Genomic DNA, 137509 nt, shown 5'->3' on the forward strand with positions numbered 1-137509 from the left:
CTGTCTTCATTTGCAGGCATCTCATGTCCTCCAGCTGTGTGTCCTCTGAGTCTGACCCAGCCTCCCCACACAGCTGCGTCCCATCCTGAGCACGAGTGGAAGGGCCAGGCTCCTCACTGGAATGTAAGTCTTGGAGCTCATCAGAGCCTTTCTCCAACTCTGATGGCTCCCCAGGCCCCTCCTCCTACTCCTCAGATTCCCCAGAGCCAGCTGCCAGGATCACAGGCTGGCACAGAATCACAACACCTAGGGAATTCCCTGCCATAACTTTACAGACCAAAAAGGGTCCGAGGAGGACCTGCCGCAACAGGTACACGGCCTCCTTCTATCACCTTGCCTTCAGTTTTCAGACTCAGGAGGAGACTGGGAGGACCTGTGCTTTGTGCACTAGTATGAGCCCCTTCTACAGATGAGCTTTGCTTACAGGGCCTTACCAGCTGGTTGCCCAAATCCAATTCTCTCATTCACTCATTCCATTCCATTTGCACACAGCCTCTCCCTTTTCCCTAACAAAAGGTACTGCACTGTGGCCAAGCCTCCATGCTTTCCAGGATCTGCCACTTGAACAGATCCTTTCTGCAGTTAGGAAAGACCAGAGGGAGCAAAATCCAACTGTGATTCGGAAAAAGGGTCTTCTCACTCACACAGAGAGACATACACATATTTCCTTTGTTCCCCTGGGCTTTAAAGTTAAAATTTAGAGGTACTCACCTTCACCTTCTTTCCAAAGCAGCCCTTGAGCTCAAACTCAAAACTCCCTTTACTACCCTGGCTCCACATGGGCAGGGTCTGGGAAACCCATCCACAGACACAAGGGGTCTGCTGCCAGCAAGATGGGATTTACCAGTCTCAGTCCATTGGAGATGTTATGTTGGAGTCCCATTCTGGGGTGCCAAATTGTTGAGGGAAAAGTCTTTATCATGGTTCAGTCCAAGCCAGGAATAAACAACATGGCGACTGCTTTAGAAAGAAGGTTGTAGTTTATTGAAGAGAAGAGCCAGACAGAAATATGGCTCTGGAAGAAAAAAAGTGAGCATATGTAGGGAGTGGGTTTTATACCCTCTGGAGCCTTTTGTTTGGAGTTGTTCCTGTGGCATGAACTTTGATCTGAGTCTGAGTGTGCCTTTCTGGTATTCTGATGATGGTGGGTTAATCCTATTATGTCCCAAAGGTCATATCCTGCTTCCCTGGGGCTGTGGCTGATGACTGTTGGATTTTTTGGTGTCAGGGATTGTTGATTCTAGGGATCTTTCTTCCTAATCCCAGTTTCCTGACTGCAGTCTTTCTGACAAGATTATCAAATCTGCATTTTGCAGAGTTGGTTTCTGTTTGGGACAGAGAGACTTGGGGCCGGGGTTGGTTTCTACTTTTAAAATCCTTTAGGGAAATATATTCTGCCTTTAAAATATTTCCCAAAATATTTCTTTCTCGGGGTGGGGGGGGCTGACTGACTTCCCACACTGGATTTAACATAGGAAAAGGTAGAGTTTGATTAAAAGAACAAAGAAACCAAAATTTGTTTCAAACAAGATTTCCTGCAATCAATTTACTATTATTCTTCTAAGCCACTTTCTGGGAATGGATTGTTTATATCCAGTTCTGGCACCTTCAACAGGTACATGTTTTTATGGAAAGCCCCCATCTCTTGGGCTGTCATGTTTACATTCCATATAGGAAAATCTGGAACTGCTTTTAGCCAAAAATCTTCCATAGGTTTTTTTCCAGTGAACCACCACTCCTAGGAAATATGAAAAGTTGGACAATTGATCAGAAGGTGAGTAGAGGAAGAAATAATTATATTTGTTGACGTTATTATTAGACAAAATAAGAATGGAAGGTTTTGTGGTATGGTAGTATTTCATTTCCAGAGAGGAATCACTGATTAATTTACCTTCCAATATGCTATGTACTGCACCTTATTCTAGGATATAGTCTTCCTTTTCTCCACACTAAGGGTTTCAGCTCAATTATCACGAGGCCCCTGCCTGCATAGGACAGAGGCGACATCAATTTCAAAATTCAGCTGGCTGCCAGTAGGTGGTTCTAGGATTCACAGGAGCATGAAGAGGTGCCTTACAAAATGTATGAAACTTCACCTTCTCAATTATTGTTCACAATGACTGACAGCTGGTCAACGGATTTTTAACCTATTCTGTGGAACAACCTATTCTCCAAAACACCTGAGGAATTGTCAATCAATTTTTTAATGTTTCATTGATTTTTAAGAATTACAATCTTTAGTGCTTAGTAAACAACATGTTGTCTGGGTTCACATATTTAACATTAACTTCTTCTGTTCAGTACTGCACAATCCAGTGTTTTTCCCCTGATCCTCCTTTCTTCCCCATATTTTTTCCATTTTCCCCTCATTACACAGTTACAATTCTTGCTACTGTTGATGCATACAAAGTTAAATATAAACATCCTCATCATATTTTACTAATATTATACAAATAACAATATCAATTCATACATCAATATCCTGTTTTTCATGCTCTTGTTAAGGTTTGATTTCCCATCAATATTTGAAATATCTTTGTCAGTTATGATTTTCTCAATATTAATTACATTTATACGGCTAAGAGTTTTATTCATACCAGCCATCCTCTTATTTTCATATTTCCCATATCAAAAAAGAATGCTATTTTAATTCTAAATTATATCTTTCATTATAAAAGTCTAATTATATCTAAGGGTCATCCATTCTTGTAATCTTATTCAAACAAATATTTAATCATATAATGTACCTTCTAATAGGTCAAATCTTCTGTTTTTAAGTCTAACTCTCGCTTTCTTTGCCAAGCAGCTTTCCAAGCCAAGGCAATTAAATCACTCAGGAATTTTCTATTTTTGTAAAAGTTGCTTGGCATGAGGAAGACTATTTAGGTAGCGTATTGGGGGGGATTCCACCCATTTATATTCCTTAAGCAACTCCCACTTTCCTTCTCCCTCAATTTCTGTTTTCATTTTTTTTGTCTCCCAAGTTCTGACATTTCCCCTGACAGCTCTATATTCCATTTTTTAAAATCTTCTTTCTTATCATCAGGTATATTTTGCAGACCTAAGGGGTAAAGTGCATTTTCCATTTTCATTGTTATGGCTAAGTCTTGCAGTATTTTATTTGTATATGGTAGTTTATATTTCCCTTCTTTTATCTCTTCCATCTCTGGGTCCATTTCCTCTGCTTCATCTTCTAATTTCTGGTTTATTTGTTCATACTTTGTAGTATGAATTGTAAAAAAATTGTAGAATTTTCTAGTTGCAGATTTAATTTGGAGATTTGCTCATTTATAGTATCTAAATTATTTTTTGTCTCATTATGGTTTCTTTTTGTGTCCTCTTTGTGTATGACAATTGTTTGCTGAATTAGTGGTAGCATAGAGTATATTTCCTTCTGAAAGGTGTTTATTTTTTCTTGAGGCATCATTCCTGGAGATCCTTGATTAGCCTGGGTGGGGGCGTCAAATGGAGGTGCAAGGTATATTTTCTTACCACTTTTAGCTGTGTGTAAAACATCCATTTTCTTTCCCCCCTCCAGATAATCTGTCAAAACTTTTATGTTCTCCAAATGCAAGTCTTGTCTAGTATCACCAATCTTAATAAGAGTAGAACAAAGTTTCATCTAGTTTTCTGGTCTTTATGTGTAGCCTTTATAATCCACTAGGTTCCAGAATATGGGTCCAGTCCTAAAAGCAATATTTTGTAGTGATCCTTTGTCTTAGGTGTCCAAGAATTTTTGGTCAGGCAAGGTTGTAATCCACAATGTTCAAAGTGTTCAAAATGTTTAACCACCCTGAAAACAGTTCAAAAGTCATTTTTTCTTTCTCTCCCAATAGTTCTTGAGATTAAAAGTCCAAGCTCAATAGGTGCTTATAGTCCAAGAAGTTCAGGTTGATAAGTATGCCAAAATATTTTCCTTTATTTCCAGCTGTTCTCCATTAAGCGAGGAGTCACCAAACAGCCAGGAAGCTAGTTGTAGTGCTATACTCAAAACCACCACTAGATGTCACTCAAAATCCATTTTTCACTCTTAAGACAAAGGGTTGATTTCTTATATTTCACCTCAATGTTTTTTTTCCAAAGAGAAAATCTTAACAATTATCTCAGTTTTCAAATTTATCAAAACTGTAGCTTTATATTACTTCCACTTCAGTATTATGTATTTCTGTCCCCCATAAAAGAAATTAAAATGCCACTTCCATTCCTTTGGAAAGGTGGGGCTACAATCCCCTTCCTTCTCACATTTGGAGGTTTTTTAGCTTTTTGGGAGCCTTTCCCAGGAAATTCAGTTGTAAAATAGTAAAGAAAGGATCAATATTCTCACCCAGTTTCTAACACGCTGTTTATGATCAGCAGGTTAGTGCTTTCTTCTTTGGTTGTCATTGGCTAATGGCTGGCCACAGGAATGTAGCCAGTCTTTCCCCTGCTGGTTTGGAGAGCTTTCCTCAGATCAAACAGAAAGACCACCATTTCTCCATGATCAATGAGCCACCCCTCCTTCTTCATCACTTCTTGGGGTGACTTTAGGCCCTTTTAGGGCCCCCAGCAGAGCTCTGCCTTCCTGCGTCTGTCTCGCTGTGATGCAAAACCAGAAGTCTCAAATTTTTAAACAGGGCTAATTTCCTCTCTTTAAAAAATGAATTTATCTATCTGTCTGATCACATATACAAACATATAAAAATAGGACTAGATCCTTAAATTTAATATTGTGAAAGGGTAAATAATGATAGGTTTATATAAAAATGTTCTAGTGACCTCTGATTTTTAATCAGTTTTAAAGCAATACCTTGCTAATCTCTAGCCAGGATTTCTCCAAACGATTTCCATAGATATCACTACTGTAGAATCCCTTCTCAAGATAGCTTTGGCTGAGTTCATCATTTCCAAGCATCAGCTGGACATAGGCCTTCAGGTGGTAAACCCTGGAATAGTAGACTGGGCTTATAGAACACTCGTTCATTACCTGATCCAAATTCTATTAAAAAAAAAGGAATAGTCATGTCAGAGTGTTAGGTTTGTAACCAAAGGCAAAAAGATAATTTCCAAGAAAAATAGGAAGCGTTGCTAATCATATTGTCAAGGAAGTATCCTAGATCATTGCCACAGAAAAACATTGTGTTGGGAAAGGGGCAAAACACTATTTTGAAAAATGGAATATACAGACATAAGGTGCCTCCATTTGGGATTGAGGACCAAATGAACATAATGTAATGAGGATGTTATTTAAAAATGATTTGCAGAGCATCTTTGTGCCAGGGTTAAAGGGAACTCTGGATTATGTGACTTTGGAATGAAAATGCATCATTTATATCTCTACAAATATTTGTGAACTATATTAGCTAGCATTCTTCATCAATGGCCATGGTAACTGAGGCTATTGAATGCTGGAATAAAGAATATGTGTAAGACCATGCATTACACAACACCTTAAACTGTTGTTTGACTGATCATAATTTACTCAATAAATCACAGTAATAATAGAGGCCATGAATTATGAAGTTATACTTCAAATGTAGAAAACTAAGTCAGAAAAAATATATTTGCTTAAAGAACTCTTTGATAAACTGAGAAACTAAAAGGACAAGTATAAAGAAAAGGAAAGATGGACACATGACTAAAACAGAATAGCAGTAAATAGCCTGAATCTGCAAGGATGGAGTCAGGAAACCTAAGGCTCAGAATAAACAAAGACTTGCAACAAATGCCCAAAAAAAATCTAAAAAGATTTTTCCACATTGAAAAATAAGAAAAAAAGCCAAGGAAATTATCATTCCACTAATGGAAAAAGAAGGCATGGAGATGATGGGTAGGAGGAAGAAAGTGGAACTACTTAGTATTCATTCTTTGTGCAAAGAATATTTTACACAAAAGGAAAAAAAACAGACCAGCCAATCAAAAATAGTATCATAGAAGACAGGGTAAGAATATAAATTTAAAAAGGCAAGAAAACAACTATCCACACTAGATGAATTTAAATCACCAGGCCAAGATAGATTGTATACCAAGGTTCTAAAGAAGCTGGCAGATGTGATTTCAGAACGACTGAACTAAATCTATCAAAGTTCCTGGAGTATGGGGGGACCACCAGACGACTGGAAAAGTGTTGATGTGATTCCAATCCTCAAAAAGTGGGGGGGGGGGAATGGATCAGGGAACTACAGATTATCACTATTATGTCATGGGCTCTGATGAGCAGGAACGAGAACACGCAGAGGAGTACAGACGAACACATACTTTATTTAAGCAGAAACTGTACTGAGAGATTGGATTCACCCTGCCTCAATATATATAGCCAGGCCCTATAGTATTAACCAATCGGATTGAAGCTATACTTGCCACCCAAAGTTGACCAATAGCAGGACTGGAGCCGTCCTGTCTGAGATGCTGGAGAACCGTTGGTTCTCCAGCAGAGCACGTGGTGATATTCCAAAAGCCCAGTACATAACAATCACCCTGACACTAGCACTTGGGAAAATGCTAGAAAAGGTAATCAAGCAATGGATCTGCAAACATGTAGAAACAAGCAAAGCTTGTTAACAACAGATCATGATAACTGCATTCTTTGACAAAGTGACTAAATTAGTGGAAAAAGGAAATACTGTGGACATAATTTTCTTAGACTTCAGTAAGGCATTTGACAGAACAAAGCCTAGTTCTTGATAAGATAGAGAAATGTGAGATAGATATTGTTGTGTAGTGAGTTCTTCGCACAGGAAAGGAGACGACGCAAGTGAGTTCAACAAAGCTCATGGTTTATTGCTTGCAGGATCTGAACTGAGAATTGGGCTGCAGCTTGCAGCAATTTATAGCCTGGCCGCTAGGTGGCAGCCAATAGTTTTAAAGCAACCCATTGCCACCTAGGGACAGCCAATAGCAGCACTGGAGACCTGGAGTCTGGGTTGCTGGAGAGCCATTAGCTGCTCCAGCTTACCACGTGGTGTTACAACTGAGCCCAATACATAACAAATATCATCATCAGATAGATTTGCAATTAGGTGACAAACCGCACTCAATATATAGTCCTCTATGGAACTATATCTAAATGGAGGAAAGCATGAAGTGGGGTACCTCAATGTTCTGTCTTAGTCCCAGTACCTTAAATAATGTGTAGATGCATACAATGCATATGGGTCAACATAAAAGGAAAAAAGAACAACATTGCCATAGGCCACCCAACCGAGCAGAAGAAATAAATAAACGTTTTGCTAATCAGTTAACCAATGTATGTAGGAAATACACCACTATAGTAATGGGAGACTTTAACTATACTGACATCAACTGGGAGAAAAAAAACTGCATCAAGTGGGAGATTGAACAGATTCCTTTTCTAGACAAATTCAAACCATCAGGTCCTAATGGACCATATGTCTAGTTCTAGCAGATGTGATTTCAGAACCATTGAAACATATGCTTCAAAGTTCTTGGAGCACCAGGGAACTATCAAAGGACTGGAAAAGAGCTAATGTGGTCCCCATTTTCAAAAAAGATTAAAAAAAACCCAGATCCAGGAAATTACAGACCAATCATCTTGGAAGATCTTGGAAAAGATAATCAAGCAACAAATCTGTAAACACCTAGAAGCAAACAAAGTTATAAGCAGTAGCCAACAAAATGGTTCATCAAAAACAGATCATGCCAAAGAAATCTTGCTGCATTCTTAAACAAAGTGAATTAGAAAGTAAATTAGTGGATCAGCAAAATGCTGTGGATATAGTGTACTTAGATTTTTGTAAAGAATTTGATGAAGTAGATTACAACCCACTTCTTAGTAAGCTAGAAAAATGTGGGTTAGACAGCATCACCACCAGATGGATTCAAAATTGGCTGACAAATCATATTCAACCTGTAGTCCTCAATGGAACTACTGTACATTCACATCGATCAATCAGAATAGAGCTGGAAGGGACCTTGGAGCTCTTCTAGTCCAGCCCCCTGCTCATGGAGGAGTCCCTATATCATTTCAGACAAGTGACTGTCCAGCCTCTTCTTAAAAATCTCCAGTGATGGAGCACCCAAAATGTCTGAAGGCAAGCTGTTCCACTGGTTAATTGCCCTCACTGTTAGGAAGTTTCTCCTTAATTCCAGGTTGCTTCTCTCCTTGATTAGTTTCCACCCATTTTTTCTTGTCTTTCCTTCTGGTGCTTTGGAAGATAAATTGACTCCCTCCTCCTTGTGGCAGCATCTCAAATACTGGAATACTGTTATTATGTCCCCAAGTCCTTCTTTTCTCTAGACTCGCCATTCCCAAATCCTGCAATCATTCTTCATATGTTTTAGTCTCCAGGCCTTTAATCATCTTAGTTAGTCTTCTTTGCACTTTTTCCAAAGTCCCAACATCTTTTTTGTAAAGAGGTGTTGATAAAAAGTGTTTGAGCAGCAGTGGCTTGAATTTCTCCACTCCATCTGAGTAGAAAGAAGCAGAAGTGCAGAGCGGGATTGCTCTCAATAAGGCTGGTGCATGTGAGCGAGCAGCACACCTGTGTCTTCTTGAGAGCAATCCTGCTCTGCGCCTCTGCTTTCTTCCTTTTGGATGGAGTGGAGAAACTGAAGCAGCTGCTGCCACTTGAGTGGGGAGGAGCACAAGGAGAAGAGCAGTTGGGATTTGTGAGACTGGCTGGTCAGGCAAGGAGTAGGTCGCGTAGGGTGGGTAGTTGGCTGAGGAAAGGAGTCGCTCAGGTGACTGTTGCCACCGCCACTGTCGCCAGCAGTTTGGATGCAGGTCCAAAGGGATTCGTCCCGTGATCCCTCCCCGCTCATCTGCATACCCATCCTGACATCCCTTACCTTTGTTATCCTGTTTTGCATCTCACGAACTTTGTCAGGCCTCTCTTCTATATATTTTCTTAACAACAAAGTCTCACACTCCACCAGTTTACAGAATCCATGGTTAGAACAGAGTGATGCGCATGTTCTCCTCACCAACCGCCTTGCTTTTTCAAATGGTATTATGAATTTATCCCATTGCTGAAGTCTGGCATACCTAAAAGATAAACTCACGTGTTAGGTAGAGGGAGAATCAACCCTTCCCTTGTGAGATGTACAGAAACATGAGTTTTCAGATTGAAAGAAAATTGATGCCAAAAATGCATAATCTTTATACTAACGACTCTTTTCATATTTAAGGTTATTTAGAAAACTACTTATTTTCTCAAAAAACCAACTAATGTTGGAAAAAAAGAAATGGAAGATGGAAGTATATAGGAATGTGGTTTATGAGACTGAGAATTAGAATTACAATACACTATACATGGGTAACATTGGTCCTTGGAAATCCACTACAGGTTTTTTTTTGTCACACCATACAAAAAGTTCCAGCTGGCCCAATCATTCATTTAATTAAATTCAGTTAAGCAACTTACTATCAGATGACAAGAATTAATTAATTTGGTCTACAACAGTGGCTTGTAGATTGGAAGCGTGTTTCTGATTCTTTGGCTCTTCATGACTTAAAAATCACAAGAGATAAGAGGTATTTAGGCAGAAAATTAATTTCCTTTCTATATCAGTCCTTTATGACTCTTTCACAGAAAATCCTGTTTCTGTTTAAAATATGTTTCACTAATCATTGCTCAGGTCAGAAGAAGATTCAGATACACACATCCATAGAGAACAATGCCGCCTCCAACAGTAACACTGAGTTCCAGGAAGCCATGGATCAACCTAGAAATTTCTATCTTACAATATTAAAAGGGAAACTATCACATCTTATAATAGCATTATAAAAAATTAAAGTTACCAAATTGCCAGAGAAGAATACAAGCTCAACATGATGTTGTTTTGAGACATAAGGATGCAGTTTGTTTCATTAGCGAGAATAAAATCCTGGCAGTACTTAAATGGCTTAAAACAAAATCCTGGGGGGAAAAAATATCATTAAGCATGCATCACTGCTATGATTCCAGTCATAGTTGAATATCTCCAAATGTTCAATAGCACATAGTAGATAACATATATCAACATTATTAAGATTTGCATCATTTGAAGAAAAACTCAAACAACTACATTGTTGTCCATGGAATCTAGGAATATTGTATGGATAGCAAATATCAGCAGAGCTGCAATGCCTATTTGACAGGATCTTAATATCACTAGGCACATAAAGGAAGAAGTATGTTTAGAATTGGGATCTTAATAATAGCCCAGAAAAAAAAAATTAAATATATAAAGCTGCACTGTTGGAGCCTAAACATGGCTGAAAATTATCTTGCATCATTCCTTATTTTATATAGCCCCTTGTTAACCTGAACATATTCAACCTTGACAAAGTTAAAGTTGCCCCCAATAAAACTATTACTTGCCCTAACCCTAGTACAGGGGTGTCAAACTCACAACGTCATGTGATGTATCGTGATGTATCATGACTTTTTTGCCATTGCTGGCAATGGGGTGGGCGCGGTTTCGCTATGATGCATCCGGCCTTCGGGCCAGCAGTTTGACACCCCTGCCCTAGTACAACAACAAAAGACACAAAAAGTCAAAGATCCAAAAAGAGAAAGGGATGAAAATGCCATGTTCTGCTGAAGAAAATCTTTATTAATGAGCCCTGACAAGTTTTCAATGTTTGCTCTTGAAAAATATCTGTCAGAAATATTTGGATCTGATTAATAAAGTTTTTCTTCTAACAATTGAGTCTTTTTGTCTTTCTTTCTGCTCATGGTTCAAGTCATGCCACAGGATGGAAATACTGTGAGAGATCCTAATTTACCTAATTTTTCCAGATCTCTGAACAAGAGACTTCAGAGATTAGGGCAGATTGATAGAGCACAAAGGTGGCCTCCAAGTTGTAATTGTTGGGGTTTCATGAAGTAGCCCCCTTCATGGAATCTCCTAGGTTCTGATTCCCAGGGCAATCTGCTTTGGGGCACAGCCTCAAATCTACATTTTCTAGTTCAGCAAGTCCATTGAAATCAGTACTATTTAATTCTGAGTAAATATCTGTAGCCTTCATTCTGTGAGATATGACTGGTTTTTCCACAGATTTCTTTTGTATTCTTTTCAAATTTAAAAATGTTCTATTTCTTTTCAAATTTAAAAATGCTCTTCTATTACAGTATAACCATGTTTCCATTCTTCAGTTCATTGTATAACTTGTTATTCCTTTTTATCAGTTTTATCATGTTATTGTCTGTCTTTTAATTATTGTACAGATGCACTGCCATGACAACATTTTGTTGAAAGGTAGATATAATTGTTTTTAATGTCTTTTTCTACTTCAAACCTGCATTTAGATATTGTGTAAAGGACTCTGCACTTACCAGCATAAAGTATAATGTTCAGACAGCCTGAAATGAAGAGGGACTGTCCAATGATATTGTCATCTCGAAAGGTGAGATCTTCTAGGCAACTCAACACTTGCACAGAATCTTGATATCTAAGAAGAAGCAGGAGGAAACATCTCTATGCAGCTGCAAGAAGCTGGTTCCCAAAAGAGTTGTCTTGATTTGTTGTGAAAACTTGGTAACTGTCTATGTGCCTGAGGATGACAGCAGTGTAAGCATTATATATAAACACGAACCCTCTAAGAACGTATTGTTAATTGTTATTGGTAGATTTGTGGTTTGGGCTGAGAATCAAAACAAAACACATGAAATGGATGGCTATATAAATTTGGCAATTGAATATATAAAATATACTGCTCAAAAAAATAAACAAAAAAATAAAATATTTTTGAGCAGTATATATTGGCCAGACTGTTCATTCACTACAGAAGGTTTATATATATAGTATATAGTGTGTGGATCTTTTGTCATTTGGTTTTTTTCCCCGCATAGAATTGAAGGTGTAGGAGCAACGTTTCGACGGAATCCCATCCGTCATCTTCAGGCTGGTGGCTTCAGCTTCCTTCTTCTGGGAGAAGCATATATATATATAGTGTGTGTGTGTGTGTGTGTGTGTGTGTGTATATATATATATATATATATATGTAGATCTAGAGTCTCGGGTTTCTTCCCGCGTTCCTTTCATCTTCAGAAAGTTGTGGCGACGTTTCGACGAAATCCCATCCGTCATCATCAGGCCGGAGTGTTCCTCCTGCTGCTTCCAGGAGCAATGCGTGGTCTGGCTGTTCCTTTCCTTCCAACTGCCGGTGGGGCTGTGTTCTGATTGGGTGGAGGCGTGGCTGCTTTCTGATTGGGTGGGGGTGTCCTCCGACTGGGTGGAGGCGTGGTTGTCTTCTGATTGAGTGGAGGCGTGGCTGTCTTCTGATTGGGTGGATGCGTGGTTGTCTTCTGATTGGTTGGAGGCGTGGCTGTCTTCTGATTGGGAGGGGTGTGTTCTGAATGGGTGGGGTTTTTTGTTGTGTTGTAATATCCTGAGTGTTGTGATTTGGTGTCCTGAGGAGTGGGCTGTGTAGTGGCCTCCAGAGCTTTGGTTTGGCTCCGAGTTCGAGGACCTGCTATGTATCTCTGGTATGGGTCAGTCAGGTTCGTGTGAGCGTTCTTCTGCTTGGGTGATGGCACTTTTGCTTGACTTGTTCTGTCTTCTGTGTGGGAGAGTTTTTGTTCTGGGTGTGGATGAGTCTTGCTGGGGCTGGTGGCATTTGGGGTTGTTTGTTGGTTTTTTAAATCCTTGTTTGCTGAAATTCGTTTGCTGAAATACGAAAAGTCAGAAGTACGAAGAGCAAGAATACTAAGTGACATACCTTTCCTATGCCAATGTCGAGACCAAAATATAAGACCAAATTGTTTCAAATTGAAATTCCACATCAATACCACTTCAACCAAACGCATTCTAAGAAGAACAGAAATGGCATTACTAAGAAATGAACTCCACAATAAAAGATTTCAATTAGACCAAACAAACAAGGACCTACTAACATTACATCTCAAACTCAGCAACATTATTCACCCGATACTATGGGACAAAGTGAAACAACTGGCGGTTTGGAGAGCAGAAACAGAGACCATCTATAAAAACAACAGACATTCAAAGAAACTCAAACAATTAGAGAACTACAACAACCAAACAACCACATCACAACAACATCTACAACAAGTAGTGCATAACATCTCCCACAGAAGACTAACAACAGCAGAAACAAACGTCCTAGCAAAAGGTTTCAACTTCGCTGTTGCACCAAAGAAAATTCCCACAGAAACCATCATATGTGGAGTTGAAACCAGCTTAACTAAACTCAATGCAGATGAAGCAGACCAAGTCAGACATGAAGTCACCCACATCCTATGCACAAGCAAACCACCCAAAAGCAACCTAACAAAAGAAGAACAAGTAGCATTGCAAAACCTAAGAAAAGACAACAGCATAATCATACTACCAGCAGATAAAGGCAATGCTACAGTGGTAATGGACACATCAGACTATGAAGAGAAACTGTCCAACTTACTCAAAGAAACTACATACAAACCTATATATACAGATCCCACAACCTATCTAGAAAAGACCACCAAGAAAAAGATAAAATCAACTTCTATAAGCCAAGAAATCCAACAAACAATCATTCCTAGGGAGAAGTCATCCAGATGCCCAAAACTATATGGCCTCCCCAAAATACACAAAGATGGAATCCCACTAAGACCCATAGTAAGTTCTATAGGCTCACCACTACAAAACCTAGCTAAATACCTAGCAAAACAATTACAACCTCAAGCAGAAATGGCAGCTTCATATGTCCAAAACTCATACCACTTTATAGAATTAGTGAAAAATCTACAGATAGACCAAAAAGACTTGCTAGTCAGCTTCGATGTGGTATCACTATTCACCCAGGTGCCAGTCCAAGAAGCTCTATCAACAATAAGAAGCAAATACCAACCACCAAACCATATTATAGAACTAGCAGAACACTGCTTATCAAACACATACTTCATACACAGAGGCCAGAGATACAAACAAATAGAAGGCGCACCAATGGGATCCCCTCTATCACCAGTTATCGCCAACCTTTTCATGGAAGAATTTGAAACTAACGCTCTGGAAAAGACTACAAACAAACCAAAACTGTGGCTCAGATATGTGGATGACACCTTCGTGATCTGGCCCCACGGAAGAAAGGAGCTAGAAAACTTCCTAACACACCTGAACAGCCTACATCCCAAAATAAAATTCACCATGGAGATTGAAACAAACAACCAGTTACCTTTCCTGGATGTACTTATATACAAAAAACAAAACGGCACCCTAGGACACACAGTCTACCGAAAGAAAACACACACCAACCGTTACCTCAATGCGCAATCACATCATCACCCAGCACAAATAAATTCAGTAGCCAAAACACTAATAACAAGAACCAGACGCCTTGCAGATGAAACACATATACAAACAGAACTACACACCCTGACAGACATATTGACAGCAAACAAGTTCCAAAAAAACAAAATCACCAATATGATTCAGCAGGGGACTCCGAAACAGAAAAACATCCAAGAAGAAGAACAGAACAACGGACGAGCCATCTTGCCCTACATAAAAGGAACAACCGACAAAATCAGTAAAGTACTACGCAAACATAACATCAAAACCGCATTTAACACTGACAGAAAGATATCAACCATCCTGAGAAATCCCAAAGACAAAATAGAACTGGAAAACCAGGGCATATACCAAATCCCATGCGCCTCCTGTCCAGCAACATACATCGGACAGACTAACAGAAGAATAGAGGTACGTGTAGAAGAACATAAGAACTCAGTACAGAAGAAAGATCACACATCTTCACTAGTACAACACATAAACACTACGGGACACAACATCAATTTTGAAGGTACAAAAACAATCGCCAAAATAGAACATCTCAATAGCAGAATAATCAGAGAAGCCATTGAAATAGAAAAACACCCAGACAGTATGAACAAGCGAGACGACACCTCCCGCTTACATGCCATTTGGAAACCAGCATTGATAGAGAAACGAATTTCAGCAAACAAGGATTTAAAAAACCAACAAACAACCCCAAATGCCACCAGCCCCAGCAAGACTCATCCACACCCAGAACAAAAACTCTCCCACACAGAAGACAGAACAAGTCAAGCAAAAGTGCCATCACCCAAGCAGAAGAACGCTCACACGAACCTGACTGACCCATACCAGAGATACATAGCAGGTCCTCGAACTCGGAGCCAAACCAAAGCTCTGGAGGCCACTACACAGCCCACTCCTCAGGACACCAAATCACAACACTCAGGATATTACAACACAACAAAAAACCCCACCCATTCAGAACACACCCCTCCCAATCAGAAGACAGCCACGCCTCCAACCAATCAGAAGACAACCACGCATCCACCCAATCAGAAGACAGCCACGCCTCCACTCAATCAGAAGACAACCACGCCTCCACCCAGTCGGAGGACACCCCCACCCAATCAGAAAGCAGCCACGCCTCCACCCAATCAGAACACAGCCCCACCGGCAGTTGGAAGGAAAGGAACAGCCAGACCACGCATTGCTCCTGGAAGCAGCAGGAGGAACACTCCGGCCTGATGATGACGGATGGGATTTCGTCGAAACGTCGCCACAACTTTCTGAAGATGAAAGGAACGCGGGAAGAAACCCGAGACTCTAGATCTACACATACAGACACCCGCGAGAATCTACGAAAACATATATATATATATATATATATATATATATATATATATATATATATATATATATATATATATATATCTTAAATGTTTGTTAAGCATTCAGAATACACTTGCTTAGTCCCAGACACAGGACAAATCTTATTTCCTGTTTCAGCCTAGCCCAAGGCCATCTACAGGCAGTAGCCACAGCAGTGGCAGCTCATATTTGTGTAATATTTTTTTTTGGCTTGCTAACAAAGAATAAAGGGAGACCGATATGTATGTATGTAATGTAAGTATGTAAAACATTCTCTAATGTGTCCATGACGTACATAGGTAGTTTACATTATATACATATTTGCATGGGTATTGAAATGTTTCATGTACATTATCCACAATTTAAGCAACATAAGAAATATATTTCATCTTGAAGACTTATTTGGCTTGGACAAGTATATTGGTGTTACATACCAAAGTGGGCAAACTGCATCCATGCAACATGTGTGTTGTTTGTACATGCCTGGAATCGCACTAAAAACACACCAAGAGGTCCTTCACTATAATGAAGTTTAAAACAGCTTCCACTGATATCAGTAAAAACTATTTTGAAGTTTCACTGCAGAGTAGAGAAAATGTTTGAAGAAAGGTTGCCAAACCCCTCTCTTCCTCAATAGACGCTCTCTCCCATACACAGACAAATGTTTTCACTGAGAAGTTAAAACACTTTGACACCCGTTAAGACTTAAGACTTAAGCCAAGGGACGTGGTGGCTCAGTGGGTTAAGACGCTGAGCTTGGCCCAATCATTCATTTAATTAAATTCAGTTAAGCAACTTACTATCAGATGACAAGAATTAATTAATTTGGTCTACAACAGTGGCTTGTAGATTGGAAGCGTGTTTCTGATTCTTTGGCTCTTCATGACTTAAAAATCACAAGAGATAAGAGGTATTTAGGCAGAAAATTAATTTCCTTTCTATATCAGTCCTTTATGACTCTTTCACAGAAAATCCTGTTTCTGTTTAAAATATGTTTCACTAATCATTGCTCAGGTCAGAAGAAGATTCAGATACACACATCCATAGAGAAAGAAGATGACTCCACCACCAGATGGATTCGTAATTGGCTGACCAACCACACTCAGCGAGTAGTCTTCAATGGAACTACATCGACATGGAAGGAAATATGCAGTGGGGTACCCCAAGGTTCAGTCGTGGGCCCAGTACTCTTTAACATCTTCATAATGATCTAGATCAGGGGTCTTCAAACCTGGCCCTTTTATGACTTCTGGACTTCAACTCCCAGAATTCCTCAGCCAGGCACGCCAGGCCAAGTTTGAAGACCCTGATCTAAATGATGGGATAGATGATGGGAACTCATCAAATATGTAGATGGCACCAAGCTGGAGGGAATAGCCAACATTTTAGGCTCAAGACCCAGAAGGATCTTGACAGACTTGAACATTAGGCCCTATCCACTAGAGGTGACAAAAGTAAGGTCCTGTGCTTAGACAGGAAAAATAAAATGCACAGTTTAGAACAGGCAGTCCTTTGCTTAACAGTAGTAACTGTGACAGGGATCTAAGTGTTCTAGTGGAACACCACTTAATTATGAGCCAGCAGAATGCTGCAACTGCCAGGATGCATCAACAGAGTGACAGCGGCAAGACAATGAGAAGTGATAGTACCAATTTACACTGCACTGGTGAAACCACACTTGTAATATTACATTAGTTCTGGCCACCATGATAGGGGGGGAAAAAGAAACCCTAGAAAGTATGCAGAGAAGAGCAACAAAGATGATAAGGGGTCTGGAGGCTAAATCATGTGATAGTTGAGGGAGCTATTTGTCTAGTCTATCAAAGAAAAGGATCAGGGCAGAGATAACAGTCTTCCAATACTTGAAATGCTGTCACAGAGAAGAGGGGATTGACTTATTCTCTAGGGCATCAGAAGCCAGTGCAAGAAATAGTGGTGGAAGCTTGTTAAAGAGAGATCCTACCTAGAAGTAAGGACACATTTTCTGACAGAGCAATTAATCAATCATTAATCAGCTTGCCTTCTGGGGTTGCGGGTATTCTATCACTGGAGGTTTACAAAAATAGATGGGACAAGCATTTGACTGGGATGTATAAAGTTCCTTTCCTCTTTAATAGTAATTTAGGGTTGTTCAACAGAATACTGCAACCCGTAGGAATAATGATAGTTCACAAACCCAAATTTACACTCAAAAAAGAGCTATCTAAAGTCAAAGATAAAATACAGAAGGAAAGACAACAGCAACACAGTATACAAAATCAATTGCAACAATTGTAACCAGTTCTACATGGGACAAACAGGAAAGCAATTAAAAACAAGGGTTCATGAACATCAACTAGCAGTTAAATGGCATGACCAAAAATCTCTGATCTCAAACCACATTGATAATAAACAACACCATTTCGATTGGGAAGAAACAAAAACCATTGGGCATGCCAACACCCGCCACATACGTGAATTTATTGAGGCTTGGTATTCAGTGGGTTAGGACGCTGAGCCTGTCGATCAGAAGGTCGGCAGTTTGGCGGGTCGAATCCTGAGTGCCGTGTAACAGAGTGAGCGCCTGTTACTCGTCCCAGCTTCTGCCAACCTAGCAGTTCAAAAGCACGTAAAAATGCAAGTAGAAAAATAGGGACCACTACGGTGGGAAGGTAACAGCATTCTGTGAGCTTTTGGCATCTAGTCATGCTGACCACATGACCACGGAGACGTCCTCAGACAAGCGCTGGCTCTTCGGCTTTGAAACGGAGATGAGCACCAGCCCATAGAGTTGGAAACAACTAGCACGCATGTGCGGAGGAACCTTTACCTTTATTCTACCAAAGGAGAAATTAACAAGCATATTGATCTAGATCCAGCATATGAATATGTAAACAACCAGACCATTCAAACTACCAATCAACAAAAGAACCAATCAGCCTCTCAGAATTTAAATATATCTCCATACGAACAACCGATTGCACGACCAACTGACCACACTGGCACACAAGACATTTATAAGCTAAGGATAATAGGACAAGAAAATCCTGCTGATATTGTATCTAGTCTGGTAATAGAACATTTAGAAACTATATTGAAACAAACCTGGAGAGGAAACCACTGCCAAAATGCTACAAAGCTTTCTAAATGAGAGAGGGTTTTGTGGCACCATAAAGAGATTGCAGCTACATGTTAATTGGAAAGAATCCATTGAAAGTAAATATTTTGAAAGGGAGTGAGATCTTGGAGTCCTAATAGACAATCAATTATTCATGAGTCAGCTGTGTGCGGCAGCAGCCAAAAAAGCCAATGCAATCCTAGGTTGCATTAACAGAGCCATAGAATCAAGATCACGTGAGTTACTGTACTAGTACTGCTCTATAAAGACTTAGTAAAGCCACACCTGGAATACTGCATCCAGTTTTGGTGACCACATTACAAAAACTTTGGAAACTTTGGAAAGAGTGCAGAGCAGAGCAACAAAGATGATTAGGGCTCTAGAAGCTAAAACATACAAAGAACAGATGCAGGACCTAGGTCTGGTTAGTCTATACCGGCGTGACATGATAGCAGAATTCCAATATTTGAGGGACTGTCACAGAGAGGAGAGGGTCAACCTATTTTTTCAAAGCACCTGAAGGATGGACAAGAAACAATGGATGGAAACTGATCAAGGAGAGATTCAACCTAGAAATAAGAAGAAATTTCCTGACAGTGAGAACAGTCAACCAATGGAACAGCTAGCCTTCAGAAGTTGTGGGTGCTCTATCACTGGAGGATTTTGAGAAGAGATTGGACTGCCACCTGTCAGAAATGGTATAGGGTCTCCTGCTTGAGCAGGGAGTTGGACTAGATCAAGGGTCCCCAACCCCCTGGTGGTGGCCCACTACTGGGCTCTGATCTGTTTGGAACCGAGCGGAAGAAACAGCAGGCGAGCACATGTATGTAGCACCCTTCACAGGAACAGTGATCACTTGCGCTTGCATATGAAACTCCCCTTGAGCAAATGGTGGCCACTTGCAGTCGTGCATGAAGCTCCCTTCACGGGAATGGCAGTCACTTGTGCTCATGCGTGAAGTTCCCTTTGCAGGACCAGCAGGCATGTACACCCACTGCTCACATAAATGGAGCAGCGCGCACTTGTGCATGCCCATTCACAAAGAACTATCCCCTCCCCCCCACTGGGCCACCAAGCCAGAAAGGTTGGGGACCACTGGACTAAATGACCTCCAAGGTGCCTTCCAACTCTGTTATTCTGAGAGCCACTCTTTTTGTAAAAAGAAAATACATAGCCAAGTACCTGGTGCTGAGATAAAGAGCTTTGAAAATGTCATGGAGTACATTAGCATCAAGGTTAGGCCGCTTCAGATGCTCATATAACTCGTGTGCTCGATAACCTAAAAAAAGAAAAGTCCAAAAAATATCTGCCTACCTTTTGAGCCCAAGAGTTCCTACATTAGAAGCTGTCAAGATAACTTACCCAGTTGGATGGCTAAAGACATGTTCCCCAAGCAAAGCTTCATGTAAGCCAATGATGATGCTAGTTTAGCAATAGTCAATAACCCTCCTCCAACTACTTGAAGATGAGAACTACGTTTGATGGCCATTAACTCATACTTCATCCATTCATGTTGGCAACCCATCATTTGATAGCAGAGGGAGAAATCCATATAGGAGGAAATTATCTATGATATTGAAAATAAAGGCACAAATGAACTTTGGTACCCATTAAGATCATTTTAATAGAAAGAATCTAGTATTGGTTTAGTCAGAAACTTGCAGGATGTATTTTGATCTTTCCGTGAACTTTTTCAATTTGGCGCTCACTCCAATTTAAAAACCAAAATTGGTAATCATAATTCTGGAAGATGATCTTTGATACTAAAAATGAGAATAGAGTTCACATAGCTTGGCTGAACATCTCAGTGGTTTTTGTTTGCTTGTTTCTGTGAAATCTAGTATTGTGTTAAGATGCTTCAAACAAATGGAACCCAGTTACAGTACAGGTAATCCCTGAGGTATGAGCATTCACTTAATGCTTGTTCGAAGTTACGCTATAAACACCCCCTAGTGCTTACAAGCAAGTTCTTGGGCGATTTAATTGCCTTGGCCTGGAAAGCTATTTGGCAAAGAAAGCAAGCGTTAGACTTAAACAACAGAAGATTTGACCTACCAGAGGGGACATAATATGGTTAAATATCTGTTTGAATATGATTAAAAGAACAGATAACCCTTAGATATAATTAGACTTTTACAATAAAAGATATGACTTAGAATTAGAATAGCACTTTTTTTTCTTTTTTGATGTGGGAAATATGAAAATAAGAGGATGGCTTGTGTGAATAAAATACTTAGCTATATAAATGTAATTAATCTTGATAAAATCATAACGACAAAGACATTCCAAATATTGATGGGTAATCAAACTTAAATAAGAGCATGGAAAATAGGCTATTGATTTAACAAGATTTTAATCACAAAAACAATTGAAATATAAATTGGCTAGAGAACAGGTTATAAATTGATATTATTGTTATTGGTATACTACTAGAAACATATGAGGATGTTTATATTTAACTTTGTATGCACCAGCAGTAACAAGAATTGTAACTGCGAAATGTGGGGAAAATGAAAACAAATTGGGGAAAAAAGGGGGATCAGGGGAAAAAACACCAGATTGTGCAGTATTGAATAGATTTACAGTATATTGAAGAAATTAATGTTAAGTATGTGAACCGAGACAACACGTTGTTTACTAAGCACTAAAGATTGTAATTGTTAAAAACCAATAAAATATTTTTTAAAAAAATAAAATAAAATTGTATTTAGAAAATAAGGTAAGACTGTTTAAACTAAGTAATAAATCTATGGCAGTAAATTAATGTTAGAATGTGAGGTACTGGGAAAATCAGTACCCACATTCTAACATTAATTTACTGCCATAGATTTGTGTATTTATGTATTATGTTTGTGTATTCTGCAGTAACTTCATCCACAGCAAACCAGTGCAAGATACTATATGTATCGGAATTTAAACCTGTATATTTCAATTACTTACAGCAGTTTAGATAGTACCCAAGTCCTATTTCTGTAGTACAGTCATTAATGTGTACAAGAATCCTTGCACTTTACCTCTGCATTAAAAGGTATGATTTTTAATTATCCTCACTGTGAATACATCAAATTGGACAGAATACACAAAGAACAATTGATCAAACCATGAGAGTGCTAATTCAAACAAAATTATCTACAGCATGAATTGTCAGGTATCCTTCGATGCCAATTTTCTCTCTAGTAGAGAGAAGGAACAATCAAGGATGGGGATAGTCTGCAAGGGCAAGAAAGCAAGCTATTTTAGAGTACCTGAGATTCATCTTGAGACTCCTCTGCACAGTTCACCTGCATGAGGGCTGCCAAACGGGTGAACGTTTTCCTACTTCTGTCGACATCCAGACTGAAGAACTGCCACAGCAGGGAAAGGCAATGACCTTGCTGGAACAGAATTGCCAGTCTCTTCTCCCTGCTGTAAAAGGAGGAGCAGCAATTCACATGGCACGAAGAACATCAGGTCTACGCAAGCATCACAACTTATTGGCTGTGAGAAAACTAAAAGACCCCAAGATCCTCCTGCAGCTATACACAGTGAAAGCTGGCTTGGGAAAAATGCCTATCAGTCAAGTCATTTATTCAAGCCATTCCGCTGTTAAGGCCTGTAGTGCAAGAATGTGATTGCACAGCTTTCCTCTTGCTTTTCCTATGGCAACATTTGATACATAAGCAGGGTAATGTACCATGTCAACTTGACAACAAGAATTGGGGAGTTATGATTTCCTGTAATGTTCCGTATAGTATTGTTGGTTGATTTTTTTATACGATGTATAATGAATTGGAAGCTGTACTAATACTATGCAGTCTAAGGCAGAATGATTGTACATCTAACAGAACAACAGAGTGGGAAGAAACCTTGGAGATCTTCTAGTCCAACTTCCTGATTAAGCAGGGACCCTATATTATTCCAGCCTTGGTGGAGCAGTGGGCTAATGCCTCCTTAAGTAACACCAGCTGCCTGCAATTAGTGCAGGTTCGAGTCCCACCAGGCTCAAGGTTGACTCAGCCTTCCATCCTTCCGAGGTAGGTAAAATGAGGACCCAGATTGTTGGGGGCAATTAAGCTGACTTTGTAATAATGCCACTTGGGGGGTGTGTGAAAGCCCTAATAAGCAGGCATATACATAGAATGAAGGCTACTGCTAAGCTTGTAAGCTGCCCTGAGTCTTCGGAGAAGGGCGGAATATAAATGGAATTTAAAAAAAATGGCTGCCCAATCTCATCTTATCTTTCCCATGCTTGCTTGAGTTGTTTTTCCCTTTAATATTTTCATCCATGGAATCTTTCTCAAGTTCTCTCTAAATTTGTTGAAATCGGCTCTCTTACACTCCAAGACACTAGTTTGATTTTACTACTTGTGTCTGCCTTATATTGAATTCAAATATAACATGGTCACTCTCCTACAACCCCCTCTATCATTTCTTCTCTGTTAGTATGAACTAAGTCCAGTATACTGGAGCTGACACTCTAGTTCCCTCTTCTACCTTTTGGGTGGCAAAATTGTCAGCTAGGCTCATCAGGAACCTTTTTGATCTCCCACTCGATACATGCAGTCTAAGGCAGAATTAGTGGTTAAAATCCCCAATTACCACTATAGTATGTCTCTTGCACAGATGGCAAAGGCATTTCTGTGGTTTAAAATGACTGCTTGTAAGAATAACATTTGTTTATTATCAGAAACAGAAATGGTTAAATCTGAATTTTAATCAGTTTTCCATTAGACTTTAATTTATTTATTTTATTTTTATCTTTGCATTAATTTCCATATTTTCCTTTCTGCCTACTTATGCTGCATAAAGATTTTATTTCACATTCTCTGCTGTCACAGAGAGGAGGGGGTCAATCTATTTTTCAAAGCACTCAAAGGTCAGACAAGGAACAATGAATGGAAACTGATCAAGGAGAGATTCAACCTAGAAATAAGGAAAAATGTTCTGACAGTGAGAACAATCAACCAATTGAACAGTTGTCTTCAGAAATTGTAGGTGCTTCATCACTAGAAGCTTTCAAGAAGAGACTGGACAGCCACTTGTCAGAAATAGTGGTGGTGGGGGTCTAGGAGACCTACAAGTTTCTTTCCAACTTTGTTATTCTGGTTGTTATTGCTTCTTGTATACTGCTCAGAGTAACGTTTTGTGGCAGTCGTGTAAGTTTGGTTCTATTTTTATTTCATTAAAAAAAGTTAAAATACAAAACTCCAAAAAATAATTTAAAAAACAAAACAAAGAAAAATCACAAAACAAACAAGTGCATTTTGAAAAGAAAAAAGTGCATTAAAGAAAGGGAAAAACCTAACATGTACACATATTATCACCCCTAATTTAATACTGATTAATACATTATAATATTAGTTCCTATCCCTTGCAAAACAGGCCACCAAAATTTTTAAACTACTAAATCTATTTGCAAACTATTAATCTGTTGTCTATATACTATATTGACAAAATGGTTAACAACAACAACAATAATAATAAAGGCAAGATTAAAGTTTCAAAATCCTCTGTTAACAAACTGATATTGTAATATAATTAGTAGAAAATTTATCTATCCCAAGAGTTAACAGTAATTTGTAATATCCACATTTATTTTTAACACTATCTCTTATTAATTGTTGTCTGGTTAAATATAATAAATTCAGTCTCCAAAGTTGGTCTATCTGCCCCCCAAAAATGTCCAAATGAAATTGTTTTCCAATTAACCATTCCCAAATGTTTTTCAATCCTCCTAGGGAAAACTAATTATCACTTCTCCACTCAGTCAGCTTTCTGCTGTTGTAAAACAATGCAGGCTTGAACTTCAAGGAGGCATATGCCATCATCTCAGTTCTACGTCTGTACAGTCCATATTTCTTCCCAACACATCTGCTGACTCTAATTTATCTAGAGCTACATGCATCTGAATATTTTCCACAGCCATTATCATTTCATCAAACTTTTAAAAAAGCTTTCAACTATGGATTGCATGTTAACAAATGGACTTTTTTCAGATACCAGCCACATTTGCTTGTCTGTAATCTAATACATTGTTGCTCTGTGTAACTAAACAATGTTAGATAAAAGAACCCAAGAAACAGCTGAAGTAAAATGAAGAAATAAAGAAGCAGGGAAGATATTTTCTGGATATTTTGATCCAAAGTTAAAAAAATAAAATAAAAAATAAGGTCCAAATATTTTGCAATAAAATGTGAAAACCTTGTGGTGAAGTCCAACATAGATGTAAATCAAATGAAAACACTTTCACTGTCCAAGAGCATGCTGAGTTTTCTTACAGAAAAGCAAGTTATTCAAACCAACATAAATCAAAGGCAAAAAAAGAACAAATAAAGTCCAGCAGTGGGTTAAAAATAAATCAACATTCAGCCAGTCAACTTTTAAACATAAAAAAAATCAAAGTGAAACAAAAAATTCAAAAAGTGAACTTAAAACCCAGGTATACTTAAGAAAACAAATTGCCAAAAGGAAGATGGATGACCAGTTACTTTCTGACTGCTCCCACAGGGAATTGGACTCTTTAAGACTCCCCTTTCTGGGTGGGTCCATGGCCATCCAAAAGCCATGTTGGGTCACTCCTAAATGCTCCCATGTCACTGCCAGAGAACCAGCTTTGGCAGCAAAATCAGCAGATCATCAGCAGGAAAAAGAAATATTCCTACTGTTCAGCAACCATCTTGGGGAAGAATCATAAATTTGATAAACAATAAACAAGGAAAGATGAAGGGCAAATGAAGACTCATCAAAAATGTCTTGAAGAGGCAATTCCTAAGCTCCCACTGAGCTCAAGTTTCCTTTGGAAGGGAAGAAGTGAAGGTGTTCCTCAAATGAAAGGGCCACTTCAAAATGCTTGTGAAAACCTGAATCAGTGCTTCAGACAGTTATACTCAATTGCTGTCATGACATACAGGAATGGTCAGTTTGGATTAAAGTAGTTACAGTACTTCCCAGTATTGTGAAAGCAGTAGATCACCAAGACTCTGCTGAGTCCACAGTTTTGCCTAAATGTAGCTTAATAGTAAAAACAAGTGGGCATGTGATTTATAGTGAGAGAAAAGGAAATGCATTGCACTCTAGAACTCTCATACAGTAGTGATGTTGATCAGCAAACCAGCATAACTTTAGAGCATCTGAAAGCTCTGCTGCAAATTTACTGTGTAAAAAAAAGATTGCTAGTCCCTTTTAAGAAAGTTTTCTTGCATAGATCAGAGGCTTAAGTTAATGAGAACTGGGTTAGAAAAATAGTGGGATGTCTATGAAATGCATAAAGTAGCCCAGACACTGTCCAATTCTTCATCAGCAGAGTCGCTGCTTTTAGACTGAGCCTCTCATTATGTATAAATGAATGTAGCCAGGTCTCTACCCAGTAGTTACCATTCATGTATGCTCAAGAGATTCTTAAGAGTAAAATTGTGTTAGTACCGCTTTATAGGCTTTATAGACCACACTTGGAATACTGCAACCAGTTTTGGTCATCACACTATAAAAAATATGTTGAGACTCTAGAAAGAGTGCAGAGAAGAGCAAAAAAGATGATTAGGGGGCTGGAGGCTAAACCATATGAAGAATGGTTGCAGGAATTACAACCTGAAGAAAAGAAAAGAAGGACCCTTAGTGAAAAGAAGGACTAGGGGTGACATGATAGCAGTGTTCCAATATTTGAGGGGCTGCCACAGAGAAGAGGAGGTTCCTTCCAAGTCTGTTCTGTTCTGTTCTAAAATGGTCCCTTCCCCCACTGCAGCCCTTCCACATCCACTCTTGATAAATAGTTTGCCAGTATCCTTACCCACTGGATATTTGCCATAAAGTTTGTTTCTTCTGATGAGACAAATGTTTGGAGGTTTCCAACATAAACATGCAAAAGGCTCCTACAACAGTTATTGGGAATTTTTTCTTCAGTAAGCTCAAAGCCTTCTTTATCAGTTTTTTTGCAGAAGTAATTTGACCCATATTGTAACAGACCTACAGAGACACGCAGGTAGATAATCAAATAAATTATTATTATTTTTTGTATATCTCCTTTATGATGCCTAAAAATGTGTGAAGACCTCTCCTCGTAAAATCACGATCTTCCAGCATGGCTAAATATACTTAAAACACCAGAATATATATTTAAATCAGCTATGAAAAAATAATGAGGCTTCTTCTGTACTAAGTACGTCTATGAAATTATTTTTGTATACTTATATAGTATAGCAGCAGAAGACACAGCACTTTGTAGGGTCTTCTACCTGTTCTTATCCATCTCAAATCAACAAACTAATTGTGAAAAGCTTTAAGGCCATTTCTCTAATGAATCTAAATGTAGGGAGAGACTTACTGATCGTTAAAAGTGGCAATGGAAGAATTTCTGTTATAATAGGTCAAGCATGAAGGGAGACCATATCATAAAATGACAACTGAAGTAATACTGTACTTCTGCCAGAGCAGCTCTAGAGAATGAGATATTCTAGTGGGCTTTACTGTATTCAGAAAAGTGGTAAGTATGCAATTGGCTACCGCCAGACACAATTGTCTTACCTCTCCCTTCAGGCTGTACAAAACAGACACCTCAAATTGGTTAATGAGCTTATGCTTGTACTCCGAAGATCTCAAGAGGCTCTCTGCTGTATTCAGATATGTAAATGCCTCAAATAAGAATGACAGAACAGGAAGGATTGATTTCTGCATGATGTTTCTATATAGTGATCCCCAACCACCACCAACTTCCTCACCATAGGTTATTAATTCTCAAGGACAAATATTTATATACCACAGAGGGGGTGAAGCCAGGGTTCAGATGTAGCATCTATTCACCATATTGAACTTTAAAAGAAAAAGATAACCTAGTAAGCCAGTTCAGAGTTTTTATATATATAGGGGAAAGTGATTTGGGTCTTTGTATTTTTGGCAAGGCACAACAGTATTTTGGTTAGCTATACCTACAGAAAAGAGAGAACAAGCTTACTTTAAATATAAAGGTGATGAACTTTAAATATAAAAGGTGATTTGCAAAATGGCATGCTTATCCACCCCCAGCACTAAAATTAAACATTATGACATATAATAAAAGCTTGACGTATCATTCACCAACTATCAGCATACTAGATCAACTCACACTCTTGCAGTCTGCTACAATTTTTTTGAACATTCTCCTTTCCAATCTTTTTTTTACAAAGTTTCTGGCAAGGAGAGTGAATTTGGAGCATTTTGTTTTCTCTTGTAATTTTTCTATTAAACTGATCTTCAGTTTTGAACAGTGATCTATAACCACTTTTCAGCTACATGAAAAAGGTTATTTTAATCTGTAGACAGGTTATTTATAGAGAGCCAGTTGGGTGTAGTGATTTAAGACATCAGGCCTCATCTTAGGCACAAGTTGGGTGATCTTTGCTCAGTCATCTCTCCCGGCCCTAGGAAGGAAGCAATGAAGAATTGCTTCTGAAAATCATTGCCAAGAAAACTGCCAGGAGTGAAGACTGACTGGAAGGCATACACTCAAGCACACAATAAGATATTTATCTTCCTTTTTAATTAAGTGATTTTGCTTATCTGTTGCAAAATTAGTCTCCTGCCAAAAGAGCAAGGGCTAAATCCTCTAGCCAACTGCTCCAGTGTGCTACTGTAGGAAGTAGTGTTACAGAAAATGGCCAGGAGGTATCACCATCAATACTGTTTCACTTTCTGCTCTTTGGCCTTTTTAATCACTGGAAGGACAGCATAAGTTGTGAAAGCCACATTTCCCCAGCACACTGACGTTAGGGAGTGGATCCCAGGTGAGTGTCATCTGGGAGACAGATGTGGACAAAAGGTACAATCAAGCTATTGCCCCAATACAAGAATTGAGACCTGTGGAAGAGGGGATGAAATCACAGAGAGGAAATTTGAGGAAATTTCCACTCTTCTACTGGATAAATGCATCTAGAAATGCTTTCACAAAAATGCAGACATCTTTAAGATGCCTGAATGTAAAATATCCTTTGCTGTAGGAGTAATGAAGGAGCTGGTTGGAAGAGAAAAGAATGGGTGATCCTACTTACCAAGAATGGGTGATCCTACTTACCATGTAGTTGTGGGAGAGGTTGACATAAGCAGATGCGGATTCCAACAGGTAATAAAAAGCACGAGCATAATCCCCTAGAGCCATGAAGTGCTGAGATAAAGGCACAGTGATAGACTCCACAATCTCTTTACATTCACAGTCCTGGGAGGCAGGGGTCTCCATCCTTTTCCTGGTCATGCCAGTAAGCAAGATGATTTCATCCATCCTTTTTAGAAATTCCAGTTCTGAATTTTCAGCCCTACCAAAAAGAAAGAAGAAAGGAATTTCCATAAATTCCCATAGTAACCTTAATCTCTAACACATCTCACCCACACTGAAACAGAAAGATACTGAAGCCTAACAATCTTCCAAGTTTTTAATTACTGTGTGATACCAAGTCAGGTGTAATAATAAAAAAACAATGAACTCAGATCAGGAATTGCCAGCTGAAACCTCTACTTAGCAATGAAGGTTAATGGGTCACCTGGAACCAATACGATTTCAAAACTAAATTTATACGCGAGGCAGCAATCCTGTTAGTTAATTCATATATCTGCCCATTAAAATGTAAATGAAAGGGGCTTTTTCTTTCTTTTAGAACAAAACTTGCGCATAAACTCAGTTTGTTTCCCGGATACCTTGTTCTCCAAAAAAGGAAAGAAAAGAAGGACAGCTGAAAAAAAAAGATTTAAGGCCATCAGCCTTTAAAGTAGCACAATGTGTGCCAGCATAAATTTGGTCTGTCCCCACAGCCTTCCTTATTAACATGGAAAACCAGTAGTTTCCTGAGAACTGAATGTGGGTCATATTGCGTAGTGGGTTCTGGAACGCAGGAAAGATGCCAGGCCAATGAGTACAGCATAGCGGCTCTTTATTGGTGGTAGAAACTGTACTAGGAAAATAGGGGTTACCTGTACCTTTATATACCTGGCCAGGTACGCTCTCAGCCAATCAGTTTAAACCTTAGTTTCCCGCCGAAACTAACCGGCCACAGCAGTTTCGGTACAGCGCCACCTGGTGGTATCCATTATGCCGTGGTTTAATGTATCTCTTAAACCCCCATACATAACAGGTCAGCAGTGATTGGTGGTTGCGGTTTCTCCACTACTACCTGCCTGGCAAGTAAAACAAGCTTCAATTACTCTGATTTCACCTGAAGCTGAGGGAGTTCAAAGTTTGACAGATGAGTAGACCCTGGAGTTTGGCCATCTTTCAGAACCTGATAGGTAGATTAGGAAGGTGGTCTTCTGCCTCTTCTGCTTTACAAGGAAGCTTCCATTCACCTTGCAGACCAGGAATTGCAGCTTCCTAGCACTCAGATGATTTTCTCTCGGTTGTTTCTTTTTGTTTCTTTTTTCTGTCTTCTTTTTTCACTCTCATCTTTCTCCCTTGTGCTCCCCACGCTTTTCCTCTCATACACTTGCTTGATCCTCTGTCCTTCTCTTGCTCCATGACTTTTTTCTGTAGCTCTCTCTCATGTCATTTCAGTCCCTCGCTCACTTTTATTCACTATCTCTCTTGCTTTACTTAAAAAATAGCTCAAGGAGACTGTTGACAAATTAGTATTCCATTTCAGCTATGCCACACAAACTGCCTATCAGGTAGGGCAGTTTTTAGATATGTGTAGCAGAAGATTGGCAGTTTGGCGGGTTGAATCCCAAGTGCCGCGTAACAGAGTGAGCGCCTGTTACTCGTCCCAGCTTCTGCCAACCTAGCAGTTCGAAAGCACGTAAAAATGCAAGTAGAAAAATAGGGACCACTACGGTGAGAAGGTAACAGCGTTCCGTGTGCCTTTGGCATCTAGTCATGCCGGCCACATGACCATGGAGACGTCCTCGGGCAAGCGCTGGCTCTTCGGCTTTGAAACGGAGATGAGCACCGGCCCCTAGAGTTGGAAACGACTAGCGCGCATGTGCAGGGGAACCTTTACCTTTACCTTTAGCAGTTCCTTGTAAGACCACCACACCTATGCAGTGCCCACATAATGCCTGCTTCACAAAGTATGAGTCAGGTATTACATAAGCAGATGATAATTTCTGTGGCCCAAACTATGGGGGGGAAAGCTGGTGACTAGAAGGGAAGGGGTCAAAAGCACCCAGGAAGAGTTAGGACAGATCCCTATTTTGTTGTCATTGCAAAACACCACAAGTCATGCATTTAAAAAAGGCTTATGTCCAAATAAGATGGGAAGACATCACATCCGTGCTGGATCAGAGTAATACAAAGTTATATGACAATAGCTATGTGCTGGGATGAAAAGAAGGCTGTATCATGAAGTCATGCTAAAGAATAGCGAATAAGGCATCTTCTACCTATCCTCAGAATATGTCCAAAGAAAAGAAGGATGTAACAGAAATTGGGCTGCCACAAGTTTTACAGAAGTATATAGAGAAAAGATTGCCTACCAGCAGAGTTCCCCAACCTTTCCAGCTTGGTGGTCCGGAGGGGGGAAAGAGGGAAAGGTTTTGTGGGAGGGGCAGGCACACAAGTACACACAGAAAGCACCCATTGTTCACACAAGTGAGGCCAAAAGCACCCCTGATACTTGTGTAAATGAGGTCCCAAATGCTGTTGTGAGGCCTAAGTGCTCATGCGAGTGGGGCCACGAGCACCCACAACACTCACATGAGTGAGGTGGTGAGTGCCTGCAATGTGCACATGAGTGGGGCTATGCGCACATGCACACGTACCAGCCAGCCACTCACATGACCTGGTTGCAAGTAGGCCACGGACCAATAGTGGTCTATGGCCCACAGGTTGAGGACCCCTGGCCTACAAGCCTTATCAAAAAAGAGAAAAGAGTTAGTGGACATATGCTATTATTGCTCTTAGTATTTGTCCTGCTTAGTTGCAAGATGCACTTGTATTGCACTTGCCTAGTTCATACAGTGAAACTATTAATACATTGATGTGACAAAGGGTTTTATTTATCAAATGGCTTTTTTGCAAAGCCTCACACTATTTTGGACAAAAAGTAAGTGACTGGTCCAAGGTCACTTAGCTGGCTTCCACACCTAATGGAGGATTAAAACCTGGCTTTCCTCTTCTAGTCTTCTATCATATCTTTTACACTATATTGACTGTTAAGAGGGATATATTTGCATAAAATGTACATATGCTGTTTATATATATGGATTAATTCCCTAGAAACTTATTGAAAACATTTAAATCCCATGTTACAAATAAGAAGTTTGTAAGAGAGAAGTTTCTCTTCTCTCTCCTCCATTGCTACTACATGCTGCTCTTAGATCTAAGCCAGGGGTCTTCAAACTCGGCCCTTTTATGACTCATGGACTTCAACTCCCAGAATTCCTCAGCCAGCATGCCTGGCTGAGAAATTCTGGGAGTTGAAGTCCATGAGTCATAAAAGGGCCGAGTTTGAAGACCCATGATCTAAGCCTTATTTTACTTAAAACTATGATGAAGTATTGCCTGTTTTACCCAAAAGATTACCTTTAAAAAGAAGGAATCTATGGTCAAGTATTCAAAATACCCTTAATCCTTTCAGATTTTCTCATCAGTATTCTTGGCAATGTACTACCAATGTACTACTACCTGAGTTAAAATCGCTATGTTGAGAACAAGATACCACCCACTTTCTCCTAGAAGTTCCATGAGCCCTTATACCAGAAGAATACTTAACAAGGATTCATGACACCTCTAGTAGTTTCCCATTGGTCAGGCAGACAGCAATACTATAGGCATGGCATGATCCCTTCCAGCACTCAGTGCTAGAGAGAAATGCTCTGTGCTGCCAGGTCTTTGTGGAGCATATTAATGGGGTATTGAAGCTTGGAGAAGTATACAGGCATTTATATTATCAATACAGTGTGTTTGATTCAGTTAGAATGATTGTGGTCATTTTCACTAGTAACTTATAGTATCTTCTAGAATTATCTAATCGGTTAGATAACTGTTAAAATAACAGTAATGCAGAAAAGCTTTGTGCTATTTCAAACAATTCATTTCAGTGATGGATGGGTAATCTAATGAAGACTCTGTAAATCACTAGTAGCGAAATTACCTATATGCAGTCTAATAAGATGTGGCTGCGTGTGTGAAATATATTGTGAGAAGAGCCACTATAAATTTATCAAATTTTCCTCCTCATGGAATAGAGCAGAGCTGGAAGGGATCTTGGAGGTCTTCTAGTTCAGGCACCTGCTCAAGCAGGACAACCTACATTATTTCAGACAACTGGCTGTCCGGTCTCTTCTTAAAAACTTCCAGGGATGGGTTGTCCACAATTTCTGAAGGCAAGCTATTCCACTGCTTAATTGTCCTCACAGTTAGGAAGTTTCTCCTTAATTCCAAATTGCTTCTCTCTTTGGTTAGTTTCCAACCATTGTTTCTTGTCCTGCCCTCTGGTGCTTTGGAAAATAGTTTGACCCCCTCTTCTTTGTGGCAGCCCCTCAAATACTGGAACACTATCATGTCACCTCTGTTTCTTCTTTTCTTTAGACTAGCCAAACCCAAGTCCTGCAGCCATTCTTCATATGTTTTAGTCTCCAGGCCTTTGATCATTTTAGTTGTTCTTCTCTAAACTTTTTCCAAAGTCTCAACATCTTTTTTGTAGTATGGTGACCAAAACTGGTTGCAGTATTCCAGGTGTGGTCTTACTAGGGTTTTATAAAGTGGCACTAATACTTCGCATGATCTTGATTCTATGTCTATGTTTAGACAACCCATGATTGTAATAGGGTGTTTTTTTTGGCGGCTGCTGCACACTGCTGGCTCATTGTCAAGTGATCATCCATTAGGATTCCAAGGTCCCTTTCACAGTTACTGTTTTTGAGCCAGGTCTCACCTAATCTGTATTTATACCTTTGATTTTTCCTGCCTAAATGTAAAACTTTGTTTTTCTCCACATTAAAATTCATTTTGTTGGAAAGCGCCCATTGTTCAAATTTGTCAAGATCTTTTTGGATCCTGAGCTTGTCTTCTCAGGTGTTGTCTATTCCTGCCAGTTTAGTGTCATCTGCAAATGACACTAAATTCCCGTTCTACTTTGTTAAATGCCTATAGTTACAGATAGGAATGACAGAGTACTCTACTGGGACACCACATGGTGAGTTTCATTAAATTCCATCAGAAAGGAATGATAAGCAACATGGAACTATCATTTTAGGGCACACACCTTTATTTTCAATATATCTAATTCTGCTTTATCTTCTATTTTTGGAGAAAAAATAATGAATTCAAAGTAAAACTAATTTTTTTGGAAAACTATCCTTAAGTAATTGGTTGTGAAATTAGTGAGAGTTTTTGATACTAAATAATTCCATTCTTATAAAACAGTTGGAGGCTTAACAAAGTGCCACATAGTCTCACTGCCAATGATGCCAGACAGTCAGGAACATAAAAGTTACTTGCTTCACACCTAAAGGATTCTTGCAAGATGAAGGTTGACCGCAGGGTATCTCCTACATGAGAACAAAGTTGAAGAAAGGTAAATGCCTCATCCTAGAATACGGTAATATATAGTGTGGTTTCTTCTGAAGTAATAAAGTGCCTAATATTCACAGATTCAAATGAAGGACTTGGAGAATGAGGTTGAATGTTTGAAGGTGTACTTTCAAATGCTTAACAGTCACAGTGCAAATTGATACAGCAGTCAGCACTATTAATATACAGGTAGTCCTTGAGTTACAAACATAATACAGCCTGTCCATTAGGGTTGGAGGTCAGGAGAACATTAAGTAAATCATGAACTTTCCAGTAAAAATCCACCTGGAAGCAAAAAAAAAAGGAACCCCATCTGACCACTGTGGCCCAATTGCATCATCTCTCAAACCTAGGTCTGTGATCAGTTCAATTTTGTCTATAATAATGAAAATATCTTCTATCATCTCTATTGCCATATTACACTAAAACAGTCACATTTTTCTTTCTGAAAAGGTTTCCCTCTTCTAAAAAGAAATATTGTAGGTGAGGAGATTGGGGTTAGAGATATCACCTGGAATATTATATCAGAGAGGACGGATCTTTCCCCTGTTCTGGTTTTTAAATGATGCCTCATGTCCACAATTATCTAATGTACAACCTCCATTATTTTTAACATATTTAAAAGTTTTACCTGTAGTAAGCTGACGCGCTTTAATTCTAGTATCCTTCCATTCTATAAATGTGTCTGAAGAAAAAAAATAACACATGAAAAGGTATCTCAACCCTTTGGTCTAATTTCATCATTCAGAAAGAGAATAACTCTGTTCTTGTACATCAGAAATATAAATGCAAGCACCTTACCAACACTTGATTCCATCAGTTCAGCAACAGTAGAATGTCTAGCACTGAAGAAAAAAGTGTAATCTGATTTTTCTGTAAAGGAAACAAATACAATTCTAGAATAAGTCCATAGGAAACCAATTCTGGATCCATCATTCCTGAAAATCAAGTGTTAAACTATCATCAACCAAGAGCGTATTAAAAAGAACTAGTGAAACAACTGAAGCAAAAAAAGATGGTAAAATCAGGACAATTCACTTAAAGACCACATCACTTAACAATGGAAGTTCCCATCCCGATTGTATTCATAACTCAAGGACTACCTTGACTTACTTTGGAAAAACAAAAATACTAAAATCTGTACCCCGAAACAGTACCTTACTTCCCTCCATGTAGATGTAGTACCATTAAGAACGACTCATTATGGTTTCTCAGCCAGGTACAAATCCATCTGGTGGTGATGGATGGTGGTGATGTCCCATATTTTTCTAGCTTACCAGGAAGTAGCTTATGGTCTACTTTGTTGAATGCTTTGCTGAAGTCTAAATATACTATGTCCACAGCATTTCACTGGTGTACTAATTTAGTCACTTTGTCAAAGAATGAAATAAGATTGGTTTGGCAAGGTCTGTTCTTAACTCTGGAATGTAATCAATCAGATCCCAGTGATTTATATTCCTCAAGATCAGATAAGTGTTCTCTAACCATTTTCTTTCTTATTTTAATTTTTATTTCTAATTAGCCTTTTACAGTTAGTTTTTTTAGGTTTAGGTTTAGGTTTATTAAATTTTTATACCGCCCTTCTCCCGAAGGACTCAGGGCAGTGAACAGGGCATATCATAAAACTACAAAAATACAAAAGTTAAAAAAGAATTAAATTATTGCCCACAGTAAAAGCAATAGAAAATATATATAAATATTAAAACCCTAAATAACTCCCCATCAGGCCAGTTATCAACTTTTTTGATAAGTTGGGCTATAATTTCTTTTTGCATGAAGACTGATTCAAAAACGAGTTAAGCAGCTCTTTTCTCTCTCCACTGTCTGTAATTTTCTTGCCATCTTCTCTCGTAAATAAACCTACTGTTTCCTTGACTTTTTTCTTGTTATTTATATTTTGAAATAAACTTTTTTAAAAATTATCTTTGACTTTTGTTGCAAGTCTTTGTTCATTCTGAGCCTTTGTTTTCCTGACTTCAACTTTGCAGATCTGGGCTATCTGCTGATACTCTGCCTTAATTATGTGTCCCTCTTTCCATTTTTTGCCAGCCACCTGCAAGGCCGCCGGAAACACTGATCAGCTGAAGCTGCATGTGCCAATCCTGGGCCCTCAGCAGAGCCCCAGCAACATTGCGGCTCCAGCTGACTCTCCTCCAGGCCTTGTTGGAGCTGCCACCAGCTCATCCCCCTCCTGCTACATTTATCTAAGTCACATAGCACATGCCAAGTGCCAAAGTACCATCAGTGGTATGTGTACCACTGGTTGAAAAGCCCTGTTTATGGGTCTTGGGTAAGTTTCTTATATCTCCTAGTTTGTATCTGGGTTTTCCATGCTTTCCATCACTTCGCTATGTTTTTTTCTTTTTTTCTTCTCCTTTCTCTTAACTTCTTACTTCCTTATGTGATTGGTTATCTAGTGAGTTTTGCCTGGAATCAGGTTCTAAAGGTCATGAAGATTCCACCCCTCTTCCCTATCAATTATAAACAGAGGCATGGAATCAAGATCACACGAAGTATTAATAAATACCGCTTTATAAAATCCTAGTGGGACCACACCTGGAATACTGCAACCAGTTTTGGTCGCCATACTACAAAAAAGATGTTGAGACCTTGAAAAAAAGTTCAGAGAAGAGCAACTAAGATTATCCAAGGCCTGGAGACTAAAACATATGAAGAACAGCTACAGGACTTCAGTTTGGCTAGTCTAAAGAAAAGAAGAAATAGGGGTGACATGATAGCACTTGACATGATAGTATTTAAGAGGCTGCCACAAAAGAAGAGGGGCTCAAATTATTCTACAAAGCACCAGGGGGCAGGACAAGAAACAATGGTTGGAAACTGACCAAAGAGAGAAGCAACCTAGAATTAAGGAGAAACTTCCTAACAGTGAGGACAGTTAACCAGTGGAATAGCTTGCCTTCAAAAATTGTGGGCACTCCATCACTGGAGGTTTTTAAGAAGAGACCAAAGACAGTCACTTGTCTGAGACGGTACAGGTTCTCCTTCTTGAGCTGGGGGCTGGACTAGAAGACTTCCAAGGTCCCTTCCAGCTTCTATTCTATTCTATTCTATTCTATTCTATTCTATTCTATTCTATTCTATTCTATTCTATTCTATTCTATTCTATTCTATTCTATTCTATTCTATTCTTCTATTCTGTTCTAATTTTAGTTTAAAGTCCTTCTGATAATATGAGCCAGTCATTTTCCAAATATTTTCTTTCCAATTCTTGTGAGGTACAGTCCTTCCCTTGCCAGGAGCCCTTCATGTAAGTAAAGCACACCATGGTCTAGGAAGCTGAAGCTCTGTTGTTGACACCAGTTTTTAAGCCAGTGGTTCATTTCTAAAATCCTTTGCTCCTTTATTGGATCTTGGCCTTTTGTTGGAAGTATAGATAGAAGATGGAAGTACAGATGAAAACACCACTTGTGTGCCTAATTCTTTAACTTTCTTCCCTAGCTGTTTGTAATCTCTTGTTATTGTTTTTAGATTCATTGTTGTGTCATTGGTCTGCATGTGTAGAAGAAAAGGGTAGTAATCTATGGGGCTGATTATTTTAGTAAGTTTCTCAATTACATCTTTGAGTTTTACTCCAGGGAGACAGATTCACTGTTCAGTTTGCAGACTATAGTTTCCGTTCTCCAAAGAACTGAATTTCCTGTCACTAATATTCCCCCTTTTTTCCCTAGGGAAGTCTGGGATATTATTCTTCCTGTCATAGCAATGCTGGGTTGTGTCTCCTTTTTAGAAACTATTGATGACTGCTCTTTTATAGGTATCTGCATATTTTCTTCCAGGTGGAGACTATGAAAGCAATTGTTCAGTTCCAGAGGGGCTTCACTAGAGTAGGCTAGGGTAGATATGGTAAAAGGTAAAGGTAAAGGTAAAGGTTCCCCCGCACATGCGTGCTAGTCGTTTCCGACTCTAGGGGCCGGTGCTCATCTCCGTTTCAAAGCCGAAGAGCCAGCGCTTGTCCGAGGACGTCTCCGTGGTCATGTGGCCGGCATGACTAGACGCCAAAGGCGCACGGAACGCTGTTACCTTCCCACCGTAGTGGTCCCTATTTTTCTACTAGCATTTTTACGTGCTTTCGAACTGCTAGGTGGGCAGAAGCTGGGACGAGTAACAGGCGCTCACTCTGTTACGCGGCACTCGGGATTCGACCCGCCAAACTGCCGACCATCTGATCGACAAGCTCAGCGTCCTAACCCACTGAGCCACCGCGTCCCTGTAGATATGGTAGTAGGGGCTTTACTCTTGGTTGCTGTTTTCATCTAAAAATGACCTGTTTCCATTAGTCTTCCTCTTTAGGTTCATATATAGGATCATTTTTTTTTCAGAAGCTGCATGTTCCCTATTGTGTTCAATTTGAGTGTATCAGTTTTCTTCTTTTTGTTCATATATGAGATCATTTTTAGAAGCTGTTTGCTCTCTATTGTGTTTAATTTTGGTGTAGTCTTCTTGTTTAGGTTGGAGATTTTCATTGAGTTTCAGAGTGGCTAAAGTTGTTTTCTAGACCCTTTACTTTTTATTCTAGTAATTCATATGATTTACATTTGATACATATATAGTTTGGGTCTTCTGTGGGCATAAGCTCAAATATATGACATATTTTGCAAGTCACTATAATGTCAGTCTTTACTGTAGGCCCATGATTTTTTTTTGTTTGCTAGAAAAAAAATATATTCCCTGTTGCAAAGTGTGGGTTTACAGTAGTTTACAAAAGTTCTTGACCCTTTGTTCTCTGTCTTGAAAAATTCATCATTATTTTCCCTGTTTTAAGTATCTGTCTCTTTTTTCCGTGATTTTTTATTTTTTCCTCTTAGATCATTAATAATTTAAAAATCTCTAAATAATTAAAATAAGTAAACTGTTTTTTTTAAACTAAAGACATTAAAATAAGTAAAATAAGTAAAAATATTTAAAAAAACCAGATCAAATGAAGGTTATTTTAACAACAACCCTTGTTGGTCTAACTTTATTTGTTAATTCAGTAACCTTCTTGACAAGTTCTGAAAATGTTTTAGATGCCTTTTTACTTCAGAAGAATGCTCTGTGATAAGCTGGTTAGCAAGCTAGTTAACTGGTGGTGGTATGATAATTATATTAATACTGTACATCAGGGGTGTCAAACTCAATTTCATTGAGGGCCGCATCAGCATTGTGGTTGCCCTCAGGGGGCCGGGTGGGTATGGCCAGGGTGGGCGTGGCCTACTGGGTGGGTGTGGCTAGAGTGCGTATGGCCTACTGGGTGGGCATGGCCAACTCTACATCGTTTGCATCAAGGGTGCCTATGGGGGCCCGGGCAGGAGTGGGACAGATCTGAGGGTCTCTGGCAGAAGGAGGGTCTCTGGGCCAGGGCCAAGGCAGTGGGGGCCGTTCCCTCACTGTTTCCAGGATGGCTTCGCGGGCCGCATGAAACCACTTCGCGGGCCGAATCTGGCCCCCGGGCCTTGTGTTTGACATGTCTGCTGTACATCATTGTCTCAACATCAAATTTAAAAGTATACCTCAGTAGTTCCTGTTTAAACTGGAAAAACATATCAAGTGGGTGCTACAAGAATCAGTCTTATTTCCTTTATTCTTCCATAAAGAAATATGGCAGGAAATTCTTACCTAATGCATGTTAATGACAATCAGACAGTGGAGTCAGTTATTCAAAGAACTGGTGGACTCCATCTGATCTGTTCATACACAGTCTGTCTGGGATGCTTTAATGTGGGTTTCTGAGAAGAGAAATGGACTCAAAGACTTAAGTGGCCCTATCAGCATTATGATTCTATGGTTTATACATTTTCATTGCCTGTCATCCAAATCATAGACAAACCGGGCTTACTAATGATATATTGGAAAAATATTTCAGACACTTTGTGAATTGCCAATAAAATAATTGGCTGAATTATACCAATTCCTGCTATGCTTCAACCCAATTGGACGTATCTTTAAAAACCATAGATTCAATCCTTTTTTTAAGTATCCTCTCTGCATTTCTAGATTGGATACAATATTCCAGGAGCTTCAGACCATGCTTCAAGGAACAATTTATGCAAGCCAGATGTTTAACAATATTTCCTTACCAAGAAACTACCGATAAAGAGATCTGAATGGAAACAGTCTTCCTGTCATTGCTCCGTACTATTGTCATATATGTCATATATTGTCATATATGTCATATATGCCGGGACGCGGTGGCTCAGTGGGTTAGGACGCTGAGCTTGTCGATCAGAAGGTCGGCAGTTTGGCGGGTCGAATCCCGAGCGCCGCGTAACAGAGTGAGCGCCTGTTACTTGTCCCAGCTTCTGCCCACCTAGCAGTTCGAAAGCACGTAAAAATGCAAGTAGAAAAATAGGGACCACTACGGTGTGAAGGTAACAGCGTTCCGTGCGCCTTTGGCGTCTAGTCATGCCGGCCACATGACCACGGAGACGTCCTCGGACAAGCGCTGGCTCTTCAGCTTTGAAATGGAGATGAGCACCGGCCCCTAGAGTCGGAAACGACTAGCACGCATGTGCGGGGGAACCTTTACCTTTACCTTTATTATTGTCATACAAGTAAATCCCATTACTTATAAATGGCAACTCTCTTACTCATTTCAGATCCACTTAACATTCCATTAATCCCTTATGATACCTAGTCTTCTGATTGTATGGCTTCCTCCTATTCACCCTCTTTGCTTGTACACAGAAAATGTCCAAGCAGCAGAAATATTGGCTTCTCATAAATCATGGATTCCCGTATTAAGTGCAGACAGTTGCAGATTTATGATTTAATTAAAAAGGCTATGGGCCTGCAGATTGGCCCTTGGGTGGACACAGGAGCCATTCATGTTCTTGGAAAGATTTCTAATTTCACCAGCACTGTTCAACTAAATCAACTCCCTCATAGCAAAAGAGCTGAAAATCCTGCTCCTAGCTACAGTGGAAATCAGTACTTACTACTTTTGGTACTTCTGATTCAAATTCTGAGCTGGAGCTCATCTATCCAACCCACAGGAATACCACCATCTCTGGATGGAGAGTCAGAAAGCCAAGGAGACAGAGTAGTACTCAGTCACACAGAAGCATGTGGCACAGGCAGAGCCACTTGGTGCTTGAAACCAGGGATACATCAGAATTAGCGCTGCTCAGCTGAGGTTACAAATTCCTCTTTTTAAGGTTCCACAAATCTCTATAACAGCTCAACTTGGTGTGTGGTAGCTTCACTTTTAATCATGCTCTAACTGGTTTTGGCAATATCTACAGAGTGGTGGGATTCAAATATGTGAACAACTGGTTCTGTGTGGATGCCGCTTCCAGAAGTCCATTCTGGGCCTGGGCCACAAAAAAAATAGCTACTGGTTCTGATGAAGTGGTGTGAACCAGCTGAATCTCACCACTGTATCTTCTACTTGGGGGGAAAATAGTGCCTTGGAAAAAAAAAGTGAATTGATTCTATTAGTAACAATGGTGTTCCCTTTGGACTCAGCCTGAATGCATGATTAAGGCCACAGTGTAGTGTTCTTTTAAAGGATAATTTTATTTTTACCTCTCTTTCGGAAAAGTCCTTTCTTATGTGATAATGAAAATGCACATTTCCTCTCTTGATTCTTGGCCCCTGCCAAACAGATAGAGATTAAAGACTACTTGGTTTGAGATCTCACACATAAGCAGCAAGGTTTCAAAGATATTCCTAATTTATCACCTCTTATGGACTTTTTGCTGAGTGTAGACTATGGAAAGAAGGAAATTGTGTTGTAATTTTACAGGACATAAAATATAAATATACTTGTAACGCTAGTTACCTAGCCTAATAACGAAATATTTGGAAATCAACCCACAAGCTCCAAGAACAAACCTTCACCCTAATCCTACATTACATATATTTGCCACTATTGCAAATATACTTGTACCTGCTGTTAATAAGTTTGGAAGCCACTTCTTTATAATCTTTCATTTCCTTTTCATTTTCCTTTCTCTATGTCTTTCTTTGCAATTTTCCACTTATTAATTCCTTTCCGTGCCTTACTTTTTCCTTTTAAAATTTGTATTATCTTTATCCATTTAAAAATTTCTTTAATAAAAATTATCCACAGAGTGATAATTTAGTATCATGTATGCAGTACAGGCTTTAGAGCACAGCTCTGATGACTGAGTTGTATTCCTAATACATGGGCATAGATACACACACAAAAAAAATGAAAAATAGTCCTGCAGTTAAACGCTGTAAAATATTCACATTTTGAAAAGGCAAGGCAGAGTGTAAGATATTTCTTAGACTAGGCTCTGCCTACTGCCTGGACTGGGTTCTCCATTATAAATAAACAATGATGCCTACCCTATTCAAATAGGCGAAAATATTAACTGCTCTATAAAACACACCGAGTAGTGAGGACAGAACCAGACTACTTTGAACTGTCTTTTTCAGCTTTGTAGTTCTGCAAATCTCCTTCTGGATTCATTCGTTATTTACTTCTCTCAATATCTTCCTGTCTATTGTTCTTGTCTTGATATTTGAGCTTTCTACAAAAATGACTATACTTTTGTATGATAACCTACTTTGGTAGTTTTCAAGGAAAATATTTAGACTGAGAGTTGAGGTTGCTGTACTAGGACCATCAAATTAATACCTACCTTCCTGGTGGGATGCTTCCAATTTTTTTAGGGTTTCAGAAACAAGGATCATAGCAGCCTCATTCAACACATCCTCTTTCACATTCTTAATCTTATATTCCTGTGAATAGAATTTTTGAAGCATGCCATCTACTGCATACCGGTGATAAGGAATGAAATCACCTTCCCCACAACACTTGCATCGGTGAGCTAAGCACTTCAGGTAACTGGCACATTTGAAATGCAAGGCTTTTTTCTGATTCTTAAGCCACAATTCATAGGCTGCTTCTTGAAACAGTGGTGTGCAAAACTCCATGATTTTGCAATGCATCACAGCTTCTTCTAGCTTGAGCCTATTGGAAATAACTGATCCAAGATCTGAAAAATAAGGTAGTCTTAGTATCTGCACCATCAAAGAATGAAGTCAACTTGCATAAATCTACTGCTGTGTAGCAATAGTTAATGCTCTATTTCTGATTAAATTTAAGAACATGACTACAGCAGCTAATTTTCTCATGATAGTTATTCTCATTATGCTAGTGAACACAGTCTGATCATGGTGAATGCCTACTATGATTTACTTGTCAAGGATTTATATGAAGACAGACATATCATAAAATATTACTTGATTTTACTTGACTACTGGGTGCTCCCTTTGTTCCTATAAAAAGCGAAGTTAAGAACAAATTTGTTTAAGATTTCAGCATCAATTTAACATGAAACTGATGTATAGAAGAATGCAAGAATGTTGTTCAATCATGTCCATGCCTTACCTGATTCTTGCCTAAGTGATTTCAATTCATTATTGCTGATGCTGGATTCTTTGGATAACATGTGCTGGGTTACATTTAATTCTTTTCTTTCACTACAACACTTAAAGATACGGGATTCCACCAGTGCTGCCAGAGTCTGATACATCTTCCTTTTTGTCCATTCCGGGAGGATATAAAGCAGCATCTCTGTACTGAATGTCACACCAATGACAGCTGCACATTTCACCACCATTTGCTCTGAAGGATTCATATTGTCCAGTGCAGCCAGAGCAATTCCTAACCACAAAGAAAGTCAAATTGTGTGTGGGGGGGAAATGCTACAGTGTCTGAACTGGTCACAGTTTCCAAATTTTATCTCTAAATCTGCAAAAGCAACATTTAGGTATAGATATTCGGAACTGGAAGAGAGAGAATTTTATTAAAAATATATGATGTTACCTTCTGTTACAAGGAAATTCCCAGAACAGGATATCTGGGAGGAGGGGTAATCTAACAGTGTCTGTCTGTCTGTCTGTCTATCTATCTGTCCACCATCCATCCATCCATCCATCCATCCATAGAAGGCATGACTATGTGATGAAAGAACTGCCCCTTTTTACATGTGTTAATTTCATATGACCATAAAAGGATGAATGTCATAATGCCATCTTGACGTTTGCACTTTTAATGGTTTTTGCACCCCTTCCTCCCAAAATAACCATATTCCAAAACACAACCTTTTTCTCTGTGATAACCTCTCAAGTATTAAAATATTTCTGTCATAATGACTCCTAGCCCTTCTCTTTGTTAGACTAGACATACCTAGTTCCTTCAATTATTCATCAGATGGTTTAGCCAGTGATGGGATTCAAATATGTGAACAACCGGTTCTCTGTGTGGATGCCATTTCTGGAAGTCCATTCTGGGCCTGGGCAACAAAAAATTAGCTACCGGTTCTGCCAAACTGGTGCAAACTGGCTGAATGCCACCACTGGGTTTAGCCTTCAGACCCTTATTATTTGTGTTGCTCTTCTCTGTACTCTTTCTAGGGTCTCAACATCTTTTTGTATCATGGTACCAGAAGTAGATATGGTATTTCATCAGTGCAGTATAAAGCGATGCTATCACTTCACATGATCTTGAAACTATCCCTCTGTTGATGCAACCTAGAGCTGCTTTTTTGGCAACTACAGGACTCTGCTGACTGATACTTAAGTGATGGTCTACTGGGACACTTAGATCCCTCTCGTAGTTACTGTTGTTGAGCCAGGTTATCTATTCTATAACTGTTTTACACACACACACACACACACACACACACAAACACACAAACACACACATATATATATATAATAAATCATAAATCCACTTTACAATTCTTTAAATTAGTTTTCCCTACAATGTTTAAAACATTCTTACTGGTTAAGATTTTCTCAAGGTTAATTACATTTATTTAAATCTACTTTCCTCGTACAGGTCATCTCAACACTTTTACATTTCTCATGTCTTAAAAAGTAAAAAAAAGAGAGAGAGAGAAAATAATAAAAAAATAATATACTACTTAAAATACATATCCATCTTAAACTAATATACATTTATTTCCAAACTTTTTCTGTTATTTTTATTCATAATTAAACATATGTTTAATCTGTAGATGTTCCATTTAATAAATCCGATCATCTAATCTTTTAACTCTTTTAACATTTTTTTAATTATCCTTTGGAATTTTCTTAAAGTCAATTACATTTAAATATCTAAAACATTTCCTTTATATTGACCATCCCAAACATTTTTATATTTCTCATATCAAAAAACAAATTAAAAAAAGAGAAAAGAAAGAATACTATATTACTTGGGGGGGTCATCCCTCTTAAGCTAAAATCCTTCTATTTCTTCAACCATATCCAAACAAGTGTTTAATTTTTAAATATTCTCTCTGATACATCCCATCAACTAATTCCTCAATTCTCACTTTAGCCCTCTTCTTTTGCCAAACATCTTTCCCAATCAATATATTCTGTTGAATCAGTCTTTCCATAATCCTGCAAATGTTGTTGTAGATATAAGAGGCAAATCAAGCAACATATCTTTGTAAAAAAAAATTGCCCCTTCATATTCATTGAAGATCCGGTCTTTTCTTTCTCTCTTAGTTTCTTTCATCATCCCTTGTCTCCTCATTTCTTGTGGTACTCTCAACAGCTCTGCAATCCATTTTGTCAAATCCTGATTTATTTTGTGGTCTTAGAGTACAAGTTATCTTTTCCATGTCCAATGTTTCTTGTAAGTCCTTCTCCACTTGATTCAAGTCATACTTCCTTATATTATTAGGTTCCATCTTTAAATGTTTCCTCCAATTTATATTCAGTTATCTGATTTATCTGCTCCCTCTCCATTATTATCCTCTGAGTGGTTTTTTTGCCATGAGGTCAAATTGGAGATGGATTCATTTATACTTTCAAAATTATTTTTAATTTCCTCATGGTTTAAAATCATTATTGTTTGAATTAGTTGCATCATCTCATACATCTCCTCCTGGAAAGTATTTGTTTTTTCTTTATACATTCTTTCTGCAGATCTCTGATTTTCCACAATAGCCAAAAATCTATGTTTTCCTTTCTCTACAAACAACTTTAGACTCACAGATACTTAATATTTGTAACCCAGAAAGGTCACATTTTTTTATTTAAGTTTATAGCTCTCATTTTGTATGTAGCCCAGAGTGTTTTGTTTTTTGTCACAGCTGTTCTCTATTATTAGAACTTTAAAGATCATAAGAACAGATTAGCTTTTCTTGGGCTTTAGTCTTGTATTAGAGCAACTGTTGTTGTTAATTTTCATCCACCACTACATGTCAGCACCAGTTCATTTTTTTCAGTTTTCAAAATAAAGAGTTATCTTCTATTTTTATAGTTTAAAATAAAGATCTTAAGAGATTTTAGACAAATAACAAACTTATCCTATTTAGGTCTTATATTCATTTCATTTCAGTATATTTCTCCCCCATAAAATGTTTTTTTCATTGCCTCTGTCTGCAGAAGGGTAGAGGAAAGGTCCCCCTCCTCACTTTCAGAGGTTTTTTTTTCTTCTTGGGTTTTTTTTCCAGGAAAGTAGTTAATATGTAGAATAGAGAAAATTGATGTTCTTACCCAGATCCAAGAACATTGTTTACAATCAGCTTAAAATAATGCTTTGGGGCTTTGCTTGCTTGTAGCTTGGGCTAGACTCTAAAGTTAGGCTAGCCTTTCTCCTGATGGATTCTGGAAGGCTTTTCCTGGACTGATTGGGTCAACCACCATCTCTCCATGATCCATGGGACTTTCTTCCTACTTTGCCACCTCTTCGGGGTGACTTCTGGACCATTTAGGGTCTCCTAACTAACAGGCAGAAAATCAGCTGTAGGGTGCAGAGCCCCACAATCCCTCGGCTGTTGCGCTACTGCACAAAACTGGAACCCTATTCTGTAACTGTTTTTCTTGCCTAAGTATAGGACTTTACTTTTCTCATCACCAAATTGTACTTTGTTGGCTAGGAGTCTCCCATCCTCTTTAACATCTATATGAAACCCCTGATGAAGAAATCTGTAACTTGGGATTCAGTATCATTATTATGCTGATAATGCCCAATTATATCTATATTTCTTTTATTGCAGTTCAAAAATGCAATAAATAAATATCTTTTGTTCTTAAGTCAGCCAAGTAAGGGTGTCGAGATCCTGTCCCAGTACCAAGAAGCCATGCAGATCTGGATGAGGAGGATAATTGGCTATAGATGAGGAGGATGAGTGGCTGTGGCTACTAAGATCCCTCCAGCCCAGGGATGTTTTACATATAGTCATGGACTATGTAGCACTTCTCCTTCTTGAAGAAGTGACAGCTGTAGCCAAAGGGGGCTGTGTACAGTTCCCTCTGATGTGTCAGTTGTGTCCTTCTTGGATTGGGAAGCCCTTCAGTCATGACTTGATTACTGCAATGCTTTGGGGTGAGATAAAGGTGATATTTATCAAGTAATCATAACTCTATATGCCATAGGGACAGATTTTGAGGGATTTTCTGTTCCCCATGGTTTATGCCTGCTTGGTATATAGTGATAGAGTTGGCACACTCCATGGGCCTTCACACAGTGCCATCTATAAACATTAAGAAAGCAGGCCTTTTCTGTCATGGCATCTGTCATCTGGAATGAGATCTGCCCTGAAATCTTCAATTGGTTGTAAGGCCTTGAACACCTGATTGTTCTGCCAGGCCTTGGGTAAAGATGGATGAAACCCCTTGGATGAAATTTTGTCTCTGTTTTTGTATAGGATCATCAGATTTCATCTTTTTTGTTCTATATTGTGATTTTTTAATTATATTGTGAGTTACACAGTCAGTTTGGAATTAGGCAGCACCTACAATGAAATAAATAAAATAAGATTTCAAAAGTTGGAAACTCACCATGGCCTTTGGTAAAATAATGCTATCTGAAGTTTTGTGTACGGAATGTCTTAGGTTTTGGAACACCTTATATATGCTCTTAAAGCAGCTGCTTTGTCACTCTGCCTGGTGATAACAGACACTTGCCTAATTCCATACCTTTTAATGTTGGAGGGAGACTGATGGTGGTAAGCTTCACATTTTGCCTGACTGTGCAAATATATAATTCAGTTTCTTCATCTAACGTTTTGGATGCATGAGTCTTGAGAACAGTAGTGGCTTGTAGAGGAGAATCATAAATGTTTTAGTGTTAGCATTAATATTATTTTCTTCCAAGAAAACATTCGGATGGCTATTATTTTAAAAGATTGCAATAGTTAAAATCACTATTTTAATATTATCATATTTAAACAGCTGGCAGTTATAGCAGGAGCTAGATTCCCATTTGCCACTGAGAAATATATGCAAGATTATAGCCAGCTTGGAGAACTACATTACTATATGCCCCTTACCAAAATTCAAACCAAAGCAAAGCTGTAAAATATTTGCCAGTTTTGAATATGTTTTCCTAATATTCAAGCTTCACATGGAATTACTGCAAAGTTCAGCATGGCTCAGTTTATATCAATGAAACGAACTGAATGCTTATCATACATGATACAAGCAGGGGGGTACCAAAGGTGCTTTTCAAAAATATAGCTGGACTTTCTTGTTTTTTCCTTGAAGTCTTTTTGCTTCTCATCCAAAAAGCTTCTTCAGAAGAACCGAAGAAGCTTCTTGGATGAGAAGCGAAACATCTTCAAGAAAAAAAACAAGACAGTCCAGTTGCATTTTGAAAAGCATCTTTGGTACCCCACTGCTTGTATAGTGCATGACACAGGTCTGCAACCCGCGGCTCTGGAGCCGCATGTGGCTCTTTCAGCCGTCTCCTGCAGCTCCCAGTCCTCTGCCATGTGCAGTCAAAAAAAAAAAGTGGGACTAAAAAATTTCAACCCATCAATTCAAATATGCAGGGTAGGTGCATATCTCGCCTTGGCTCCACTCTTCAGTCAAACCCTGTTCTGCGCATGTGCACATGTACGCGCATGTGCACACATTTTTTGCGGCTCCCAGTTTTTCCTTTTGTGAGGGAACCGGTTCCGAGTGGCTCTTTCATTGTTTCAGGTTGCTGAGCCCTGGTGTATGATAAACATTCAGTTTGTTCAGTTCAGTTGCATTTTGAAAAACAAGACCCAATGATATGCCATCTGATATCTTGGTGACTATTAGTATTCATCTGTGTAACAGAAGAGTGATAGTTATGATTTACTGCATGACTAGCTCTCTTGCTGAATATTGCAGGTCTGTGACGCTAGTGCCGTCAGACATTCTGATGCGCCCTGAATAGTCTCACATCATTCATAAACTGAGAATTGCCATGAAGCTATACCATATTAATAGCCAATGATCAGTAGCTTACTAAAAAGGCTATCCCATTCATCATCTTTCTCTTCATCCTCCTCCAGCACATGGAACTGTAGCACATTGTTTAAGTGGAGGTTTCGGAGAAGTTCTTCACAGTAAAATGGGTTTCCATGACTCCTTTGTATTAAAAATCTGTAAGTAATGTGGAGAGGGAGGGAGAAAGAAAGAGAAAGGGGGAGGAGGTGTACAGGCAAACAGAGGGAGAAGAGTGATCATAGATAAACGTCAGGTTTAAGGCATAGTGTAATGTATTGTGCTGAATTACAGTGGTGTTTCCAACTTCCATTTCAGCAGCAGGCAAGCTGTAAACATAATAAATTCCAATCGTCCCCAGGCTTCTGAAACTTTAGTAGTTGTGCATGAGGCTACCTAGAACTGGGTATAATATTGCAACTACATGTTCACTGCTAGGGATCCCAGAGATGAAAACAGGCACTGTAGAGATTGCTCTCATTAGTAGGCATAGCATAGGATTTCTTAAAGAAATGGCAATGGCATGGTTTACAAATCTCTCTAAATTGCAAGACGAAAGAAGCCGCATTAGTTTTTGCATTATATAGTTGGGCTTTACTGGCATGGCCTGAGCTACTCTTTCTGAAGTATTTTATATATGGTCTTATTAAATATTTAATATTATAAAATGTTATAAACAAAGTATGATAGGCTGCTTATAGATACTGATTCCTGAAGAAAAGAATCTCATTGTTACCAGAACTGCTGCTATGCCTGTGGCGGCTGGTGCATAATCTGCCAAGTATCCTCTTTTACCGGTCTACTATAGAGAGCGTCCTCTCGTATGGTATTGTGGTTTGGTATGCTGGTGGGACGCGGTGGCTCAGTGGGTTAGGATGCTGAGCTTGTCGATCAGAAGGTCGGCAGTTTGGCGGGTCGAATCCCGAGTGACGCGTAACAGAGTGAGCACCTGTTACTCGTCCCAGCTTCTGCCAACCTAGCAGTTCGAAAGCACGTAAAAATGCAAGTAGAAAAATAGGGACCACTACGGTGTGAAGGTAACAGCGTTCCGTGCGCCTTTGGCGTCTAGTCATGCCGGCCACATGACCACGGAGACGTCCTCGGACAAGCGCTGGCTCTTCGGCTTTGAAACGGAGATGAGCACCGGCCCCTAGAGTCGGAAACGACTAGCACGCATGTGCGGGGGAACCTTTACCTTTACCTTATGCTGGTCTGACAGCCGCGGACAGGAAAGTATTACAGAGGGTAGTGAGCACAGCACAAGACATTGTGGGCTGTTCCCTGACACCACTGGATGACATCGCCAGGGCTTGTTGCCTTGGAAGAGTGAGGAAGATTCTCAGGGATGACTCACACCCTGGACAGTATCTCTTTACTCTCCTACCATCTGGTAGGAGATATAGGAATATAGCCAGCCGTACCAACAGGCTGAAAAATAGCTTTTATCCGTGGGCTGTTAGGCTTTTAAATGGGACATAATCTTATGCAGAATTGACTTGGGAGGCCGGTGTGTGGTGTTGTTGGTTCACATGGTGTGGTAGGAGGGAGGGTTTGTTGTCATTGTGTGTTGGGGGGAGAGAGCACGGGGGGAGGCTCAGCTAATCTCAATGTACACATGTTGTACTTTGACAATAAAGGTTTATTATTCATTATTTATTATCCTCACAATGGAACAATTCCTCAACTGATAACAAATACTCAGTTGAGGAAACTCACATTCTGACTTCTGTACATACAAACACTTACCAAAATTCTCCCTTTCTTAAGAATAAAGGTAAAGGTAAAGGTTCCCCCGCACATGCGTGCTAGTCGTTTCCAACTCTAGGGGCTGGTGCTCATCTCCGTTTTAAAGCCGAAGAGCCAGCGCTTGTCCGAGGACGTCTCCGTGGTCATGTGGCTGGCATGACTAGATGCCAAAGGCGCACGGAACGCTGTTACCTTCCCACCGGAGTGGTCCCTATTTTTCTACTTGCATTTTTACGTGCTTTCGAACTGCTAGGTTGGCAGAAGCTGGGACAAGTAACAGGCGCTCACTCTGCTACGTAGCACTCAGGATTCAACCTGTCAAACTGCCAATCTTCTGATCGACAAGCTCAGTGTCCTAACCCACTGAGCCACCACGTTCCTTTTTTCCTATGAATAAAAGCTACTAAATATAGATCATGTGGCATGCAGGTAACATCCAAGCTGATAGTTATAAATGGTGGTAGAAAATGGTAATATCTCTCTCTCTCTCTCAGGATAAGCTTTCCCCAAGTGAGCATATAACTGATAACCTGCTGTCAGAAAAATTATACAGTATTCTTTGGGCCAAGGAGAGAAGAGCAGAGAAATTTGTCAGTTGAGCAAGAAAGTCTCTTCAACTCAGAAGAAGTGAGGTAATTTTGCTTGAAATAAAAGTTTCAGACTTGTTGCTTTAAATGATAACAATTTGCATTTCCTGCTGATTGTCTTTGCCTCCAACTTAATAGAAACAGAGAATTTCTTACTTACGTTTCAAGCTCCCTAGCAATACTGACCACTCCAAGGTCTTGGCAGGCTTTCTGAATAATTACTGAAGGACTTAATTCCCTCAGCTGAATAAAAGTTGTGCTTGGACTATTCAGGATTTGGGCTGCACTGGAACAAAGCATTCGTCCCTTGTGATTGATAGGAGACAAAGCCATAACAACCAAGATTGGAACACTCTTAAGCAAGTTATCCAGGAAATCCCAAGAGGCTTTATCAATAAACTGAGCTTCATCAATTGCAAAAATGAGGACTTCCTTTTCTGCTGCCTAAAACAACAATAACACATATTGTGCACAGTAAGAGGGTGCTATATCCAGAATCGTTGTCATCACAGCTTCTAGAATTCTTACTTACTGCTATTAAATGCTTCTACTAATGCTAAACTATACTCTAAGAATTTGCCATTCTTTAATCTTAGAAGTCTATGACCAATGTTGTTTCCATGCCTTAACTAAAGCTGGTGATATTGCCAGAGGTTAGTAGAAAGAAGTGGATCAGTGTTTTCCTGGATCTGATCTACAATATGGATTCACTTGCATATTCACTTGTACATAAAATCAGTACAGATTGTTGTGAAAAGGATAAACTCACTATGTTCATCAGAGTCCTAGCTTAACACTCATTCAGCAAATGTTCGAAGTTATGATGGCACTGAAAAAATGGACTTATGTTTGGTCCTCAATTTTAGAACTGTTGCCAACCCCTAAGGTCACATGATTAAAATTTGGGCCTGCCTGCATTTACAACTACCCCACACATACTGCTTCCACCAGCTGACTTTTCTTCCTTCCCTTCTTCTTTACATGACCATTGTGTTTGTTGCAGCACTGTGGCTTCTTGTGGCAATGCTGGGCTAGCTGGAACGTTGTGCTGTAATGGCATGCCATACTGCAGCAGTAGGATGTCATGCCATGCTGCAGCACTTCTCACAGCATTGGGGCTGGGGCTTCATGATGCAATGCTGGGACAGCATGGCACATGGTATCAGTAGCAGTGGCTTCACCTCACAATGCACTAATGGGGCCTCACACCATGGCAATGCAATTTCTCATCATGGCACTGAGCCAAGTGACCATACTACAGCATGGTAGTGGAGCTTTACACCATGTTGAGATGACAAGGTGGCTTGCCTGGCATGGAACTTGAGGTGTCACTCCTTGAGGGCAGTAAGGAGTGGTGATAGGCTGAAAGAGATAAAGGCCCGGAAATTCTACTTCAGCTCAACACAACCACCACTGCCAAAGAAGGCCACTGTGCAGAATGGCCAAAGAGGCAGAGATGGGGGTAGTTAAAGAGGAGACAGTCCCTTCTCTTAGAAAAAACAAGTCTCAAGACTGGGAGTGACCAAGCTAGGAATGGCTTGGATCAGGGCAGATCTTTGCCTAACAGCTACATGGGATTCACTTAACGATGGCAATAAAGACTGCCAGAACTGTCAGTGCTAAGGAGGCAGTCACATGGTGTCTTGCTTAAGGATGCGCCACTTAGCAATGGTGTTGCTGGTCTCAATTGTGATAATTAAGCAAGGACTGCATAGAGAAGATAATCATGCCTTTATCCTTTATAGACCATGTTTTGCACCAGGAAAACCTTTACTTACATTAATCAGAATTTTTAAAAGCATTGTTTCAATCTCCTTACTCTTTCTGTCATTGTCCATTTCAGAAACCACTTCTGATGTAGGAAACTAACCAGAAAAAGAAATAAATCTCATAATTATTTGATTAACAATATTTCTGCCAATAATACTTTCTTATAATAATTAGGTAACCCTGAAATCATTTCAACATATTTATCACATTTATTCATAAAATGAAAGTTTAATTTGTAAATTGTTTTATAATTAGACATTCTGAGGAAATACTAAATATGTGAAGCTTTAGGAAGTGATCTGCACCTTTATATTACCTTTCTCTGGCACTGTGTCTACACCTGCTGTTCAATGCAAAGCATTCATAAGAGAAAAGATCTTCCATCTTTACCTTAACATGAAAAAGGTTGTTGAAAAGGCATAGATATTGTTCTTCTATAACTCCACGCAGCTTGCTCAGAAGGATGTACTGCCTTGCATCATAGGTTTTACAGACATCCACCCCCAGGAACATTGCCATCAGTGTCCGGACAGCAAAAAAGTTTTGCCATGCATTTATCTTTGTCAGCTCCATTGCCACAACCCTGCTCAATTACATGGACAAATGAGAATCTTGACTTGAAAGTAATCAATCAGAAGCAGATAATTGTTTCAATTTGTACAACTAAAACAAAGAAATCATACCAGTATTGAATTTTGGTTCATTAACTGCAGTGATTATATTGAAGTTTTTCCTACATCATTAAGTAAGAAAGGGTCTCCAGACATCTAGGAATATGAGTAAGAGCTTCCAGCTCATGCCTCTCATCTAAATATCAAAGGCTGCCCTTACCTTCATTGTTTGACTGAACATTTGTGGAGCCAATAAAACATTTCCTTAGCTCTCTGCAATAGCTTTGATTCATGCAAGATATTAATAAAGGACCCAGATTAGTATAACAATTCTTTCCAATTAGTTATCTACCTATGTATCCTATTTAAAATTTACCTTAAGGCTTTACTAGGGCGGCACGATGGCTCTGTGGTTAAGACACTGGGCTTGTCAGATGGAAAGCCAACAGCCTGGGTTTGAGACCCGAGTACCTTGTGAGCGCCTGTCTTCACCTAGTTCTTGCCCACCTAAGAGTTTGAAAGCATGCAAAATGCAAGTAGATAAATAGGTACCACTTTGGTGGGCAGGTAACAGTGCTCCCTGACATCATGCTGTGAGCGCTGGCTCACAGCCTCGAAATGGAGAAGAGTGCTGCCCCCTATAGTCATCTTGACAAACAGAGTAAAATCTGCAGGGACTCCGTCCCTTTCCTCCTTTAAGGCCTTACTAACAATAATATATGTGTAGCTAATATATCTGTGTGTATGTGTGATTTTACTGCTACCTTGGGTGGAAAAATGTGGACCTGCTTCACACATGAGCAAAGTTATGATATACTGTATTTAATCTGAGCTAAATGTGCTGGATAAACACAGCTAATTATGAGTTTATTCAAAGAATAATGACTAAGCAGACCATCAGTTAATAAATGTGCCGTTCAGGTCAAAAGCTACATGTTACAGAATACACTAACTCAAATTTAGTGTTGCCAGAATTAAAGTCTTCAGGAATATGAATATATTCTTTTTAATCCCATTTATATCCCGCCCTTCTCCGAAGACTCAGGGCGGCTTACAATCTAAGCACAATCAATGTGCTTAGCAATAGCCTTCATTAATTCATTAATACTTCAAAAGTATTAATACTTTTTAATAATGAAATACAAGACATAGAAACAACAGGAAATTTCAAATGTTCAAGTTAGCTTTGAAAAGATTGAGGAACAGGAGACATTACTGGTGAAATATATTGGATGATAAAGTCAATGAATATTCAGAAGCAGTTAATTTCTGTTTCATTGAAGGGCCTTTGACTGTATTGACTATGTCAAGGTGTGGAAGGTGCTTAGGAAAATGGGAACATTAGAACGGGTCATTGTCCTCATGTGAATCTTAGACAGAATAGTACAGAGAGAAATATGGCAGAACTGACTGGTTCTTGTCAAGCAAAGGAGTGAGATGAGATTAGATAGCATTCTTATTTATTCAGCGTATATCCCCTGACAGTTCCAGTTGCAGTCATTAATCAAACCCCAATCAGTTATTACAGAGGGACAGATCTCCGTCCAAGTCATTCCTGCCTCAGTCTCTCACAGTGTTGAACCTTGATAAGGTAAAAGACTGCCTGCCCTTCAACTTCCTCCCTCCCCACTTCTGCCCACTTGACTACCCTGCACCCAGCCGCCTCTGCTGGCCCTTATGCCCTTCACTTTGTGTGATCAGCAGCACCAGGAGGAAGTAGATAGCAAAGGTCAGCTGTGGGCCAGTGGAGCATAGGGTAGCAGGGCCAGCAGAGTGCAGGGAAGCAAGCCCACAGAGATGATGAAGTACAAGTATGCCGAAAGGGGGAGATAGGTGTGTGTGTGGGGGGGAGAGACTTGAAGCATCCCTGTCATTGTAATTGTGAGTGGACTGCCAAGTGCCCAAATTTTGATCACGTCATCATTGGGGCACTGCAATGGCCAGAATTTTGAGGACCAGACATAACTACCATTTGTTCAAAGCCACCATAACTTTGAATGACTGCCAAATGAATGGTCCTTAAACAAGGACTGCCTGTATATATATATATATATATATATATATATATATATATATATATATATATATATATATATATATATATATATATATATATATATATATATATATATATATATATATATATTATGGAAGCCAAGACTGGAAGAAGGTTATGTGAATTTAAAACTGGGGGAACAAATTATCAATAACCTACATTATGCTGATGACACCACTTACAGCAATATGAAAAATAAATAATTTCCAGTGGTGGGAAACATGGGACTAAAATTAAAGATAAAGAAAACCAAATGAATAACAGGTACAGAAAACCCTCTTTGAATTCCTAATGAAGATGCAGAAATGAAAGATAGTTTTACCTTTTTTGAAGACTATGAATTCTAAAGGAATCAGAAGTCAAATATGCTACAGATACTAACACTGGTAGGGTGGCAATGAAAGATTTAGAAAAGATATTCAGATGTCATGTGTCAATATCTAGAAAGGCTGGCAATGGTTTTTCTTGTTATACTCTATGGAAACAAAAGTTGGACTTTGAAAAAGCACAATTTAAAAAATGATGCTTTCCTAAAGCTGTGAGGAAGAGGAAGAAACCCATAAATAAACAATTTATCACAGAAATACCTTCAACCTCTAATGTCCTCCTTTCAGGCCCATAGAGTCTTAGAACCACTGACACTTGTCACTGCTCAAGGCTACACACACAAAACAATACACTTGTAATGTTCACAACTGAGCCAGGACCACGGAAAAATGAAAAGATTGGAGAGAAGAAAGTGAATTTCTGAAAATATGTAACCAACAGATGTAAAAAGCACCAACTTTTGTCCAGGAGCCTGTCCTAAATAGACAATTTCAGTTATTAGTTGGCTTTTTCCATATCCCATGACACCTTCATATATTATAACATGGCTCAATTTAGATTCTTTAAAATTTTCCAGTAATTTTTCAAAGATGTCAGTCTCCTTCTTACGACCTGCAAGAAAATAATAAAGGAAAACAAAGAACAAAATAATTATGTTGTATATTAAAACAGGCATTCACAAAATGAATTAGCTTTTGAATGAGAAATTATATCAAATAATACACCACTAGCTAAAGGGTTGGAGTCGCCAAGAAAACTTTGGTTTCCTGGACCATCGGCTACATTTCCTACAGTATGTGCAGGACTCTTGGCAAGGGATGGGCTGCACCTCAATAAAACAGGGGAAAATGTACTTGGAAAAAGACTGGCCCAACTCATCAAGAGGGCTTTAAACTAAAACTGAGGGAGTGGGGGAGGGTGACCAATCTTCAGAATCTCTAGAACCCAAACCCAATCCTAGTCAAGGAGAGAAGCAACCTAGAACTAAGGAGAAATTTCCTGACAGTTAGAACAACTAACCAGTGGAACAACCTGCCTCCAGAAGTGTTGAATGCTCCAACACTGGAAGTTTTTAAGAGGAGACTGGACAGCCATTTGCCTGAAATGGTATAGGGTTTCCTGCCTGAGCAGGGGGTTGGACTAGATGGCCTACAAGGTCCCTTCCAACTTATGATGATGATGATGATGATGATGATGATGATGATGATGATGATGATTTATATACCGCCCCTCTCCCGAAGGACTCAGGGCGGTGTACAGGGCAATTAAAACACTATATACAACACATAATATACAAAAATTAAATTATTATTATTATTATTATTATTATTATTATTATTATTATTATTATTATTATTATTATTATTATTATTATATATCCCAAGAAAACAAATCAAACAATGAGGTAGGGAGTGATGAGAAAAAAGAAAAACTCCAAAAACAGGAGATGCAGGAAACATACCTATGGACAGGCATAAAGATCTTAAATGCTTATATACAAATCCTCAAAGCTTGGGGAACAAACAGGGTGAACTAGAAGCAATAGTACATGAGGGCAGATATTACATAGTTGGCATTACAGAAACTAGATGGGACAAAACCCATGACTGGAATGTACTGATGGATGCATACAAATTGTTCAAAAGAAATAGATCTACAAAAATATGAAGGGGAGTTGCACTATATCTAAGAGAACACTACATATCTACAGAAATGCACATGATCCAAGATAAAATCTGTCCAGAATGTATATGGATCAATATAAAAGGGAAAAAAGTGACATTGCCATAGGTATATATTACAGGCCAACCAACCAATCAAAAGAAATAGATGAACTCTTTGCCTACCAGTTAACAAACATATGTAGGAAGCATACCACAGTACTAAGGGGAGACTTCAACTATCCAGATATCAACTGGGAGACAAACTACAGCGAGTGGCAGAACAAACAGATTCTTAAACAACCTAGCCAGCAACTTTATCATCCAAAAGGCGGAGGAAGGTACTAGAACTAAAGCTACACTGGACCTAATTCTTACTAACTGACCATGTCATGCTGAAATTCAATATAATGCAAACACAAACAATAGAAAATATTCCAACCAGAGTCTTAAACTTCCAAAGAGCTGATTTTAACAAACTCAGAGAGAACCTAGGAAAGATTCCATGTACAAAAACCCTAAAGGGGAAAACAACACAAGAAGCATGGGAAACTCTGAAAAATATGATCATAAAAGCCCAGTCCAGCACAATACCACTGAAAATGGTAAGAGAACACCTATCTGACCTTGATGAATATAAATCACCGGGACCTGACAGATCACTTCCCAGAGTTCTGAAGGAGCTGGAAGATGTTATCTCAGAACCATTGCACCACATCCTTCAAAAATCCTGGAGCACCGGGGAAGTACCTGATGATTGGAAAAGGGCTGATGTGGTTCCCATCTTCAAGAAAGCCAGACCCAGGAAACTACAGACCAATCAGTCTAACATCAATACCTGGGAAAATCCCAGAAAAGATAATCAAAAAATAGATCTGCAAACAACTAGAAGCAAACAAAGTCATAGCCAGTAGTCAGCACAGGTTTGTCAAAACAGATCATGCCAAACCAATCTTATTTCATTCTTTGATAAAGTGACTAAACCAGTAAACCAGTGAAACACTGTGGACTTTGTGGACTTAAACTTCAGTAAGGCATTTGACAAAGTAGACCACAACCTGCTGCTTAGTAAGGTAGAAAAAGGTGCGATAGACAACACCATCAGATGGATCTGTAGCTGGCTGACAAACCGTACTCAGTGTGTAGTGTTCAGTGGTACTACATCCACATGGAGAGAAGCAGTGGGGTACCACAAGGTGCCATCTTAGGCCCAGTACTCTTCAATATCTTCATTAGTAACTTAGACGAGTGAATAGAAGGAAAACTCATCAAATTTGAAGATGACACTAAATTGGCAGGAATAGCCAACAATCAAGAAGACAAGCTCAGGATCCAAAAAGATCCTGACAAACTTGAACAGTGGGCTCTATCCAACAAAATGAGCTTTAATGTGGAGAAAAGCAAACTTTTACATTTAAGTAGGAAAAATCAAAGGTTTAAGTACAGATTAGATGAGACCTAGCTCAAAAACTGCAACTGTGAAAGGGACCTAGGAATTCTAGTGGACGATCACTTGATAATGAGCCAGCAGTATGGAGTAGCAGCCAAAAAAGCTAATACAATCTTGGGTTGTATAAACAGAAGCATAGAATAAAGATCATGTGAAGTACTAGTACTGGTTTATAAAACCCTAGTAAGATCACACCTGGAATACTGCAACCAGTTTTGGTCACCATACCACAAAAAAGATGTTGAGACCTTGGAAAAAGTTCAGAAAAGAGCAACTAAAATGATCAAAGGCCTGGAGACTAAAACATATGAAGAATGGCTGCAGGACTTGGGTTGGGCTAGTCTAAAGAAAAGAAGAAACAGGGGCGACATGATAGCAGTGTTCCAGTATTTGAGGAGCTGCTACAAAGAAGAGGGCATCAAACTATTCTCCAAAGCACCAGAGGGAAAGACAAGAAACAATGGTTGGAAACTGACCAAAGAGAGAAGCAATCTGGAATTAAGGAGAAACTTCCTAACAGTGAGGGCAGTTAACCAGTGGAACAGCTTGCCTTCAGAAATTGTGTGTACTCCATCAATGGAGATTTTTAAGAAGAGACTAGACAGTCACATGTGAAATGGTATAGGTTGGGGGTAGGCAACCTTGGTTCTTTTATGACTCATGGACTTCAACTCCCAGAATTCCTGAGCCAGCATAGTCCACAAGTCATAAAACAGCCAAAGTTGCCTACCCCTGTATAGGTTCTCCTGCTCAAGCAGGGGGCTGGACCAGAAGACCTCCAAGGTCCCTTCCAGCTCTATCCTATTTTATTGCATGGTTGTAATATTCATCACAGGTATTAAGCAGAACAAATGTACATCTCTCTGTATTTATCTCTCTGTGTATATATGCATGCAAAACAATCAAAACCCATATTTAGATAATATTGTGACCTCTTCTGAGTTCTTTAGAGAAACCTTTCAGCAATTTCCTTCCAGACATGTTCTTCTTCCATAGACAATAAATCCTGTCTATGTCAAAGAGAAAAATCAGCAGTGGTTGAAGGTTGGGCAGCAGATGGTCCCCTGTTTTGGATGTCTTCAACCCTTTGCCCAGTGCAGGAGATCTTATTCCATCCCAAACAAATGGTTGTCCAATATTTTCTTGAAAACCTCCAGTGATAGTGATCCCACAACTCCAGGAGGCAAGCTGTTCCACTGATTAATTGTTCTCACTGTCAGGAAATTTCTCCTTACTTCTTGGCTGGATCTCTCTTTAGTGAGCTTCCATCCATTACTTCATGTGTTGCCCTCAAGTGCTTTACAGAAAAATCTGACCCCCTCTTCTATGTGACAGCTTCTCAAGTACTGGAAGACATCACTCAAATTCTTCTCTTCATAAAGCTAGACATACCTACTTCCCTGAACAATTCATCATACAGTTTAGCCTCTATACCCCTAATCATCTAAGTTGTTCTTCTCTGCTCTCTTTTTAGGGTCTCAACATCTTTTTGTGTGTGTTGTGGTGACCAGAATTGGATGCAGTATTCCAAGTGTGGCCTCACTAATGCAGTATAAAGAGATAGTATCACTTCTTGTGATCTTGATGTTCTAGTGGTGGTGATGGTCCCAGTGGTTATTGACACACAAATGCCATACCCAAAAGAAAACTTTAACAGCACTTAGGAAATTTGCACATTGACAACATTTCCATCTGTCAATTAAAATAGGGCACGCTGCTTGGATCCACATATATGCTAAAACCATGTATCCCCAAAAATAAGACTCAGTCTTTTTTTGCCCCCAAAAGAGGCACCACATCTTATTTTGGGGGGGTTGTCTATTCTGGATTGACATGCAGGGCATCACCGGCCTACATTTTGCCATCAGAGACCTTTCCAGAAGGCCTCCGATGGCGAAATGCAGGCTAGGAGGCAACACAGAAGAAGTGGGCCAGCGAGGCAAGGCAGGTGTCAATTCATGGGGAGCCTAGCTAAAACAGTAAGTGGGTGAAGGGCACGTGGGGCAGCTCCACCCCCCCTCCCACCTTAGCTTGATTTTTAGGTGTGCGCCTCACCCCAAAACTAGGGCTTATATTAGGCCCACCCCTCAAAATCAAGCTAGGAGTAGGTCTTACTTTCGGGGAAACACAGTATGATATATTTCAACTTCTTAGGTTATTGGGAAGAACTTGATGCATATGAAGGCCAACACCAGCTAAAAGAACTGACATCTGTGATTTCACATTGTTGTATATATAAATGAGCAGAGAAAGACTATAAATAATAATTTATATTAATCAAATAAATAAAATAATAAATAATACCATAAAATAATGAAAAATGAAGTAGCTAAATTGTTCTGGGACTTTAGAATTCAAATAGACAGGGACCTGCTGCACAATACCCCAGATAACTGTCGATAAGAGAGACAACAAAAAAGTCTGGATAGTGGACCTAGCAGTACCTGGAGATAGCAGAATAGAAGAGAAAGAACTGGAGAAGATAACAAAATACAAAGACCTGCAAATAGAAATAGAACGACTGTGGCAAAAAGAGAGCAAAGGGAGTACCAATAGTAATAAGTGCCTTGACTGCAATCAATCAAGCAGAGTAGAACTGGAAGGGACCTTGGAGATCTTCTAGTCCAGACCCCTGCTGAAGCAGGAGACGCTATACCAGGGGTAGGCAACCTTGGCTCTTTATGACTCATGGACTTCAACTCCTAGAATTCCTGAGACATCTCATAAACCACAGGTCTGCAACCCGCGGCTCCGGAGCCGCATGCGGCTCTTTCAGCCATCTCCTGCGGCTCCCAGTCCTCTGCCATGTGCAGTCCCAAAAAAAAAAGTGGGACTAAAAAATTTCAACCAATCAATTCAAATATGCAGGGTAGGTGCATATCTTGCCTTGGCTTCACTCTTCAGTGAAACCCTGTTCTGCGCCTGTGTGCATGTACGCACATGCGCACACATTTTTTGCGGCTCCCAGTTTTTCCTTTTGTGAGGGAACCGGTTCCGAGTGGCTCTTTCACTGTTTCAGGTTGCTGACCCCTGTCATAAACCAATAGCACGTTTATTCCAGCATCCCAATAATTAATTGTTATGGTACTATAAATCAGTTCACGTACCTAGTAAAGGATAAAGTTCGGATCTCTCCTTGGTTAAATATGCTTTGTAAATCATTCTAGTTTTAAAAGTGAGCATGGGGAGAAGGGGAGAGAGAGAAGAAAATGAAATTTATGCTAACATTTCTCAAATTGCCTTGGAAGAATTACTAATAGTATATGACTTCTAAGAAAATAATTTGTCTTTTTAGGGAGAGAGCCTCCTTTGCTTAAATAATTTAATGTTCAAGAATTACTATATTACTATTTGCAACTTCCAAATTGGGCAGCCCCAACAAGGAGTGTTTAACACAGAAATGACTATGAACAAACATTCCAAATCCAGGAAATACTATAATTGCTGCATAAGATGTCCTCGTAATTACAGTCACACCTGCTTTTCAAGCAGGAGCCATGAGTCAAAGGGGCACTCAAATTATCAATCAGCCCTGTATAATCCTGTTCAGAACCAAGGATGAAATATATTTGGAATCAAAGCCATTCCATCTCCCTGGGATTAAATTTAAGACTATTCTTCCCCATCCAGATTCTGACAGCTTCCAGGCACTGAGAGAACGCCAATCACACCCAGGAGCCCAGATTTAAGATATAAAGTGTCATTACTAATGATATCTGATTCTATGCCAGGGGTAGGCAACCTCGGCTCTTTGGAATTCTGGGAGTTGAAGTCCATGAGTAATAAAAGAGCCAAGGTTGCCTACCCCTGTTCTATGCCAATACTTGATCTTCCCCAGCTTCATGTAATAGTTAAATCAGGAATAGAGAAGTGTTAATCCTTGTGGTGCACACAATGGAGATTCCTAGGTCTTGATCTCTTATCCCCTAGTACCATTAACTAGAACCACCCACTTAAGGAAGAAAAACCCCTGCAGAATTCTGCCCTCCACTCTTCAGTCTTTGCAGATGGTCCAGAAGGATACAATGATCAATACCAATAACAATTGAGCAATTAATCACTTATCCTATTCCATTCCTACCATAGGGATGTTCCACACATGTTTTGTTTGTACCTGGGCCAGAACTCAGGCTGAAAAAAGTACAGAAAATCTATTTTGTCCTGTCTCTGAAATGGGAAGACTGGAAACAGCCTAGTAATTATTTAAAACTGCCAGGTTGAGCAATGGCTTCTTGAGGAAGGGACACACCATCATCTTTTTCAAGATGAACCACACTCTTTTCTAAGGAAACATCCTATCACATGGTCCTTGCCATCTCCAATGATCTACTGTACATACTTACAGCTGAAAATATATGTATTATTTGCCTCTTAATGTGTAATATCATTCTAAACTATTTTTTGTTTAACATAGGTAAAGGTAAAGGTTCCCCCGCACATGCGTGCTAGTCGTTTCCAACTCTAGGGGCCGGTGCTCATCTCCGTTTCAAAGCCGAAGAGCCAGCGTTTGTCCAAGGACGTCTCCGTGGTCATGTGGCCGGCATGACTAGACGCCAAAGGCGCACGGAATGCTGTTACCTTCCCACCGCAGCGGTCCCTATTTTTCTACTTGCATTTTTACGTGCTTTCGAACTGCTAGGTTGGCAGAAGCTGGGACGAGTAACAGGCGCTCACTCTGTTATGCAGCACTCGGGATTTGACCCGCCAAACTGCTGATCTTCTGATCAACAAGCTCAGCGTCCTAACCCACTGAGCCACCGCATCCCTTTGTTTAACATACAGTATATCTAATTGTCCAACTGGACATGAGCAAAGTTTTGTTGTGCCTGAGAAAAGAAACAGTGAAAACACAACGCCTTTGATGTACAGTAACTTGTAGACCCAGAACTGCTGAAGTAGAAATAAGAAGGGATAAATATTCTTCCTTTAAACATGACAAGAGGATGTGAGAAATCATCCTCCAGCAGTAGAGGTCTTTGCAAAACAAGCAGCCTGCTTTGCTGAAAAGGGATGTTTCCTGAATCTATTCTGCAGAGCAAACTCCTTTTCTTGTGCAGCTATCCACAAGACAAAATGGTACTTACGCTTTCTCTGTAATACCAAGAAATTGATAGACTGTCCCAGGGTTCACAACACCTTTCATCTCAGCTAATGGGAGCTCTTCAAAGAAGTAGTGGGGAAGTTTAGATTTGGAATAAGTGAGGGCATCACAGCTTACTAATCCTGGATAAAACATCATCATCCTTGCAGCAAGGTTAACTTTCCGTCCAATCACTAACATGGAAAGAAAAAGAGAGAAGCTAGAAATTATATGTACATTTCTCCCCAACCAGTATTGCAAACAAGATGAGGTCAAGGACTGAATCACCTAACTGACTAAAGTAAGTTTATTATAGAACGGTACTTTTGCTAAAGCAGAAGATGGAACAGAATTTCCTTCACCATTTAGAAAAACCAACCGAAATGTCAGATTCACTGTTACAGACTGCTGAAAAGGGAAACTCCAATTCTCTATGTGATATTTCTCCCTCCCCCAAAGTCCCCTAAACTTGGGATTAAAAAAAGAAAACCTGCAGATTGATTTAGCTTTCATAAGGTACCACTAGGGTAATAAATTTCCAGCATGGCATAGCAAGAGAGTCTTCATAGGGAGAAGTCTTTGCAGGACCCAAAGAATAAACAAAAGCAAAAGAATCCAAAAATGCTGTCTGACACCTGATTCTATTTGATATTAATGGCAGAATCTTTCTTCCAAAACCACCATTATCAGTAAGTTGGGAAGGCATCATTCTGAGCCCCAATAGTTCTTCAAATTTTGATAGGCAGAAGACTAACCTTCTGAGGAACAGCATCCTAGTTATAGAATTTTCTATCCACAGAGATCTAAATAACCCTTGCTGCTTTGAGGTGTATTATAATAATAACAATTACTTCTGGAGTTGGTTATAGGATGGGTCACTGTATAAATGTTTAAATAACAGAATAAGAGTTGGAAGGCACCTTGAAGGTCTTCTAGTCCAACTCCCTGCTGAAGCAGGAGACCCTATACCAAGGGTAGGCAACCTTGGCTCTTTTATGACTCATGGACTTCAACTCCCAGAATTCCTGATTTGAAGTCCATGAGTCATAAAAGAGCCGAGCTTGCCTACCCCTGCCCTATACCATTCCAGACAAGTGGCTGTCCAGACTCTTCTTAAAAGCCTCCAGTGATGGAGCAGCCACAACTTCTGGAGGCAAGCCAATCCACTGGTCAATTGTTCTCACTGTTAGGAAGCTTCTCCTTAATTTCAGGTTGCTTCTCTCCAGGGCTTTTTTTGTCATAGAACGCTCAGAACGGAGTTCCGGCACCTTTTTTGGATGGAACTTTGTAGCGTAGGCAAAGCGGGTTGTATGACATGTGTGAGTTCTGGCACCTTTCTCTTTTACAAAAAAAAGCACTGCTTCTCTCCTTGATTAGTTTCCATCCATTGATTCTTATCTTGCTTTCTGGTGCTTTGGAAAATAGGTTGATCTATTTAATAAACATTTTTAATAAAATAAACATTTTATTACTATCTATTTCCAGTACTTTGATTGCTAAGGTTTAGACTCATTAGAACTGCACCTGTATATTCATGCCTCACACGATGACCAACAACTCCACAGAAAACTGGCCCAGCAGTGACCCCAATAGAAACAATCCTACAACACAAAATGGAACAAAAGTAACTGAATTTGAAAAGAGGGCAAAAACATCTCTTGAAAATGATAGGCTGCACTGGATCCCTAAACGTCTTTAGATTTCCTGGGGCAATGACTTATCTGCAATTATCTATCCAACATGGAATCTGCAAAGAATTCTGCTTAAAATCCCAGTGTCTTCATTTTGTATCATCCCCATCACTGTTCCTCACTTTCTTGTTCCATTCCTCTCATCCATGCATACAGTACATCCACTATCCATTGAGCACGCTCACCTGTTCTTGAGCTACTTTACAATTTGTGTGATTTTTAACTAAGATTTTCTGTAATTTTACAAACCTTGGGCTGCCTCAGTAAGGATTTCTATAACCTTCCTTTGTGCCAGGTGATGCAGTTTTAGTTACATAAGCAATGCACTTATGGTCTGCATTCTGGACCCAGAAGAGTAAAAAATAGGAGAGATGTATCTGTTTTCTCATGAAGAAAACCTAATAGATGTTTCTTAAAAAATAAATGGGTAAGATGTAACCTTAACACCTTATTTTTCTGACAGATCTTCTCTGTCAGAGAAACCATCTTTCTCCTTCATACATACTGTACCCTTAATACAGGAAGGAGGTTGTATTCTTGGAAAAATGATAATAACAGTAGATAAATTGTCTATTTTCCTAAAATGGGAGATTTTAGTTTTAAATGAAAAGTTGCCTTGTTTTGGTTCATATAGACCAGGGGTGTCAAACTGCCAGCCCGCGGGCCAAATGCAGCCCAAGGAAACTGCACCCACCCCATGCCGGCAATGGGGGAAAAGTTCAGATACATTGCGCGATGTCACGTGATGTCATGAGTTTGACATGTATGATGTAGACCATAACCACAACATGAAAAAATCTCAACAACTTTTTTCTATCATGTTTTTATGATATTTCTTCATCCTCAACTCATACCATAGCTACAGTAAGTAATCCTAGCATAATTCTTCTAGGGTTAGATGTTTTTCACTCTTTTCAAGAAGCAACTAGCCATAGCAATTTGGATGTGAGTTCAGTCTGACACATTTCACTAACCATTGATTGATACAGCAAGAGGAGCCCTAATGAGTACCTGTGGCAGGAAAAGGGTTCCCAATGGGAGCAGCAAATTCTACAATGATATAATTTGCTGTTGTCTCAAGGAATGGTGGATAGGACTTTATCTGAGACATAAGGAAGACCCGTATATAGGATTAAAACATTGTTAGCAAAATGTAGTGTATCTATAAAGATAGTATCAAAGCCTTTAAAAACTTAGACCTAAGCTCATTTGAAGGATAAAGCAGTACAATTAGAAAATCCTCCTGTCACTTGGGGCATTTTCACACAACTTCTGGCTCAGCCCCTCAAACTGTTTGAAGCAGCCAGTTGCTTCACCACCACCATTCTTCCTCCGTGGTATTTTCAACATGGCACTTTGTTGCAGGAAGGAGGGAGAAAATATCCAGAATGGGAGGAAACATGAGGCAGCTGTCTATCCCACAACTCTAAAGAATACATTCACAGTGCTATTCTGGAGTAGGAATTAAACCTGCACTGTAATTAACTGATTCAATTTCTCAAGTGAGGCCCCAAATAGTGTGGATGTAGGACACAGAACGGATCATAGAATGAAAGAGTGCTTATGTCTAGAAGGAGCTTTAGATTGCTGATTGTCCCAATAATTTCCCCTGAAACTTAAACCCAAGCCTTAGCTGATACATCTCTTCATGATTCTACAAATACAGAATTAGAACTTGGATGCAGACATGGCACTCCTTGATATAGAAAGCTGGGGCTTGAGCACTACATGTGATCAGATGTATATTGATGACATCCCATTCTCATTTACTTACTTTACTTTCATAAGTGCTGTGGAACAGAAAGCATGAATTTTATAGGCACTATCAAGAGCATTTGTGCTTTCATCAGCTTGTTTATCTCCAGGAAGACCAAAGATGCAAAGAAAAGTGCAGCCCTTTTTGAGAAGAAGGAAATAGTGTATCAGAGAAGACTGTTTCAAAGAAAAGGTGAATATAATTCATAAAACATATTTACTTATTTAGTCTTGCATGCTGCTTCTCAAATCAAGGTACACTATCCTATAGTAGTCTAGGTAAAATTACAATATAGCACTGTAAATTGTTAATTAAATTAATTGTCATCAATTAACGACAGCTACTTGAAAATCCCAGGATTTCAGATTCAAGAGCAAATAGAATTGCAGAACCATGCAGCAAAAAGAAGAGTAGAGGTATATGCTTTTATATTAACAACAAATGGTGTAGAAATGTCACTAAAGAAATTTTGTGATGTGGATGTAGAGACTCTATTAATCACTTACATACCCTATTATCCCTCCCCCCAAGAGTTTTCTTCATTCATCCTAGTTGGGGTCTGCATACCACCCCCAGCTTGCATAAACAAGGAATTGCAAACCTTAACTGATCAAATCCTATGGATTGAACAGAGATATCCAGACTACCTCCTCATTGTATTACATGTTAACAATGCTAACCTAAGCCAGGAGCTGCCAAGATACATTCAGCATGTCAACTCTCTCATCAGAGGCAAGAATATTTTAGACCACTGCTGCTCAACATTAAAGGATGCCTATCTACAAACTCCTCACATCCTGGACATGGCCAACTTCTCCCCTCAGGATGCCGCTATAGAGCATTCCATACCAAAACACTCAGACATGTAGTTTTTTCCCCGTGCCATCACTCTGCTGAACACTTAATTCCCACAGCACTGTCTCATTTCTCATATTTTCTCATCTTTCCTACTATTTTCTACTACTATTGATTTATGATATATGACCAATTTCTTGCTGTGAACTTAGGCACTGAAGACAAATTCCTTGTGTATCCAATCACGCTTGGCCAATAAAGAATTCTATTCTATTCTATTCTGTTCTGTTCTGTTCTGTTCTATATACATGTATTGAAAAACATCATAAAAGAAACAGTTGAACAGTAGAAACAATAAAAATTAAGAATAGCAGCTAATGAAATGAAGCATTACTATGTTCACACGCTTTCCATATTATCAGTTAGTTTTATTGAAGTCATTCTTTTGCTCTGTTGGTACAACATGATAGAACCTGTTGAAACAATACCTCTATAGGAGACTCACTTTGTCAAACATGAAGACTTTATTAATGTTACCACTAAGGGGTAATATTGTTCTGGTGATCATAGCAGTGGCATCTTGGATAGCCTTACACACATGGTTCGTATTGGCATTTTCTTCAAACTGCATATTCACAAAAACAGTGGTAACAGGACGTAGCTCTGACAAATACTCTAGTGGCTGGTTATCATCTATCTAGAAAATAGTAAAATAGACACTTGAGGAGAACTATATTCAACTATCCTACCCTGAGCTGAAAGTTATTTTCATAATATAGTTCTTTTAAAAATTGGGTTTCCCCAAAGTGAACATTTTATCACCAGATTCATAATTTTTCTTACAACTCTTTTCTTTACTAGTTAATGAAAAAAATAAAGGGAAAATATTTTTATTATAGAGAGCAAAAAAAATCATATTGGTAACTAAGCATTTGCTGAAGTACCTTCTTCAGGACATTCTTCATCACATATTTTCGCAAGCGTTTTTCAAGTTCTTCATCTTGACCCAATACAGAGGCCAATCTCAAAATCTCTGGCAAGGAAAGTTAAGAAAAAAAACAGAGATTATGAGACCCTTGATGAAATATAATATTGGTATATTTATGTGTTGAATTTGTGCACACTGTATGCTTTTCTGCTAATGTTCAGAGGGGCAGGGACGTGATTCTGGCATCATGTATAAATGTGTGTGTTTGTGAGTGTGTTAATGCAACTGTATGTGTATGTGTTTGGGTGTGAGTAAGTTGTAGTAGTGCCATAATTTTCTGACTATTTCTGAATAGAAAAGAGCTGTGAATTCTCTCATACTTTCAATTTAATACAGAAATCTTGAATATAGCAACCATAGCAATTCTGAAATGTGGGTAGCAAGCATGGTCCACTTTTCACTGCCCCTTCCATGTATTCAAAACACAGGTGAAAGAAGTTCCTGGTTATTTCTATAGTTGGTTAGTTGTAGTTGGGAAATGGAAGTAGGTTGTACTGCCAAATGTAACTCTCATGCTGTTATATTTTATTTATAGGCAAAGCAAGATAAAATCTCTGATAAATTTTAGAATGAAACTTTCCTACATCATTGTAAAACTGGAGACGCTATTTCACTTAGGTTAGAAAATCAAATGCAATGCGATAATAGCAATAAATGAGCTGAGAAATAACTCCAAATCTCCATATTCGTGAGGAACTCACCAAAACTGTCACAAATGTGGTTCTGATTCAGGTATTCTGCACATCTGTTAAAGAATTCATCAGTATTAAAGTCAGGGACATTTCGGATGTATTTAACCTGGAGGTATATAAAATTGTAGTATTCAACAATGTTTTGCCTGCTATCCATAGCCAATGTCAATCATTTTTTAACACGAGATACCAAGAATATGGTGTTATGCAAATTATAGTAGCAATTTTATCATCCTCTTAAACACAGGGATGATTTTTAATACACATTTTTATTTGTTTGGTGAAATGTAGTCAAGATTCCCAGAAGGGAAATCAGAGAAATGTGGAAGAATGTAAACAGCGGATGAAGGATTTTTTTGAAATTAATATGAATAAGGATACTTCTATGGATATGGTTTGGGATGCTAGCAAGGCCTATATGAGAGGGGTGTTGATATATATGAATAACAAACACAGACGTACTTTGGAAGCCAGAAGGAAAGAATTGGAGAACGAAATTAGGGAAAAAGAAAAGGCCTTGATATTGAACCCATTGGATGTGAAGGCTAAGGAGGTTATTAAGCTATTAAGAGGACAATTTGACAAATTAATGGCTGACCAAGTGGCAACCAATTTGCGGTTTGCTAGGCATAATACTTTTTGCAATGCTAATAAGCCAGGTAGATGGCTAGCTTATAGACTTAGGAAAAAGCAAAGGGCTTCTAATATAGACAAAATTGAACATAAGGGAAAGGTGGTGTTTCAACAGGATCTTATTAAGGAAGCCTTTCTGGACTTTTATTCTAAGTTATATGCTAAGGAGAAGATTAATGAAAAGGATATTGATGTATATTTGGAGAATGCTAGCATCCCGGTTCTTACGCAGGCACAAAAAGAGGAGATTAATCAATTAATAACAGAAGAAGAAATTCTTACAGCAATTAAGGAATTGAAGTTGGATAAAGCACCAGGTACGGATGGTTTGACTGCGGTTTATTACAGAAATTTACAAATGGAGTTGATAAAGCCATTAAAGGAACTGTTTCAGATAATTCAGAGAGGGGGAAAGGTGCCTCCGTCTTGGAGAACTGCTTTTATTTCTTTGATACCGAAGGAAGATCAAGATGCTACTCAAGTAAAAAATTATAGACCGATATCACTTTTAAATACAGATTATAAGATATTTGCTAAGGTGTTGGCTAATAGACTGATGAGGGTTCTGCAACAGGTGATTCATGGGGATCAAACTGGGTTTATCAGTGGTAGGCAAATGAAAAATAATGTGAGGCATATAGTTGATGTGTTAGAGTTTTTGGAAAGGAATAACCAGATCCCTGCGGCGCTAATTTTTTATATGCGGAAAAAGCTTTTGATCAATTGAATTGGCAATTTTTGATGAAAGTTTTAGATAAAATGAATTTTGGGGATAAATTTTTGCAACCAATTAGGGCATTATATCAAAAACAAACTGCCCGAATAATAGTTAACAATAGTTTGACTGAAGCTTGTAATATTGAGAAGGGCACAAGGCAAGGGTGTCCGTTATCGCCTTTGTTATTTGTGTTAACATTGGAGATATTATTGGTAAAAATACGGAGTTCGGAAAGAATTAAGGGGATACAAATTAGAGATCAGGATTATAGATTGAGAGCGTTCGCAGATGATCTGGTTGTTACAGTGACCCAGCCAGAGAATTCTGTTGTGGACCTGATGGAGATAATAATGCAATATGGGAAGGTTTCTGGATTTAAAGTTAATGCACAAAAAACTAAAATTCTGGCCAAAAATATGACAGTATCGCAAAAGGCTCTTTTAGAAGGACTAACTGGATTTGAGATTGTTAAAAGGGTCAAATATTTGGGGGTGTTTTTGTCACCCTCTAATACAAAGTTATATAAAAATAACTATGAAAGATTGTGGGGAAAAATCCAAAAAGAAATGGAGAGCTGGGAAAAATTGCAATTGTCTTTGTTGGGGCGAATCGCAGCAGTGAAAATGAATGTCCTGCCTAAATTTTTATTCTTATTTCAAATGATACCGGTTCTTAAGAAAGATTCTAATCTGGAGGAATGGCAGCGAGGTATCAATAAATTTGTCTGGGCAGGGAAAAAGCCACGAGTTAAACTTAAGATTATGCAGGATACTCGTGAAAGAGGTGGTCTTAAAATGCCCAATCTTAAATTATATTATGAAGCTGCTGCGTTAGTAGGAATAAGTGATTGGATTAATTTGACACAAGAGAGATTATTAAATCTTGAGGGCCATGACTTGTTGTTTGGCTGGCATGCATATTTGTTGTATGATAAAAAGGTAGATAATGTGTTTAAAGCGCATATTTTAAGACAAGCATTGTTGAGAGTTTGGAAGAAGTACAGACATAAGTTAGGTTGTAAGATACCATTGTGGGCAATCCCAAAACACGCAATAGAAAATATAAATGTTGGTTTCAAACATGATGTGACTACATATACTGTAAGGAGATTTTAAGTTTGGAAAGAAATGTTTGGTGTCTGAAACCGTACAGTCTCTTGCGAGATGAGAAGATTGTTCAAACTTGGTTCCAATATATTCAGCTACGGGCCAGGTGGAAAGAAGATCAGAAAACTGGTTTTACAATGACTGATGAAAATCTGATAAAGCAAATTAGAAAGCAGGGTCCAGCACATATCAAACGGATATATCTTGCATTGATAGAAATTGACTCAGAAACAGAACTTGTTAAAGATTGTATGATAAAATGGGCCCAAAACATTCAAGAAGTTATTACAATGGACACGTGGGAAAAGATCTGGGTGAGGAACGTAAAATTTACACAAGCTCAAAACTTAAGAGAGAACTTTTATAAAATGTTTTATAGATGGCATCTAGATCCTAAAAAGCTTGCAAGTATGTATCCGAATTATCAGCCCAAGTGCTGGAGGTGTGGCGATGAAGATGCAACATATTTTCACATATGGTGGACTTGTAAAAAGGTTAAGGCCTTTTGGATAAAAATTTGGTGGAACATGCAGAAGATTTTCAAGCAAAGGATAAAGTTTTGCCCGCAATTTTTTTTGTTAGGTATAATTACAGATGCTGCGGTTGTGGACACTAAGTTGATGTTGAATTTAACTACGGCAGCAAGACTCTTAATAGGTCAATATTGGAAGAAGGAGGAACTGCCGACTATAGAAGAATGGACTTTAAAGGTTTCTGACCTGGCAGAGATGGCAAAGATTTCGGCTTATTTGAAAGATCACTCGCAAGAACGTTACATTATGGAGTGGAGAAAATGGATTGAGTATATCCAGAACAAATATGGGACTAAAAAGTTTCATGTAGCATTTGAATAAGTCTTCCTTTCTTTCCTTTTTTCTTTTTTTATAGTTAATAGTAATAGTGTTTGTAGTTATCCTATATGAGCTAGAGAGTGATAGATTTTAGAGTTTATGGTTGTTAGCATTTGGATGTTTATGAGTGTTTTTTTTTTGTTTTTATACCCTGTACTTAGCTCTGGGAAGTCGGGGGGGGGGAGGGGGGAGGGGTAGGGAGGGATGGGTGTGGGAGGGGGAGGGGGGATTGTTAAAGATAAAATGTATGTTAAAACTTTTTAATTAAAAAAAAAGATTCCCAGAAGGGTGGGAATGCATTCCAGACGACTAAGAGAGAGTGAAGTTTAGATGGTTTGGTTGGAAGGAACAGGGTCTTGTCAGCTACCCCTACAAGTTCTCAGAATATATCTTTAAGGATTTAAACATCTTTAAGGATTCAAATGCTTGAGATTCTCAAGGTTTTGTCTGTAGGTGAGAACAATAAAGGAAACTGCTTAGCAGAAACCCTGCAGTGTTTCTTGGATGTTGAGCTGGCAACATCCATAAAATATTAATATTAAAATATTAATATAGAACTAGTACAGCTTTAAGGGATGCGGTGGCTCAGTGGGTTAGGATGCTGAGCTTGTCGATCAGAAGGTCGGCAGTTTGGCGGGTCGAATCCCGAGTGCTGCGTAACAGAGTGAGCGCCTGTTACTCGTCCCAGCTTCTGCCAACCTAGCAGTTCGAAAGCACGTAAAAATGCAAGTAGAAAAATAGGGACCACTAGGGTGGGAAGGTAACAGCGTTCCGTGCACCTTTGGCATCTAGTCATGCCAGCCACATGACCATGGAGACGTCCTCGGACAAGCGCTGGCTCTTCGGCTTTGAAACGGAGATGAGCACCGGCCCCTAGAGTTGGAAACGACTAGCACGCATGTGCAGGGGAACCTTTACCTTTAACTTTACCTAGTTCAGCTTTTAATATGTTATTAAATCTGGCTGTACAGACCATTAACCATCTATTGTGCCATTTTCTCAGTTTGGGTACAATACATTTCGATAAAGTAATAGTTATATAATATACTTAAATTCTTAATATTCTGTTATTTATGTGATTTAGAGTGTTAAATTTGGATAAGTATAAAAAAGTAGATATTCTTTCAGTGTCTTACAGTTTTGGATATAATGTCACAAGCATTATAATTATTTATTTTTCACATTTCTGAACCACCCATCTCCCTCAAAGAGATAATTACTTGGCTTTTTTTCAAAATTAGGTACAACAAATATATAATGAAATGGAAAAAAATGAAGTCAGAGCCTAAATAAAATAAGGTATTTGTTTTATGATAATAGTTTCTGCTACATTTCAGGATATTTTTAATCTCTTGTCCTGGTTTATTATTTTGATATATTTCTTCATTGTTTCCTGTCAAGTGCAAGCCAAGATATTGGCTGAGTGGGCTGTCTGACAGCCAGATTCCTCTTGCGGACAATTAATTCCTTGTTGTTTTAGAAATTTTGTAGTTATTTTTGTTACTGAATATTAACTATGTATGCAGAATGTTCTCCATATGTATGGATTTTGTTTATATTCATTTAAATAAACATAAACATTATGATCTATAAGCTGTTTTATTGACTTTTGTGGTTCTGTAATAGTTAATATTACAGCATCTACATAACACTTAAGCTTATATTTCTGTTCAGTGGATTTTGAGACCTGTTACCACCTTGGATTTTTTCCTGACAGTATTTCTAACATGATGATAAAAGACAAAGCAAAGAATAGAAATCCGTGTCTTGTTCCTTTACTGATCTGAAAATCTGCAGAGTTCGCTCAATTGGCCATAATCTTTTATTTTTGCCATTGGCTTATAATTTTAACACAAGCTTGAAATTCTTTTCTGAGATTCAATTTAGTTCTGCAAATATGAATTGCTATTGCAAATTATCAAAGACTTTTTTGGCATCTAAGGAGATTAGTGCAGATTTATTATTTCTATTTATATGTTCAGTTCCATTGATTATGAACATAATGTTGACTTTTATATTTTTCTTTTGGATTAAACCAGTTTGGTCAGTGTGTATAAGCAAATAAACACCCTACTTCAATTTATCAGCTAATAAATATTTACATTCAACAAGGAAATTGATCTATATGATTATGGCTTCTATTTCTACTTTCAGACTTGCAAGATTCTGTTACTATGACCTCATAATAAAGATAGTGTTGGTACCCATGGTTTTTACTACTTGCCTTGTTTACTTCAGTTTTGCAAATCTCTAAGTATTTCTCTCCTTTTTAAACTTTTACTTTCCAGGAAACTAGGGAGGATCCTCTTCTGAGACACTTCCCATATCCTTTCCATTTCTGCAGCTTGAGATACCTTTACATGACAGTTGTTGAGGCCATGACTCTTCTCTCTGTGTCTCAAAGCCATTCCCATATACCATTACATCATACCCCTTCTTTTCTTTACTGGCTCCCAGAGGTCAGAGGGTTGACTCCCTCTGGGTACCTAAAGCACTTGAACATCCAACTGCTCCCCACTATAGTTTTGATGAATGGTGTTCATTGAAGAAGTAAAGGTAAAGGTAAAAATGCGAGTAGAAAAATAGGAACCACTATGGTGGGAAGGTAACAGCGTTCCGTGCGCCTTTGGCATCTAGTCATGCCGGCCACATGACCACAGAGACATCCTCGGACAAGCGCTGGCTCTTCGGCTTTGAAACGGAGATGAGCACCGGCCCCTAGAGTTGGAACCTTCCCCTGCACATGTGTGCTAGTCGTTTCCGACTCTAGGGGCCGGTGCTCATCTCTGTTTCAAAACCAAAGAGCCAGCGCTTGTCCGAGGATGTCTCCGTGGTCATGTGGCTGGCATGACTAGACGCCAAAGACGCACGGAACGCTGTTACCTTCCCAGGTAGTGGTCCCTATTTTTCTACTTGCATTTTTACGTGCTTTCGAACTGCTAGGTTGGCAGAAGCTGGGACAAGTAACAGGCGTTCACTCTGTTACGTGGCACTCGGGATTCGACTCACCAGACTGCCGACCATCTGATCGACAAGCTCAGTGTCCTAACCCACTGAGCCACCGCGTCCCTACTCATTGAAGAAAGGTCAATTTTAAAAAAAGAAAGGTCATAAGAAAAGAATTCCAGGTCCTACACTGTTTCAGGAGCAAAGCTTATTTGTAATGTCATTATTTAAACCTCTGCATTTTTCTCTCAGCTGCTCTACAGTACATAAAAGACAATTCAGTGTCTCTTTTAGGTAGGAGCCCAATTTCCATCTGTCGCTTGTCCTTATAATGGCTAGAACTGATATCAGATGGTACTAATATAACGATGGAAGAACAAAATATCATAGAGAGTATATCAAGATGCATATTATTGGTTTTGTATGGAAGGATAAATGAAAAAGGAATGTTAGTGATGATATTAGAAATGGAATGGGGACATATATGTACTTTTTATTCAGATGATGGCCTGTTGTTACATGGGAGCTCAAACGATTTGCAGTGAAATCACTGCAACTGTATGATAAAGCAAGGTTTCTGAAAACTGATATATTAAAATGCATAGCAGTTGTGTTTTACAGGTAAAATTGTAGATGATTGCAAACTATATATAAATTAAAAAATGAGCAAATTGATTAACTTATATATGTTAAAATTACTAAATATGAAAAATGAATAGAGTAAGTTTAATATGTGAAAATGCTGGCAAAAAAGTAGTGGGCATTTCTCTGTTGTGAGGAATGGATATTTGTCAAAAACATAATTACAAATACATAATAAAAAATAATACAGACATTATTTGTATATAGAATAGATCTCATTCTAACCCTTTATGTGAAAACTATCGTGTCACTTTTAATGTTTAAAATCAACCACGTTCCTTTATAAACAAAACAATCTGACAGAAAGCAAAGTGAACTCTTAACCGAGAAGGTACCAACCTTGACAGCTCGTTCATTTTTAATTTTTTCTACCTCAATTAAGTTCCGGTCACAGAGCTCCCAGCAGTTGGGGGACATGATAATTTCACTTGCTTTGGCTAAGTTTTGGGCCAACCGGACTTCTTCCACTGCTCGACCAGTTACCACAAAATATTGTCGTCTGTTATCACCAGTGACAACTTTTGAGATGTGACCTGCAGAGAGTCCTGAAAAAAGATTCAACTTCTTTATCAGAGATCCTAATTATAGCATGCTGAAATAAAATGGGGGTGGGAAAGCTGAAAATGAAATAATTCCATAATCTATAAGTAACCTGAAAATTATTACTTTTATTTATACTTTAATTTTTATTGAAATGTTACCTCTGATAAAGGATAATGGGTTTTTGGACTAATCTTTGTGTCATTTTTTAAAAAATTATACTTCCAATTTTTTTAACCTTCAATCTTAAGTGTTGATGAAATGAAATATTAATTTAATAGAGGTTACTTATTGGTTCCCCTTCATGGATTACTGCCTTGTCGTGGCGAAGGGGCTTGCGTAATTCAATGAAGCTATGAGCTATGCCGTGCAGGGCCACCCAAGACGGACAGGTCATAGCTGAGAGTTCTGACAAAACGTGATCCACTGGAGAAGGAAATGGCAACCCACTCCAGTATCTTTGCCATGAAAACCCTATGGACAGTACCAAAAGGCAAAACGATATGACGCTGGAAGATGAGCCCCTCAGGTCGGAAGGCGTCCAATATGCTACTGGGGAAGAGCAGAGGGCTAGTACTAGTAGCGCCAGAAAGAATGAAGCGACTGGGCCAAAGCCGAAAGGACGCTCAGCTGTGGATGTGTCTGGTGGTGAAAGGAAAGTCCGATGCTGTAAAGATTTTTTCTCCATAGGAACCTGGAATGTAAGATCCATGAATCAAGGAAAGCTGGACGTGGTCAAACAAGATATGACAAGACTGAACATCGACATCTTAGGTATCAGCGAACTAAAATGGACAGGAATGGGTGAATTTAATTCAGATGACCATCAGGTATACTACTGCGGGCAAGAATCCCTCAGAAGAAATGGAGTAGCCTTCATAGTCAATAAAAGAGTAGGAAAAGCAATACTGGGATACAATCCTCAAAATGACAGAATGATCTCAGTTCGAATCCAAGGCAAACCATTCAATATCACAGTAGTCCAAGTCTATGCCCCAACCACCAGTGCTGAAGAGGATGAAATTGACCAGTTCTATGAAGCCCTACAGCACCTTATAGAACTAACACCAAAAAATGATGTTCTTATCATCATGGGGGATTGGAATGCTAAAGTAGGAAGCCAAAAGATAACTGGAATAACAGGCAAGTTTGGCCTTGGAGTACAAAATGAAGCAGGGCACAGGCTGATAGAATTTTGTCAAGAGAATACGATGGTCATAGCAAACACTCTTTTCCAACAACCCAAGAGACGGCTCTACACATGGACATCACCAGACGGTCAACACAGAAATCAGATTGACTATATGCTCTGCAGCCAAAGATGGAGAAGCTCTATACAGTCAGTAAAAACAAGACCAGGAGCTGACTGTGGCTCAGATCATGAGCTTCTCCTTGCAAAGTTTAAGCTTAAACTGAAGAAAGTAGGGAAAAGCACTAGGCCAGTCAGGTATGAATTAAATCATATCCCTGTTGAATATACAGTAGAGGTGACAAATAGATTTAAGGAATTAGATCTGATAGACAGAGTGCCTGAAGAACTATGGACAGAGGTTCGCGACATTGTACAACAGGTAGCAACCAAAACCATCCCAAAGAAAAAGAAATGCAAGAAAGCAAAATGGCTGTCTGAGGAAGCTTTGCAAATAGCTGAGGAAAGGAGGGAAGCAAAAGGCAAGGGAGAAAAACATAGATATGCCCAATTGAATGCAGAATTCCAGAGAATAGCTAGAAGAGATAAGAATGCCTTCTTAAATGAACAGTGCAAAGAAATAGAAGAAAACAATAGAATAGGGAGGACCAGAGATCTTTTCAAGAAAATTGGAGAGATGAAGGGAACGTTTAATGCAAAAATGGGCATGATAAAGGACCAAAATGGCAGGGACCTAACAGAGGCAGAAGAGATTAAGAAGAGGTGGCAAAATTACACAGAAGAACTATACAAGAATGAGCTTAACGTCCCTGATAATCACAATGAGTTGGTCACTGACCTCGAGCCAGACATCCTAGAATGTGAAGTGAAGTGGGCCTTAGAAAAGCTGAGCAACAACAAAGCTAGTGGAGGTGACAGTATTCCAGCTGAGCTATTCAAAATCTTAAAAGACAGTGCAGTAAAAGTGCTACACTCAATTTGCCAACAAATTTGGAAAACTCAACAGTGGCCACAGGATTGGAAAAGATCAGTTTACATTCCAATTCCAAAGAAAGGCAGTGCCAAAGAATGTTCAAACTATCGCACCATTGCACTCATTTCTCATGCTAGTAAAGTCATGCTTAAAATCCTACAAGCTAGACTTCAGCAGTATGTGGATCGAGAACTACCAGAAGTACAGGCAGGATTTCGAAGAGGCAGAGGAACTAGAGATCAAATTGCCAACATACGCTGGATCATGGAGAAAGCTAGGGAGTTCCAGAAAAACATCTACTTCTGCTTCATTGACTATGCTAAAGCCTTTGATTGTGTGGATCATAACAAACTCTGGCAAGTTCTTAAGGAGATGGGAGTACCAGACCATCTTATTTGTCTCTTGAGAAACCTATATGCGGGTCAAGAAGCAACAGTGAGAACTGGACACGGAACCACTGATTGGTTCAAAATTGGGAAAGGAGTCCGGCAAGGCTGTATACTGTCACCCTGCCTATTTAACTTATATGCAGAGCACATCATGAGAAAGGCAGGGCTAGATGAATCAAAAGTTGGAATTAAGATTGCCGGAAGAAATATCAACAACCTAAGATACGCAGATGATACCACTCTAATGGCAGAAAGTGAAGAAGAACTAAAGAGCCTCTTGTTGCGGGTGAAGAAGGAGAGTGCAAAACTTGGGTTGAAACTTAACATTAAGAAAACCAAGATCATGGCATCTGGCCCTCTCAATTCCTGGCAAATAGATGGGGAAGAAATGGAGGTAGTGACAGATTTTATTTTCCTGGGCTCCAAGATCACTGCAGATGGGGACTGTAGCCAAGAAATTAAAAGACGCTTGCTCCTGGGGAGGAAAGCCATGGCAAATCTAGACAGCACACTAAAAAGCAGAGACATCACCCTGTCAACAAAAGTGCGTATAGTCAAGGCTATGGTCTTCCCAGTTGCAATGTATGGCAGTGAAAGTTGGACCATAAGAAAGGCTGAGCGCCAAAGAATTGAGGCCTTTGAACTATGGTGCTGGAGAAGACTCCTGCGAGTCCCTTGGACTGCAAGGCGATCAAACCGGTCAGTCCTAGAGGAGATAAACCCTGACTGCTCTTTAGAAGGCCAGAGCCTGAAGCTAAAACTCAAATACTTTGGCCACCTAATGAGAAGGAAGGACTCACTGGAGAAGAGCCTAATGCTGGGAAAGATCGAGGGCAATAGAAGAAGGGGACGACAGAGAATGAGGTGGCTGGATGGAGTCACTGAAGCTGTAGGCGTGAGCTTAAATGGACTCCAGAAGATGGTAGAGGACAGGAAGGCCTGGAGGAACATTGTCCATAGGGTCGCGATGGGTCGGACACGACTTCGCAGCTAACAACAACAACTTATTGGTTATAGCCATCTTTGCAGCTTTCCTTTTGCTCCTGTTTCTCTCAGCACAGGATGAAATTAACATATACATCATTGTATAGCTTTTCTATGAAAAATAGGCTTCAAGTTTGTTCTAGACTGAGGGGCTGGTACCTATCTTCACTCGTAGCTCAAGTCCCACTTCAGTATCACGAACACCATATTCTTGTTGGATGCTGAAACTACACTTCAGTGCTAGAGTAATAATCTCATTTAAATGGCAACGCTCTACCTTCCAGAGCACCAACAGTGCATCACCTGGAAATAAGAGAATAAATCATTGAGCTTGTTGTATTTTCAAGAATGTATTTCCAATAGTTTTACAGAATTATAAAAAATAGCCTACTTGTTTGACTGTTTATTCCTACAATAACATAATGATCTTCTATACCCTATTGTGGTGTGCATTCTTGGTTACTAATAGTTATAAATTCCCTCCCCTCATAATATAACTAAAAGGGACACAGTGGCTCAGTGGGTTAGGACGCTGAGCTTGTTGATCAGATGGTTGGCAGTTTGGCGGGTCGAATCCTGAGTGCCGTGTAACAGAGTGAGCGCCTGTTACTCGTCCCAGCTTCTGCCAACCTAGCAGTTCAAAAGCACGTAAAAATGCAAGTAGAAAAATAGGGACCACTAGGGTGGGAAGGTAACAGCGTTCCGTGCACCTTTGGCGTCTAGTCATGCCGGCCACATGACCATGGAGACGTCCTCAGACAAATGCTGGCTCTTCGGCTTTGAAACGGAGATGAGCACCAGCTCCTAGAGTCGGAAACGACTAACACATATGTGCAGGGGAACCTTTACCTTTACATAATATAACTAGTTAGGAAATGGTTATTCCTCCTCAGGGCACTGAGCTATGATGAAGTGGCATGTGGGGCTCTGTTAACCAGAGATCATGCTAATTATACTAATGCATTGTTGTTCGTTATTGTAATTTCAAACTTTGTGTTTTTATAAAAACATTTCTTGGATTAATGTTTACAATTGTGTTTGCATCCTTTTTATCTTTCAATGTGTTATTTAAATTAGGAAATCTTATTATTTAAGTTCATTTATATCAGTGTTTTCAAAGTTGGCAATTTTAAGGTGTGTCAACTTGCTAGCTGGGGAATTCTGAGAGTTGAAATCCACACCTTAAAGTTTACTGTATATCAGTATCCAAATTCATTATTTAATAAAATAATTGTCATTGCTTGAAGCACCTATATACTTTACTCTTTTTTAAGAAAAAAGTGGTATCTTTAGTTGGGAATCCAAGATAATTCTGGACTCAGAAATGCAGTGGAAAGATGCAGAGACCCTTGCAAATTATGAAGATGACGCTTGCAACAATTTTAGAAACACATTTTTTAAAATATTGACTTTCGTGAAAATAGGATATCCTCTTATACAATTCAGGCCATTTTTTCACTTGTAATTTATACTATCTTCTGAAGTATCGTTCAGCTACTGCTAAAGCCATATAAATCCTGTCCACCTTGCTATTACTATATATCAGTACAACATTGATTGCATGATACTAGAAATCATAGTGAAGAAACAGTCTAAAATACCGTATATACTTGAGTATAAGCCGAATTTTTCAGCCCACTTTTTGGGCTGAAAAATTCCACTTCGGCTTATACTCCAGTCAACAAAAAAAACTTACCGAGGACTTGTGCGCGGCCGAGGCTTTGGTGCTTCCGGGATCGCCCGCACCTCTCCCAAGCCACCGCCGTCCGAGACCTGCCGAAGTTTGGGGAGGTTTGGGGAGGTGCGCGCGCACCTCCCCAAACTCCGCGCCTTGCCTGCCTGCTTCTTTCCGCAGCGGAAAGAAGCAGGCAGGCAGGGCGCGGAGGAACGGAGACTTGCCGACGTTTGGGGAGGTTTGGGCGCCTCCCCAAACCTCGGCAGGTCTCCGTTCCTCCGCGCAGACCTGCTGACGTTTGGGGAGGTTTGGGCGCCTCCCCAAACCTCCCCAAACCTCGGCAGGTCTCCGTTCCTCCTGCCGACCTTTGGGGAGGTTTGGGCGCCTCCCCAAACCTCGGCAGGTCTCCGTTCCTCCTGCCGACCTTTGGGGAGGTTTGGGCGCCTCCCCAAACCTCCCCAGGTCTCCGTTCCTCCTGCCGACCTTTGGGGAGGTTTGGGCGCCTCCCCAAACCTCGGCAGGTCTCCGTTCCTCCTGCCGACCTTTGGGGAGGTTTGGGCGCCTCCCCAAACCTCCCCAGGTCTCCGTTCCTCCTGCCGACCTTTGGGGAGGTTTGGGCGCCTCCCCAAACCTCGGCAGGTCTCCGTTCCTCCTGCCGACCTTTGGGGAGGTTTGGGCGCCTCCCCAAACCTCCCCAAACCTCGGCAGGTCTCCGTTCCTGTTTGGGGAGGTTTGGGCGCCTCCCCAAACCTCCCCAAACCTCGGCAGGTCTCCGTTCCTCCGCGCAGACCTGCCGACCTTTGGGGAGGTTTGGGCGCCTCCCCAAACCTCCCCAAACCTCGGCAGGTCTCCGTTCCTCCGCGCAGACCTGCCGACCTTTGGGGAGGTTTGGGCGCCTCCCCAAACCTTGGCAGGTCTCCGTTCCTGTTTGGGGAGGTTTGGGCGCCTCCCCAAACCTCGGCAGGTCTCCGTTCCTCCGCGCAGACCTGCCGACCTTTGGGGAGGTTTGGGCGCCTCCCCAAACGTCCCCAAACCTCGGCAGGTCTCCGTTCCTGTTTGGGGAGGTTTGGGCGCCTCCCCAAACCTCGGCAGGTCTCCGTTCCTCCGCGCAGACCTGCCGACCTTTGGGGAGGTTTGGGCGCCTCCCCAAACGTCCCCAAACCTCGGCAGGTCTCCGTTCCTGTTTGGGGAGGTTTGGGCGCCTCCCCAAACCTCCCCAAACCTCGGCAGGTCTCCGTTCCTCCGCGCAGACCTGCCGACCTTTGGGGAGGTTTGGGCGCCTCCCCAAACCTCCCCAAACGTCGGCAGGTCTGCGCGGAGGAACGGAGACCTGCCGAGGTTTGGGGAGGTTTGGGGAGGCGCCCAAACCTCCCCAAACAGGAACGGAGACCTGCCGAGGTTTGGGGAGGTTTGGGGAGGCGCCCAAACCTCCCCAAAGGTCGGCAGGTCTGCGCGGAGGAACGGAGACCTGCCGAGGTTTGGGGAGGTTTGGGGAGGCGCCCAAACCTCCCCAAACAGGAACGGAGACCTGCCGAGGTTTGGGGACGTTTGGGGAGGCGCCCAAACCTCCCCAAAGGTCGGCAGGTCTGCGCGGAGGAACGGAGACCTGCCGAGGTTTGGGGAGGTTTGGGGAGGCGCCCAAACCTCCCCAAACAGGAACGGAGACCTGCCGAGGTTTGGGGACGTTTGGGGAGGCGCCCAAACCTCCCCAAAGGTCGGCAGGTCTGCGCGGAGGAACGGAGACCTGCCGAGGTTTGGGGAGGCGCCCAAACCTCCCCAAACAGGAACGGAGACCTGCCGAGGTTTGGGGAGGTTTGGGGAGGCGCCCAAACCTCCCCAAAGGTCGGCAGGTCTGCGCGGAGGAACGGAGACCTGCCGAGGTTTGGGGAGGTTTGGGGAGGCGCCCAAACCTCCCCAAACAGGAACGGAGACCTGCCGAGGTTTGGGGACGTTTGGGGAGGCGCCCAAACCTCCCCAAAGGTCGGCAGGTCTGCGCGGAGGAACGGAGACCTGCCGAGGTTTGGGGAGGTTTGGGGAGGCGCCCAAACCTCCCCAAACAGGAACGGAGACCTGCCGAGGTTTGGGGAGGCGCCCAAACCTCCCCAAAGGTCGGCAGGTCTGCGCGGAGGAACGGAGACCTGCCGAGGTTTGGGGAGGTTTGGGGAGGCGCCCAAACCTCCCCAAACAGGAACGGAGACCTGCCGAGGTTTGGGGACGTTTGGGGAGGCGCCCAAACCTCCCCAAAGGTCGGCAGGTCTGCGCGGAGGAACGGAGACCTGCCGAGGTTTGGGGAGGCGTCCAAACCTCCCCAAAGGTCGGCAGGAGGAACGGAGACCTGCCGAGGTTTGGGGAGGTTTGGGGAGGTGCCCAAACCTCCCCAAAGGTCGGAAGGAGGAACGGAGACCTGCCGACGTTTGGGGAGGTTTGGGGAGGCGCCCAAACCTCCCCAAAGGTCGGCAGGAGGAACGGAGACCTGCCGACGAGCCGCGGCCACACAGGGTATTCCTGTGTATTCAGGCTTGCAGAACGGCGGATCGGCTTATACTCGAGTCAATAACTTTTTCCAGTTTTTGGGGGTGAAATTGGGGGTCTCGGCTTATACTCGAGTCGGCTTATACTCAAGTATATACGGTAAATTCAATTATAGTGGGCTGATATTACAAATAATTTAATTTATCTAAGAATTTGTATGCTTGAGCATACTAAATCAGACATACTACAGGTAGTCCTTAGATAAAGAAAAGTAGGAACAGAACTTCTGCCACTATATGGTGAGGTTGTAAAGCATGACATCATATTACCTTAGCAATGGCAATCCTGGCGTTGCTTAGCAAAGGCAATCCCAGCATTTGCCACTGCTGTTTTCAAACAAGAATTGTGGTTCATTAAGAAAAGACCTCCTTGTCATATCCTGCCATATTCCAATAAAATGGAGAAGCCAGCAGGAAATTGTAAGTCCCCAGAGAGCTTGCAAGTAGCCTAGCAAGCAGATAGGTGGTTGTTGCCAGGTGTGGGATGGTGCACAAGGGATTGGTATGGCACAGTATGAGTGTGATCAGACTTGGGATAGATGTTGCAAGATGTAGGAGGGTGTGTAAGTGGTCAGCATGGCCAAATAATGGAAGGGTGTGGGATGGCAGCTTCAGAGAAGGGGTGAGATAAGCACATCCAATTTTGGGGTAAACATTCAGATGGGAAAAGGCTGTTCTTTGAAGGGAAAAGAATTAAGACCCAGGTCGATAGAGTTGTCCTGAACCAGCAGGGCAGCCTCGTCTCCAAAAGAACTCTGGAGAGCCCACTGCCCGCTGAACTTTTATTCACCTCCAATATTACAAAAATGACATCAGTCTCACACAAACAGGATACACAGAAATAATTGGATACTCAGGTGCTTATGAGATCACACAAAAACAAGATAGCATAAGATGTATGTGAAGTCTTTATCATAGCGTTTCCCAAACCTCCCACATGCCAGGAGAGTGTGCTCTGCACTGAAGCTACAGAGAGGCCCAAATAGGAAGGCACGGAAAGGCTGAAAGGTGAAAAACCAAATTCTTGGGAGACCAAATTCTGGCCGTTCCCACAATTCTTACAAAACAACACATGGCTCTCTATTCATATAAAGCTTGGTTTTCTCAAATTATGCAATTTTGCTTCTTTTTAATTTAGCTAAGAAATAAAAAGGAAACATTAACTGCTTTTTTAAAACATACACACATTCAGAGATTTTTTTAAAAAAACAACAACACAGTATTTAACATCCAAAACTTATTCTAAAGAAAAGAAGAAACAGGGTGACATGATAGCAGTATTCCAGTATTTGAGGGGCTGCCACAAAAAAAGGGGGGTCAAATTATTCTTCAAAGCACCAGAAGGCAGGACAAGAAACAATGGTTGGGAACTGACCAAAGAGAGAAGCAACCTGGAATTAAGGAGAAATTTCCTGACAGTGAGGACAATTAACCAACGGAACAGCTTGCCTTCAGAAATCGTAGGTGCTCCATCACTGAATATTTTTAAAAAGAGACTAGACGGTCACTTGTCTGAAATGGCATAGTTTCTCCTGCTTGAGCAGGGGGGTGGACTAGAAGACCTCCAAGGTCCCTTCCACCTCTATTCTCTTCTCTTCTCTTCTATTTGTCAGCAAATTTTATCTAATTCCAACACAAATATGTATAGGAATGCTTTATTACATGTGATAGACATGTAAAACCAACCTCAAAATTAGAAAGAAGTGGTACAATGCAGGAAAAAATGGAATTTAAAAAAGTGGACATTCCTTATTAGCAATAATCTCACAAAAAACCCCAAGAAATATTAAAATTTAATAATATATTTACAGCAACAAGAATTAATTTTGTTCAGTATTGGAAGAAAGACACAATTCTGATTAGGAACTTAAACTTGAAGAAAATGTGGCCATGGCAAAACTAGCAGCGTACAGTACATACACAATAGAATTTTAACTAAATGTAAGAATATTTCCCATACATAAAATATATCATGCACCACAGTAAATGTAACCAGCTACAGTTTGGCTTTTAAGGAGGCCTAATCCTTATAGAAATTGCAAATTAGCAGATGTGTAAAAAAAGGGAAGTCAGAAACTTAAAAGCTCTTTCTTCATATTTTTCTTTCCTACATTTTAGTCTTTTACATTTGTTAAACATCTACTTTTTCCTTCCATCAACCTATGTAAACATACATAAACATGCATACCGAGAGATATTCCTAATAATAATATAACATACATTTCAAAAACAAATAATTTAGCCTAATCCTTTATTATACTGTATAACCAATGCTTTGATGTACAGTATCTTCTTACTTTCCAAGTATACTAAACTTTGAATGAAAAAAACCAAATAATCCTAATGTTCATAACACCAATATCCTAAACTATAATTAATAACAATAAAATGTCCACCTTTTTTCCTCTTTTTTATATTTTTATATCCCATATTCTGGATATCTAAACAATACAATGTTAACAAAATTAAGTATATTATATAAATATCATTGTAAACTAGTTTACATAAGATGTAAACTAACACAATGAAAGAAAAAAAATAATGATTTTGATGTGTAAAAATAAAATCACTCCTTTTATTTTTCACAATTCCTACCTGCAAATTTCAAGACATCACCTCCAAACACCAGTATTTCTATACATGAAAGAAAAAGGAAGAAATTTACAAATGATCTTTCACTACAGGGTAGAGAAAATTCCATGAGAAAGTTGCTTTTAGAGAAAATGCCCTGGTTTACTTTAATTGTTGTTCTTTTTTTTCCTACAAACAGAACAGCTATTGACTTGCCACACCACCTGCTGCACTTCATATCCCCGTTATGATTATCCTCAAGTGAGCACGAAACTAGCAATGTGGGCAGAAACATTTGAAGTGTAGCATATATTCATTATGACACTTATGCCAAGTGCCATTTTATGATTCAATTTATAATTTAACTTTTAATTATTGGTAGGTTATTTTATTGCTAAAATGAAAGTTACCTCAGAACCACAATATTAAAAATATATCTCCTTGAAGCCCCAAAGGCCCCTTTCTGCTCATGGGTGGTGTTTATAGCTTCCATTCCATCTTTAAATGGAGTTTACTCAATTGAACTCAGAGGGACTTCTTTGTAAATGGAAACAATAGCAGAGCTTGACAGAGCGTGCATAGGACTAGCAGCATGGAACAGTAGAGGAAAAGTTGCAGCTTGCAAAATTGGGAGTCCCCTGCTTAGCCAATGCTGCCCAGAAGCCTGATGTTACATGATGTTACAAAACACACAGAAAGTAGGTCAGACATTAAGCAAGCAGTCAGACATTAAGCAAGTGAATTAAAACAGATAAGGCCAATACATTACAGTGTCCTTTCCAGCAACACACATCAGCCCATTTCTTCTGTGAATGACTGGTGGAGCCAAACAGGAGAGGGAGCCGGTGTGGACAGCTCTTTAGAAGAGGCATGGCTCTTCACGTAGCCCCCTCCCCTGACATCAGGCCCATGTGAGAGAGAAGCAGTGAAGGTCAGGAGCTGAACAGGGCACAAGGCTGCTCTGCTGCCTGATTGGCTGGTCGCTACCTGTCCCATGGAGTGAAACGCCTGGGTCAATTGTGCCTCGAGGAATGGGCCAGGATAAAGGGCTGGAGCACCATTAGTGGTGGAGAATTATTTATTTATTTATTTATTTATTAGTTGAATTTATATACCGCCCTATTCCCAAATTGTGGCAGGGGGGCAACAGAAGAAGCTAGCTAGCTATGATTTGATGGTGGTGGTTGACTGGCAGTGAAGGGTCGGAACCTAAATGTTCTAGACCACGGCTAGGCAACCTTGGCTCTTTTATAACACATGGACTTCTACTCCCAGAATTCCTGAGCCAACCATTTCTAAATGATTAGAATTATTTATTTATTTATTTATTTATTAGTTGAATTTATATACCGCCCTATTCCCAAATTGTGGCAGGGGGGCAACAGAAGAAGCTAGCTAGCTATGATTTGATGGTGGTGGTTGACTGGCAGTGAAGGGTCGGAACCTAAATGTTCTAGACCACGGCTAGGCAACCTTGGCTCTTTTATAACACATGGACTTCTACTCCCAGAATTCCTGAGCCAACCATTTCTAAATGATTAGAAGTTATTCAGATGATTCTGCCATTTTCAATAATCTGGCTATTACCAATGCAGAAAAAATATAATATCATTAACATCCTTTGCACACATAATCAGTTGGAGATGTTTTCTTTCTAGCCTACTCATTTTCAAATCTTCCTTATCAGAAAACATTCAATGTATCAATAGGAAGTGCAACCTAATTCAAACCGACGCACCCTAAAACAAGCATTGTACACACAGTTCAAAGGTTGCTTTCATATCTTTTGCAAGGCAAATCTTTGCAGGTGGGAAGAGACACAAGAGTTGCAGCATATCAGAAATGTCATGCTGTGGTGCTATTGTGGAAGCCAATTCTAAGTATGTAAAAAAAAATACCCTGCAAATGTGAGGAAGCTTAAGTGGTGCAACCTTTTTGGGGGAGTGGGGGGTATTTTTATATATACTATGGCTTCTGTACCACATGTTTGTGCAGATTATGGCCAGATGAAGCTTTAGCTTCTCAAAAGTTCTCAGGTTTCTAATCTTTGTTAGCCCAATACCTTAACTGGATATTTTGTTTTATAGTCAAATTCAAGTGGTTTATATCTTTTAAAAGTGCTTTGCCATCATGTAATGATGACGTAATAGATGAGCTAGTACTATCTCATGTAAACATTTAATAACCTACCCAGAGTCACTTCAAAGCTAGATGAGCTTCAAACAAACTTAAAGATAATAATAGATAAAAACTATTAGGCAAGAAATCTAAGCAAATAGAAGGATGAATAATTGCAGTAGAATATTACACACATTTTCAGAAACTGATGTAGGAAGAGGCCTGCCCAAGGACGGTGTTTTACATTAGTTGGAATAGTCTGGGCAATATTCCCCAGTCTATTCCAACCAATCCCGCTTTTGATAAGGATTTCCAAATACCAAAGGGATGTGAGATTTTATTCTCTCTCTACATTTTTTTGTTGAATGTTGCTATGTCTTTTTTCATTGCCTTTTCTATGGATATTCCCTGTCTATGTTATACTTTGTAGTTTCTTTGCTGTGCTTTGCTTAATTAATCCTTTATTGTGTATTTTACTTCATTAGTGTGTTCATAGTGAATCTCCTGCCCGTGTTTTAATGTGGCAAAATACGCAGTTGGCCTAATAAATATTCAATGGCATTACTAATTGGAAACATTCCTTGACAAGACACTGCAATATGACTAGTGAGAGAATTTGGCATCTCTGAAGCTGAAGCTCTATAACAGTGGTGGCGAACCTATGGCACTCTTCAATCAGCCGCCTGCTAACTTGCCGAGGCCCCATGTGGCCTGGTGCATCCCAGCATGGCTGGTTTCCCTCCCCCCCCCCATCTCTCCTGGCCTCGCATGCTCTCCTTTTCCCAGGCATGACCCACTGCATCGCCTCCTCAGCTGTTGCCTGACCATCCATCTCGGAGGTGGCTTCTTTGAACTGCTGGCGATGGACTGTGGAACCCCAGTGTGTGCCAGTTGAGGGGCCATCAGGCTGTGGCTACTGACGGACACCGTCGCCTCCCATGTGCTCGCTGGCTTCTGTGTGTGATGGCCGATGGTGTCAGGCAGCAGCCGCCCCAACCCTTGCCTTGCCCCATGGCAATAGCATCCCCACCCTGCCTCACCTTATCCCACAGGATGAGCCTCCTGCCTACCGCCACACCTACCAGAGACCCCCTGGATCTCCCCCAACCCTGCCCACCTCCCACAGGTGTCCCTCCCCATGGGCAACATTGAGGTGACCACATCCACCTTGGCCACACCCACCCAATCTTCCATGACCACCACAGCCACGCCCACCTGGCACCCAGCGAAAAATAAGTGGGTTTTGGGTTGCAGTTTGGGCACTTGGTCTCTAAAAGGTTCGCCATCACTGCTCTATAACAAAGAAATAATATCTGTGGATCTGTCTTATACCCATGTTCTCTGTGCACAGCTTTTTTGCTTTTCCAGAAAGTAAAGACCTGTTTTCAAACCAAGGTAGCTTGAAAACACCCTGTTTATGACAGGTATTCTTCACATTTCTAAGCTCACCTTCAACAATGTCACCCACGTAGCGATTAAGGGTCTGTGTTAATTCATCAGCACCACGATCCAAGCTGGTGTTCATGCTAAACTTTTCTGTCAGAGCTGTGAAACCTTGAAAATCATAAGCAACTGCTGTCAGTATAACATTTTGGGACTGTGGATTAGAGATAAAAGAAGGACAGGCAGGAGTTGACTCATTAGACTTTCAAAAGAAAGACTTTGCTTGGAGAAGAGAAGAGAAACAAGCAGCTATAAGTTTCAGCTGACAAAGGAAAATCTCCATAGAATCTCTCCTTGACAGCAGTTGACATGTAGAGCATTATTTCCTGCACTGTGCATTTATATATCCTCAAAGTAAGACCCTTTTTTGCACAGGAAAAGAAAAATAATAGTTAAATAGATGCACATGTTGAAAAATCAATAATTCCCTTGAGGTTTATTGTGTGTTTATATGGATATTTTAAAACTTTATTTTCAGGAAGAGCAGCAAAGGTTTTTGCACTATTTTTTCTCATTTAGTACCTTAAGTTTCCATTTTTTTAAAAAAATATCTCTGAAATCTGTCCCCTTCCCTCAGTGGCACACTGATTTCCTTTGCTTACCTGAAATATCCATAAAGAGCAGAACACCATCAAAGCTTTCAATGAAAGGCATTTCCTCAGCAAAATCTCCATATACAATGATATCAGGGACATGAGCAGCTAATTTACCAAGGGTTGAAATCTCAATTTGTTTATTCTTATTAGTCATTATTATTTCTGATTTGGAACATAACTTGCTATATAGGTCATTAAATCTTCTGTTGTGATGCCCCAATACTGTGAAGACTTATGTATACTTAGATAACACCTCCATTGTTAGGTTTTGTGTCACAATGAACTGATAGCAATTTCTCCTCCAATTACAGTAGATGGATTATACTTTACCTAACAACTGTTGCTAGGTTAAAGCATATCCTTCTCAACAGTGAATTCTCTTAGTTACAGATTGTTGTCACTTAATCAGCAGTGTGCAGCAGTGAGTCCGCAGTATGCAGCAGCAGCCAAAAAATACAGTCCTTGGTTCTATAAACAGAGATATAGAATCAAAATCACATGAAGTTCTTAAAATGTTTTATAAAACCTTAGTAAGGTCACACCCAGAATATTGCATTCAGTTTTGACCACCACATAACAAAAACAGATGTTGACTTTGGAAAATGTGCAGAGAAGAGCAACTAAGATGATTAAAGGCCTGGAGACTAAAATTTATGAAGAATGGTTGCAGGATTTGGTTATGGCTAGTCTAGAGAAAAGAAAGACTAGGGGGGACACAATAGCAGTATTCCAGTATTTGAGGGGCTGCCACAAGGAAAAGGGGGTCAACTTATTTTCCAAAGCACCAGAGGGCAAGAGAAGAAATAATGGATGGAAACTAATCAAGGAGAAAAGCAACCAGAAATTAAGAAGAAATCTTTGTGCAACCATACTGGTTTCTTCTTGGAGTTCTTGTTTTTCTTTTCTAGTGGTATTGTGTTGGACTGGGTTTTTATGATTGTATTTTTCAGTGTTTCCCATGCTTCTTGACTTGTTTTCCCCTTTAGGATTTTTATCCATGAAATTTTGCTTAGACCAGGGGTAGGCAACCTTGGCTCTTTTATTGACTCGTGGACTTCAACTCCCAGAATTCCTGAGTCAGCTATGCTGACTCAGGAATTCTGGGAGTTGAAGTCCACGAGTCATAAAAGAGCCAAGGTTGCCTACCCCTGGCTTAGACTCTTTCTGAGTTCGTTAAAATCAACTCTTTTAAAGTTTAAGACAATGGTTGGGTTATACTCTATTGCCTCTGTTTGCATTATATTGAATTCCAGTATGACATGGTTAGTCTTGCCCAAGGTTCTGGCAACTTCCTCCCCCCCCCTCCCTGATCACTTCTTCTCTATTGATAAGAATTAGGTCCAGTATAGTTTTTCCTCTAGTTCTCTCCTCCACTTTTTGGATGACAAAGTTGTTAGCTAAGTTGGTTAGGAATCTGTTTGATCTCCCACTTGCTGCAGAGTGTGTCCCAGTTGATATCAGGCTAGTTAAAGTCTCCCATTACTACTGTGGTATGTTTCTTACATACATTTGTTAATTGATTAGCAAACAGTTCATCTATTTCTTCTGCTTGGTTGGGTGATATCAGCCAATGGAGACAGACCTTACATTAGGCAAGATCTGCTTTATCAGTCAACTTGGAGACTGTAGTCTACCATGGGAGCCAAGCACTCGATGTCAACCCACGAGAGCAACTGGGAAAAATGTAGAGCCCCAGGAGCAACCCTCCCACGCCCATGGCACACTTAACATAAGGTGGAATGGCTGGAGAAGCTGGAGCTTGATGAGAAGTTGGTTCAACCCACATTGTCACTGAGTGTAGGGTGGCTGAAGGACCCTGAGGAGCATCTGCAGGGGTGACTTTTACCAGGGGCCATGGAGGATCCTGCAGAGTGGAGGACCATGAAGGTGATTGTAGTGAGATCCCCCCTCTGACTCCAAACATTAGGACCTCATGCTGAGCCATGCACTGTATCTGCTGCAAGAGGTGATTGAAAATTGGAAAGCCAGAGAAACTCTAGTTCAGATGTTTGCCCAGCAACCCAGCAGCAAGGCCAGCCAGGAACAGACACCTCCCCAGTGGCTGCAGCTGCCTCCGTTGCTCTGCAGGGATTGGCAATGTCTACAATCACACAGCCATTAGGAGCCATGGCTCCTCCAGCTGCCTCAACTGGGGGAGCTACATCCCAAAGGTGGCAGGCTCTTAAAATGCCACTGCTGGATTGAAGTTCAGAGGGGATTCCAAATTGTTGGGATCCTTCCTAGGTCAAGTCTAGAATTATATGCAGGAGTATGGGAGCAAATTGGGATCAGAGACTGCTAAAGTGAGATGTGTCACCATGGCCCTGGAAAGAACCACAGCAGAGTGGATGGTTTCTCTTCACAATGACAATGTCCCCCAACTGTGAAACTATGACTAGTATATGATAGCTCTTCAGCAGTTTGAGGACCCTCTAGCACAGGCATATTAAACTGCCAGCCCATGGGCCAGATGCATCACACCAAAACTGCGCCCACCCCATTGCCAGCAATGGGGAAAAACTCACGATATGTTGTGTGATGTCACGTGATATCACGAGTTTGATGTGCCTGCTGTAACAGAGCACAAAGCCAGAATCCAGATGAAGACTATCACCAAGGGATGACTGTCAGTGGCAGAATACACTCAAGAGTTCCATGAGCTGGCATGTCGGCTGGCCACATGGCCTGAGGAGATCCTGGTCGAATGTTTCAAGGATGGGCTCAGTAATGAAGTCTACCACACCTGCATCTCACAGGGGGCCCTTGAGATCTCCAGAGCTGGTGTGTACTGGCGGACGAGGTGGAAATAGACCTGGTTAGAGATTGACACTGGGGTGGCTGTGGCTGGAGAAAGTCCTTGCCTCCTGCCCATAAAGAATCCCCAAAAGCAACCAAAGGTGGCCAGCACTTAAGCAGCAGTCAACAGCCTGTTTCATATGCAGAAAAGAAGGGCATTGAGCAGATGATTGTCACTCAGCAAAATCTAGCCCCAAACCTGCAGCCGCAGAGGGTAGGAAAGTTGAGAAACCACCACAAAGCTCCATGAAATGGCCCTGAAAGGGATGGAGGTCATTGAGTTTGCCCCTCCTACCCAGGAGGGGTTGGGACCTCCAACTCCCCCAGAGGAAAGTGAATCTAATTCCGATGACAGCGCCCTGGTAAGTCAACATGTAACCCCCATGACCATCTCTGTGGAGTTAGTGGTTCCCTCATAAGGCACCCAGGAAAGGATGTTGGCCCTATTGGATTTGGGTTGCACAAGGTGTGTGGTTAGCCTGGAGGTCATGGAAAAATTGGGACTGAGGTACTGAGGGTGCCCATAGCCTTCTGCCAATTGGATGGATCAGTGCAGGGGGAGCCCTGGCTCACTTCGTAATGGAGCCTGTGGAAATGAAGATGGGTAACAAAGAGCTCTTGAGTTTTATAGTGGCACCTGAGATGGAGAGACCCCTCTTGCTCAGACTGTCCTGGCTGCACGTGGAATCCTCTCACGAATTGAAGAAAAGGGCTCCTAAAAATCTGACCTCTGCTAGTAGAGAGATGGGGGAGGAATCCCTCACCAGAAGCCAAAAGAACAAACCTGACAAGGAAGTTAGGGGCTGCTGTACAAGAACTTACCAAGGGAGAGGAGAAAATCCAAAAGGAATACTGGGACTTAAGAGACGCATTCAGTGAGAGGGGATCCAATGTGCTCCCATCCCACCACCCCATGGACTGCAGTGTAGAGATCCTCCCTGAGGCAAAGCTCCCCAAACCAAAAATCTATTCAATGACTCCACGCGAGGTAGATGAGTTGTATGCCTTTATTGACAAGAACTTGAAACCAGGTTTCATCCAGCCAGCTAGAGTGGCTGCTTCAGTGTTATTTGAGGAGAAAAAAGATGGCACCCTTCGTCTCTGGATTGATTACAAAGGATTAAATGCAGTATGCATAGAAAATGTTGATCTGTTGCCTTTGATGAAAGATATGCTGGCACATTTAGCCAAAGGGAGAATTTTCACTAAGTTGGAATTGAGAGAAGCTTACTACAGGGTTTGCATCAAAGAGGGAGATGAATGGAAAACAGCCTTCAACTGCCCCGAGGGCTGTTTCCAGTTCCATGTTTATTTATTTATTTATTTATTTTTGGGACTTATATGCCGCCCTATCTCCCGAAGGACTCAGGGCGGCTAACAACAATAAAACACAATAGTACAAATGTTAAAAAAGATTAAACTAACAAGCCCCAATGATAAAATGATAAAATATTAAAAAATATTCTATTTAAAAATCCCTATTGTCAGTCCAGGTCAGCCTGATGGAAGAGAAATGTTTTAAGGCTGCGACGAAAGGACCGGAGATCCGGGGCCATCCGGAGCTCAAGGGGAAGTTGATTCCACAGGGCCAGTGCTCCCACAGAGAAAGCCCTCCCCCTGGGGGTCGCCAGCCGACATTGTCTAGCCGACGGCACCCTGAGGAGGCCCTCCCTGTGTGAGCGCACCGGGCGATGGGAGGTCATTCCTGGCAGCAGAAGGTCCTGAAAATATCCCAGGCCTAAGCCATGTAGGGCTTTATAGGTAAGAACCAGCACCTTAAATCTCACCCGGAGGACAACCGGTAACCAATGTAGCTCACGCAGGATGGGTGTAATATGGGAGTATCAGGATGCTCCCATCACAACCCGCGTGGCCGCATTCTGCACCAGCTGGAGCCTTCGGGTGGTCTTCAAGGGCAGCCCCATGTAGAGAGCATTGCAGTAATCTATACGGGAGGTAATGAGTGCATGAGTGACCGTACGTAGAGCATTTCAGTACAGATAGGGGTGCAACTGGCGCACCAGGTGAACCTGGGCAAATGCCCCCCTGGCCACAACTCCTATATGATCTTCAAAACTGAGTCGTGTATCCAGAAGGACGCCTAAGTTGCGCGCCCTATCAACGGGAGGTAACACCTCACCTCCCATAACCAAAGACGGAACCTCTTGGACTAAACGAGATGCTGGTACGTAGAGCCACTTAGTCTTGCCCGGGTTGAGCTGGAGCCTGTTCTTCCCCATCCAGATTCGTACTGCTTCCAGGCAGCGGGACATCATGTCGAGGGCATCACTGGGTCGGTTCGGGGTGGAGATGAAAAGCTGGGTATCATCAGCATATTGATGATACCTCACCCTGAAACCACAGATGATCTCACCCAGTGGCTTCATATAGATGTTGAACAGGAGGGGAAAGAGGACCGACCCCTGGGGGACCCCACAACTAAGGGGCCTCGGGGTTGACCTCTGCCCTCCTGCCAACACCGTCTGCAAACGGCCTGAGAGGTAGGAGGAGAACCACCGTAAAAGGTGCCTCCCACTCCCAACCCCCCAAGAGTCGCAGCAAGGTACCTTGGTCAATGGTATCAAAAGCCGCTGAGAGATCTAATAGGACCAGGACAGAGGAATAACCCCTGTCCCAGGCCCGCCAGAGATCATCCACCCGCGCAACCAATGCCGTCTCCGTGCTGTACCTGGGCCTGAAACCTGCCCTGCCAAAGCCTGAAAATTTGTCTCCTATTCACCTCACTCATCCAGCCCCTCCAGTGCCCATTCTTATAGAGGGGGAACAGCATTTTGAAGTCAAGGAAATCAATACCTAGTGGCATGGAAGCATTTCCTTCCTTCCCAATCAGAATGGGTGGATGCTTGCAATGTTCGGACCCCTAAACTTCTTCAGGTGTTTCACAGGAAATATCCTGATAAACCTGGATTAAGCAATGTTCCCTAATTCACTTGTTGTGTTGTTTTTTCTTATGCTTTATATATTTTTTGTAGGGCTAATGCCTCTGTTGAAAAGGGGCCGAATGACAGCCAGATTTCCAGCTTGCAGTTGCCACTTGCTTGCCCTTTGCTGCCATAGCAATAGGGGATGGGGAGTTTGGTATTTGGGGTGGTGAAGTGAGCTGGTATAAGTGTTCCCATGAGAAATGGAAGGGAGGATTGCTCCCTATCAATGGAGTAAAGATGTTTAGACTTTACTAAGGCCAACCATCTTGGGCCTCCAGAGGCATACACCATCTGCTCATAACATCATATTGGAGATTGATTGGCCTGCCTGGGCTGGATCCTGGGGGGAGGGCTGTGGGTAAACATTCAATGTGTAACTTTCACATGGTTTTTACTCAAATCTTGCCTTGCTTTTGCTACTATCAGTTCATTCTTAGAAAAAGTACCTCTTCTCTAAAGCCATGGAGTTGAGGATTTTCTTTCTTAGGATTTGAATGGAGGCAGACCTGACAGGTGGCCTGTAGTATACACATATAGCATCTCTTCCCCCCCCCCTTTTTATATTAACCCATATGGATTCTAGGAAGTTTTCATCCTTGATTTTGTGTATTTCTGTAGAGATGTAGTGATCTTTTATATATAATGCAACTCCACCTCCTCTTTTGTTAGGTCTAGTTTTTTTACTAGTTTGTATCCTTTTATTAGTACATTCCAGTCATGAGTTTCGCTACAACTGCATAACTTTAGTAAAACAACCTATCACTTCAACCAAATTGAGTCAAGGGCCTTTCTTTCTTATGTGTAGCTTTTACACATAAAGATAAGATGAATGTTACAAATAAAAACACATTACCTCATGTGAATTCAATATTAGGCACTCTCTCCTGTCATAGAAAGACTATGGATTTTTAAAAATGAACATATACCTCATACCTGAAAGAGGAGTCCTGAGAATTTCTCCTCATCAGAGTGTCTGGTTATGGAGATGGAAGGCTGAGGGCCTCCTTTTTGTTAGCCTGAGTATCCCAGTGGCCTTTGCACACAGAAAAAGAGCTCTTGCACTTCACTTGCATGGAAGACATGGAGGAACATTACACTGTTCTCTTCAGTTCCAGAGAGCTCCATAAATGCAGAAATTAAAAAGTTACTAGGCACAGAAAAAATACAGAGATATTTGGAGAAGATGGCACATGATTTCTCCCTCATGGTTGCTGCACAAAGGACAGCCCACTTTATTCACAAAGAGGGCAAGAAACTGGAGATGGAGGCTGACATGTTCACTCAGATTGTAGGCTTTGGATTCAAGGTTTTGCTCTGGGGAAAGATGTCCTTATGCATCACGTTGCACTCTAGGATGTCCAGTAGAAAAGATTACATCATCCCATGGGATTTCAAATAAAAATTCTTATGTTAGTTGTTACATCGATACTTGTTGCTTGCTGCTGGACTTCTTTAGTTATAATTTCAGTTAAAATAATGAAAAATGAACAATTAGTATTACAATATTATACAGTATTAGATTTGTTGCAAAAAGTCATTTATTGCTATAACTAGGATACCTGGAGAGATGTACATTGAACTAGAGAAAAACAAGCAGGTATATTTACCGTAACTAGGAATTATTGCTAATTCCATCTAGACCTAGAATTGTTCTGGCTCAGCTACATCTTGGTTATTTTTATAGAAAATATAGTCTTGAGAATTTTGGTCATATATGTAAATGTACATATAAACCATCATGTAGTGTATATATTTTACACTCTTTTGTGTAAATATTATTGCGCTATGTAATAATATAATTATGGTTACAAAAGTATGAAATACTGGAACATGCATAAATGGTAAAAAAAAGAAGTGAATATTTATTAAGACAGTTGACAAAGGCAGAGCTGCTTGTACATCACCATCATGATTCCAAATGAATGAGCTAAAGAGGTGATGTCATAAAGGTGATAGTAACAACTGAGATGACTTGGAGCTCTTTCTTCTAGCAGGAACTGATAAACTAACATTCTCTTCTGCATTTGAAATTTCAAAAAGGCAAGTCCCCTTCTGATGAAGCTAAAGGAGAGAAATCTACAAGATGGGATATTTCATTCCGATCTCTTGTCATAGTTCCACACTTTTGTGGATGATTCTTGCACTTGGAATGAAATGGATAGAAGAGGCCCTGAGTTGCCCCACAGAATGTACTTGTAACCAGTGGGAAGTGAACTGCACAGGAAAAAAATTATACAACTTTCCAACCACAATTCCTCTGACTACCAAAAAACTAATTCTAGCACAGAACAATCTAACCAATTTACCACTATTAACCATGAGTTATCTCAGTGAACTAGTCCACCTCGATTGCAGCCATAATCTGATAACAATGGACTTGGATTTCAGCTTTCCAGGATTAGAGAAACTGACATATTTGGATCTCAGTTTCAACAAGCTCTCTCATATAACATCCTTCACTTTTTCACAACTGAGTAAGCTGGTGCTCTTAAATCTCTCTGGCAATCCATTGATGGTGGAGATTATGCAACGGGCCTTTGAGAAGAACAGTCTTCTAAGATATATAGATGTGAGGGATTGTGGCTTGTCTTACCTCAGTGCTGAAACATTTCAAAACCTGTACAGACTTCGTATTTTGGGAATAAATGGTAACCCCTGGAATTGTGACTGCAAGTTTCTGACATTCTGCAACTGGCTAACAAATACTGATATTAAGTCCCCAGGTGAGATCGGACTTCATGATGAATACCTCTTTTATTCCCCAGTTTCATTAGGAATGTAGATTCTTCAATTGGCTGTCAGATCCACAGACCTACACAATTATACTCCACTGAGTCCCTGTGTATTTCTGCCACAGACAACTTTCACAAATCCTCAGATTAGTCTGTGCAGTCAGAACATCAGTACCGTGATACCATCTCTGAACTCAGTTGAAATTTACCATTATTGGCCCATGGTGATATCTTTATTTATAGTTATCTGATAATGCCTATACCATGTAAACATGTTCAATTCCTTGTTCCTAATTACTTGCAAACTCAGTATGTATAAAGCAGCCTATGGTTTTCATAAAGAAGGTTTAATTGCAGTGCTGCTATATCAGTGTTTTATATAATTAATTTTTATGCTGGGCATATAAAGTGTCCTCTGTTCATCTTAGGCTTAGCTATATGTTTCTGGCTATTAACAGGGTGTTTGAATCTGTATAATAAATCATATAGGGATATTAAAACTAGGTATTCTTTTTGTTGTTTAGAATTGAAATAGACTCAGCAGATCGAAAGGGAGAAAAAGGGTTTTAAAACAGAGATGATCAGAAGTATAAATAGATCTCAGTTGCACAGAGCTTGCAGTTATGATGATGATTAAAAAGTAACTTTGCAACCAATCCTCACATTTATGACTCTTGTAGACTTATCAAGCAAAAGAACTCTGAAGAAAATCATAAGCACAGTCGTAGTTTCACTTAGCAGTCACTTTGTTTAATGACTAGTTTGCTGATCCCAATTGTCCATGGCAGAATTAGAAAATACTGGATATTGGCCTTAAAAGAAATGAAAGCCATGAAAAGGCTTGACTTGTCAAGGGAAATAGCAATTTATTACTGTTATATTTCAAGAAGGATATTTAATATATATTGACGGTCTTATCATATAACTATTAATTTGAGCCAGCAGTGTGCTGAAGCTGCCAAAAAAAGCCAATCTAGTTGTAGAGATACCAGCAACTGTTTAAAATTCACACTAGAATTATTCTTGTTTTATGTTTCTTTTTTGCAGATTTTGAGAATACCACTTGCAGCAAACCAAAAGAAATGCAGGGTTTTTCTCTCATCAGAGCAAAATTGGAGCTCTATTACACGTGTCTTCTGCACTTACAACTAGAAGATTTCATATACATCTGTCTATTAACCTTCTGTGTCTTCTTGGGAGGAACTCTAGTGGCGTGGCTGGTTGGGTTTTGCACAGTGATGTATTACCATCCTGTAATGAGACTATATGATGAACCAGAGGATAAAGAGTACAGAATGATTTAACTTATTGCTTTGGAGCTCTTCCAACTGTCAACACCTAATGTAGTTGTACCAACATTTTAGTCCCTTTGTTTCATTGCAAAATTCTTTAGCTGAAGTTTAATTCTTTAACTCATTTCAAGAGAGGGATTTCATTTTATTTCATTATGAATAAAAAATACCGCCTTGAAGTAGGAAATAGAATGATCGAAAAAGAGGAATATATATCAGAGAAACAAAAATTTCCAATGTGGATGTGTGGGTGTGTCTTCCAAAAATGAAATATTCCCAAGAAAATGTAGAAGTAACAGAATAGAGGGCAAGCAAGAAAACCTCCTTTTTATCTGATTGGCTATAAAAAGTTTGTCTCTGAACAGAGATTTTGGTAGGAATAAGCAAAAACAGTCACTCAGGCCTCACTCATGAAAACTGCACAATGGAAAGAATCTGATTTTTTTTCCCAGTACTGGCATTAAGAGAAGTTGAAAAGAATTACCCCCTCTCCTTTTTTAAAGCATTTTGAGTTTCAGCCCAAGTCCATTTCAACTGAAAAAAACAATTAATGTAATGGAAATGTGGTAAGAACGCATGCCCCCCCAAAAAAATCCTTTTTACTATGCCCCCCCCAATCACAAGAATAAAGCTCAGGAAAATAAATACTAAAACAATGTTTCACTCATGAACTTGAGCAATCCTGGTCATTGAGAAAAGAGGAAACATTGACTCAAGCCTGCCTATTCACTAAAGCAGGGCTTTTCAACCAGTGGTACGCGTACCACCTGTGGTACATTGGCACGTGGCAGGTGGTATGCCGCCCTGCCCAGCCCAGCCCAGGATAGCACGGGAGGGAACAAGCCAAAGCGGCTCAGCGCAGGACTTCCCATGAGCGAGTCTTCAAGAACTGCAGCGCTGCTTGAGGCGAGGCAAAGGCCCCAGGATCAGCACTTCTTCCATCCCCGGAAGAGAAAGGAGGAGGAGGGGGGGGCGGAGACAGGAAGGGATATAAAAGTTCTAAGTAGAGAAGCTAATAAGTGTGTCTGTCTGCCAGAATAATGTAGAAAACATTCCTTCTGAGGTTCAGGGACCTTTTTGCAGTCATGTATTCCTAGTTGTCTGTTTTATCTCAAATCAAGGCTTTCACAGTGTTTAATCTCTAAACAAAAAGAATAGATACATTTTTCTAGTTGATGTTTACTTTAAAATTGAAAATTTTCCTTTCAGCTCTATCTTGAAAGAATCTCTCAACTAAAGTTCTGTGTTCAGAGAATCTGAATGTTCTACATGCTCATTTTTTTCATTCATGATTTTCCTTCCCCTACTACGTAATTTCCAAATATTTTTAAAGTACATAATTGGGGCAGGGGAACCTCCATCTCTCACAATTTTGAACTAGAATAGAATAGAGCTGGAAGGGACCTTGGAGGTCTTCTAGTCCAGCCCCCGGCTTAAGCAGGAGAACCTATACGATCTCAGACAAATGACTGTCTAGCCTCTTCTTAAAAATCTCCATTGATGGAGTGCCCACGATTTCTAGAGGCAAGCTGTTCTGCTGGTCACTTGTCCTCACTGTCAGGAAATTTCTCCTTAATTCCAGGTTGCTTCTCTTTTTGATCAGTTTCCAACCATTGTTTCTTGTCCTGCCCTCTGGTGCTTTGGAGAATAACGTGACCTCCTCTTCTTTGTGGCAGTCCTCAAATACTGAAACACTGCTATATCATGTCTCCCCTATTTCTTCTTTTCTTTAGACTAGCCAAACCCAAGTCCTGCAGCCGTTCTTCATATGTTTTAGTCTCCAGGCCTTTGATCATCTTAGTTGCTCTTCTCTGATTTTTTCCCAAACTCTCAACATCTTTTTTGTGATATGGTGACCAAAATTGGCTGCAGTATTCCCGGTGTGGTGTTACTAGGGTTTTATAAGGTAAAGGTAAAGGTTCCCCCGCACATGCGTGCTAGTCGTTTCCAACTCTAGGGGCTCATTAGCTCATCTCTGTTTCAAAGCCGAAGAGCCAGCGCTTGTCCGAGGATGTCTCCGTGGTTATGTGACTGGCATGACTAGACGCCAAAGGCGCACGGAACGCTGTTACCTTCCCACCGCAGTGGTTCCTATTTTTCTACTTGCATTTTACGTGCTTTCGAACTGCTAGGTTGGCAGAAGCTGGGACAAGTAACAGGCACTCACTCTGTTATGCGGCACTCGGATTCGACCTGCCAAACTGCCGACCTTCTGATCGACAAGCTCAGCGTCCTAACCCACTGAGCCACTGCAGGTACTAATACTTTGTGTGATCTTGATTCTATGCTTCTGTTTATACAATCCAGGATTGTATTAGCTTTTTTGGTGGCTGCTGCACACTGCTGGCTCATAGTCAAGTGATCGTCCACTAGGACTCCAAGGTCCCTCTCACAGTTATTGTTTTTAAGCCAGGTCCTGCCTAATCTGTACTTGTACCTTTGGTTTTTCCTGCCTAAATGTAAAACTGTGCTTTTCTCCACATTGAAACTCATTTTGTTGGATAGGGTCCATTGTTCAAGTTGGTCAAGATCTTTTTGGATCCTGAGTTTGTCTTCTGGGGTGCTGGATACTCCTGCCAGTTTAGTGTCATCTGAAAATTTGATGAGTTCCTCTTCAATTTCCTCATCTAAGTTATTGATGAAGATATTGAAGAGTACTGGGCCTATGATGGAACCTTGTGGTACTCCACTGCTTACCTCTCTCCATGTGGATGTAGTGCCATTGAGGATTACTCATTGATTAAGGTTTTTCAGCCAGCTACATATCCATTTGGTGGTGATGTTTTCTATTCTACCTTTTTCTAGCTTACCAAGGAGTAGGTTGTGGTCTACTTTATCAAATACCTTATTGAAATCTAAGTGTACTATGTCCACAGCATTTTGCTGGTCTACTAGCTTAGTCACTTTATCAAAGATAATTTTCAAACCATCAGTTTTCATTTTAATACAAAACATCATTGTAACATTAGAAATGAGCCCCCTGTGTTCAGTGAGTATTTGAGCATCCTCTCTTGAAGATTCTGCTCCAGATATAAACTAGATCAGGATCTCTACAACCCCACATGTGTCCTGATGAGAGCTTATCCCACACATTCTGGGTTTCCCTGCAGCATATTTAAAACTAATGTGAAATTAATTTTTCTTTGAAATATAGACTGCAAATAGCTTGTAACTTATCTATTTCCACAATTCCTGCCTCCATCTCTTAGCTGCTGATTCTAACAGGTCTGTCAAGTGGAAAGGTTTTTCTGCTCCTGGTCTCCTAATACAATTGCAGAAGTGTATACAATACGAAGCACACAGAACAGGTGATTATAGGGGCCAGCAATTTATTTTATTTCTCTTTTGCATGGAGTGGAAGGTAGATAGAATTCATGTTCTTAATATGTGGGGAATGAGCACATGTAAATTATACTCCTTCACATAAGGGATGCCTCTCCTCAGACTTTGGTCCTTCTTAGAATTTACCCAATTTCTCTGGAAACAGAAAGCTGGCATATAATTAAGTTACTTATACGCATAGACATTTCAGTGCCAAGAACTGTGCCAAGAACCTATGAACTTACCTAGAGCTGACATAAAGGTGTCAACTGGCAGCCAAGATGACATAGAGATCTTCTAATTGCAAGAAGCTGTTTTGCACTTTCAAGAAAAGAAGTTCTCTTCTCGTTTAATCATTTGACCAGGCTCTTGATGAGCAGAGAGCATCAGGAAGAACAGCCAGCCACAGCTCCCCTCAGGATAAGACTTGAAAATCCATGGCTCTTGGCCCAGATCTTCATGGAAACTATCAGGGTCCAAAGAAGGAAGTGCAATGCCACATCATGCCCTTTCCTCTCAGCTCCAAGAATTTCTGGATGGTGGTGCTCCTGAGTACAATCGGCTGGACAATAGGAAGCATAAACTGTCCCAAGGAATGTACATGCCAATACCTAGCTGTCAGTTGCACAGGGAAACTGCTGGAAGAGTTCCCAGCTATAATTCCACTGGACACCAGGCAGCTGGTTCTGGCTGAAAACAAACTCAGCTACTTGCCCTCACTAGAGTTGAATTTTCTCAGTGACTTGATCTACCTAGATTGCAGCAGCAACACTTTAGGCAAGGACCTGGATTTCACTTTTGTCAGCATGATCAAGCTTATCTACTTAGACCTCAGCTTTAACAACCTCACACAGGTAACGTTTGGCACCTTTTCACAGCTCAGCAGTCTGGTGGTGCTAAAACTCTCAGACAATCCCAGCCTGGTGAAGATTGAGAAGGACTCTTTTGCCAACAATACCTTGTTGAGGCATCTAGATGTGAGCCGCTGCAGCTTGATGTTTATTGATACAAGTACAGTCAGAAACCTGCCTAATCTGAGAAGTCTGGGCATAGGTGAGAACCCCTGGTTCTGCAATTGCTCCTTCATGGATCTATGTAGCTGGTTGAAGGAAAGTGGCATAACTATTCCAGGTGAGTTTGAAAAACTGGGATTATTGTGGATGTATTCTGTTCTAGATGACTATTGTGTAACCAGCAATTTTGTACTGAACTACTGCTGTTTCTCCTCAGCTCATAAAATAAGGAACGTAAGCCGACGCATTTTACACCTGTGGAGTTGAATAAAGATCTCTTTAAAATGAAACTAAAAATTCTAGATTAAATAATAGACTAGCAGATAACAGAGCTGAAAGGGACCTTGGAGATCTTCTAGTCCAACTCCCTGTTCAAGGAGGAGACCATTCTTAAAAACCTCCAGTGATATATATGATTCTTACATTAAAAGCAAAGGGATATCTTTTATTTAGAATTTTGCTAAGTACTGTTGCTGTTGTTGTCTTCTTTGTAATTAAGATTGACAAAACATTATGTAACTCACAAAATATTTTGGCTCACACGTGCAGTTTTACACTATTTGGCTTCTTCCATCAGGCTTGTTCAATAGTCAATTCCTATTCTTCATGCATCTCAGAAAGGCAAATAGAATTAAAAAACTAGATAACTAACGTATTGCCTAAGAGAGCTCCACTTCTCACTGATGTCATACAATTCAACCATAGTATTGCTGTCCACTCTGTGTCAAAGAGCAACACTGTGTGTGTGAAATAAACACCTCATTTTACATTCCTCTGGTTTGTGTGAGGGCAATGTTAAATTTTAATGCTCAGTGTAAGTATATCCAACAACAGGAGCTCCTCTTTCTTTCCCCTAGCTGAAACAAGACACATCTTATTCCATGCTAGCCAATGGCAAAAGATAACACTGATAATTAAGAAGCTTCAGTTGACTGTCATCTGTGTGGTCTATTCATGCCATTCTCCAAAAGTAAGATAAGGGTGTATGATATTGAAATGAACCTTTATTGTCAAAGTACAACTATGTGTACATTGAGATTAGCTGAGCCTCCCTTTTTGCTCCCACCCCCCAACACACAGTGACAACAAACCCTCCATCTTACTAAACCATGTGAACCAACTATACCACACACCGGCCTCCCAAGTCAATTCTGCATAAAATTCACAAACGTTATTTCCCGTTCAAAAGCCTAACAGCCCACGGAGAAAAGCTGTTTTTCAGCCTATTGGTGCGGCTGGCTATACTCCTATATCTCCTACCCGATGGTAGGAGAGTAAAGAGATACCTTCCAGGGTGTGAGTCATCCCTGAGCACATAAAACTGGTCAGAGTGGTCCTAAACAAACTCCATGCTGCCAAGTTATATGCCAAGTGCAAATTCCACAAAGAGAAGATCGACTACCTAAGCTATTGGATCTTACATGAAGGGGTGGAAATGGACCCAGAAAAAGTGTGTGCCATTTTAGAATGGGAAACCCCACGCATCAGGAAGCAATTGCAAAGCTGCTTGGGTTTCGCCAATTTCTATAGGCAGTTCATTCCCTCCTTTGTGCAGATTGCACTCCCCATTATGGACTTATTGAAAACCAAGGAGATAAGCCAAACCTAGCCAGCCACTAAAGTGGACTATGGAATGCCAAGCCGCAATAGAAAAGTTTAAAAGACTTTTTTTCCATGGAGGCACCCAGATCCAGAGAGACCATTTGTCATTCAGGCCGACTCTAGTGATGTACTGCTCCAGAAAAACAAAAAAGGTCCAACTGCAGCCCTGCGCTTACACTTCAAAAAAGTTAACTGAGACAGAACAACTCTGGGCAGTGTGGGAAAAAGAAGCCTACACTGTAAGGTGGACCCTTCTCACTTGGAGACATTTCCTTGAAGGGAGCAAAATCCCTTTCTAGGTTTGGACTGACCACAAAAACCTACAAGTGTTGAAAACCCTGAGAAAGCTGTCCCCCAATTTTACCTTCCACTATTTACCAGGGGGAATTCCTGGCAGACAGCCTATCTAGCTGCTGCAGTAAAGTGTAAAGGCCAAAGTAGTCAAGCCTCTACCTCCAGCGCAGCAATTAGCAGCTCCAGTAACCATGAGGGTGCAATCAAAAGGCATCCCACCATTAGATAACACTATCACCTGGACCTTGAAGCAAGCCTTGGGGAAAAAAACCAAATGGTTCCTTACTCATAAAAACCTCTGCTCCATGCAGGAGGGGCTGGCATGGGTAGGAGGAAAATTATATGTTCCAGCCAGCCAGAGACAAAAGATTATGCGTTGACTATAGAGGTCTGAACACTGTATACGTGGAAAATGTGTGCCCCTTGCCTCTCATGAAAGATATGCTGTCCCACCTATCGAAAGGAAAAATATTTTCTAAGTTGGACCTGCGGGAGGTGTACTATAGAGTTAGGAACAAGGTAGGGGATGAATGGAAAACCACTTTCAACTGACCCCTACGATGTTTTCAATTTAGAGTGCTCCCTTTTGGTCTGCAAAAGTTCTTTTGAAACAATGCCAGTTTCAAGAGTTCTGCTTTCTTGGGAGTATTAGCTGAGGCAGGACCTTACAAAAAGACAGACTAGAAATAAAAATTAAAATAAGTAAGAAAATGGTAAGAGAATACCTGTCTGATCTTGATGAATATAAATCACCAGGACCTGAGTTCTGAAGTTGCTGGCAGATGTTATCCCAGAACCATTGCATCATATCTTTAAAAAATCTTGGAGTACTGAGGAAGTACCAGAGGATTGGAAAAGAGCTGGTGTGGTCCCCATCTTCAAAAAATGAAAGAAAAAAAAACAGACCCAGGAAACTACAGACCAATCAGCCTAACATCAATACCTGGGAAGATACTGGAAAAAATAATCAAAAAACAAATCTATTAACATCTAAAAACTAATAAAGTTATAACTAGTAGCCAGCACAGCTTTCTTTAAAAACATGCCAGACAATGCAAAACTAATCTTATTTCATTATTTGATAAAGTGACTAAATAAATGCTGTGGACATAGTATACTTAGATTTCAGTAAGGCGTTTGATAAAGTAGACCACAACCTACTTCTTGGTAAGCTAGAAAAATGTGGGACAGACAGCATCACCACCAGATGGATTTGTAAATGGCTGACCAACCGCACTCAATGAGTATTTTTTTAATAGTACTACATCTACATGGAGGAAAGTAAGCAGTGGGGTACCACAAGGTTCCATCTTAGGTCCAGTACTCTCCAATATCTTCATAAATGACTTAAATGAGGGAATAGAAGAGGAACTCATCAAATTTGCAGATGACACTAAGCTGGCAGGAATAGCCAACACCCCAGAAGACAAGCTCAGAATCCAAAAAGATTTTGACAGACTTGAACTATGGGCCCTATCCAACAAAATTATATTTAATGTGGAAAAAAGCAAGGTTTTACACCTGGGCACGAAAAACCAAAGTTACAAGTACGGGTTAGGTGCATCCTGGCTCAAAAACAATAACTATGAGAGGGATCTTGGAGTTTTAGGGGCCGATCACTTAAACATGAGCCAGCAGTGTGTGACAGCAGCCAAAAAAGCTAATACAATCCTTGTTTGGATAAACAGAGGCATAGAATCAAAATCACGTGAAGTATTAGTACCACTTTATAAAGCTTTAGTAAGGCCACATCTGGAATACTGTATCCAGATTTGGTCACCACAATACAAAAAAAGATGTTGAGACTTTGGAAAAGGTGCAAAGAAGAGCAACTAAGATGATTGTAGGCCTGGAGACTAAAACATATGAAGAATGGTTGCAGGATTTGGGACTGGCCAGTCTAGAGAAAAAAAGAGTACGTGATAGCAGTATTCCAGTATTTGAGAGACTGCCACAAAGAGCAGGGGGTCGATTTATTTTCCAAAACACCAGAAGGCAAGACAGGAAACAATGGATGGAAACTAATCAAGGAGAGATGTAACCTGGTATTAAGGAGAAACTTCCTAACAGTGAGGACAATTTACCAGCTTGCTTTCAGACATTATGGGTGCTTCATTACTTGAGATTTTTAAGAAGAGACTGGATACCCACTTGTCTGAAATGATATAGGGTCTCCTGCTTGAACAAGGGGCTGGAGTAGAAGACCTCCAAGGTCCCTTCCAGCTCTATTCTGATTATTATTATTATTATTCCTAAACCATCCCAAAATTGATTGGATTCCACTATAGTACAACCTGCAGAGGTCCTGAGAAGCAAAGCCCAAAGCATTTCAAACATTTTGAAATCTATAAAAAAAGATGAGATCTAAAGTAAGTGTGACATTGCATTATTTTCAGAAGGGATTTCAGACTTACAGTCTGGGTATGTGGTAGAAGTCTATGAGGCTAACCTTTTCCCTAGTGTTATTTCCGCAACAAAGTTCACAATAGTTGCTATACAAGAACAAAGTTCTATATACCGTATATTACTGAAATTTCAAACTAATTCAGAACACCTTATGGTTGTTTATTGACCTGTAGAAAATAAAAGGCTATGGATACTTGCAATATACTTTGGACTTTGTGTGAGCATGTGTTTTCTCTTACTGATTAACAGCCCCATTTTTCAGGCTTTCAAAAAAAGCCTGAAAAAAGCATACCAATTGCTTTGTGTGTGATGGTGTATTTGTGCAGCTCTATATTTGCTATATATTTGTGCAACTCTAAAATGGAATCAGGGCAAATGGCCCTCGGTTTCTCTTACTGCATCCTGAAGTCAAGTTTATATACAGTGTTGGATTAGAGATTGTGAGTTCTAGTGTTCCCTTTGGTATGATAGCTGTCTGAATAACTTCAGCCCAGTCACTCTCTCTCAGCCCAAGCTGCCTCAAAGAGTTGTTGCTGTGGCAAAATTTAATTTAATGTAAATTATTACATTTTGAGGTTACTATTATGTCGTGGGCTCTGATGAGCAGGAATGAAGACACGCAGTTGAGTACAGAGAAACTCATTCTTTATTTAAGCTGAAACTGTACTGAGGATTTGGAGTCACCCTGCCTCAATATATAGCCAGACCCTCTGGTAGCAACCAATCGGATTGAACCCATGTTTGCCGCCCAAAGTTGACCAATTGCAGGACCGGATACGTCCTGTCTGGGTTGCTGGAGAACTGTTAGTTCTCCAGCAACGCACGTGGTGATATTCCAAAAGCCCAGTACATAACAGTTACCTAATTCCAGAAGATCCTAGAGAGTTTACAGTATTTGAAATACATAATTTAAGAAATATGACTGCCTAGACCACGGGTCGGCAACCCGCGGCTCCGGAGCCGCATGCGGCTTTTTAAGCCGTCTCCTGCGGCTCCCAGTCCTCCTCCGCCATTCTGGAAAACAAGTGGGAGTAAAAAAGTCCCATTGAGAGAATGGGGCAGTGGAGGTTTGGAGAGCTGGTGCCTTTCGGGGCCAAAAGAAACGCGGAAGAAGGCAGCAGCTCTCCAAACGGGCGGTGGAGGTTTGGAGAGCTGCGCGCACAGCTCTCCAAACCTCCACCGGCCCGTTTGGAGAGCTGCTGCTGCTGCCTTCATCCATGTTTGACAAAGGCAGCAGCTCTCCAAACAGGCGGCGACGGTTTGGAGAGGTGCGCGTGCAGCTCTCCAAACCTCCACCGTTCCGTTTGCAGAGCTTCCGCCTTCGTCAAACATGATCTCCAAACGGGCGGCGGCAGTTTGGAGGCCCTGGGGGTAGGGGCAGGGCGCTCGGGTGGCTCCGGCGGCACCCGGGCTGAAGATGGCGCCGCGACCCAGTGCCCGTCGCCAAGGAGATCCGCCGCCACTGCCGCGCAGGTGCCTCCCAAAGCTACAAGCTTCGTGCAGGAAGCCCGGCGGCCGGGAAAGCGGCAGTGAAAGGGCCACCTCCCTTTCCCCCCACCCGGCTTCAGTTGGGAGTTTTGCGCTCTTGAAGTTGGTGAGGACTTTTCGGACTAGCTAGCAGAAGAGAAGCCAGGCCCTTCCTCCTCGGGAGCCATGAGCGGGTGCGGGAAGCGGTGCAAGCACGGCCTCATGAAATTTGCCCGCACCCTCTTCAAACCCATCACGGGCAGGCTTAGCAAAGGTAAAGGTGAGGGGTAAAGGCGATGCGGGAACGGCAGGCGGCGGAGGGAGGGAGGGAGGGAAAGGAGTGAGAAGACCAGCCGACGCCATTCGCCAATTGTTGGGTTTAGGGAGCGGAAGGGTTCCCGGTTCCCTTTGGAGAGGGCGTTTGCTGCACTTGTGGCATTTTGCGGGCCGAGAAAGGTGTGCTAACTGTTTGTTGGGTCACTTCTGGGCGATCACGGGGGCCCTGGACGATGTGGGGTTTTGCAGCAAAGCCTGGTAGGAAAAGGCTTCATCAGGACACGCTTTCCTGCTTGGGGGGCTTCCGAAGCTACGAATCACCCTTTCCAGTTTGCAGCAGTAGTGGCAGCAGCTGGAAGGCGGTGTGAAAACCGGTCCACGAACCTCTTGTTTCCTGGGGGGGGGGAAGAGTTGGAGCCTGTTGTTTTGCGCATGCGCGCGCATGCGCACCCTTTGCGGTTCCCAGTTTTTTCTTTTGTGAGGGAACCGGTTCTGAGTGGCTCTTTCACTGTTTCAGGTTGCCGGCCCTTGGCCTAGACAAAATACCATCAATAACACAGCTGCCCCCTGCTGTTTGAACAGTAGCTGTGAGTCCAAGAGGACCCCACATTGCACACCTACCTATGCAACTCCATCCAAGACTAATAGTAAAGCCATCCCTGACTGCAAGGACCCCCATATATATCTAATCAGTCCAGGGCTGAGATGTATAACTGGGTATGATTAGCATACTGATAATACCAGACCTTGAACTGACAAATTGCCTCACCCAGTGGTTTCACACTGAGGTTCAAAAGGAGCAGAGCATCAAAACATTTATTGATAAAGAATTCTGAATGACAGCACAAGATTTGAAGTAGTTGCTAGGCCTGTAAAAGATAAGGTTCCAGGCTTCTTTTTGCTGTTAGCTCTCAGAATGGTAACCACCTTGAGCAGGGGTAGGCAACCTCGGCTCTTTTATGACTCATGGACTTCAACTCCCAGAATTCCTGAGTCAGAAATGAACTCATGGATCTTCCCACTTTAGATAACTAATTAGAGTGCATTCTGAGAGCTTCTAGGTATCCCTTCCTGCAACTACCGAGTGCCATCCTTTGTTAGTATGATTTTTAGCATAAATCAAGGCCTGTGTCATTCCTATGTTTCCTCCACAGACCCTGACAATGTCACCTGCCACAGCCCTGTTTTTATGCATGGCTTGAAAATGCTGGAAGAGGTGCAGGAAGAACTCTACTACAAGTGCTACATCCATTTTAGCAACCAAGACTATCTCTTTCTGGGGTTAGTTGGCTTTGGTATATTCTCTGCTGGCACTGTATTGGCCTGGCTGATGGGAGTATGTGCAGTGATATATGAGTTCTTAACTGCCACAGGAGAAGATGATAAGGAGGAAGAGGAAACGGAGAACTAGAATGACTCGTCTCAATGGAGCTCCAAGTATGTTTATTTTAAGTATCTCCCAGGCCGTTCACTAAGGTTGCAGTAATTATAAGGCAAACAGTGGGACCTTCTCCGTAGAGAAGAATAAACAGATTGCACTGAGGCTGTAATTGTTAGCAAAACTCTACCAAAGTAGATACCATTCAACATTATTTTAATTTACATATTTTATCCTACTGTAAAAGATGGTTCAGAATAAAAGTCAAAACAATTAAAAAAATAAATATCACACTTTCACATAATTTTACATACATATCACAGCTATAAACCAAGAATTATCATCACCACTTCAATGCTATAATAATGATGGAAAATCCATCCTGAGAAAATGGGAGAAAAAGAAACTGCACTTTTATCTAGGCATTTTTATATTTATAGTTCTGCTTCCAAAAAGCCCCCAGCCTATAAATTTTATCTGGACTAACAATTACACTGTGAAACAAATGTCAGATTGAAAGATTCCAAGGATAGGATTACTGGTATATACATAAACATCAGACTAATACAAACTTAAAAATAACAGGATTCCCATCACAATTGTCTGGGGGGAAAAACTGCCTAGAGCAGCAGTGCTCACCTAAGGACTGGCGCTATCTTGAGTAAAAAAAAAAATCTTACGTTTTAAAGTGCATTTCTTCAAAATTTAAACAGTTAATAACATTCCACAATAAAGGAAAACATGCATGAGTAATAATAAAGCATTGTCTTACTTACCAGGGCTGAAAATCATTCCAGTGAAACCCTAACATCGACTCCACTCTTCTTAGGCCCTCGTTATTGAAACTTTTTAAAACGTATTCTTGAGAAAGGTAAAAAAAAAAAAAAGGCTGAACATCAAGTACATTTCACCTTCTAAAAAGGGATACTATATCCACCAGACTCTAAAAGCATGGGAGACTCTGTTCCACAATTCAGGGAACTCAACGTAAATGAATAGTGGCTTGGCCGGGCAAGTCCCTTCATTCCTGGAAATCATAGCCAGCACCAAAGTGGAACACTTGAATTGAATTATTGATTACTTATAGCAGGGGTAGGCAACCTCGGCTCTTTTATCATGGACTTCAACTCCCAGAATTCCTGAGTCAGCTGACTCAGGAATTCTGGGAGTTGAAGTCCATGAGTCATAAAAGAGCCGAGGTTGCCTACCCCTGACTTATAGGAAACAGAATCTCCACAGGAGTCCTTGCTCCCTAGATCAAGAGGGTTCCACGTAACAAGGTTTGGTTACATATGAAAGGCAAGCATTCCCCAAGGGGGGGGGTTAGAAACAAATCAAAAATAGAGCCCACCTGCAGAGTAGACAAAGCATCTTGGTCAAAGATGAGCAGGACATCAGGAATGGTAAAGAGTACTCACCCATCTCCCCTTAACTCCTGAACAACACTCTGTTCTCAAGTCACCCAGAAGATTTGAGTTGAGAATGAGCAGACCATGGCTCTGGCAAAGGCCTTGCTCACTTGGCACATAGCCTGAGGTATCACAAGTTCTCTTGACTAGCAGAAGCAAATTAACTTTTCTTCTGTACTATAGTAATGCAGACCAGAGTTAAAAGCAGCTCACCCCCATCAATATTCCTTTTGTCACTGGCATTCAGTGGGGGAATGTCACTGGGGGGGAAAGACAACTCCAGCATTAGCTTTTCCCTCACCTTTCTTGCTTGCTGTTGAACAGGGCTTTTATTTGACCCACTCATCAGCTGGTGTACTATGCACAGAAGTCTCTGGGGATCATTTCAAGCCTTCCCACACATGACTCAGTTCTTTCTACACTTCTATAGGTATGCTTTAGAGTCCAGGAAGATGAACAAGGCTATTGTCATGGGAATATTTTGTTTGATGGATGTTCTTGCTCCCCTTGGATAAGGACAAGGCTTGAAACTGAAGCTTCCATGCCTCTCTTTTTCTTCATCTTAAGAATTAAAGAATTAAGAATTAAAGCATAAGTGATTAGTTGGAGGCCTGTAATAGATTGAGAGAGGAAAGACAAAGGGGCCTCCAGAAAACAGCAGCAAATAGGCTGGAGTAAGACTTTCTCTCTGAATTGTCTGCAGGGCTAGTCCCTAATTCTGAATTGAATATATATTTGATATTCTGTTTGCAGCTGTTGCACATGGTGGATATGGTTGTATTTGGCAGGTACCTGGAGATCCAGAAGCATCCACAGAACACCCCAGTTCACAAGGAACCTTGGTTATATGCTGCCAAGAACCCTTGTTTTAATAAATCATTTCATATAAAACTGTTGCTGTATGTTAGTCAGTAACTAAACTTGTTAGTTGATGAGTTAACAAAAGGCAGGCATGACTAGTAGTATCTGGATGAACAACCAGGAGGAAATTTCAAAGCTACAGGCAAGACTGGAAAGTTGAAACAAAAACCTAGAAAAAGACAACGACAAGCTACTTCCGTATTGTTCCCAAGAACTCCATGGATGTGTCCAGTGCTTTTTTTATCATAGAACTCACCAGAACGGAGTTCCAGCATCCTTTTTTAAAACAGATTTCCCAAGTTTTAAAGGTAACTTTTGAACATATGATGTTTGGTCCATATGGACTTGAATCGCCCTGTCAAGCGTAGCAGGTCAGCGGCAAAATCATTAAAACGGTGCATGCGGGCTGCTTGTGTGTCGAGTCCAATGCATGCGTACTTCATCCAGCTACTCGGCTTCTGGCACTGCTCGGCTTGTGATTGGTCATGTGGTCGCACGCTGAGTGCTTACTGTGGGTGACAACCATTATGTTTCATTACAGAACTGATGTGTGTGGGTGTGTGTACAGTGATTGATGGCGTGCGAAAGGTAAATAAAAGATTAACAAGATGTGAGTTCCGGCACCCTTTTTCTTACAAAATAAAAAAAGCACTGGATGTGTCCACTGAATCATTGGAAGGCAAATTTGACCCAGGGGCATCTTTAGTTTTACTGTGATTACTGTGAATATTTTCTAGGTAATCTCTGCAAATAACATAGGTGCAGACACTGTTAGTGAGATGAAGTCATCGGAGTTTTTCCTCATGTGTCTTATTATGTAAAGTTTGCCCTATGTAGTCATGTCTGACTGTAAGGGGCTGTGCTCATTTGCATTTCTTATCCAAGGGAGCCTACATTATCCGAACACATTTCCATAGTCATGGGCCAGCATGACAATATGCAGAGGTCACAGAACAGTACCTATTAATCTACTTGCATTTGCATGCTTTCGAACCGTTAGGTGGGCAGGAGCTGGGGCAAGTAATAGGAGTTCACCCCATCAGATCTCAAATCCAGGCTGTTAGCTTTCCAGCTGACAAGCTCAGCATCTTTTCACCACTGACCCATCGTACCCACCTCATATTATGTAATAGGTAACAAAAAATTGCAGCCAAAAGAATAATACCAAGAAGTAAAACAAAGCGACCCCAAAATATATTCATATAGGCTTAAGGGGGGGAAAATCTTTTGCACTGCCTCCAGGACCATACAAAATGTACAAATAATGTGCTTGATCAATACTTGCCAATGGAACTGTATGTACAACCATAAAGAGCTCTTCACAGCCAGGTTAGGGTGCTATACACCAGTCATTTTATTGGCAGAATATTATACTGGCATAACATTTTTTGCTCCCCAAAAGGGCAATTTCTATCTTGCATTGGCAAGATTCTGGCAAATGGCATTGTCCTTCTTTGTAATGTATTAAAGTTAGAAATATTGGATTTTTACAGCTCTCTTTCCCACTCCACCATCAAATGTTATCAGCCAATAGGCAAACATGAAGAAATCACTTTCATTAACTAGGGATAGGGTTAGAACTCTAGGAGTAGGCAAGTTTGGATTAGGAGATTTAGGCCAGTTCAAACTTGTTCTGGTTTTGTGCAAGTGTTTGTGTAGGTTTGTAAGCCCAATTATCTGATCCTCAGCTGATTCTCCGGCTCTTTTGGGGCTTAAATTTAGAACTAACCTGGAACACTACCAAATCCATGCCTCAAAGCAGCCCAAACAATAACAGCATGAAAAGAGTTGTTCTGTAATGCAGTAGACTCAAAATCAACTCTCTTTCTCTCCTATTTCACTATGGAAATCTACCTTCCCCACCATCATTGCTTCTCAGTTGTCCTACAGATGGATCCAGGTCTCTAAGAAGTGGATCAGTTTAGAGATATGGTGGACAAATAGGAAATGGCTCATTGGAAAGAACTAGACATTTCATTGCTCAAAGCAAAATGCAAAAAGGCTTGGGAAAGCCTATAACAGTAGGTACCAGGCTGACTCTAGGGGTCACCTGTTAACACTAAGCAGGGAGTTGGTGAAGCATGTCGCACTGTACCTATGACAAAGCTTACCAGAAGCCAACATGGGTTTGTTAACAACAGATCATACCAGACAATCCTTATTGCTTTCTTTGATGAAGTGACTAAATTAGTGGATATGGGAAACACTGCAGATATACTGTAATATATTTAAACTTCAGTAAGGCATTTGACAAAATAGACCATAACCACTTCTTGGTAAGTTAGAACAGGACTTTTCAACCTTTTCACCCATTGTACCACTTTTAGGATATGGCAACATCCGAGTACCACCAGTCGCCTAGCAAGGTGTCAAAAACTTGATGACCCAAAAAAAAGGGAAAAAGTGATGAAGTACAGGTAGTCCTTGACTTACAACAGTTCGCTTAGTGACTGTTTGAAGTTACAGTGGCACTGAAAAAAGTGCCCCCCAAGTCACAGCCGAGCAAGACGCCTGCCCACCCGGCGGCACTCTTCCTCCTGTCCAAGGTTTTCATTGTTGTGAGCATTTTTGTTAAGGATTGGCAGCGGGGGTGGGGTGGGGGGTGTTTGGTTTTTATTCCCCCCGTCTGCTGGGTGGTTGCAGCAGGTTTTGGTCACTTCACATAACCCTGGGACACTGTGACCGTCATAAATATGAATCAGTTGCCAAGCATCTGAATGTAAATCACAAGACCATGAAATGCCAGGATCAGCGCTGAGCTCCAGCTGGAGCCTGGCGCTGATCCTGGCGCTTCCACTGAGCCCTGACAGCCCCGAAGAAGCGCTGATCCTGACGCTTCCACTGAGGCCTGACAGCCCTGCAGCTCCAGCTGTCTCTCGCTCAGGCTTGTGTGGTGTTGTCACCAGTTCAGCTCATTCCCCTCCCTGCTACCACTTTTCTAGGATGGTCGTGTACCACCTGCCAGGTGCCAATGTACCACAGGTGGTACCCGTACCACTGGTTGAAAAGCTCTGAGTTAGAACTATGTGGGATACTCCGTACCACTACAGTATGGATTCGTCAACTGCATTCAGAGTATAGTCCTCAATGGAACTACATCTACATGCAGGGAAGCATGCAATGGGGTACTTCAAGAACTCTTCAATATCTTCATAAATTATCTAGATTAGGGGAGAGAAAGAATGCTTCTCAAATCTGCAGACAACATCAGATTGGGGGCAGTTTCTAATACTTTTAAGGAGAGACTCGAGATTCACAAGAATCTTGACAGATTTAAGCAATGAGCTCTAGCTAAGAAGATAGTGAGAAATGTAAGGTCTTGCACTTCAGCAGGAAAAAAACAAATGCAGAGGTACAGAATAGGCAGTACCTGGCTCAATAATAGTAACTATGAGAGGACCTAGGTGTCCCGCCATTTAAGTATGAGCAGCTGCCAAAAAATCCAATTCAGACCTAGGCTGCTTCAACAGAGGAATGGCATCAAAATCACAAGAAATAATAGTACAGCTTTATGCTATACTAGTGATACCACACTTGGATTACTGCATCCTATTCTGGCCACCTTGATACAAACAAGAAAGAATGCAGAGAAGAGTATCTAATATGGTAAGGAATCTATGGGATAAATCCAGGGCTTTTTTTCTCATAGAACGCTCAGAACGGAGTTCCGGCACCTTTTTTGGATGGAACCTAATAGGGTAGGCAAGGCAGGTTGTATAACATGTGTGAGTTCTGGCACCTTTTTCTTTTACAAAAAAAAGCACTGGATAAATCATATGAGGAACAATTAAAGAAACTGGGTATATCTAGCCTAACAAAGAAAAGAATTAGGGGTGACATGATAGCTGTCTTTCAGTATAAGATGGGCTGCCACAGAGGTGGGGATAGACTTATTTTCCAAAACACCTGAGGGCAGGTCAAGAAGCAATAGATGGAAGGTCATCAGAGACAGATCTAACCTGAAACTAAGGAAAAAGTTCTTGATAGTGAGAATTAACCAATGGAATGGCTTGCCTCACAGAATTGTGGGTGTACCGTCATTGAAAGTTTTCAAGAAATGATTCGCCAACTATTTGTCTGTGATGGTATAAGGACTCCTGGCTTGAGCAGGGCATTGGCCTAAAACAGGGCTTTTCAACCAATGTACCGCCTGTGGTACATTGGCACCTGGCAGGTGGTACGTGACCATCCTAGAAAAGTAGTAGCAGGGGAGGGGAATGAGCTGAACCGATGGCAGCACCACACAAGCCTGAGCGAGAGACGGCTGGAGCTGCAGGGCTGCCAGGGCTAAATGGGAGCGCCAGGATCAGCGCCAGGCTTCATCTGGAGCTCAGTGCTGAACCTGGTGCTTCTGCCATCAGCTGGAATATTGCACATCTCCAGGGTCTTGTGATTTACATTCAGATGCTTGGCAACTGATTCATATTTATGACAGTCACAGTGTCCCAGGGCCATGTGAAGTGACCAAAACCTGCTGCGACCACCCAGCAGATGGGGGGAATAAAAACCATACACCCCCCCCACCCCGGCTGCACATCCTCAACAGAAATGCTCACAACAATGAAAACCTTGGACAGGAGGAAGAGCGCCACCGGGTGGGCAGGCAAGAGTCTTGCTTGGCTGTGGCTTGGGGGGCACTTTTTTCAGTGCCACTGTAACTTCAAACAGTCACTAAGCGAACTGTTGTAAGTCGAGGACTACCTGTACTTCACTTTTTCCTTTTTTTTTGGTCATCAAGTTTTTGACACCTTGCTAGGCAAGGTGGTGGTGCTCGGATGTTGCCATATCCTAAAAGTGGTACAATGGGTGAAAAGGTTGAAAAGTCCTGGACTAGAAGACCTCCAAGGTCCCTTCCAGCCCTATGATTCTATGAATATTCGGAGTCCTGGTTTCCTGCAACATTCCAACAATCCTGTTATGAATCCTGCATCCTCTTGGGCCAATAATGAGGGGGGCAGGACTCCTGCTGTGGAAAATGAATGACAGGGTAGACCTGCAGTCTGCCTGCTAGAAGGAGAAACAAACAATCATCATGGAAGGATCACATCTCATTGTCCTGCTACACCAAGTAAGCACTAACAAAGCTAAAAATGCAACCAGATTGGGTTGAAAGGAAGACTATTTGGGATTCTGAACTACAGTACTCAAGTGTACCAGGGAATTTATTTAATGCATAAAATAAATTGAAACTTAAGTGTTTGGATTGCAGTGTAGAAGCTCTTATCCCTCTCTAGGTTGTATAGATTTTTAGTTTTTTTTTAAAGGAGAATAACTCAGAAATATCAACGTGTGAATTTATTTTTTTAATTTGTGCAATAATGTGCCTCATCTTTCACTATTATTTGCACATGAGCATACCTACAAGTATATCCTGCATTGCGGAACTTTGCCCCTTTAATAACATAATACAGTAATGGAGATGTAGTGCAAGATGGATATGATGCGATAAACAGCAGACTTAGACCAGACATGTCAACAGTGCTTTTTTTGTAAAAGAAAAAGGTGCCGGAACTCACACGTCATACAACCTGCCTTGCCTACCCTATAAGGTTCCATCCAAAAAAGGTGCCGGAACACCGTTCTGAGCATTCTATGACAAAAAAGCTTTGCATGTCAAACATAAGCGGGGGGGGGGGGGGGGGGGGGGGCAGATCCAGCCCGCGAAGTGGTTTCATGTGGCCTGCGAAGCCATCCTGGAAACAGTGAGGGAACGGCCCCCACTGCCTTGGCCCTGGCCCAGAGACCCTCCTTCTGCCAGAGACCCTCAGATCTGTCCCACTCCTGCCCAGGCCCCCATAGGCACCCTTGATGCGAACGATGTAGAGCTGGCCATGCCCACCCAGTAGGCCATATGCACTTTAACCACGCCCACCCAGTAGGCCACGCCCACCCTGGCCACACCCACCCGGCCCCTTGAGGGCAACTGCAATGCTGATGCGGCCCTCAGTGAAATTGAGTTTGACACCCCTGACTCAGATGAAACTCAATCTCTACATATCCAAAATAAGTGAAAACACAGCTGGTAAAAAAAAAAAGACTTGAGCCAAAACAGGCCGGAGATTAATCCTGCCTTGGTGGTGGCCCAGGGGGAATGTAACAGCTGGTCATCCATTTCTTAACTGGAGACAGCAAAATTCTAGAGAAATTAAATTGGGCGTATTATGAGAACTCGTTTCCCCGCCATCCATTTTGGCACAGTTGGCAAGACTGGAAAGCAATCCGCACTAAGGTTATCACGTCTACCACGTCTGAGCTGCATAAATAAATAAATCCGGAGGTCAGAATGACAGCAAAGAGCACCCATAGAGCGTCAACTAAGAACGAACATTAGAGTCAGAGGAAGATCTCCTGGTGCCCACAGGAACCTCTTTCTGCTCGGGGCGGAGCTATTCCAGGTTTTCCCTGGCGCGGGCAGGTGCTGGATTTCTCGGGAAGAGAAGGAAGGCGATTCGGCTAAGCGGCGGGGATCCGGTCCTACTGCCTTGGCTCTTTGGATTGCCGAACCGGCTCGCAGAGAAAAGGGTGAGCTGGGGCAGCAGGGATGGCGCCTGCCCGCTTGGGAGGGAAAGAGCCTTTTCGAAGGCCGCTGGTGGGGGGACTTGACCGCTGATCGTCGTCAACACGCTTCCTCTTTGCCTGCTCTTGCCCGGAGGAGAAATTGCTCCTTGCCACACCTTGGTTATGCAGCGAGCGTTTGAGGCGGTTGAGCCCTCGAATTTACTACGCCGGAATCGTCCCTGCAGACTTTAGTTCTATCCGCTCTCTCTCTCTCTCTCTCTCTCTCTCTCTACAATACCTTCTGCGGGAGGTCTGGAAGCGGTTTCATATTGTTCCCGACTAGCCAACCATATTTGAAAGTAGCGTTTGGTTGAGCGTGCAGCGTGAACCCACGGTTCGGCTGTTTGTCACAAATTTATAGATATCGCCGTTGCTTATTTCTTGTCCCTATAAAACGCATTGTTTGGGGCCAGATTCTTCCTCTTTGGGCTCTGCTTTGGAACTTCGTTGTTCCCATTGTCTAGAAATGTATGCTTCGTTCCAAGTTGCTGTAGGTCAGGGGTAGGCAACCTCGGCTCTTTTATGACTCGTGGACTTCAACTCCCAGAATTCCTGAGCCAGCTATAGCTGGCTCAGGAATTCTGGGAGTTGAAGTCCGCGAGTCATAAAAGAGCCGAGGTTGCCTACCCCTGCTGTAGGTGTTTAGGGCTTGTAGCTATATGTGGCGTGCTTAAGCATCTCATTAGGGGAGGAAAGTATTTTTTTCTGTTAGCCGAAATATAGTCAAATTAGCATTTTATGCAGCACACAATTGTTTCCTTCAAGAAAGTAACTCCAAAGTTACTTTTTAATTATGTTTACAACTCTAACTCTATTCTTTAATTTATTTTAATTTATTTCAAATTTTTATTTTTAATTTACTGTACAGAGACCTTTAAGTTCTGTTGTTGCTAGCCGCCCTGAGTCCCTCGGGAGATAGGGCGGGATATAAATCCCATAAATAAATAAATAAAGTTGTATAGTGTTTCAGAAACTCCCAGCAAAAGAAAAAAAATGTGTGTAAAGTTCTGTGGTAGTCAGGCTTTACAGTTCTGGTTTTGTGTTACATGGATGTGCAGAAAAGAGCACAGGGCAAGACCATGAGAGGAGGCTGGGCTGTTTTTCTTTATTAATTGATTTTTATTTTAAAGGCTGCCTACAGAAAACACATTAACTTACTACTTTTGACTTTCTTGGTAGGGCCAGGATGGTGGTTTTCTCAAAAGAATATGGCTATGTGATTCTCACTGGTACTGCCAGCTTTGTCTTGATAACACACCTTGCAGTAAATGTGGGGAAAGCACGCAAGAAATATCATGTGGAGGTAAGCATGGGTGATTTTCCCAGAATTCCCCTACTTAGCTATTTCTAGAGGCAGAAACTGTAGCATTTCCTGAAAGAAAATGTGTATATGTGTGTGTAGAAATGTTATGAATGCTTCAAGTTGAATTATGTAAAATACCGTGCTTCACCTTTCAGGAAACAGTATTTTAAAAAATAACAATTAAAATATTGTATAATAATCAAAAACAAACAGGAGGGAAAACAAATAACCAGTTTAAAAACTTTCATAGCCCATGGGTAAAGGAATTCAGAGCCATTAAAAGGCCCAGTAAGAATCTATCAACCTAATTTAGATAGAGGGGGCCTTAAGCTTCTAAGGCAGGCATGTCAAACTTGTGATGTCACGTGACGGTTTCCCCATTGCTGGCAAAGGTGTGGGCACAGTTTCAGCGTGACGCATCCAGCCTGTAGGCCGGCAGTTTGACATGCCTGCTCTAAGGTGACTTTAGTTTAAAAGATAAAGTGAATAAAAATTTGGGCTGCAGAAATGAGTAGGGTCAGTAAGTGGCAGTAAAGAGATAAGGCATTTCTCAAGTCATTACAATCACATCTGAGGCTGTAATTTCCATCGCTTAGCAAAGTAGTTGTAAAACACAATACCATGGGATTGTATCACTTAGCAACAGCAATCCCTACAGTCTCAGCTGCCCCAACTTGTGGATGATTAAGTAGAATAGAATAGAGCTGGAAGGGACCTTGGAGGTCTTCTAGTCCAGCCCCCGGCTCAAGCAGGAGGACCTATAGCATCTCAGACAATTGACTGTCTAGCCTCTTCTTTAAAATCTCCAGTGATGGAGCGCCCACGATTTCTGGAGGCAAGCTGTTTCACTTGTTAATTGTCCTCACTGTCAGGAAATTTCTCCTTAATTCCAGGTTGCTTCTCTCTTTGGTCAGTTTCCAATCATTGTTTCTTGTTCTGCCCTCTGGTGCTTTGGAAAAATAACATGACCGCCTCTTCTTTGTGGCAGCCCCTCAAATACTGAAACACTGCTATTGGAAGAGTGAGGAAGATTCTCAGGGATGACTCACACCCTGGACGGTATCTCTTTACTCTCCTACCATCCGGTAGGAGATATAGGAATATAGCCAGCCATACCAACAGGCTGAAAAATAGCTTTTATCCGTGGGCTGTTAGGCTTTTAAATGGGACATAATCTTATGCAGAATTGACTTGGGAGGCCGGTGTGTGGTGTAGTTGGTTCACATAGTGTGGTGGGATGGAGGGTTTGTTGTCACTGTGTGTTGGGGGGGAGAGCACGGGGAGGCTCAGCTAATCTCAATGTACACATGTTGTACTTTGACAATAAAGGTTTATTATTATTTATTATTTACTATCATGTCTCCCCTATTTCTTCTTTTCTTTAGACTAGCCAAACCCAAGTCTTGCAGCTGTTCTTTGTATGTTTGTTTCCAGGCCTTTAATCATCTTAGCTGCTCTTCTCTGAATTTTTCCCAAACTCTCAACATCTTTTTTGTGATATGGTGACCAAAATTGGCTGCAATATTCCAGGTGTGGTCTTACTAGGGTTTTATAAGGCGGTACTAATACTTTGTGTGATCTTGATTCTATGCCTCTGTTTATACAATCCAGGATTGTGTTAGCTTTTTTGGCGGCGGCTGCACACTGCTGGCTCATAGTCAAGTGATCATCCACTAGGACTCCAAGGTCCCTCTCACAGTTACTGTTTTGAAGCCAGGTCTTGCCAAGTCTGTACTTGTACCTTTGGTTTTTCCTGCCTAAATGTAAAACTTTGCTTTTCTCCACATTGAAACTCATTTTGTTGGATAGGGCCCATTGTTCTTTTTGGATCCTGAGTTTGTCTTCTGGGGTGTCAGCTACTCTTGCCAGTTTGGTGTCATTTGCAAATTTGATGAGTTCCCCTTCAATTCCCTCATCTAAGTCATTGTTGAAGATATTGAAGAGTACTGGGCCTAAGACAGAACCTTGTGATACCCCACTGCTTACTTCTCTCCATGTAGATGTAGTGCCATTGAGGACTACTCGTTGAGTATTCCACCTTTTTCTTGCTTACCAAGGAGTAGGTTGTGGTCTACTTTATCAAATGCCTTACTGAAATCTAAGTATACTATGTCCACAGTATTTCACTGGTCTACTACCATAGTTTAGTCACTTTATGAAAGAATGAAAGAAGATTGGTTTGGTACGATCTGTTTTTAACAAACCTGTGCTGGCTACTAGTTATAACTTTGTTTGCTTCTAGTTGTTTTCAGATCTGTTTTTTGATTATCTTTTCCAGGATCTTCCCAGGTATTGATATTAAACTGATTGGTTTGTAGTTTCCTGGGTCTTCCCCCCCCCCACCTTTCTTGAAGATGGAAACCACATCAGCCCTTTTCCAATCCTCAGGTACTTCTCCAGTGTTCCAGGATTTTTGAAAGATATGTTGCAGTGGTTCTGAGATAACATCTGCCAGTTCCTTCAGAATTCTGGTAGCGTATTAACTGGTTCCACTTTCACACCCGATCGCATTTGCCTAACTTTTGACTATTTCTCCATTCCCAGCCCTTTCTTGACTCTACTCTTCAGTTGCCACTTGTTACTTCCTCAGTCAATTGACAGGTTTCACTTTTTCAGCCATGAGAACTGCAGCATCATTGTTTCTGCCATCTTTGGGCCTACAATAAACTGGATAGTCTCTTCATGGCTCCCCATCTTTAGGCTCACTGGCTCAGTCAGGCAGGTTGCAGACATCCCACACTCACACCCCTCCCAGTAAGCAAACCACCTGCTCAAACTTCATGGGTTGCTTCAGTCTCTTAACCCTTAGTCCCAACAAATCCACCGTTTTCAGGCTGATCAAGCAGCAAGTGCACCCCAAGTCTAACAATGGGTGAAGACCGCCCCCCCCCCTGACTGGGGCACTACCACCTCCACCTGGACAGTCAATGGGGTAATGGCGCCACTTACCATCAGATCATCTTCCCCCTCATTGTCACTCTCGTAGAACACCACTCCAGGCTTGCTGAGGGTCAGAGTTCCCTCCCCTTCGCTTGATTGGGGGGAGTCCTCCACGACCTATGGCGCTACTCGCATTTTCTCCTTCATCTTCTTCAGAGTTTTCTTCGGCTTGGGTTGGCTCGGGGTCCTTGGTATCGAGGTAGGTTGGGGAGGCAGGCAATTGGCCGCCCTATGGCCTTCTTTCTCACATCGGAAGAAAGCTCCTGCGGGGTGACGCGGACCCTCTCTGGTGATTGGAGCAGGGGGCCCTCTCTACTTGTTGGACACTTCTCTTGGCTTTGGCGGGATGGCTCTCAGGCACTGCGTGTCGCCGATACTCCATCAGATCCAGTTCCACTGTGATGGCCAGCTGATACCACACTTGGGAGGTCATCAGGAATTCCCCAGGGCAGACAATTCTGGTACACTTCTCTGTTTAGCCAATCTCAAAATTTGCGGCATTTTGGCCACACTCTCAGCTTTCCAGTCAGGCTGCAAAACTCCTGAATGTACTCAGCCATGGACCGGTTCCCTTGCTTTATGGGCTTGTGTGGGATCCCAGAGTCTGGCCCGGAGCCCCTCTAGGAAGGCATTGATGTTTCCCAGTTCCGGAGCTCCTTTGTTGTTGACTGTCACTATCCATTCAGCGGCTTCTTCCAGATTCACAGTGATGGCATTCACACAGGTCCCTTCATCTGGGAATGCTGCTTCATGCCACTCTAGGTAGATCCATACCTGGTTTAGGAAATAGGTGAATTTCTCCGTCCGTCTGTGAAGCGTGGCTTTCAAAGGCGGTGGCTCACAATCATCACGGACTAGCAGGTAGCCAGGCAGCAATTCTACAACTTACTGGGTGGTGTAGGCTGGAGGTATCCCTGCTGCGTGGACTAGTGGGGACTGCCTGGTGGCCGCTGGTAAAATCCCAACCATTCTCCTGTTCCCTGCCATCCCGACACACCGGATCTAGTGCCATTGGTTGGGGCAGAGGAGGAGATGAAGTCACCATAGTCTGACCCATTCCAAGTGCTGTCCCCTGGGCTGGGGATTTCACCTGCTCCACTCCTCGCGTCTCCATCTGAACAAACATCTCATGCTGCTGCAGGAGATGATCAGAGGCTTCCACTCTGCTGACTTCCCACTCTGCAGCCCTCTTGGCCTTCCACTTGCTTCCTCGCGTTATCTCAACCCCCGTGGGATTCAGGAGAACTCCATCTTGACAGCTGTCCCCACGCCGCCCGTCCATTGGGTTTTCAGGCCAGTGTAGAGGGACCCTGCCACAGTTCCCTCTTCTCGCACCAGCAGCTGCTTCGTCTTCTCCGCTCTCCTTTCGGACTGTGTTACCACTGGCTATGTCCCGAAGTCCACCTGGGCTGATGCCAGTACTTCCCGAGGAGGTATCAGTCCAGGCTTGGCTGTAGCATCGATCTTCTTGGTTCATCGACATCACTATGCTACAATCCTCTTGGAAGCCTTCGAGAAGGCTGCACTCGTAACATTAGAGAGCTGGTTTAATGTTAACTGTCCGACTAGCGAACTCAAAATCAAGGAATCTTTAAGGCTTTGAAGTGCCATAAAGGATAAAACTTTATTGAGTGCACATCTCAGAACTGAAGAAGCAAAACCTTGGCATTCTTGTAGGCTCTCACGATCCGTTTCCTCCCTAGGCTTTCTGCCCCTCCCCCCTGTTTCTGTGGCAAGTTGAGTAGCGATAGAAGTTAGCTGCCATCTTAGCAGTTCAACCTTGACAAGAAGTTAGAACCAGAAATAATGATTGTGAGTGCAGCTATGTAGGTTTTTACAAAGAAAAACTTCCTGGGGGCAAGATTTGTACAACAGTAGAAGGTCAATCAATGGAGGTTGTGAGTTGTCCATTTCTGGAGGTTTCTAAGAGAATGTTGATCTGTCCCGTCTCATGGAAATGGTTGGTTTCCTGTACATTATAGAACGTTAGATTGATGATAGTTTTGATTGCTTTCAGCTTCATAATTCTATGGTTCTGTGATATTTTTATCCTTCTCATATATCTAATTTTTACTTTCAGAACAAAACTGGGCAGAAGCATGCTAATGCAGTTATTTTATTAAAATATTTTATTTATAAAAAAAATTATTATTTAATCATTATTTGTTATATTAATATATTTTTAAATTTTAGTTTTGCCAATTTACATATCTACCATGTAAGTCTAAGAAAAAAGGTTTTTTCTGAGGAGATGCCAACAAATACACATCCATGACGATTTACAATATAATGTACTGTAAGCTTTGAATTCATGTATTATTTATATAGCTATACAGCATATATATAAAATCATATATGTATGTAATTTTTTCCCTCAATAGTATCCAACCATGTACAGTACAGACCCTGAAAATGGGCATATCTTTAACTGTATCCAGAGGGCACACCAGAACACGTGAGTAGTCTGTATTGCATTGTGCTTATTACTGGTTTCTTCTAGATTTGGTGCCTAGAAAACATCTGAATTCCACTGTAAACTAGAGAGGAAATGTATACTGGTTATTTTGATGCAGCACTCATGATATATCTTTTCTCCTAAGGACATAAATGGGGCAGGCTGTCATGTTCCTTGCTCTGTGTTTATACATTATGAAATGCTACTATTGGTCATTTGGATGTAATTCTAGACAGGTGCAGAGCACATGGTTGGGAAGATAGCAACCAAGAATATAAAAACAGCAAAATTATAAATTGTAAGATGAATCTGCTTGTGTTTACTATTACAATTGCAGGCAAGCTAAAGGTATCAAGGTATAGCAGAATATTCTGCTTTATTTTGGGGGATATGTTAGGTTCTGTATAATGTTCACTTGGACCTAAATTTGTAAAAGCCATTAATGAAGTGTATTTAAAAATCTTGACTGTTTTTAGCTTGGAAGCATATCCATCCTTCCTGTTCTTTCTTGGAATCAGTGGGATCTATTACCCGGTAAGAACAATATTTAGGTCTGGATATGATTAGCAACCTGTTCAATGGAAGTTGGTGTATCATTTTAACTCAAAATGCTTCTTAGGACAATATAATAAAACCAGAGGCAGTTGAATTAATGTTGTATATCTAAACCCATCCATCTTTTAGTTATAGCTGATAATTTGTATTTGTATAGTATTTTATTCTTTTTAATGTGTTATTCTTAATGTATACATATTGTTGTATTTTTTTATTCTTTAATGCTATAAGCCACCCAGAGACACCTCATGGTAAAATGGGCAGTGGCAAACAAATTTAATAAATAACTCTCATACAGTAATCAGCATCTGGTATCAGTGTAAAATATTGCATCCTGATTTGCAAGTTGTTTTTTTTAAAAAAAATTAGCACTCTTGCATTGCAAAAAAAATAAGAAATACAGGAAAGTCTTATTGGTAGCTTGATGGATGTTCAATTGACCATAGTTAGACCAAAGTTATTTGTCTAAGAAACTGGAAGATTGTCTCTGAAATGAATATTTTTGGATTGATATTGATGACAGCTATTGCCAACACATCTTAGGAACATGAACCAGACCACAAAAAGTTGATCCTTTTAACCAGTGAATATGCTCTCTTTGTCAATAATCATTTCACCATCAAAATAAATTCACACTATTAAAGAAGCTCCCAATGTAACTTGATAAAGAGAAAGTTGGAAAGAAAGGATAAAAAGGTAAAAAGATATACAGTGTAAAAGAGAGCAGGTTTAATTGGACTGATCATGTCACTTCATAATTTTTGCACTTGCCTGATACAAGGACTTAAAACGAATTGGAGCAAATGAAATAGCAGAGTAAGTTTTACATTTTGTAACTGTCTTTATTTACTTTCTTGGCTAGTATAACCACGTCTTTCCAGAATAATTCTCCCACAGTATAAATCTTAATTGTAGTGATTGACTGTCCATTTAATATCCATTTAATTGTAAACATCCTTTCATGTGCAATTATTCTTCATAGCGTGTTGCTACAGGACTTGGTACAGCGTGGATAATTGGAAGAATATTGTATGCTTATGGCTATTACACAGGAGGTGAGTCCTTATATAAGAGTTACAATCATTTCTTGCAAAGCTGTTTTCATCTCTGTGGTGTTGTTCATAAACTCTTGCTTCACTGGACAGCCAGACACTGTTTTACAAAATCCAAGTTGTTCTGTCAAGATTAGTCTGAATTCATAGTTAAAGTTTATTTTTAGACCATTTAGCTGGTCCTATATTTTCCTCAGAAAATGGAAAAAATAGAGAAAAACACACCTTAATTTACCTAGACCAGGGGTCAACAACCTGAAACAAAAGAGCCACTCAGAACCGGTTCCATCACATACACAAAAAAGTGGGAGCCGTAAAATGTGCGCACACGTGCGTGCACGCACACACGTGTGCAGAACAAGGCAAAACGTGCACAGATGAAGGCAGCAGCTCTCCAAACGTGGAGGTGGAGGTTTGGAGAGCTGCATCCGCCGCCCTGTTTGGAGAGCTGCTGCCTTTGTCAAACACGGACGAAGGCAGAAGCTCTCCAAACGGGGCGGCGGAGGTTTGGAGAGCTGCGTGGAAGGCAGCAGCTCTCCAAAGCTCCGCCTCCCCGTTTGGAGAGCTGCTGCGTTCGTGTTTGAAAGAAACACGAACGCAGCAGCTCTCCAAATGGGGAGGCGCTGCGTTCGTCCGCGTTTGAAAGAAACACGGACGAATGCAGCAGCTCTCCAAATGTGGAGGCGGAGGTTTGGAGAGCTGCGCAGCTCTCCAAACCTCCGCCTCCACGTTTGGAGAGCTGCTGCGTTAGTCCGCGTTTGAAGGAAACACGAACGCAGCAGCTCTCCAAACGGGGAGGCGCTGCATTTGCATTTGAAAGAAACACGGACGAACGCGTTCGTGTTTCTTTCAAACGCGGACTAACGCAGCGCCTCCCCGTTTGGAGAGCTGCTGCGTTCGTCAAACATGGACGAAGGCAGCAGCTCTGCAAACGGGGTGGTGTAGTTTTGGAGAGCTGCACGAGCAGCTCTCCAAACCGCCGCCACCCGTTTTGAGAGCTGGATGAAGGCAGCAGCTCTCCAAATGGGGCGGTGTAGGTTTGGAGAGCTGCACATGCAGCTCTCCAAACCGCCGCCGCCACCCGTTTGGAGAGCTGCTGCCTTCATCCCACTTTTTTTCCAGAACGGCGGAGGAGGGCTGGGAGCCGCAGGAGATGGCTTAAAGAGCCGCATGCAGCTCCAGAGCCGCGGGTTGCCGACCCGTGACCTAGACCATTATGACTTTATTTATTGGTAAAATGAGACTAAATTCACAGATTGTATCAAAGCATTTTTTAATTTTTTAAAAATGTTATTAAAACCAACTTGACCAATTTAGAGTGACTGGCTCATGAAACCTGCTAAGGCATGTACTTTAATGTGGCTGTGTGCATTGTGAGAATCCAGGGTGATTCTAATTAGTTCTTGGTTTATTCAGTAAATTTTGCTTAAAAATCTGGTTTGCACTATATAATGGATCTATATGTAAACTGTATTATTCCCAGAAAGCATTTGCAGTCAAAAATAAGAGGTTGTGTTTATCTATACATAATGAGTGATAAAATGAATTTGCACATTATATTAAACCATAGAGAAGCATAATATATTTGTGAAAGAAGTTCATGTGTTAGTATTCCCTAGGGAATAGAATGAAAAATCATGGTTGGAAAAAACAGACAAGAGGAAAAGTTGAATGTGTTTATCTGAATGTCTATTTGCCTAGCTTTTTCTTATACACAGCCAGCCCCAAAGACACCCCTGCATGTTTTCTAGTAAATGTTCTAAAATCAAGGGAAGGAGGAACAGGAGAAGCTGGGTGAACTGCCCAGTTTATATGTTTAAAGAACTAACTATGGAAAATGTAATAAGTGACCAACCTACTAGGAGTGTTTGGGGAAACAATGCTTCATGAATTAAAAATGCTAGGCGGATACCTAGCCCTTTGTTTAAAATTGGAAACCACGTGCCATGAGTAGAAAGCATGTAGGAATTGCAAACTAGTAAGAGACCCACATAACAAAAATGACATAGAAGGTTGCTCAAGATAGTCTGTAGTATCATATAAATAAGTAATGACTTTATTTCTGTAAAGGACGCCATTTTAAAAATGAAAATGACAACAATTTCCTTGAAGCATCCAGAACCTATTGGACAATAAAAAAGCATTTCCACAAAAATATATATTTTGCATTGTTAATGTTACTGTACATGTGAATGTTCTGTCTTCCCTTTATAGATCCTAGTAAGCGAAATCGTGGACTCCTTGGTTCCATTGCACATCTTTGTTTGGCAGGGGCCACTGTTTACTCAGCTTTCCAGCATCTTGGCTGGATCCGCAGCGCCTAGGCAGCACCCATTCTGGTGACATCCTGAGATGTCTTGAAATGTATCTCACATGTAATTTTTATCATTACTTTTAAAAAAAAATAAAAACAAAAATGAATCACCTCTGGTTCCAATGTCCTCTTGTTAAAACTTGGCAGCTTGCCAGTTTTCTTTGCTCCTACCACCAGATATTTCTGTGGTACTGTATTTAGCATTTCCCTTGTTTTATAATTATAGGTATTGCCTGGTAAGGGTTATAAATGTTCTTGAATGTATCTTTAGAAGGCCTTCAAAAAACTGTAGAACTGCAGAAAAAACTCTTTTCAATTTGATAGCTGATATAAAATATATAGAGAAAAAAAATTAAATGCAATATCAGGGCATGCAGTAATATAAGCTGGACCAGTTTCAGCTACATTCTAGAAACACATCTCCAGGCTCTCACCCCTTGGATTTTCTCCCACTTACTATCTGTGGGCTGTGACCAAGCAACAGCCACACTCAGATTGTGCGTGTTTGATATAAACAATCAAAACTAAGCTGGTGAAGTACCATTACCTTAGCCCAAATGTAACTTTCTCACACCTTTGTGAGAACATTAGTACACCACTTTGTACTAGAAAGTACAAAAAGACACCATACTGCCTATGATTATGTCCTCATGACAGGTTGAAATCATCATGTTCTGAACTGTTGGTTTTTATATCCAGATTCCTGTAGTATTCCACTTGTGACTATCAAAATAGGATTCCCCAACTTAAATTGTATACAATTTCTACTTTCTAATATCCTGAAAAAACTTACTAGGTGACCAGGTTTTGTGTGGTGACATTAAGAGCAACTGAAGCTGTCTCAAGTATGGATAGCCATATGGATAACTGAGTATAGATAACTCTTGGTTATTTACATGTTTATATCTTGGGATATGCATGCCATATCGGTTACTATATTGTATATATTCTCAAGTTTGACATGAAACTGTAAACAGTTTCCCAAAAACTTTTAGATTATTTTATTGCTTTACTTGCCTATAATTAATTGAATTCTATGCTACTATTTTAAGCATTATATTATTCCAGTTGTTAAATCTCTTTTTTGTACACGTAGGTAGCTGGAGCAAGCATTAAGTATTCTGTTTTAATACTGTTTTAGCCAAAATGTTATGTATGTATTTTGTCTGTTTGGATGTTGTTGATTCAACTTCAGATGCTTGCACATCATTTATTGTGAGTTGGTTAATAATTTAATAAAGTATTTCAGTTCTTCTTATTTGCTGGCCAGGTAAATAAAAGAGGTTAGGAGATTTCCAAAGAACTCTTTGTAGATAAATCTCTGCTTTCCAATGCATTGTTTCAGCTTTTATACTTGGTGTTAAGTTTCTGTGCTGGTTCTCATAATAAGAATTTACATTCTGGTCTCATATGTTTCCTTCTTGTTGGGTGTTTTCAGTTTTTTTCTCAAAGAAATAAAGCCTTTTCATAGCAGCCATAAAATCATGATAGATTTTTTAAAATCCATTTCCATTTATTAGCACTAAGTGGTGCCAGCTGAGGATTTGCTTCTTCAACTCTCTTGTTATTCACTTTGCACCATTTTCGGGTCCACTACTAGTAGGATACATATAGAACATGGTAATCCCAAAGATGCTTTTTCACGAGGCAACTGGACTTTCTTGCTTTTCTTTGAAGAAGACGTTTCGCTTCTCATCCAAGAAGCTTCTTCAGCTCTGACTGGATGATGGGGAATGAAAGGATTTATATTCCTTGCAGACAGCTGTTCATTTGCATTCTTTTAGCGAGTCATTAAAGCTACCTGGAGGCTTATCTCTGTCTTCAGGGTCACCTGAGTGGTGCAAATGCGTATGGAGCCTTTTGGAACTGTTGAAAGGACTGTGTTGTAGATTGGAGATAGATGATGTCAAATCCCTCCCCCTCTGTTGAGAGAGGGCTGTTCAGTTTTGACATAGATGGCCTCTTTGACCCCTCTTTCAAACCAGCGGCCCTCTCTGTCCAAAATGTGAACTTTGCTGTCTTCGAAAGAGTGGCCTTTCTCTTTTAAATGCGGATGGACTGCTGATATTCCGATAAACAAAGCAATGTAGTCATTCCATACGTTGCAGGAATATCGGAAAAGCTCAGGAAGATCTTCAACCAACACAACGTACGTGCACACTTCAAACCTAATAATACACTTAAGGCAGAAGCTTGTCCACCCCAAGTATAAAACACCCAGGCACAAACTGAGCAATGTGATAAATGCAGTACAATGCAGTGAGCCATGTGCAGATCTGTAGATTGGAGAAACAAAACCACTTCATAAATGTATGGCACAACATAGGAGAAAAACCCATCAGGACAAGAGTCAGCAGTCCATCTGCATTTAAAAGACAAAGGCCACTCTTTCGAAGACAACAAAGTCCACATTTTGGACAGGGTTGCTAGTTTGAAAGGGGTCAAAGAGGCCATCTATATCAAAATTGAACAGCCCTCTCAACAGAGGGGGAGGGATCCAACATTATCTACAGTATCTCCAGTCTACAACAGTCCTTTCAACAGTTCCAAAAGGCTCCATACACATTTGCACCGCTCAGGTGACCCTGAAGACAGAGATAAGCCTCCAGGTAGGTTAAACGATTCGCTAAAATAATGCAAATGGAACAGCTGTCTGCAAGGAATATAAATCCTTTCATTCCCCACCATCCAGTCAGAGCTGAAAAAAGCTTCTTGGATGAGAAGCGAAACATCTTCAAAGAAAAACAAGAAAGTCCAGTTGCCTTGTGAGAAAGCATCTTTGTGGTAACTGAGAATCTCCAGTCATACAGCATGGTAGATTCAGATTTGCATATAGAAAAAAGAATGAAGATACTATACAGGGAATATAAGCATGCATTTAATATTTCCAAGGACACAAGGGGAACTTAAGAAAGTCTTGAGGTGTTTCTCCCTCCTGAACTTTCAAGATTTCTGATTCTTTATTAACAGTAGTCCTCCTTTATAGTTCCTGCTAAGGTTTCCTGTATATCAGTTGTCCAGGTACAGCGTATTAGGAGATATTGGGCAGATTGAATTTTTGGCTGACAAGCTATAAGATACACTTTTGTAATCTAGTTCTTACTTTCTGTGAAAGTACATCATTCTTATCCTACAACCTCAATTTAAGAAAGGCCAGAAGCTTGTGTCAGAACTGTTCAAAAGGTTTTCTTAACTCAGATAAGCTCTGATTGTGATAAACATATAAATTATATGTTCAAAGATAGTTTGTCATTCTTGCTAGAGCGTTGTAGCACATTTGCTAGAGTGAATATGGCTGATGGAAATGCCTAATTAATAATTTCTGCTTACAATAATAAATTTCATACTGTATCCTGGTTGTATCATTACAATGTCTGTACTATTACATCTAACTTAGACTTAAAATCTTGACACATGAAGCTGGAATAGAAATTGCTGTTTTTATAACATACTGTATTTGTTTTTGATAGATATATCCTAGAACTGCTTCACTAAGCTGATTGATGCCTTATTTACTATAGGGTGTTCTTTGAGGACTAGGTACATTCTCTTTGTGTTGCTGGTTGTTAGGGACTATCAACAGAAATTAATGGTTGGATGTTTTCCCCCAAAATAGGAATAAATTGCAAGTCATGTCTTGTTTTCTGATTATTATTGCTGATTATTTTAAGTTTATCCATTCAATAATGCCAGCTCTCTTGAGATTAGAACTTTGAAATTAAAGGGTGAAAATTTATGTGATAAAATGGAGTAGGGCCTTGTTAATCTGGCACATTAATGAAGCCCTGAAAACTGGTCTTGTGGCTTGTGAGAAAAATAAAGAATTCCTGGGAGTAGAAAACATAACAAAATAAATGGTGCAAAAATAAAAACAGCTTTTATAATCCTCTAGATCAGGGCTCTTCAAACTTGGCCCTTTTATGACATGTGGACTTCAACTCCCAGAATTCCTCAGCCAGCATGCCTGGCTGAGGAATTCTGGGAGTTGAAGTCCACAAGTCATAAAAGGGCCAAGTTTGAAGAGCCCTGCTCTAGATAGTACAAATCATATAGTCTAAATTATCAATCAACTGTATAAAAGGCATGAAATTTAAAAAAAATGCCTTGACATATCATTGATCTAGAGTCCAGGGGTAGGCAACCTTGGCTCTTTTATGACTGGCTCAGGA

At 40.7% G+C, this 137509-nt stretch overlaps 4 protein-coding genes across 4 annotated transcripts; 3 read left to right on the top strand and 1 right to left on the bottom strand.

Moving 5' to 3' along the window:
- Nucleotides 1-1552: 1552 nt before the first annotated feature.
- On the bottom strand, nucleotides 1553-92525 carry ADCY10 (adenylate cyclase 10; the record flags this gene model as incomplete). The annotated part of the gene is made up of 32 exons (XM_081325539.1): nucleotides 1553-1738; nucleotides 4787-4975; nucleotides 8785-8980; nucleotides 9737-9854; nucleotides 11256-11371; nucleotides 19844-19940; nucleotides 20024-20228; nucleotides 21907-22066; nucleotides 26427-26602; nucleotides 27161-27268; nucleotides 28683-28920; nucleotides 34042-34084; nucleotides 42716-43072; nucleotides 43468-43743; nucleotides 48018-48137; nucleotides 49318-49454; nucleotides 51789-52072; nucleotides 52937-52990; nucleotides 53789-53981; nucleotides 56851-57004; nucleotides 62611-62666; nucleotides 64588-64777; nucleotides 66108-66184; nucleotides 68049-68170; nucleotides 69331-69522; nucleotides 69770-69858; nucleotides 70515-70611; nucleotides 77741-77946; nucleotides 81597-81740; nucleotides 88239-88277; nucleotides 91782-91886; nucleotides 92378-92525. 32 exons carry the CDS (start codon nucleotides 92523-92525, stop codon nucleotides 1553-1555), a joined length of 4872 nt encoding a protein of 1623 aa, XP_081181665.1.
- Nucleotides 92526-95418: 2893 nt separating this feature from the next.
- On the top strand, nucleotides 95419-102148 carry LRRC52 (leucine rich repeat containing 52; the record flags this gene model as incomplete). Its single annotated transcript, XM_081325540.1, has 3 exons — nucleotides 95419-95529; nucleotides 100316-100835; nucleotides 101892-102148. 3 exons carry the CDS (start codon nucleotides 95419-95421, stop codon nucleotides 102146-102148), a joined length of 888 nt encoding a protein of 295 aa, XP_081181666.1.
- A 3746-nt stretch (nucleotides 102149-105894) lies between these two features.
- Nucleotides 105895-113926, top strand: LOC308666647 (leucine-rich repeat-containing protein 52-like; the record flags this gene model as incomplete). Its single annotated transcript, XM_081325541.1, has 4 exons — nucleotides 105895-106588; nucleotides 108806-108885; nucleotides 112387-112519; nucleotides 113670-113926. 4 exons carry the CDS (start codon nucleotides 105895-105897, stop codon nucleotides 113924-113926), a joined length of 1164 nt encoding a protein of 387 aa, XP_081181667.1.
- Nucleotides 113927-122397: 8471 nt separating this feature from the next.
- MGST3 (microsomal glutathione S-transferase 3) lies at nucleotides 122398-133443 on the top strand. The gene is made up of 6 exons (XM_081324076.1): nucleotides 122398-122685; nucleotides 123901-124024; nucleotides 129346-129419; nucleotides 129896-129953; nucleotides 130957-131029; nucleotides 133241-133443. The coding sequence occupies exons 2-6, from the start codon at nucleotides 123908-123910 to the stop codon at nucleotides 133348-133350; spliced, it is 432 nt and encodes a 143-aa protein (XP_081180202.1). The 5' UTR covers nucleotides 122398-122685; nucleotides 123901-123907; the 3' UTR covers nucleotides 133351-133443.
- Nucleotides 133444-137509: the final 4066 nt, after the last annotated feature.

Source organism: Vipera berus (genome assembly GCF_964194415.1).
Source record: "Vipera berus genome assembly, chromosome: 3".
In the NCBI taxonomy this organism is placed as follows: Eukaryota; Metazoa; Chordata; class Lepidosauria; order Squamata; family Viperidae; genus Vipera; species Vipera berus.

Excerpts from the sequence above, each read along its gene's own strand:
- MGST3 (XM_081324076.1), top strand. The coding sequence starts at position 123,908 with ATGGTGGTTTTCTCAAAAGAATATGGCTATGTGATTCTCACTGGTACT. Across the intron at positions 129,954-130,956 it reads TCAGTGGGATCTATTACCCG|CGTGTTGCTACAGGACTTGG; the intron begins GTAAGAACAATA and ends TATTCTTCATAG. Across the intron at positions 131,030-133,240 it reads TTATGGCTATTACACAGGAG|ATCCTAGTAAGCGAAATCGT; the intron begins GTGAGTCCTTAT and ends TTCCCTTTATAG.